Source organism: Neopsephotus bourkii, unplaced genomic scaffold (assembly GCF_033783945.1).
Source record: "Neopsephotus bourkii isolate Nb327-2 ecotype Australia unplaced genomic scaffold, CSIRO-AGI_Nbou_v1 NB_739, whole genome shotgun sequence".
Taxonomy (NCBI): Eukaryota; Metazoa; Chordata; class Aves; order Psittaciformes; family Psittacidae; genus Neopsephotus; species Neopsephotus bourkii.
In genome coordinates, this window is record NW_026901237.1 from 3,672 (window position 1) to 147,850 (window position 144,179).

The following is a 144,179-nucleotide window of genomic DNA, read 5'->3' on the forward strand; positions in this document are numbered from 1 at the left end:
TGGCCTGTGGCGTAAACTCTTACTGATGAAATGTAATATTTTGATATTCGGGTCGATGGACTTTCATTTAGCACAGTATACCTGTGGCATCCCCTCCCTGAGGAAACTATTAAAGTGCTGTGCAGGATCTCTAACAGGATTGAAGTATTTTATATGCAGTAAGGACAGTCAGAGCTATGCAAGCTAAGATAATAAGCGTAATCAAATTTCATACTCCAAGGAATATACTGATTGCCTCAGGGATCAGGAAAAATTTAACTCCATGTTCACCTTTTGTGCTACTTCATGCAAATAGAGCAGCTGTACAAGCAGAAAGGCCTCTAAGGCATTGGTTGGTGTCCGCTTTTTCTGGCAGGATAACAAGCTGTATAAACCAGTGGTTCAACAAACTAGAACCTATAGGAGAGAGAAAATCTTTGGTACTAGTCAAAAAAATGACAAATCAGGGTTGTGAGAGAGATTTTCTACACTTGAGCAGCTTAAATTAGAAAATGGATTACTTTAGAATCATGTTTGTCTTTGATTTGTCTCACACCAGAATCCTAAATACTGCAACTCCCATCTCCTAGTTAATATTTTGCATGTAAATGCACGTGTAAAGCCGTTGGTATCAACCAAACATTCCCTGAGCCAAATCCTGGCACATGCAAACCTTTCATCACACCTTACCCCAGCAAGGCTGCTTCAGCCGTCCCTCATGTAAGGGCAGTTTAGAAGGTGCAGTGCATGTGACTGATGGCTTTAGCATGCATTTTGGACTAAGATTAGGGTTTAGTTTAGGGCTAGCAATTCCTGATATTCCTTTTAGAAATGAATGGAAACAAAGTTATAACAACAAACTCCTTAGTTAGGAGCACAAGGGGAGATTTAATGCAGGATATTGTGCTCTGAAATGTTATTTCTGCACTCAACCTGCTCGTTTCTAACAGGTGTAACCCCACCTGGTGAAACCAATGCATTTTGAGTGTACTGGGGACCCAGGAAGGTGTTAGTGGCCTTGACCAGCCCCACCTGGTCCAGGCACTATTTAAGCTCAGAACAGGTTTTTCCACCTCTTTCTAGCAATGCTGCAGCAGACAGCCTCTCTTCAGGCCCCCTGGACTTACCTTTGGATTTCTGAGGTTGGTTTTGGATTTGACCTGGCTTGATGATCCTGAACCTCAAAGGAGCCTGTTGCCATCGTCAGCCATTGCGGGTGTGTGGGTTGGTGAGGTCCCTGCCCACCAGCGTCGCACAGGGTCCCTTCTTGCCCTATCTCATTTCTGGGGTTCTGCAGGACCCTTCTCACATGGTGGCCACAGCGCAGTGGGATGAACCCCTTGACCAAGTAGGTTATCTGCTTCATTTCATAACCTGGTTTTGAAAGTCTGGAGTTTGTGGTGTTTGTTTCTGCCTTGGTTTCCTTATCGAAGAGTGACCTGAGGCCTCTTGAAGTGATGAGGGGGTGATAATCTCCGGGGGGGGGGGGGGAGGGTGAGGTAGTTGGGGTATGCGTTTGTCCGGCTTGGTTTTGTGGGGCTTTGTTGTTCTGTTTTAGGTTGGTGCCCTGAAGTATGGTATTTTCTGAAGGGCATGGTGTTTTCTCCCTAATTTGCTTTTTTTTGTAGCAAAAACCCAGCCTGGTTTTGGGGTGTTTGTTGTTTGTTTGGTTTTTTGTTATTATTTTTTTGCCTATATGAGTATCTGGTTTTTGGTGGTGTGTGCTGGAGAAGAGGTGAAATGTTAGTTAAGATTTTTGACCTTCTTCACATGTTATTATATTGAGTAACTTGCTAAAGTCAGTGATGTTTTACCAGTATAAAAATAGCTTTTAGTCTAACAGCTGTCTGATAACTGTCTGTTATAGTTTTGTTATGTGTCCTCTTGCGTTAACTTTGGTAAGTCTTTTAAATATTGGTCTTTGTTAATTCTAAAAGAAGATGCATGTACTAGTGAGAACATTTATGGAGGTGCAGGTAAAGTCCTTGAAAGTAGAGATGGTGGAAAGCTCAGGGAGATGATAATCAGGGCTCAGAAGAAAACTGAGGCAGTCTATGGACAGAAGAGGAAGGAGGAAAAGGGGCTGATGCTGAGAGGACAATGATTACTGCCTGATGGCTGCCAGTGAGGTGAGGAAGGAAGTAGAAGTCCTGCAACTGTGTACTCAGTGTGCATGCCACAGTAGCTTAAGTAAAGGAAGATGTCCTGTGAGACAAAGGGGCACAAAATCACAAAATGGGATATAGAAACTTTTATAAGAAGTTTTACGTAATGTTAAGTTTGATGGCTTTGTAACAGTAGCACTGGAAAATTACTGAGGTGCAGGATACATAGAGAAAAAAAAACAGAGTACAACTAGAGAACATACTAAGAATTCTCACAAGATAAATCGTTATAGTTGGCCTAGTTTTAAGAAAAACAGTCTAGAAGAACAGGACACAGGGATAAGGAGTATCTGGGAATGGCAGGTGTCCAGGATGGGCTACAGTTGAACTAACTGATAAGTAGGAGGATAGGAGGATTATTATGTCTCTGGTGCTAACGAACCAATTAAACTGGTATGAGCATCTACTGCGCGTGCTTCAAAGGCTGCCAGAAGTGATGAAGATTGTTGGAAGAAGTAACCGACCCTCAGAGACCACCACCACAATTCTGTACGCATGCGGGGAACTCTCTGGAAAATGATGTAATCCATATGTAGCCTCATGAATATGTATGTATGTCCAGTGACTATATAAGGGTGGCTTGTATAGCAGTACGGGGACACACGTTAGGAGGATTTATCCCCCGTGTCTCCCGGCGCCGCAATAAAGAATACCTGCTTGTCAGCTTGAAAACTTTGTTGGCAAGTTTGTTCCTGGAGTTTTCTCCGAATCAATTTGGCGACCCAGATGGGACCCCCTCTGCTCGGCTGCAGGACCCGCTGAGGACAGGGCTCCCTAGGGCCCTCGGGAATTTTTCCTGGAGGGACCCCTCGACTCATTCGGATCGCTGCGGGAGCAGACAAGGACCATCTCATAAAAGGTATTCTTTTTTTTGTATAGTCTGTAAGGTGCAGGGGGCACCTCGGTTTGGTAAATTGGTTTAGTAAATTGGTTTGGTAAATTGGTTTGGTAAATTGGTTTGGTAAATTGGTTTGGTAAATTGGCTTGGTAAGCGTACGCATGGTTTGGAAGCCTTCCGTAAATCGAGATAAGAAATCTCGTAGGTAAAGGCGTATACCCGGCTGCTAGCGTCCGTTCGGTATACGCCCACAAGAAGCAGGGGGCTTCTTGTGGTTTGGGTCCTGCAAGACGCAGGGGGTGTCTTGCAGAAAAAGGTTTTGGATTTTACTGGTATACACCCAAAGGAAGCAGGGGGCTTCTTGTGGTTTGGGTCCTGCAAGACGCAGGGGGTGTCTTGCAGAAAAAGGTTTTGGATTTTACTGGTATACACCCAAAGGAAGCAGGGGGCTTCTTGTGGTTTGGGTCTTGCAAGACGCAGGGGGTGTCTTGCAGAAAAAGGTTTTGGATTTTACTTGTATTTGATTTATTTTGTGGCTTGTTATATTAAGGATTTTGGTCTTGTGGTTTTGGTATCAGTGACAGACTGCTATAACTAAGCAGGGGGTATCATCTTGTGATTTAGGTCCTACAAGACACAGGGGGGTGTCTTGTGGAAATGGTTTTGGGTCCAGTGTGCTATCAACAGCCCATAAGGGATTTTTTTCAGTGATGCTGTCAGCGGGGGTCCCTGAATAGGTTAGTAGAATCACCCTCCAATACAGTGGGCTGTTCAGTATGGTTCCCACAGTGGGACGCAGACAGGCTGGTCGGACACAAGGGTCTCATCCTTCCTGGGACACTGACAGGCTGGTCAACTATAAAGGGTTCAAGGAAACCCCCCTATTAATGTTACAATATGGTCTGAGCTATAAGGGTTAGGAAGTATTGCTTTTGATTCTACTGGTATTCGCTTATTTTGTGGCTTGTTACAGTAATGATTTTGGTCTTGCGATTCTGGTACTGGTGACAGGATGTTATAACTGTGTTATTAACTGTTGTTTGTTTGGTTGAATTTAAGTCTCTGTCTTTGTCTCAAGTGTTGTAACTGTGTGGAGTATGTCTGGGGATCCCATCTGTGTGTGTGTGTGTGAATGTGAGATTGATAATGGAAAATCAGCAGAGTGAAGAGATCTTGAAAAAGAATCCTTTTGGGTGCATTTTGGCACACTGGAAAAAAACTTGGAGGGTCTCCTGGGGGCTTGGTAAATAAGAAAATATTGGTAAAATATTGTAACCAATGGTGGCACTTTGTATACTTTGGAAGATCAGGAAAAATGGCCTAAAAATGGAACTCTGAACTATAATACATTGTTACAATTAATGTTGTTTTAAGGGGGCAAGGAAAATGGGATGAAGTAATTTATGCAGATACGTTTTTCACTTTAAGAAATCACACAGAGTGACAGACTGAATGCAAAATTAATATAGCTCCACCAGATTCCTTAATTTTGGCTTTGGAAAAGGACAGGGAAAAACTGAAAGTTACGCTGGAGATGCTCAGCCTCTGATATTGGGGAAAGATGTTTAAAGTTAAAAAACAGTAATCAGGAACATAAGGTGGAAAATCACGTACTACAGGTACCTCCGAGAGGAGCACCCTCTGCCTCTGTCCTATCTGATATTGATAAGGAGGAAGAGATTTCTGTCACTGGCAACAAGCGGCACATCCACATTCAGAGTTAAGAAGGGGTTAAACCAGAAGTGCCGTTGCAGAGGCAGGCATCTGCAGGCCCTGCAGAGCAGGGGGAGCTGCTGTGAGAAAAAGAAAAAAAAAAAAAGGAAAACCAAGGGGGAAAGGAGGGGAGCTCGAGCAGCTCCAGTGTTTGAGCGTGGGAGGAGGGATGTCTGCAGGAGGTGGGGGAGTGGGCTCTTCTCTTCTGTGGGACCGGACCGGTGTGCGTGCTATGGGGGGTTTTGGACGCTGGAAGTGAGACTGCCTGGGGAGGGCAGTGCCATGGAGTGGCTCCGGTGACTGAACTGGAACTAAACTGACGGGGACCTGGGGAATATACCCTAGCAGATCCACTGGTTACATTAAGACTATGAACTAGGGGAAATAAAGTGGAATTTTAGTGGATACAGGAGTAACTTATTTGGTGTTAAATAAGAGAGAAAAGAATTCGTTACAGATGTGGGAGCTACTGGCCACCAAGGAAAAGAGGAAAAAAAAAAAAAGGCATTCTTTTTGGAACCTTTAAAGTACAAATTGGGAAAACAAATCGGAATGCATAAATTTTTATGCATGCCAAATTCTCTAAAATCTTTGTTAGGGCGAGAAGCAACATTTAAAGAAGGCAAAATGGACTTCAGAGTTAAAAACAATTAATTGCAGTTTTGAGTTTAATTCAACAGAAAAGCAAAAAGGAGGACCTCCCTGAAATAGAAGAAATCCTTAATCAGGTGTATGTGGGAGTATGGGCACCTGAAGTTCCAGGTAAGGCGAAAAATGCTTTGCCTGTTATAGTGGAAATAAAAAGGGGGGGCCTACCCAATTAGAATAAAACAGTATCCCTTAAAATTAGAAGATCAAAGGGAATAAAAAAAAAAATTGATAAATTTTAAAATATAGATTATTAATTGAATAATAATCAAAAATGGTTTGCCGTCCTGGATTTAAAAGACACTTTCTTTTGCTTACCACTGGCCAAAGAAAGCCACAATTATTGGCTTTTAAATGGGAAAATCCTGACAGAGGAAGGGAAACTCAATTAACTTGGATAGTTTACATAAAGGGTTAAAAAAACAAACAGTCCAGCAATTTTTGGAAATCAGCTAGCATGAGAACTAGAATCATGGAAGCCACCTACTCAAACGGGACTCTGTTACAATATGTGGATGACCTGTTAATTGCTACAGAAACAAAGGAAGAATGTATCAAGTGGACAGTGGAATTGTTAAATTTTCTGGGACTGAATGGTTATCGGGTATCCAAACAAGGCCCAACTAACCCAAACCCAAGTTTCCTACCTAGGATATGAAATAACAGGAGGACAGAGAGAACTTGGAACTGCTAGAAAAGAAGCCATTTGCCAGACTCCAAGACCAGCGACCGTCAAGGAGCTCCGGACATCCCTGGGAATGACTGGATGGTGCAGATTTTGGATCCATGATTATGGTGTTCTGGTAAGACCCCTATATGACCTGTTGAAAGGAAACTCTCCCTCTTTAGAATGGACTGATACAGCAGAAGGGGTTTTTAGAAATTTAAAAACAGAGCTAATGAGAACTGCAGCTCTGTGACTCCTGGATGTGACTAAATCCTTTTGGCTATATTCCTGTGAAGAGCAAGGAATAGCTTTGGGGGTCCTTGCTCAAAAACTAGGACCCTACAGAAGGGCAGTGGCCTATTTTTCAAAACAGCTGGATGAAGCGAGCAAAGGATGGCCCAGATGCCTAAAAGCTATGGCAGCAGTTATCACAAATATTAAAGAGGCTTGCAAATTTACTTTGGGACAAAAGATTACTGTACTAGTGTCCCATGTGGTATCAGTAGTCCTGGAGCAGAAAGGAGGTTATCTCCTTCACGTTTTTTTAAATACCAGGCCACTATTGTAAAACAGGATAATACAGAAATTGCGGTCACTAACGTTGTGAATCCAGCATCCTTTTGCAGGAGCAATCGACAGAACCACTAACAAAAGACTGCTTGACCACCATAGAGACTGTATATTCGAGCCGACCAGACTTGAAAGAAAGACCTCTGGAAGATGCTGATTCTTGGTTTACTGATGGTAGTAGCTTCATGAAAAATGGTAAATGAAAGGCAGGATATGCCATTACCACCACTTCACAGGGAAAAAAAAAAAAATCTAAACCTTCACCTGGTAACACCTCTGCCCAGAAGTCAAAAATAATAGCATTAATAAGAGCCCTGGAACTGGCTAAAGATAAAAGGATAAATATTAGGACTGATTCTAAATATGCATTTGGTGTGGTCCATGTCCATGGTGCTATCTGGAAAGAATGTGGACCTTTGAACACACAAGGGAAATAGGTTAACCATGCTACAGAAATTCTACAATTACTGGAAGCTGTTCAGCTACCTGAAGAAGTAGCTGTTATGTACTGTAAAGGGCATCAACAAGGTGGCTCTGATCAAGAAATTGGAAATAATTTGGCCAATTTTGAAGCCAAACGAGCAGCTGAACAATTTCAAATCATGTCCCTAATCCCTGACGGCAAACTACCAATTGAAAAATCTAAACCTAGATATTCAAAAGAGGATAGAAAATTGATTGAGAATCTAAAGGGACAGGAAAATAGAGGGTTGGGCTCAAATACCTGGTGGGCAAATTGTAATCCCCTATAACCAGCTCTGGATGTTAGCTCAGGAAGAACATAATAAAACTCATTGGGGTAGCAACTCTTTGCATAAATATTTAGACAAACAAATCTATACACCACAGTTCAATTAGTGACAAAACAATGTCAGCTATGTCTTAAGAATAATCCTAAGACTGAAAATAGAAATCAAACTGGGACAATTGGGAGAGGAAGTTATCCGGACAGCAGTGGCAGATAGATTTTTCTGAATTACCAAAAAAAAAAAAAAAAAGGGTGGTTATCGATATTTATGGGTGTTAACGGATACTTTTTCAGGCTGGCCAGAAGCATTCCCTTACAGAATAAATAATGCAAAACAAGTGATTAAAATATTATTTAACAAGATAATAAGATCATTTTGGGGTACCAGAGGCAATTTCTTCTGACCAAGACTCGCACTTTAGTGCAAAATTGTTACAAGAAATTAGGAAAAAATTAGAAACTGATTGGCAACTGCATGTTCCATATAGGCCTTAGGCCAGTGGGCAAGTAGAAAAGATGAACCATCTGATTAAACAACAAATTAGTAAAATATGTCAGGAAACAAATTTATATTGGTACCAGGCATTACCACTGGCTTTATTAAGAATTCGAACTAGACCCCGGTCAAAAGAAGAGGTTAGCCCATTTGAGATTTTGTATGGAAGACCGTATCAGTCCCAGTTTAAAGGAGAAAGTCTTCAGGAAGTGGGAGAAGGCTATCTCCAACAGTTTCTGATCAATCTGGGAAAACAATTGGAGGAGATAATAGGGAAAAGAGCAAGAGGTTTGGATTATCCAATTCACTCTTTCAGATCTGGAGACTGGGTTTATGTTAAGAATTTTTCAGGAGATCCTCTACAGGAGAAGTGGAGCGGACTGTACCAGATATTATTGATCACCTTTACAGCAGTGAAGATAAAGGAACAACCTGCTTGGGCACATTATTCAAGAATAAAGAAAGCACCAGAGCCAGAGAAGACAGGGTGGATCGAACCTTCAGTACCCTTGCGGATGAAATTGTGTCGGTCATAATTTGGACTCATATGATAACTGGCGCACAAGCTTGGGACCAGAATTTATACCTGAAATTAGTGCAGAATGTTACTAATATTTTCATCATAATGACTGTTGGGTGTGTGCACAGTTGCCTAAATCAGGAGAAAGCCTGGATCTCCCATTAATTGGAGTTCCAATTCCTAACACTGCCTCATGGACAAATTTGTGGGTGAACACTAGCGATCTGTATTCGAAGGAAAGGTTAACATTTGAAATAGTTAATCCTAACCCAGGTAATAAATACTACACCTGTGCACAAAGGGGTATTACATCAGAAACCAGAGTAGGAGATCAGGCTTGTTTAAATGCCACAGATGTAGGTCACCATTCAAATTACAATCATACAATTAACAATTAACATAGATGGTATCGTAGTTCAGTGATGGCCCATTCCTAAAGGGAAAGGATGGTATTGGTTATGTGGAAAAATGCTTATAAGATTCTACCCCCAACTGGAAGGGGGCATGCACCTTAGGTGCTGTAATACCCAATTTTACCACTATTATCAACAGGTACCCTTCCAGGACCTGGATTAGAAGTTTTGCTGAACGAATTAATTGAGGGTTTAACCCTATTATTCAACAGCACAACTCATTTCACAGTTTTGTAAAAGGGCTAATTCCATCTTTGGCAGTAAGTGAATTAGAGAAGGCAATTGTAAATATCTCGGCAACCATAGAGGAAATGGAAAGTAAAAACATCGATATAATCCAGGCAGAACAAGAGATAACTAGCCTATCTAAGGTGATATTACAAAACTGAATGGCTCTAGACATGTTACTGGCATCACAAAGAGGGGTTTCTTCCATAATCAATGAAAGCTGTAGTTCCTATACAGACTAAAGTGGTGGAATTGAAACAGATCTGGAGGAAATTTGGAAACAAACTAAGATATTTCGTGAAATGGCCATGGATGGCACCTCCTGGGGCTTTGAAGAAACATGGAAAAAGTTAACTTCATGGTTACCCAATCTCTCCTGGTTGAGGCAACTGGTTGCAGGAATATTGGTGTTAATTATTTTAATATTGATTACTTGTGGTATGATACAATGTTCCCTCTGGAGTTGTAAACGGTCTATGATAAATTACGAAGAATGGAAACGGAATGAAACTAAGCACCAGGTAGAAACGGGATATTATTTCAAAAAGACTTTTGGTGGTAAAGGTAATATATAAAATGTTGCAAAAGAATTTGCAAAAGGACAGAAAAAGGGGGGGAATTTGAGACAAAGGGGCACAAAATCACAAAATGGGATATAGAAACTTTTATAAGAAGTTTTAAGTAATGTTAAGTTTGATGGCTTTGTAACAGTAGCAATGGAAAATTACTGAGGTGCAGGATACATAGAGAAAAAAAACAACTAGAGAACATACTAAGAATTCTCACAAGATAAATCGTTATAGTTGGCCTAGTTTTAAGAAAAACAGTCTAGAAGAACAGGACACAGGGATAAGGAGTATCTGGGAACCGCAGGTGTCCAGGATGGGCTACAGTTAAACTAACTGATAAGTAGGAGGATAGGAAGATTATTATGTCTCTGGTGCTAACGAACCAATTAAACTGGTATGAGCATCTACTGCGCGTGCTTCAAAGGCTGCCAGAAGTGATGAAGATTGTTGGAAGAAGTAACCAACCCTCAGAGACCACCACCACAATTCTGTACGCATGCGGGGAACTCTCTGGAAAATGATGTAATCCATACGTAGCCTCATGAATATGTATGTATGCCCAGTGACTATATAAGGGTGGCTTGTACAGCAGTACGGGGACACACGTTAGGAGGATTTATCCCCCGTGTCTCCCGGCGCCGCAATAAAGAATACCTGCTTGTCAGCTTGAAAACTTTGTTGGCAAGTTTGTTCCTGGAGTTTTCTCCGAATCACCTGGTAATGGAAATAAACTGTGTACTGTACATTTGCAGAGGAAAACAATGTGATGGAAGGACAAAGAATAAGATGTTAACTGCACTGGACTTGGAACTGTAACTTGGATATTGAGCAGAAGTGAAAGAGGCAGAAGTAAAATTAGCTGTCTTAAGAAGGGGGACATGTAATGCTGAAAGTGAAAAACAAGGAGACTGCCTGTCTATAGAATATGGTAGCTTAAAGGAAATGCATCTTTCGTGGCCATGTCCCTGTAGCTATGCATCTGAATATCTGAAGATCAGTATATTATGAGTAAAAGGCAGCTCTTCCCTGGTCTTTGCTAGGGAAGGTACATCCTGCAGGTATGAAAGCACTATGCAAAAGATAAATAAGACTGAACCAATTTTAACTATTAATATTCATCATGCTGTCATGCACTTCAAGGGTAGTTTTGATTTTATCATAGAACAAAATGGCAGCATGCTGAACACTTGCTCCTAGTGCTTTTTCTCAGGGCTCCCCGAGTGTCTTATGAGTCACCTGGCAGTTCTTGGATGTTAGCTGCCATAGTTACTTTTCTGTTTGTATTATTCAGGTGTGAGTAGGGGAACTAAGAGAAGAATCTGGTGGTGCAGCTTCTTTCAGAGTGCTTGTAGCTTGAGCTGGGTGGGCTGCCTTAGGTCTGCTATTAAAATCAGTATCTTACTCTTTGTAATGCACACAGAATCAAATCACTTGGGTGGCTGCTGCTGGTTTAATAGTATAATTGAGCAGTTCAAGCAGCATCTTAGCAGCTGCTCCAAGAGGCTTTAACCTCAGTGTATACACATTTCCTGGGATTTTGTTTTACAAAGAGAGGGATTATTGTCATATTCATTGTAATCACTCTTAAGTACTGTAGGCCTGATTCCTGACTGCCTTGTGCCTTGTGCTGTCATTTACAACTGCCTAAAAAGGCTATAAAATGTGATGACACTAGAATGGCTGCAATCTTATTACATTTGTAGAGAGTTGAATGATTGCACATTGTATATGACAAAGGAAAACAAGGCCATGTGCAGAACAGAAAGTCATTGCTGTGGTGTAGGTGAGCATGTAGTAAAAAAAGGCAGTGTAAGGAAAAAAATGCAGTGAAAACTTTAACCTCTAATTCTAAATTTTCTATTCAAATTTCTCTTCATGTCTGCTGTAGTGAGTGCTTGGGCTTGTTTGGAACTGTATTGATCCTCAAGGCAACCCTTTCTTTAGACAGTGATTGGGGTTTTTTTTTGTTTGTTTGTTTGGGGATAGGTAGGGCATTTCAGGAGGTGGCTGTTTTGGTGTGTTTTCTTTCTTGGTGGTGTTGGTTGGTTGGTTGGTTAGTTTGTTCCCAGCTGCCCCCCGCCCACCATATTCAGTAAGTATCTTCAGCTGTTCGCAGTCTGCTGTGCCAGGAGTGAGCCAGGTGCTGGGAACTGGCTGTAGGCAATAATGATTTTAGGTAAACATAAAGGAGAATCTGAAGCTGGGGTCTGCAACTAAAATGCATCCTAACTGTGCTTAAAAAAAAAAAAAGAAATGTGAGCAGTAGGCAGACTTTTGATTGCTGCATCAAAGCTTGGAGTAAGGTTGGGGAACCTGACAGTTTGAGCTAGTTACGGCTATACTGCTTCAGAGGCAAAGTCTGAATGGCAGAATTTCACTTCTCTGAGAGCCAGCTCTTTCAACAGAGCACAGTATGAAGAGCACAAACATGTGTAGGTTCAGGCTGGCAGCTGAACCTGAAATGACAGGAAAGCCCTTAGCTTGCAATTAAGACACATTTCCACTTGCCCATGTGTATCTGGTTCAACCTGAATATTCTTGTCCTGCTTTCACTCAAGCTGGAAATAGGTAGATATCCTTAGAAGTAGCAGGGGAAAAAAAGAGGAGTCACCTGTTATGGGCAGCTTGTACATCACTGTCTATGACTCTGCTAGCACAAAATGTCTCGGTCATAAAATGCCAGATCTTAAGAATGACAAAAAATAGTAACTTATATGAACATTTATTAAGAGGAAGGTGGAGGATGCATTTCAGAGATTTAATAGTTTTAAATTTCCGTGTGAAGAAATCACTCCATTATTACATTTGGAAGTGACATATTTCCAAGGTTATGTTGTTGCCAAGGCAAAAGGTTCCATTTTGCATGCATTTCCAACCAAGCCTGACTGATTAAGGGTGTTGGGAGGAATACGTTTTCCTTCCAGAATCTTAATTATGTTGACTTTAACTCATGGCAGGAGATTCTGCCAGCTGTGAGCTACTGCTTGGATCTCTTACTAATTAAAAGTCTGAGGAAGCCTATTAAAGGTGTTGAAAAAGCCAAATCTCCCTTTAAAACATGTCTGGCACTGCAACAGAGTGTGTGACAGTGATATTACAGCACAGATAACTTGTCTTTTGCTTTTCATCTTGGCAATGTGCCAATTATTTTACCTGCCTATATGGGATCTTCATTCAAAGCTCTTCCTGTGAATGGACTAACAGGAACTTGAGGTGAAACTTTGCTGTTATTCAGTTTTGATATATGTGGCATTCAGGTTTTTTAAAGCAATGAGTGTACTTCATACTGAAATGCTTCTCTTGAGGTTTAATTTCTGGGGCAGCAACATCCTGTAGTTTAAAAAAATTGAGCATTGAAGGTGGTGATGATGTAACGTAATGAGCAGCATTGTTGCGACACACTTGACGTTGCTAATTAGCTGCTGCAACTGTGGTTTATCTGTACTTTAGAGCTTTTCCAATGTACCTGTTTCAGGTTTTAACAAAAAAAAAACCCCAACAAACAAATAAACAAAAAACAAACATAAAACCCCACAACAAACCTTCTTGCATTTCTAGTCAGTTTTTTTTGGCCAACAAAAATCCTGAGCAAGGTAAAGGTATAATGCAAAAAAACCTGGGGTTTGGCAGTATCTCTTTATCCACTGGGGGCCTGGCAAAATAACTCTAGCTTCTGTAGGCCGACCACAAAGGCAAAAATCTGCTATTACAGTTCTATTTTATCTTCTCAGGTGTACACAGATAAAAATCTAAGAAGATTTTGCAGAAAGAAAAGAGTTATACCAGCAACAGGAGATTTCAAATAGCAGGGACATTGAGTGGATGTGAAACCATGTTTAGTTTTCCAGAAGGTCACTGCGCTTCTCTCAAATTACAGTAATTTGATTCAGACATGAGGTTCTAAGTGGGTTGCTGCTTCTTGGTGGGAAGTTAGGGGCTATGAGAAACACACTTGTGACAGATGAAAGAGCCTCTAGGTGAAGTTATTCTCAGTAGATGCCTGCTCAGAAAATTGACTAGCAGCAGTAAGTTTTCCTCATGTTCTGTAAGGTGGCATGTGGCAAGATTTCTGATCTGTGGAAGAAGCAATTTAGAGCTGCTGCCAAGATGTAAAGTAACCTGAGATTACTTAGCAGGGAGTTGTGGGATTTTTCCAGAAGATAAGTTAGTCCCTTTTGACTTTACAGATGACCTTTCTCTGCTCTCTTGGTCACCTGTGGCAGATGTTGCAGCTGCTTCTGTTGTCCTGGCACCTCATAGTAAGAAACCTCTCTATTTTCCTTGTAGCCATTTAGTCCCACATCAGCTCTAATTTTATTAATGCTCAGGCCCTGGTTCTGGACTTTTCTGGTGCTCCTTTTCTCCAGCTAGGGGAGTATCTAGCAGCACCTGTCCAGATTGATGGATGTATGGTGGGTACATCTGGCTCAGCAGTGCTATAGTTAAAGCACTAGTTATACACCAGTTGCTTTCTTCCTGCAGGCTATCTGTTGTTGTTCCTATATCTCCCATGGAATATATAGCTGTATGCCTTTTTGGAAATGGTTGAATTATGTTCATGCTGTGATCCTTTATAGTCTCTAGATACCTATTTGCAGAATAAGCATTGTTTTTCCGAATGTGGCATTTGTTCATTTACACATGATCATCCAGCACTAGACTTGTTTGAGTCAGTATTCTCTTAATCTAATTTTTCCCACTATTTTTTCAGTTAAGCATGGCGCCATGACAATGGTACGTATTTTATATTACACAGATGTAGTTTTTACAAGGTGCTAAAGCAATTCTTCAGCCATTTAACAACTTAATAGGTAGATTAAAGGGTAGGGGTGTATTAATTGAATTTTGGACTGTGAGTTCCATCAAATATTTTGGGAAATGAAAAAAAGATTATTGAAACCTCAATACCTAAGTTGCTTGGGTGTGCCCATCACTGGAAAGAAGAATGAAAGTTTTGGAAACAAGTGCCACAACAAGCTTATTTAGGCACTACCAAAGGGCTAAATTAATGTCATGCCTTTCTTGGTTCAGGTTTATGCAAATCTATTCTTTGATTTTATAACAAACAAATTTAAGGAGATAATTATTCTCCCCCTCTGCCAGTAGGAGGTTTTGTTTTGGAACAAAACCTTCTTGGTGTATGTTTCTGTATATTTGGGCAAGTAAATATTTTTATTTTGAAGCTCTCCCTTTCTTCCTCTAAAGGAAAGATCTTAGTTTCTGTCCTATCTATTATAATGGATTATCCATTTTTTCCAGAAGAAAGGTCAGTGTTTATTTCATAGGCAGCTGATTCATCTAGGCATGTTTGCATCTCAGTTGTTTTTGTGTTAAAGTTGATTTGAAAACCATCTCTTTCTTAATTAAAAGGGCCAGAAAGGAAGAGTGGGAATTTTTTATTGATAAAAACCTTAATCGAAAGGCAATATACTTGTCCGCATGTTCTTTTGCTTTTGTCAGCTGAGGATACCGAATTATTCTAGCACTATAATATAGATCTGTCAAATTCTTAACTCAGTGGCACAGAGATATTTTTAGTTATTACCATGTGGGAATCTGGTAACATTTTGTTGTCTAGGAGGCAGAAGAGATCATAAAATTATCAGTGCATCCATACAAAATTCCCGTGGCAAGTGCTCACATTTGGAGTACTGAGTGGTATGGTGGGTAGGTCTAGAAACGTGTAGTCACTTTGCGTGATTTTGATCTAATTAAAATCTGTGGCCAGAACCTCAACATGACTGTTGTGCCATCATCAAGTGTGGAGAATTTTATTGATACATGGCTTGGAGAGCGGGGGCATGAAGAGCACGTACGACTTGTGGGCCAGTAACAAAAGCAAGGTGTAAGCAATAGCCAGGCAACCAATCATAGGCAAGGTCGTTGTGCCGGCTGGAAAGTCCCTAATTACAATAACAAGGTGTAAAAAGAGGCTCTAAATTGCTGAAGTTAACTACAAAAGGCGCGGCGCCGACGGTTAGCAATTAACCAATAATGAGCTCATTATAGACGCTATATAACCTGTAACCAAACGCTCAATAAACGAGACTAGTTGCGTTAGAGGATGGACTGGTTTCCCGTCTTTTTTCCACAAATGGTGACCCCGACGTAGCACTCGAGCACCACGGTGGACGACGAAGGAGTTCGGGTCCCGATAGCAGCCGCGGGACGGACGTCGTTAAGTCGGGGAGAGCCCCGGGTGACCGTATAGACGAGCCTGGCCGATACGTGCCGCCGATACCTTGAAGGGCTGCAACAGCGCGCTGACATAAAGGAATAATGGAAAGGCAAGCGGCATATAATTTATTTATTTCCTTTTTGGGGAAACGACAGGTTAAGGGAATTGATTTACAAAAGGAATTGCCAGGGCTGTTAGCCTACGGGCAAGAAAAGGGGCTTTTTGCCAACCCTCACACTGTCCGTGAGCTAGCGGAATGGTGTAGATTTGGTGATATTCTTTGGGAAAGCACTTTAGAAGATGATAAAACTGCTAGAAAGTTGGGAAACTTATGGAGGGTAGTTCATAATGAGTTGTTACAGTATCAGGCTGAGAAACGGGCAGCCGAGCAAGCGGCTGTTGCCCAGGGCAAGAATCGTAATTATGATAATAGCTGGTCTCCCTCCACCCCTATGCCTCCCCGCCTTCACGCAAATGGTGCTGCCTCCTCCTGCGCCGAACAATGGGGTCGTTGGTCAAAATGCGGAGCCCGCTGCACCCCCTGTGGAGTCATTATCGCATTCAGCCGCGCCATCAGCCCCTCCAATTTGCAATGAGCCTATCCCTGGGGCAGAAAGTGACCTAGCGGAGGCTATTGCGAAAGAAAGGAGAGCGGCTTGGGCTGCGCTGGCTGGAGAAGGTATTAACCAGGGGGATACTGAGGCGCTCGCGGTGGCAACTTCCCTAGCGTGCCCAGTAATTTTTCAACCGAACCCAGGAGGAAGTTTGTGATTCGGAGAAAACTCCAGGAACAAACTTGCCAACAAAGTTTTCAAGCTGACAAGCAGGTATTCTTTATTGCGGCGCCGGGAGACACGGGGGATAAATCCTCCTAACGTGTGTCCCCCTAATTGCCCCACAAGCTGTCCTTTTATAGCCCCTGGGCATACATACATATTCATGAGGCTACATATGGATTACATCATTTTCCAGAGAGTTCCCCGTATGCGTACAGATTTGTGGTGGTGGTCTCTGAGGGTCGTTTACTTCTTCCAACGATCTTCATCACTTCTGGCAGCCTTTGAAGCACGCGCAGTAGATGCTCATACCAGTTTAATTGGTTCGTTAGCACCAGAGACATAATAATCCTCCCATCCTCCTACTTATCTGTTAGTTCAACTATAGCCCATCCTGGACACCTGCAGTTCCCAGATACCCCTTATCCCTGTGTCCTGTTTTTCTAGGCTGTTTTTTTCTTAAAGCTATGTCAACTGTAACGATTTATCTTGTGAGAATTCTCAGTATGTTCTCTAGCTGCACTCTCTTCACATATTTTTCTCTATGTACCCTGCACCTCAGTAATTTTCCATTGCTACTGTTACAAAGCCATCAAACTTAACACTACTTAAAGCTACTTCTAAAGATTTCTATATACCATTTTGTAATTTCGTGCCCCCCCTTGTCTCAACTTCCCCCCTTTTTCTATCCTTTTGCAAATTCTTTTGCAACTCTCTTTTCTTTTCTATATATTACAATTACCATCAAAAGTCTTTTTGAAATAGTTTCCTGTTTCTACTTGGTGCTTAATTTCATTCCTTTTCCACTCTTCATAATTTGTCATAGACCGTTTGCAACACCAGAGGGAACACTGTATCATACCACAAGTAATCAATATTAAAGCAATTAACACCAGTATTCCTGCAACTAGTTGCCTCAACCAGGAGAGATCGGGTAACCATGAAGTGAACTTTTTCCATATTTCTTCAAAACCCCAGGAAGTGTCATCCATGGCCATTTCATGAAGTATCTTAGTTTGTTTCCAAATTTCCTTCAGATCTGTTTCAATTCTGCCACTTTGGTCTATATAGGAACAACAGCTTTCATTGATTATGGAACAAACCCCTCCTTGTGATGCCAATAACATGTCTAAAGCCATTCGGTTTTGTAATACTACTTTTGACAGGCTGGTTATCTCTTGTTGTTCTGCCTGGATTATATCAATATTTTTGCTTTCCATTTCCTCTATAGTTGCTGAGATATTTACAATTGCCTTCTCTAATTCACTTACTCCCAAAGATGGAATTAGCCCTCTTACAAAACTATGAAATGCGGTGTGCCGTTCAATAATAGGATTAAACCCCCGTTTAATCCGTTTAGCAAAACTTCTAACCCAGGTCCCAGAAGGGTACTTGTCAATAATAGTAAAATTGGGTATTACGGCACCTAAGGTGCATGCCCCCTTCCAGTTGGGGGTAGAGTCTTATAAGCATTTTTTCCACATAGCCAATACCATCCTTTCCCTTTTGGAACGGGCCACCATTGAACTACGATACCATCTATAGTAATAGCATGATTGCAATTTGAATGGTGACCTACATCTGTGGCATTTAAACAAGCAAAATTTCTTACCCTGGTTTCTGGTGTAATACATCTTTGTGCGCAGGTATAATATTTGTTATCTACATTAGGATTAACTATTCCAAATTTTAAACTTTCCTTTGAACACAGATTACTAGTGTTCACCCATAAATTTGTCCATGAGACAGTGTCAGGAATTGGAACTCCAATTAATGGGAGATTCAGACTTTCTCCTGATTTAGGCAACTGTGCACACACCCAACAGTCACTACGATTAAAAACATTAGTAACATTCTGCACTAATTTCAGGTATAAGTTCTGGTCCCAAGCTTGTGCGCCAGTTATCATATGAGTCCAAATTATGACCGACGCAATTTCATATGTAAGGGTCCTGAAGGTTCGATCCGCCATGTCTTCTCTGGCTCTGGTGCTTTCTTAATTCTTGAATAATGTATCCAAGCAGGTTGTTCCTTTATCTTCACTGCTGTAAAGGTGGTCAATAATATCTGGTACGGTCCGCTCCACTTCTCCTGTAGAGGATCTCCTGAAAAATTCTTAACATAAACCCAGTCTCCAGATCTGAAAGGGTGAATTGGATAATCCAAACCTCTGGCTCTTGTCCCTACTATTCTCTTATTTATCTCCTCCAACTGCTTTCCCAGATTGATCAGAAACTGTCGGAGATAGCCTTCTCCTACTTCCTGAAGACGCTGTCCTTTAAACTGGGACTGATATGGTCTTCCATACAAAATCTCAAATGGGCTAAACTCTTCTTTTGACCGGGGTTTAGTTCGAATTCTTAATAGAGCCAGTGGCAATGCCTGGTACCAATATAAATTCGTTTCCTGACATATTTTACTAATTTGTTGTTTAATCAGATGGTTCATCTTTTCTACTTGCCCAGTGGCCTGAGGCCTATATGGAACATGTAGTTGCCAATCAATTTCTAATTTTTTGCTAATTTCTTGTAACAATTTGGCACTAAAGTGTGAACCCCGGTCGGAAGAAATTGCCGCTGGTACTCCAAAACGAGGTATTATTTCATTTAATAATATTTTAATCACCTGTCTTGCATTATTTATCCTACAAGGGAATGCTTCTGGCCAGCCTGAAAAAGTATCTGTTAACACCAACAAATATCGATAGCCCCCTTTTCTTGGTAACTCAGAAAAGTCTATTTGCCACTGCTGTCCCGGATAACTTCCTCTCCCAATTGTCCCAATTTGATTTCTGTTTTCAGTTTTAGGATTATTCTTAAGACATAGCTGACATTGTTTTGTCACTAATTGAACCGTGGTGTATAGATTCCTTCCTACAATTTGTTTGTCTAAATATTTATATAAAGAATTGCTACCCCAATGAGTTTTATTATGTTCTTCCTGAACTAACTTCCAGAGCTGGTAATAGGGAATTACAATTCATTCGACCATCAGGTATTTGAGCCCAACCCTCTTTATTTTCCTGTCCCTCTAGATCCTCAATCAATTTTCTATCCTCTTTTGAGTACCTAGGTTTAGATTTTTCAATTGTTAGTTTGCCATCAGGGATTAAGGACATGATTTGAGATTGTTCAGCTGCTCGTTTGGCTTCAAAATCAGCCAAATTATTTCCAGTTTCCTGATCAGAGTCACCTTGTTGATGTCCTTTACAGTACATAATAGCTACTTCTTCAGGTATCTGAACAGCTTCCAGTAACTGTAAAATTTCTGTAGCATGTTTAATCTGTTTCCCTTGTGTATTCAAAAGTCCTCGTTCTTTCCAGATAGCACCATGTGCATGCACCACACCAAATGCATATTTAGAATCAGTCCAGATATTTATCCTTTTACCTTTAGCCAATTCCAGGGCTCTTGTTAATGCTATTATTTCTGCCTTCTGTGCAGAGGTGTTTGCAGGTAAAGGTTTAGCTTCTATTACCTGTGAAGTGGTGGTGACAGCATATCCTGCCTTTCGTTTGCCATTTTTCATAAAGCTGCTACCATCAGTAAACCAAGAATCAGCATCTTCCAGAGGGTTTTCTTTCAAGTCTGGTTGGCTCAAATATACAGCCTCTATGGTGGTCAAGCAGTCGTGGGTTAGTGGTTCTGTCGACTGTTCCTGCAAAAAGGATGCTGGATTCACAACATTAGTGACCACAATTTCTATATCATCCTGTTCTACAAGGGTGGCCTGGTATTTTAAGAAACGTGAAGGAGATAACCAGTGGGCTCCTTTCTGCTCCAGGACTGCCGATACTACATGGGACACTAGTACAGTAATCTTTTGTCCCAAAGTGAATTTGCGGGCCTCTTCAATATTCATGATGACTGCTGCCACAGCCCTTAGGCATCCGGGCCATCCTTTGCTCGCTTCATCCAGCTGTTTTGAAAAATACGCCACTGACCTTCTGTATGGTCCTAGTTTCTGAGCAAGGACCCCCAAGGCTATTCCTTGTTTTTCATAGGAATATAGCCAAAATGGTTTAGTCACATCCGGAAGTCCCAGAGCTGGAGCTCTCATTAATTCTATCTTTAAATTTCTAAAAGCCTCCTCTGCTTTATCAGTCCAGTCCAAAGAAGGAGGGTTTCCCTTCAACAGTTCATAGAGTGGTCTTACCAGAACACCATAATCATGGATCCAAAGTCTGCACCATCCTGTCATTCCCAGGAATGTCCGGAGCTCCTTGATGGTTGACGGTCGTGGAGTCTGGCAAATGGCTTCTTTCCTGGCAGTTCCAAGTTCTCTCTGTCCTCCTGTTATTTCATATCCTAGGTAGGAAACTCGGGTTTGGATTAGTTGGGCTTTTTGTCTGGATACCCGATAACCATTCAGTCCCAGAAAATTTAATAATTCAACTGTCCACTGGATGCATTCTTCCTTTGTTTCTGTAGCAATTAACAGGTCATCCACATATTGTAACAGAGTCCCCTTCTGAGTAGGTGGCTTCCATGATTCTAATTCTCATGCTAGCTGATTTCCAAAAATCGTTGGACTGTTTTTAAACCCCTGAGGTAATACTGTCCAAGTTAATTGAGTTTTTCTTCCTGTGTCAGGATTCTCCCATTCGAAAGCAAATAAATTTTGGCTTTCTTTGGCTAATGGTAAGCAAAAGAAAGCGTCCTTTAAATCCAGGACGGCAAACCATTTCTGATTTAATTTTAGTTTGGTCAATAACGTATATGGATTAGCCACCACAGGGTGGATGTCCTCCACTATTTTATTTATTGCCCTCAGATCTTGAACTAGCCTATAGCTTTTCCCATCTGCTTTCTTTACTGGTAAGATAGGAGTATTATACTCCGATTCACATTCCACTAATAACCCATATCTTAAAAATTTATCAATTATTTCTTTAATTCCCCTTCTATCTTGTACTCTTAGAGGATACTGTTTTATTCGAACTGGGCAGGCCCCCCTTTTTATTTCAATTTTAATAGGCAAAGCATTCTTTGCCTTACCTGGAATTTCTGATGCCCAAACTCCTGGATATACCTGATTGAGGATTTCTTCTACTTCGGGTGAACTGGATTTCTCGATTTCCTGTTGAATTAATGACACACTCATAGCTTCAATTAATTGGTCCTCTTTTACTTTTAGTTCTATTTCACCTCTTTTAAAGGTTATAATTGCCTCCAAATGTTCTAATAAATCTCTTCCCAATAATGATTTGGGTGAATTTGGCATATATAGAAATTTATGTACCCCAATTTGTTTTCCTATCTTGTATTTTAAAGGTTTTAGAAAGAATGCTTTTTCCTGACGGCCAGTAGCTCCCACAACCATTACAGACTCTTTCCCTTTTAATGTCAAATCTTGGTTCAAAACAGAATAAGTTGCCCCAGTATCTATAAGAAATTCCACTTCTTTCTCTGTGGCCCCTAGCCTAATTTTAACCAGTGGATCCGCTAGGGTAGATTCCCCAGGTCCCCGTCAATCTAATTCCAATTCGGTGGTCAATTGAGTCTGTTTTCCCTGCGGACATTCCCATTTCCAGTGTCCAAACCCTCTGCAGTTTGCACATTGATTCTGACTGAGGGGAGTTCTTTTATAACCCCCCTCTCTGCCTCGGCCACGACCTCTGCCTCTCATTCCCATTCCTCGGCCACGACCTCTCATTCCACTATATCCCTCATTCACTTGCCCCAGTGCTGCAATCGTAGCTGTTGTTACGACCTTTCCTAATTTCTTATCTTTAACTTGTTCTCTATTCCTGTATACTTTCCAAGCCACTTCCAGCAACTTTTCCATATCCTTTATTTCAGTCACAGATAACTTTTGAAGCTTTCGCCTGATATCCTCCGATGACTGCCCCACAAAGGAATTTGCAAGCTGTAATTTTCCTTCCTCTGAGGAAGGATCCAGTGTGGTGCATTTTCGCATAGCTCCTCTGAGCTTATCCAGAAACTCTGTCGGCGACTCCTTCGGCCCTTGTCTTATTTCAAACAGCACCGACCAATTTACCGCTTTAGGTACAGCATTTTCAAGCCCATATTTAATCCAATTCTGATATCTTTTCAAAGATGCATAATCTTCATCATCATCATAGTCCCAATTTGGAGCTGAGAGGGGAATATGATCTTCAACCCTCCCCTCTATCGCCCCTGCAGTAATCTGAGCATTTACCTGCGTACAAGCAGTTTTTATAACCAGTTGTTTTTCTGTCTCTGTTAATGCATCCAGGATTACATCTATATCTTTCCAGTCAGGATCCTGGCTTTTTACCAGTATCTCAAATTTCTTTGCTACCCCTATAGGGTCATTTCGATACTCTTTTGCAATTTGCTTCCAATTATCCAAATCCCCTAGAGAAAAATTCACTTTTATTTTGGTACGCCCCCCCGGTCCCATTGCTTCCCTCAGAGGAGCTTGCAGAACAGTCCTAGCTTTACTACGAACCCGGGAAGCAACAGGAGAGGAGGAAATTTGCTCTACACTTTGTTCTGGTTTTACGCTTTGTTCTTGTTTTACACTTTGTTTTGGTTTTACACTTTGTTCTTGTTTTACACTTTGTTCTTGTTTTACACTTTGTTCCTGCTCCTCATCTGAATCAGAGGACTCCTCCTCAATCCGAGGTGGTCTCTGCTCCGGTACTTTTGGGGAAACATAATCCTCTATTCTATCCTCAACCCTGTTGTCCTCAGTTCGCCTCTTAAGTTTCAAACAAATTTCCCCAATATCACAACCAGAACAACATCTTTCCAATCTGTTCCCTGCTTGCTTCCTTTCTCTTTCTAATGCTAAAACTAAAGGATCTGAAGGTGCTATATTAATTCCACATTCTTTCTGCCATTTCGGGTGATTTCGCAACGTGAAAAACATATCTGCATATATTACTTCATCCCATTTTCCCTGCCGCCTCAAAAACAACATTAATTGTAACAATGTATTATAGTTCAGAGTTCCATTTTTAGGCCATTTTTCCTGATCTTCCAAAATATACAAAGGCCACCACTGGTTACAGTATTTTATCAATGCTTTCTTATTTGCTGAGCCCCCAGGAGACCCTCCCAGTTCTTTCCAATGTGCCAAAATGCACCCTAAAGGACTCTTTTTCATAATCTCCTCACTCTGCTGATTTCCCATTATTAATCTCTCACTCACACACACACAACCCCACAGACACACTCACACAGTTACAACAATTGAAACAGATACAGAGACTAAAATTCTATCAAACAGGCCACAATTAATAATACAGTTCACCGATACCAAAAACCACAAGACCAATATCAGCACTATAACAGGCCACAAACCAAACCAAATACCAAACACCTTTTAACCTTTTCTGCAAGACACCCCCTGTGTCTTGCAGGACCCAAACCACAGAAGCCCCCTGCTTCCTTTGGGTATGTTCCAGTAAAATCCAAAACCTTTTCTGCAAGACACCCCCTGTGTCTTGCAGGACCCAAACCACAGAAGCCCCCTGCTTCTTGTGGGTGTATACCGAACGGACGCTAGCAGCCGGGTATACGCCTTTACCTACGAGATTTCTTATCTCGATTTACGGAAGGCTTCCAAACCATGCGTACGCTTACCAAACCAATTTACCAAACCAAACCAAACCGAGGTGCCCCTTGCACCTTACAGACTATATAAAAGAAAAGAATACCTTTTAGGAGATGGTCCTTGTCTGCTCCCGCAGCGATCCGAATGAGCCGAGGGGTCCCTCCGGGAAAAATTCCCGAGGGCCTTAGGGAGTCCTCTCCTCAGCAGGTCCTGCAGCCGAGCAGAGAGGGTCCCATCTGGGGTGCCAAATTGATTCGGAGAAAACTCCAGGAACAAACTTGCCAACACAGTTTTCAAGCTGACAAGCAGGTATTCTTTATTACGGCGCCGGGAGACACGGGGATAACTCCACCTAGCGTGTATTTCTCTAATTGCGCCACAAGCCGTCCTTTTGTAGCCCCATGGCATACATACATATTCATGAGGCTACATATGGATTCCATCATTTTCCAGAGAGTTCCCCGCATGCGTACAGAATTGTGGTGGTGGTCTCTGAGGGTCGTTTACTTCTTCCAACGATCTTCATCACTTCTGGCAGCCTTTGAAGCACGCGCAGTAGATGCTCATACCAGTTTAATTGGTTCGTTAGCACCAGAGACATAATAATCCTCTCATCCTCCTACTTATCTGTTAGTTCAACTGTAGCCCATCCTGGACACCTGCAGTTCCCAGATACCCCTTATCCCTGTGTCCTGTTTTTCTAGGCTGTTTTTTTCTTAAAGCTATGTCAACTATAACGATTTATCTTGTGAATACTTTGGGGGCCTTCGGGCTGCACTCCTTCACAGACTAAGTGTGTTTCAACAGAGAAAGTAATTTTCCATTGCTACTGTTACAAAGCCATCAAACTTAACACTATTTAAAGCTACTTCTAAAGATTTCTATATACCATTTTGTAATTTCGTGCCCCCCCCTTGTCTCATTTGTTAGCAACAGTCACCGCACTTGATTGGAAGCTTTTGTCTCAATTACGCTCGACCGTTAGTCAGTACGGGGTAACGAGTGAGCCAGTACGCCAAATGTTAGACTACATTTGGGGAACTCAAATTTTATTACCGGCCGATTGTCGCGGCATAGCTAAATTGATCTTTACCCAGCACCAGCAGTTACTTTTCAACGCCCACTGGCAGGGTTTAGTCAGCGAGTGCGTTGCCGTACAGAGGGGACCGGGAGATCCTCTGGCAGGGATTACAATAGACGAGCTAATGGGTTTAGGTCCCTTTCTCCGAACTGAGGCACAGGCGTTAATAGGGCCAGAAAAGTGCCGAGAAGCCATGCGGCTCGTTCGCCTGGCAATAGATCGAGTTAAGGAACCAGGGGGAATTCCGTCGTATATGGGCATTAAGCAGGGCAGAGATGAGTCTCTCGGATCTTTTGTTGATAAAGCCGCAGCTGCTATAGAAAGGGCCAGAGTTCCAGACTTTATGAAGGGAATGTTATTGAAGCAATGCGTTTTGCAGAATTGTAATCAAGCAACTAGATCAGTGATAAATACGTTAGGGGCTAATTGGTCTACAGAGGAAGCACTAGAAAAAGCGGCGTCAATTCCAATGGGACCGCAAGCTTTAATTGTGGAGGCTATAAGAGAATTAGCGGTAGGGCTCCAGGAACAGGCAAAAGCCTCTGACTCAGGTGTTAGCCGCTCTTGCTCCCCTTCAAGCTTCGGCCTTTCAAGCTTCGGCTAGTGTGGGCCGTCGTAACTACGGCCGCGCTCGTTGTTATCGATGTGGAGGAATGGGACATTTCCGTCGTGATTGTACGGCGACAGGAGTGTGGTGCCAGAAATGTCAGACCGACAGTCACAATACCACAATTTGCCGGCGTGGACCGGGAAACTTCAAGAAGAGCGCGGGACCCAGCGGCCGCGCTCCGACACAAGTCGCCGCTGCAGCGCAGACACCTTCAGTTGCCTCCAGCCAGCCACCAGCGGGAGCCTCAGTAGATGTCACCCTAATGACTAATCACCCAGCTAAGGTCCCTACCGGCGTCTACGGCCCGATTCAGATCCACGGAAAGGTGATGGGAGCTTTGTTGCTGGGACGCTCGTCAGCCTCCATGCTTGGACTGTTTGTCCTTCCAGGTATAATCGATGCGGATTATCGCTGGGAAATTACGATTATGACGTATACTCCATTTCCACCTGTGAGTATTAAAGCGGGGCAGCGGATTGCCCAATTAATACCTTTAGAGCAAATGACTAAAAACCTTGTCAAGGACGTAAAGAATGAGAGGGGGGATAACGGTTTTGGGTCTGCCGGTGGCCTTGCCCTCCTCACTATGAATCTAAATGACAGACCAAAGAAAAAGATCGAATTGCAGTTTCAAGGCAAACGAAAAACCCTTATGGGGCTCCTGGATACCGGGGCGGACTCTAGCATTATCAGCCCGCAGTATTGGCCACCCGAATGGCCAATACAGCCCGCAACTACCACGGTGACTGGAGTGGGGGGGTTGCAGCTGGCTAGCCAATCTCCACCACTGCAGGTGTTGATGGATGGGAAACAGATCACTGCAGTTTTTTCAGTTGCAACGCTGCCCCCTGCTGTTCAGTGTTTAATAGGCAGAGACATTCTCGCTCAATTGGGGGTGGTTTTGACGAACGAGCACCCTTTGGACTAATAGCCATTGCTTGGACTTTCCCAATTCCCATTACCTGGACTACAAATGAACCGGTGTGGGTTAAGCAGTGGCCTCTGAAAAGGGAGAGTCTTCAACATGCCCATGACTTAGTCAGAGAGCAGTTTGAATAAGGGCATTTACAATTGTCTACCAGTCCCTGCAATACACCTATTTTTGTAATTAAGAAAAAATCTGGAAAATTTCGTCTTTTACACGACTTAAGAGCTGTTAACAAACAAATGGAACCAATGGGGGCCCTACAGCCTGGACTGCCTAATCCTGCCATGATTCCGAGAGAATGGCCCTTATTGGTTATTGATTTAAAAGATTGCTTTTTTACTATACCTCTCCACCCACAAGACATGAAGCGGTTTGCTTTTACATTGCCTTCACTCAATCGAGAAGGTCCGGATCAACGATTTGAATGGACTGTACTTCCCCAGGGCATGCGCAATAGCCCCACCTTGTGTCAAATATATGTGGATGCAGCCTTACAGCCTCTTCGACAAAAACGGACTCATGTAATCATATATCACTATATGGATGACATCTTATTTACGCAGCCAACCCCATTTTCAGAGACGCAAATTATGGATATCCGGGACACGCTAGCACAGGCTTCCCTTGTCATAGCTCCTGAGAAGATCCAGTTTACAGCTCCCTGGAAATATTTGGGGTGAACGATATCAGAACGGATAATAACACCTCAAAAGGTGCAGCTCAGCACTGACATTCGAACTCTAAACGACGCACAGAAGCTGCTTGGGGATCCTCAATGGCTTAAACCCATAGTGGGAATCCCTAATGAGCTCCTATCTGTCCTGCGTCCTTTGTTAAGAGGCACAGATCCAACCCGGTGTATACACCTTGATACAGAACACCGACAAGCTCTGCAAGAGATGCTAGACTGTGTTACCCACGGACAGGTTTTTCGCCGTGATCCGACCCTCTCCATCGACTTAACTATTTGGAATGGCCTGGTTTACCTTCTTGGGGCTCTCACACAATTGAAAAAGAAAACTGGGGAGATATGGGTATTAGAGCGGATCTCCCCGCCATTACAACAAACAAAAACTCTTGTACAAAAAATTGAAAATATGGCAGCCTTGATTAAGAAAGGTCACGAGCGGTTGACTCAGATAACGGGCCAAGAGCCTGCAGTAATCAGGATTCCTATGAAAAAGGACAGTTTTGAGTGGTATTTAAGAAATAGTCCTGATCTGCAGGAAGCCCTTTTGGGGGTAAGTAGTTTGATTGAAACAGATAAATTGAGGCCACCACCTATACAATGGATGGGAGGTTGGGATTGGATAGTTCGTCCACAGAAAGAGAGTCAACCTATCTCAGGGGCGATAACCGCCTTTACTGATGCCGGGAGGAAATCCCGAACTGCCGCAGTGACCTGGCAGGATAAAGGAGGGTGGAAACATAAGGTGTTAAAAGCAAGGGACTCGGACAGCCTACAAACAATGGAGCTCCTGGCTGTTGTTTGGGCATTAATGAATCTGAAGGGACCATTAAATGTGGTAACAGATTCATTATATGTGGTAGGAGTGGCTGATAGAATTGAGGATGCTTATGTAAGAGAAGTGAAAAGCCCTAGACTGTTTGAATTATTGATGCAACTAAAAAGAGCAGCTAAGTTGCGAGAACATGCAAATGCCATTATTCATGTTAGGAGCCACAAATGGGAAGTGGGCCTGGGTGAAGGAAATGCCAGAGCGGATAAATTAGTCTCGGTGGCTCAAAAGACACCGATATCCAAATTGAAATTGGCTCAAGAGGCCCACTCTATGTTCCATCAAAATGCTAAGGGCTTGGTTAGGGAATTCAAAATACCTCTATCTGAAGCAAAAGCACTGATAAGAGCCTGCCCTATTTGTAGTCACCATAATAGTGGTCTTGGCCTCGGAGTCGGTGTAAATCCACGAGGCCTGCAGGCAAACGAAATTTGGAAGATGGATGTTACTCATGTACCTGAATTCGGGCGTCTGAAATATGTACATGTTACCATAGATACGTATAGTCGGTTTATCTGGGCAACAGCCCAAACTGGAGAAAAGGCATTCCATGTGGAGCGTCATCTACTCAGTTGTTTTGCGGTAATGGGAATCCCTAAAAGAATAAAAACAGATAATGGTCCCGCTTATATAAGGGATAGAATAAAGCAGTTCTTGTTAACTTGGGAGATAGAGTATGTAACCGGGATTCCTCACTCGCCAACAGGTCAGGCGATAGTTGAACGTGCAAACGGTACTCTAAAGTGATACTTGGAAAAACATAAAGAGGTTAAGGATATTTATTCTAGATTGCAAAAGAGTCTGTTTGTTATTAATTATTTGTGCATTTTTGGAGACGCGACTCAGTCCCCCGCAGAGCAGCGTTATGGTCAGGGAAAGCCATTAGGAAATGAAAAAGAGGTTTGGGTTAAATATAAGGACCCAAAAACGGGTGTTTGGCAAGATCCAGCTAAAGTTATATATTGGGGGAGGGGATATCTTTGAGTTTCTACCCCGACAGGAGCGGTGTGGGTACCCGCGCTCTGGACAAAGCCCGTCGCTGATGCAGCGCCTCCCTCTAGCGATGACTGCAGGGACCAGCAGGAGAATCAGAGAGAAGGTGAAGCTCATCCTGATACCCCTGCTGTCGCAGCTGAAGGGATATCACAGACAGCTTGACCGAGATATCATCCGGCGCAGAGGTCTTGAGGACTTTATCGACTTGCTTCACTCTCTACAGACTTTTAATAGGAGAGGACCAGCATATTACCGCTGCCTTGATTGTGGTCGGGTAAACTGTTCTGCTTGGGTAGCACTATTGTGTGGGGGATGTACTCAAACCTTTTGGATAGAACAATCGTTATTGCATGATGTTTGGTGTAGTAGTTGTAATTTCGATTATAATTTTGAGAGTTGGCAGAGAACAAAGAAATGATGTTGAGAAACTTGATCATTTTTGTAACTATATTAGGTTTAGGACCCTGGTTTCAGAGCGTATTAATGACACTAGCCATGCCTGTACTGATAATATTAATAATATGTCTTTCTGGACCGTGTCTGTTAAGGTGTTTAACATCGCGTATGAAAGCTTTGGCACATGCCGTATTTGACAAAAGAATTGTCCAAAAAGAAAAACGGGGGAAATGTGGAGAGTTTTATTGATACATGGCTTGGAGAGCGGGGGCATGAAGAGCACGTACGACTTGTGGGCCAGTAACAAAAGCAAGGTGTAAGCAATAGCCAGGCAACCAATCATAGGCAAGGTCGTTGTGCCGGCTGGAAAGTCCCTAATTACAATAACAAGGTGTAAAAAGAGGCTCTAAATTGCTGAAGTTAACTACAAAAGGCGCGGCGCCGACGGTTAGCAATTAACCAATAATGAGCTCATTATAGACGCTATATAACCTGTAACCAAACGCTCAATAAACGAGACTAGTTGCATTAGAGGACGGACTGGTCTCCCGTCGTTTTTCCACAATCAAGTGTTGCATCTTGCCTGACATCTGTCAGGAAAAAAGTTGCATTCATGTTTGTGTGTGTGTATGTGTATGTGTGTGTGTATGTGCACATGCAAAATGTGTAGCTTTACATGGGCTGATGTGAATTGTGAAGTTATTAACAGATTTCCTTCCCACACGGAGCTACAGCTGTGCACCACTCCAGTCCCTTTGGCAACTTATTTCCCAGCTTTCACATCAGCATAGGTACTGATCTGTCTTGCCAGAAGTCACAGCATGAGACTTTACCTTTTGACCTGCCATAGCAATACGAGGTGTTATTAAAAAAACTCCCATAAGTTGTAAAATTCGCAAAGGAGTTCAGGTAAGATATAAACTATATTTTTTCCAAGAAATGTGATGATAAATAGAATCAAAGTACAGAAAGTATTGCTCTTTCATCATAACTTTTAAATAATTTAAACTCTAAAGTTTAATCGCTTTGTTTTATGTAAGTTTGATCTGATCTGAAGTGTTACTACTTTCAAGAAGCGTCAGGTTGAGAACGTTAACAGGGTGTCTGCTCAAAGCTCTAAAATTCACGATCTGCTTTTAAATTGGAAATTTGCTGTCCAGCAGAAGGGTAGCTCTGCCTCTGTGTGATTTGGCTATTGACTGGCCCTAGGAATCAGCAGGAGTGTGTGGGTCAGCCATTATGGCAGTGGGGAGACTCCTTGTCCCAAGCCGCCTTCTTCTGGGCATCCACCCTCCTGTTTGCTTTTGGCCTGTCTCATGGCACTATTGTTTTGGCTCCCCGTTGTCTCTGTAATGCCTTTCCTTTGCCCACTGCCATCTGAGGATACCTGCTGATCATCTTCTCAAGGATTTTCTTCCCAGTGTCCCTGCGAAGGAAGGAAATTTTTGATAACATCAAGTATAGAGGCGCAAGTTGGGAGGATGTGGGATTTAGTTGCTTGTTCCAGGTATCACAACAAATAAAAAAATGCCTGAAGTTCTTGTTCGAGAGCTGAATGCGTACTTGGACACAAGACCACATTCCCTGTTTGCTGGACTGAAAACTCGCTGCTCTCAAAGCACAATTAAGGAAGTACAGATAGACAGGCTTTTCTAGCTTCCAACATCAGGTACATTAAGTAGAAGAAATTAGCAGCAAGAAAACTCTTGTGAGAGGAACACCTGACTCATCATGAATGAGCAGTGTCACCCTTATGTTGAATTACATCCACTTGGCCTTAAAATTGCTGTTTTGTTTTATCAGCTTGTATGAGAAGTTATCATTCCTCTTCTTTTGCATTTTGTGGCAGGTGAGTGTAGATTCTGTGCAAGAAAGATTTTTCTTGCCACTAAACTCATTTGCTTTATTGTGCGTGTAAGGCACACTAATATGGCAACAAAGGGGACCACAGAAACATTTAGACAAAGATTAATTTGTTAAACAAAATTTAATTCTTCAAATACAGAAATGGCAAGCGTGTTATTGTTCTTGATTCAACTCTTCAGGTACAACTCAGGCCTTCAGGTACTTCACCTTGTTGCATCGGAAAAATAAACCCAGTACTAGTTGTCTTGCTTTCTCAAAAGCAATCTACTCACAGGTGACATAGGAGTGATGGAAAACAGAAAGTATCCTACAGCGTTTATATATATGCTAGTTTTGTATTCTAGTAACATGTGCTACCATAAGGACATTGTGTATCAGGTTTATAAGGATGCCTGTGGGATTTGCCCCTTAGACTTTTTCAGTAACATTTTTTCCGCTCTTGGCTCCTCAGTTTAAATTAGTGATCAGAGGCTTAAAAACAAAACAAATAACAACCCCAAAACATGAAGGATGTGAAATGTAAAGAGTTCAGGTTTTCAGCTCTTCACTAGCTTGTGTACAACAGCAGGACACCGTGACGATTCTTTGAAGCTTGCAGCCTTTTCGGAATAGTCTAGAGCTAAAACCAGTCACCATAAGCATCTCTAAGAATTGGGCTACTGCTAGACTACTAGGACACATAAACAAATTTGTGGAGCCCAAGGGATATGTGTTTTTGTTTTATATTAGGACAAATTCCTTCTGTTGAATGAGGTATTTCAGGAAAGGTCCTCACAGACTACAACAGGAACATAAATTGCACAAATTGTGTGTGCAGCAGTTGAAGGCACACTCCTAATTAACCTCCACAGTTAATGCATTATTCCATTAGTGTAATTGTTGTTATTGAAGCAATAACTAAGTCCTTTGATTTTTATAGAAGCTGTAATAAACACTGTTCTACTATTGAGTTATTGCCCAGATGCATCTTTCATACTACTTTCAGTTTTGAAGAACTATGCTGTAGGAAGAAAGCAAAAAAAAGGTTAATATACATTACAATCTTCAAGTGTAAACTTATTTTACTTTATGTGACTATGAAAACTTCTTTCTGGTTATTTCTTGTTGCAGTATTTGCTAACATTTAGTATAACTGGTTTTGTTCTTTTTTTTTCTGCAAGAACTTTAATTTCTGGAAGAAATAAAGCTAGAGAATTAGGTTCTTGACAAGGAGCTAAGATGCAAAACGGGAAAATGTAGTAGTTTTTGGTCTGTTTAAGTATAACATTAGCCTTCAGATGGTGCTTTCAATGCTGCTTCCATTTTGTGAGCCTCCCATGCTAATGTACGTAGGAGCCTGCTGCTTTTTAAATGATAGAAGTTGCAATATAAATGTCAATCCTGCATGTTTTCTTTATTTCAGTTCTCCCCCTTATGCCTTTGTTTCATCAAGGCCTTTTTAAACTCCTGCATTAAGCTAGAAAATGATTTTATTTTATTTTTACTTGCAATTATTTTCACTCTTCTATTAAAAAAAGGGATCAAAAATACTTGTAGCGGAAGGTACTCAGTTGTGCTAAAACTGTACGCAGTTGCTAACTTCCCCATTGGGTTTTATTTTGGGATGGATGTTTAAAATCAGGCATGAACAAAACATAGCTTTCTCTGTTACTTGCACATTGACAAGCTATGCAGTGCATTTCACAACAGGTGTGTAGTTTTGCAGATATCTGGAGTTACATTAAAATGTTATAGTACATACTTAGAATCACAGAATACGCAGAACTGTTTGTGTTCTACTGTTTCCTTTCTTCCCTCCCTGTTAGCTTTTTAGATCTCTAGCACCTGTGCACTTAGACAAGCATCTCTCCTAGCAATTTTAGGCGCTGTGCAGAGACTTACACCTATGCTTCTGTGCCCTGTTCTCTGTCTGCTTTTTCTAAAAGCAGGCTGTATTGAACACCATATTGAGTGCAGAATCACTTTTAAAAACTGGAGCCAGTGTGATAATCCCAGGTATGTTGTCTAGTGGAGGGGTAGTGCCTAGAAATCCTTGTTCTAGAAGAATAAGGTGCTTCTTCCTGGGGAAGGAGATACTGGGTTCCTGGTTTAAAGGCTCACAAATTCTTTTGTGTACCAGCAAAAGGATGGGGACAAAGAAACTTAATGCACCAGTCTGTTACCTACAACTTCTATGAGATATTACTAGTAATGTCATAAAACTGATACACTTTGAGAGGTCAGAAATCTAGACAGGTATGTCACAGGGTCATTAAAAGCTAATCTAGGCTGTTTTTTTTTTCCCTGCTCAGATTTAGTCAACAGTAAAGGGAAGAGACTTAGCTTAAGAGCCTCTTCACCTTCCTCCAAACCAAGTCCAACCGAAGCTTCAAGAAGTCATTCAAGGGAAAACATTTTGAATAATATGTATGATATTAGGTTGCTGTTGTATTCTCATGTTGGAATCCTCAAAGTCATTAAAATAGTGAAAGAGTGGAAAGGTGGAGTGTGATTGCATTTTGAGACAGGGCCACCTATTAGTATTCATTTAACCCTAACTGGGTATGTGTATGTGTAAGTGATGATACTTTCACAAAAGCAGCCAGAGGCAGGCTGGCTGATGCTTTTTAGGAAGAGGTTTATGCTGACAGAGAAGTTGGTACTTGGCAAGCTATGAGTTTAAGCGGCTTAGATGATACAGAACTGATTCTAAAATTCTGAGACCAAAGTTCCTATTTCTACTTGTGTTTATCAGCTATAAATGCCAAATTCTTTCTAAACTGGCATAAGCAGTATTCTGAGAAGAGAATATGAATATTGTACTCTGGCATGTAACAGTAGTTCTGGGCCTACCTAATACATTTTCTGATGTCTTGCGTTCTCTAAAGCTGTACCTAAACTAAGTGTGTATTTGAGCCTTTTAGAGGCAGAATAATTTATATTATGTCTATATAATACATACTTTGGCTAAGATTCCTTCTGTGCAGAGACTGAATACTTAAGTTTCATATCAGTAGCACCTGAACCAAGCATTTTGTTGACCCTTTGCACAGGGATGAACTTTGCTTAAGGGGAAAAAAAAAAGGTAGCAAAATGTCACAGAAGTGTCCCATACTCTGCCTGCACTATCTTTACAGGGAATGTAGAATCAAAATATGTTCAATCTGTCCTCTGAGGAGGAGGAAAAGAAAAGGTGCTGAAAGAGAGAAATGCGATTATAAAACGGATAGCAGTGCTAAAATAGGAATGTGCTATATATATATGTGCTATATATATATATATATTTGCTATAGATGTGTGTAAATCCTAAGCAGCAAGCAGATTTAAAGTGCTCATTTCTGTCATGTGTAAATTTGATAACTAAAAAGCAAAATGGGTGGTGGACATTGGACAGTCTTGATGAAGTCTACTGCTTATTCCTTATGAGTGCCTTTATATATGACATGTGTTATTGCCCTGAATGTCTCTAGTGGTTTGAGCACTTCCAAATTAGTCTGTCTCAACTTGTTCCTTTTCACAAGAGCTTCTATCTTGTTCCTACTACCCATATAAAACACATCCATATCTATATTTAGAAAAATGAATACTGAAGTGAGTCCCTTGATTATTTTCTGTATTACCATAATTTGCTCTAATTATACTGTTGGCATGAAAAGAAGATTCATTCAACCAGGAAGACCCAATTTGACATAAAAGATACAAAAACGCATTAACTCTTTCAATTATTTTTAAAACAAGCACCAGAAGGAGCTACAATTAATGGCCAAGGTTCCTTCACATTAGAAATTTCCCAATGAGCTTAAAAATTCAGGCCTTGATCTATTATGAAGTTATTGCTGATGAAGCATAGGATAGAAGTCCACACATAAATTTGCATGAGCAGCTTGCAATACTTCAGTGGTATTGATAAGGTGTTCAAAATGCAGAAATTATTAGACAGATGCCAACAGAATGCAATAAATAGGGAGATAGTGCTCATTAATATACTTCTAATGTAAAGTACTGTTGAAATAAACCTCTGCAGATCAATACTATTACTGTTCAGGAGAGACAGCTTTGTGAAACAAGTAATTAAGCAATGGCACTGGCATAAGTAATAAAGATGTGAACAGATTAGCCAAGGGAAATTGTTGTCAGGTGTTACTGGACTGCAGCAGCATAAGCTAAGAGCATCCTATAACATTCTGGAATTTATGTATTTTACTTTCTTTTTTTTTTTTTTTAATTTTATTTAACTTGTCTCTTTTCCCCAGATATACAATACAAATCAAATATTTTTACAGCTATGCTAAATGCAACAGGAGCTTTCAGGACAGTGGAGATTGCAAATTAAAAACATGATTTACTAATCTATTTAAAACGTGGGCCTGATCGTGTACTTTGTTTCATGTTGAACTTCTGCTGAGCTCCATTTCAATTATGCTTTGCAGGTGCAGATCCCATGCCTATCCATTGCCATGCACACAGGCAGCAGCATCAGAGCTCTAACTCACAAATTTGGAGCAGAAATAGTACAGGCTTTTATCACTCATGCTTGAAAGTGATTGTTTATCAGTAACGATCCCAATAGTAGCATGACTTAGTTTTCCAAGCCTCTGGGGAAACAATAGTTAGTAACTGAACTTTGGATTGGTACACCATAAATTTCCATCCAAGACATGAGTTTCTCCTCTAAATGGATGTATTATTCTTTTAAAAGTTCATAACTGTGTAATCTGTGCCTTCCTCTCTGGTAGCTATGTTTTAGAAGATGAATAACTAAACCGTCTGGGATCTTGAGCTGTTAAACTTCAAGAATTATCAGAGTACTAGCACTTTTCACTGTGCAAGTATAAATTGTGGAATGCAGTTGTCTCCAGCATGGCTAGGTTTTTTCTGTCAAAACTTCAGTGCAATCAGGAATGTAATAACTGAGGGTGAGGTTCCTTTAAAATAGCTTAAAGGTAAAGGTGGACATTCTAAGTAAATCTTGCCCTTTTCTATTTTATAAATGTGGTTAGAAGGTGAAAAGAATTTAGTATCTTCTATTCTATGCTTCTGGGCACCTGAATTAATGTTTGGTGCAGGTGTTTGAGCTACCATTCAGTTTTCACTTGATGTTGTTGGATAAAAAATTTAAAACAAATTTTCCTCATCTCAAGCAATGATATCTTCATTATAGAACTGGTTGGGTTGTGGGGTTTTTTGCCTCAGGGTAGCTATCACACTGCTCAGTTGCTCTGAGTCAAAGCTCAGACAGGATCTGGTATGATACTTGCCCTGCAATATAAATAGATAACATCGTCTACAGGTGTGGAGCAGAGTAGAGACAAGGTCTATGACATGTTTGATTGACCAGAGGGCAGCAAGACTTGTATAGTGAAGAAGATACACCAAAATGCAGGGAGCAAAATGAGGAGGAAACAAAGCAAGGGAGATGGGTACTAATACACTTCTGGGCGTCAGACGACAGTAAGAATGATGAAAGTGATGATTTCATTTTGTACTCATTAGCTATGTGCTTTGGGGGGAGGAGAGGAGGGAATCTCAATAAGCAGTCCAGCTATTTGGAAAGATATGTTAAGATACAGGGCATCAGAATAAGGGAAATTGTCTTCTGTCCTAAGAAGTATATGAACAACATTTCTCTTTAAGAAGGTTGCCTGCTGAGGTGACCAGCTCTGGTGCAGGCATGTTTCACAGTGGAACAGGGGATCACAGCGTACAGGGGGAGGGACTGGTCTTGAGCTGGTAAAACCCCAGGAGAGTGCAGAGACCTGCCGGGAGCCAGCAGGTCTCATGTCAGTGTCTAATGAGGCCTGTGTGGGTCCAGGAGTAAGGGCAGCCCCTCAGAGTGCTATGGCTAGGAGCTCAGCTGAGTTGTTATAGCAGTGAGAAAACAGATGTGGCTCAGTCTCCACTCTAGTTAAATCCAATAAAAAAAAAAATGTCTGAGGAAGGCTTTGATGTTGTCCTGCGGGAGCGGCTGCCGGTGCAGGAGGTCGGGGTGGTGGAGGAGCGGAAGGAGGCTGCTGCCGAGCAGTGGGAGAAGGCGGCGGAGGAGCCGAGCCCCGTGGCTGAGCTCAGCCCCACGACGCCCGAGAGCATTCCCCAGAAGCCGCCCACCGAGCCCCAGGAGAACGCAGGAGACCCCGCAGCATTTCCCAGCAAGGCAGAGGAGGAAGATCTGGACTCAGAAAAAGAGAAGCTGGTGGTGGGAGAGCCGGCAAGCACAGCAGCTACACGAGCCCCAGTGACAAGTACAGCAGCATCGTTTGAGAGTGCTGAAGGTTTTGGATGGCCTTTGGGTACCCTTGGGACCTGCCTGCTGACTGTGATGGGGATCAGGATGTTGGCACACACACAGAGTGTGTTTTACCCACCACCATTTTGTCTCATCTCAAAAGTTAAGCAGAGTTGAGTTTGAGTCTTGTCTGGGGTTAGACAACGATATGGGGGGACCAAGAGATTTTCCCCAAGGCTGGACAGTCATGAGTGGCAGAGTGTGTGGGACAGTATGGGCAAGTATCTAGTCCACTGGGCCCCTCCAGTGTTTTGGAAGCATTGGAGATGGAAGGCAGCTGTATGGAGTCCCCAGCAACAAGCTGCAGAAACTGCTGGAGGAGACAGTGATTTATTTAGAACCTGGTGGGCCCATGACCCTTACGGCCATCAGAGCAGAGATACAACATAGAGATGGACTCATGATCAAGGGGTGGTCTTAGCAATGGACACTATTGCCCAGGTTATTCGCAAGTGTGAACACTGCACACAGCCTCTCCTGCTCTGAAAGACTGTTACAAGAGATGGAGCCTGACATCATGGACCAGATGGACTCAGCAGCTTTATAGGGACTGGTCCATGGACTAAGATAAGAGTGCACTTAGATAAGAGTGATGGTATATTGAAAATGTGGGATCTGAGCATGACATGAATGGTATGGAATAAGGGGTGGATAATGTCCTAGGTTTAACAGTGGCAGTCGTTTTTCTCTTTCTTGGTAGCTGGTACAGTGCTGTGTTTTGACTTTCAGCCTCGGAACAGAACTGATAACACTGATGTTTTGGTTTGGCCAAGGACTTTGTGAGCCTCATGCTCTGCCAGGGAGGAGGGAAGCCAGGAGGAAGCAGAGACAGGACACCTGACCCAAACTGACCAAAGGGGTATTCCATACCACAGCACATCATGCCCAGGATGTAACTGGGAGTGAGCTGGAAGGGCAGAGGGACTGCAGGGTTGGAGGAGGTATCACTCAGTGCTTGGTCGGGCTGGGGGGTGGAGTTATCGGTCGGCTGCTGATGAGGTGTTGTATTCTCTTCCCTTGCTATTTCCTTTATCATTACTATTATTGGTGGCAGCAGCAGTGGTATATGTCATACCTTAGTTACTAAACTGTTCTTATCTTAACCCGTGGGAGTTGCATTCTTTTTGATTCTCCTCTCCGTCCCTCCGAGAATAGGGGAGGGGAGTGAGTGGACAAGCTCTCTGGCTGGGGTTAAACCACGACAGATGTACTTACTATTTTACTTTGCTTTAATCCTGGCTCAGTTTGGTTTCTAACATGAAGTGTAAGCCATGGTGCAAACTGTAACTGTACCCTGTGAAAAGCTGACAATGGGATGTCCCTGTAATCATATGAAGACTTGTGTTCTGCTAGGTTATCTTCTGTCTTCCAAGAAACAGGGTATGTTAACCTAGAAATGGTGTGAGTGAGAGAGCATTCTGGCACAGTTGTCTCATTGTGGTATTAAAGGCGGTTTGGTTTTTAGTACCTTTTCATGGCGGTGTTTACAGCACTGTATCTATTTAAGATGATTAAATGGAAGCTGTTTTTCTTTTCTTTTTTCTTTTCTTTTAAGCTTATTCTTCTGTCCAAGACATTGTGAGTCATACATAGTTCTTTGATGTTAGCTTTTGTCACCTATTGCATGCTCTGTACAGGTGAATGATTGGATTTGCCAGTTGCAGTGATGCTTTTCTCTGTCCTGAAAATAGACTAAAGGCTAAAAGTCACAGACTTAGTTCTGTCAGATCTTCAGGGCAGCTTCTGTGGTGTTTAATAGTAGAAAATGAAACTGCTTTACCTAACTTGGATGGGCACACACTGTAGGAATTAACGATAATCAGTATCTGAAGATATTTTTGTCATCCTTCCTATCTGAGATAATGATTTTGAGACCACAAGTGCCTTTCTCTAACAAGAGAACTTCTCAGCACCTGGGTTAGGTTAGGTATCTTGCTTTAAAATGGCTAAAGTTGAATGAACCATGTCTCACCCTAGGTCGCAGACTTATTGCAGCTATGGGTAGAAACTTTCTTGTAAATGCCAGAGTTGGAAAGGAAGACTTGGGCTTTCACAAGGTTTTCTTGAACGCGTTTTTCTTTGTTAATATTAAACACGGGTCATCCCAAATTAGCCTGCTAAACCTGCTCCCATGGAGTGCTTCAGAGTTACTTATACTTTTTTCTTCCTACAGCATGTTGTTATTTCTCCTCTCACAGGACACCTATAATGTTGAGTTTTGTCATGAATTATACTGGCTTTAGAAACAGGATTTAGAGAGATGCTACTTGCTTCCTGGTAGAGTGCATACACACACGCAAACATGTATATATAGGGAATATTTGATAACTGATGGTCAAAGTACTGGTGTGTGTGTGATTTTTAAATCTTCTGGCAAAATAGCTACATAGAATTGGGTAAAACACAGATTTCTTCTTTCACAAGCCTTTTTTTGAGTTGTGTATCTTATTTAACTGGTAAGCCAGTTAAACTAGGATGTCTGCTTTATTGGGATATCTCCCAGGAAACCAATTTAGCCTAATGATAGTGAATGACAATGACCGCTCTTTAATAGGGACATTATTAGCCAAAATTCAGCTTATATGAAAAGTAGTTGAGCAGTGTGGTGAGGTTGAGTAATGATTAACCAGGTGTTAAATAGACCTATAGGCCTCAGCTTTCCTCCCTGAAGAGGAAGTACCTGAATTTTTTTAACATATTAAAAAAATTGAAGTGGATATTATTCCTACTTATTGCATTGTTAATATAAGACAGCATAATGCATGTGTTAGATTTTAAGTTTTCCAGCTGTGTGCTTACAGAACAATGTGCAGCCTGAAAATGGCTTGTACTGCACAGTGGCTGTGAGTGCTGGTGACTTTTTTATTCTCCCTTGGTGACAGGAACAGGGCAAAACTCCTGAGACCCAGTTTGGCATTTAGTAGTTATTAATAAGTGCAAAAGTTCTAACTTAAATGTACTATTTTCTGGTTGTATATGTTCCATGTTAGATTACCTCTGTAAAATAGATGGGAGTCCCACCTTACCTCTAGTGACTGTGTTGCATAAAAGACTGGGCCTGTACTTGGAGATCCTTGATGCCTACCTCCATTAATGTTAGCTTAACATTTCTATGTTCTAGTTTTCAAACCATAATTTTCTAGCACATGGTTCTCACCTTTCACATTCTTTTTCACTTGAATTCCTATGCTATCTCCCCAAGCGATGAAGACACATATATTTCTTCAATCAGATTTTGGTCTTAAGGTCTTTAATTCTTAAATTCATTTTCTTAAGCAGTTCTAATTTAAGCATTAATGTTGGGTCATACTAATATTTCTGCTCTATTAAATCAAGCTTTAATTTTCAAGATATGTCTGTCTGGAAAGCTGAAAAGGTGGCATAGAATATTTTTTCTAGTAAAAATGTGAACTTGAAGCTTAGAACATTGTTGGGGTTTTTTCTGTGTGGTTTTGTTTTTTTTTTCTTCTGGTGTTTGTTTAAAACACCAAAACGTAAAGCCCAGACGCAGCTCATTTATGGAGTCCAGAAGGTACAAAATATAAATCTGTCTGAACTTTCACACCAGCTGACCACTTAATTTGAACAGGGAGTCATACGAAGCCCCATTTTTGATTCCTGTAGAAAGCCATCCTAAAAATAGAGCACCAGCAAGATGCTTTAGTTAATACAGAGATGAGTCTGCAAGCTTTGGTGCTGTCCGATTTGTAATGTTTTTTAACAGCAGTCCTGTTGGTCTTGTTTTGCTCTTCACACTGATCTCTCAGAACAGTTATTTCCAATTCGATACATAAACAAATATAATTAAGATGCTCTCTTCTTTTTTTCTAAGTAATTTCTGGAATTATATATCCTTATGGTTAGAATAAAATAGTAGGAAGTGTACATGGATAAAGATCTGGCCCTTAAGCACTCGCTATAACACAAGATTGTACCTGAGTAAGGAGGGCATAAATGTGAAGCTCTGTTCATAATGGTTTAAAAGAGAGCTTGAATCTAAAAGTAAGATTTGAAGATAACCTCATGATTTTTGTATAGGACGTTAGTATTAGAGTTGTGTGTATTTGTATGCAAAAAGGACCAAGTCCTAAACTTGTGATTGTGTGTCAGTCCTGTTGCAGTTCTTCCATTTTTCTCAACAAAATAAAGATTTATCAGACTTGCAGCAGACTGAAAGATTAGTTAACCAGGGCCTTTCACTGGGCAGAAAGGGAGATGAGTATTGCTTAGGTGGATGTGTCCCCGAGCAAAGGTGAATGAAAATACCATAAAGGAAGAACTGTATGAACCTGAGGACTGTCATAATGGCAATGAAATTGTAACTCAGTTGTAACTGTTCTATATGGTTTCTTCCATTCAGCATATTGAGAAGTGTTTTATTATCATTTATACAAAACCAGATTATGAATTCAAAGGCAGATGCACAGCTTATACAAAGCTAGCACATACTTTATCTCAAATGGAGCACCTGAATGCAGCAAAATGAATGAGGTTGACAGTTTGTGGTAGACTGAATTTGAAGGAGTTCATAGTGGTTTGCAGTGAAGTTTGAAGTTGAAGACAAACTGAAGCTTATTATGGGCTCAATTATGGAAATAACGAAATTGTTTATAAAGCCAAGATGCTTCATCTTAGCAATTGCCATAAAGATGTGTATTTTACTATACTACACAACTTGGGGATCTTATTAGTCTTAGCCCGCTTGCAAAGGTCATTGAGTTAAAGTATACTGTTTACAAAAGTGCAGTCAGCATGTGCTAGCATGAATCCTTATGTTCTAAGGAAGAGCTTAACGATTGGCCAGAAACATTAGCGAATTTTTCAAGAAAAACGAAGTGTATAGTAAAGTTGATAGTGCTGGCAAATAGATTTGCTCATGACGCTTACTGTTGATCAGCTTTGGTGCCTCTGTTGCAAAAAGGGATAACTAAGGTCTGTCAACGACCTAATGGCATAAAAATGCTATAGGAAAAAAGCCTTCAGATTCTACTGATAACGAGCAGACTTCGAAAGATGTGGAGTTTTGGTGTGCCTGTTTCATAAATGTGGCTTCTGGCTTTGCCGTCCCCGTCTCTTCACTACGAAGAATAAAAACCTCGGGAATTACTTCCCTGTCGGGACAACATGATGAGATAGTGCCATCTACAGGTGGCACATCTGTTGCATTTGTACTGTGCTGGAAAACATCTTTGGAATTGTTCCTCTGTACAGAACCAGTATTTCAGGCTTCCTTTTGAACTCAAAAGGTATACTTGTTGTAGTCTGTGGGAAATACATGTAGCTGCAGGGAATGTAAGAAAATTCCTGTTCGCATGCTGTGTAGGTACAGGTAGTTTGGAAGGTACTGAGAAATAAAGCTCTCCTCTGAAAATACTTATGCATGTGACTATCTCTGTGCCCTGAAGTCCAGAGGGCAGGTCACAAGCAGAAAAGCTAGGGTGTGTATTCAGTGCCTATTCATGAAGGCTTGAGATTGTTATGGATTTCTCTGCTCTACTCCCCACCACGTTTTGGGATAATATAACAGGAAAGTAGGATTCTGATTCATTATTTGACTATTAAACTTAGGATATGACCAACATGTTTTAATAATAGCTTCAAGTTAGCCATCATATTGAATGCTTCTGTAATTTTTATCAATTTATTGGATGGTGAAGCAAAGTATGTGGAAAGAGTCATACTGCTTAAGTTAGCATAAGCCTAAAGATTTTTAACCATTTTAGTATTATTTCCATGGCTCTTCAAATGTCCTCACTTTTAAGGTACTGGTTTGTTCACAGGGTTTGAGGGAAGATTTGACATCGTTAAGTCTGTATTGGGCTTTGCTTCAGGCCTAATTGATTGTTAAAGGTTATTACAGGATAGTCAATCTCTAAGAGATAATGTGCTAGAAATAATCCTCTCTGAAGAATTGTGTGATTTGGTGTACACCACCGAAGCAGGAAATGGTGATCTCTTATTAAACAGATAAAAAGCCTGAAAAATAAGTTTAACTTGTATAAATTTATTTTGGAAGCAGGATGAAGTATAAGCACACACTGGGTTTGGACTTCTATCTCAAGTGCAGAGCCACTTCTTGATTAGCTATGGTTGAAATCGTTACAATAAGTCAGAAAATGAGATCTTGTACAGATGAGTAGTGAAGGGGATGAGATATTTGAGGGCACTGATGTCCTGGTTCAAGAAAGCATTTAAATTCTTACTATTATGTAGGTCTAAGTCTGACTGCATTTCATAGAAATGATACTATTAAAAATTAATAATTAAACATAAACAGGTTTTAGCTGTGAGTTTTCACATATCTTTATCTGCACCTTTGAATACAGCCCTTCAGGGAAAGGTGGCTAAAATATGCAGGTAAAACCACTTTACGTTGCAGAGAATGTGTGTGTGTGTCTTTTCATGTTAGACACTTGTATAACTTTATTGCCCTATTTATCTTGACAAGACTTGCCTAGTTTTAGTGGTGTCAAACACCTGTTTCTAGCCTTAGTTTCTCATTATAATTTTTTTTTGAAACACACACTACTCAAAGGGGGCTTGTTCCTCCGCATAACAGCCATTTTAGTGAAATTGCACAATAGAGAAGAAGGGTGGAAGGGAATGTTTTCTTTTCAGTTATTGTGAAGTAAGTTGTATGTTTGGGAGATGATCAGAGACAGTAAGTAAGTTGGAGAAAGCATCAGCAAAATTAGAATGATGATCAGGAAGCCGATGCTCTCTCTATCCAGTCTTCCATATGGCTCTTCACTCAGTTTTCTCCAGTAACTATACTTGTAACTGTGGAAGCTCTTTGCTTCTTTTATAATGCTATTTCTCCTCCCATTTTCCACTAACCCATCTCTTTTCTCTCTTTTTCTCTTTTTCTTTCTCTGTTTTTCTTTGTTATAATGTTGTTGGGTTTTTTTCCCTGCCTTTTCAATCTGAAAAACTCAGAACTAATCAAAAAAGTTGACTTGGTATCAGGGGTTTTCTTGACCCGCACAATGACCAGAAATGCTGCAGGATTTTACCTCATTAGATTTTATATTGTTTCATTCACCACTGACTTGAATCCTGGACCATGCTAGACATATTGCTGTAGTAAGAAGCTCATTGTGATTTCCACTGGACATGAAGAATGGTGAAATGCAAGATCTTTTCAGGCTAACTCCAGTTTATGTTTGACCATTAACTTTCATATTGTAGAATTTTTATGCTTTTTCAGATCTATTAAATGAACTGAATTGCTGAAATAAGTCATAGACTAAAATAATAGGTTGGGTTGAAAGGGATCTTAAAGATCATTTAGTTCCAAACCCCCTGCCATGGGCAGGGACAGCTTCCACTAGACCATGCTACTTGAAGCTCTATCCAACTTAATACTGAACACTTCCAGTGAGGGGGCAGCCACAGATTCTCTGGGCAAGTCTATAACATTCAGTTCAGTGCTCCTGATCAGAGTTTGAAACCGGCAAAATCCTGAGCTCTTGAACTCTGTGGAAACATGCTCGTCCTCAGGCAGCAAGAGGTATGTGGCTAAGAAGCTGCACGAAAGGCAGTCCAAGGCATGGAGAGTCAGGGAAGGGTGAGAGACTGCAGAGGTACAGAAGAGAGGGGCAGAGCTGTTTGTGTGGAAAAAGAGACCAGGAGGAGAAGAAAGTTACCTGATATGTTGGCAAGTAGAGAAGGGAGACAGTCTGGCAAGGTGGAGAAGGAAGCTAAAGAAATGAGGAACTGGGAAGGGGTTAGGCATGTCTGCGGGAGGAACAGGTGTATGTCTCTTGGGAGGTGGTCCCGGTAAAATTGATTACCACGTGCTGATCCCGCACGTTACGCATGCTCTTAACTTCAAACATACGAAGTCAATGCACTTAAGTGCATTTGAAGTACCTCTCTGAATCAGAGCCAAAGTGTGTAGCTGTGTAATATAGCCCTTGCATGTATTTAACTCTTCAGTGGGACTTCTGTGAGACGTAGCTTTTAAAAAGTTTGCAGAATCATGTGTGCCTTAGTACGGGGAAAAAAAGTAGCCCAAATTAACTTCATTGGCTGCACAAATACATAACATATTTGTAGAACTGTGCATTTAAGTTTTGGCTATTTGACTTGACATAATCATTCAGTTGTTGCACTATGTCCACAATATATCCTTTGTTTTGCTTTGTGCAGTGATAATATATGGTGTGATCCAAAGCCTACTGAAGTTAGTGGATGGACTCATTACTCCTGTAGCTTTTAAATCAGACCTGTAATATACACAAAGGCCCAGATGAAAAAGGAATCACAGAATAGTTAGTGTTGGAAAGGACCTTAAGATCATCTAGTTCCAACTCCCCTGCCACGGGCAGGGATACCTCACACTAAACCATCTCACCCAAGGCTTTGTCCAACCTCGCCTTGAGCACTGTTCACAACCTCCCTGGGCAACCCATTCCAGTGCCTCACCACCCTAACAGGAAAGAATTTCCTCCTTATATCCAGTCTTTTGAATATCTGCAGCAAGGGAAGGGCATTATACAGCTTTAATACTGGAGTGTCAGAAAACTTCAAGAACCTGCTTCTTACCTCTTTTGTAAATTAGAGCTATTGTTATTGCACCTATAGATTTACAAAAATGCAATTATTCTTTCCACTCTTAAAGAAAGAGGTTAGCACTCTCTGAAGTTAACAAGACCACTATGCTATTCTCTTATTTCCATTTATAAAGGTCTACGTCTTTTTACTGCTACTGTTGCCTCCAGGGTCATTTTCAGGAACTTTGATTTAGTCTACGAAATGCATATAAAATGGGCCTGCTCTGACAGTGTCTTATGACAGAATGGGATCTGGTTAAGTTTGCTCCCCAAACTTATGACAACTACCAAATGACACTTCCAGATGATTACTCTCTATCGAATGTGAGTAAAATTGGAGCTAAATACCCAAATCCAGGAACTTTAAAGTATTTACATTCCTTAGGTTTACTTGTATGATCCTACCCTTTGTTGGTGGGATGAGCAACAGCAGACAGAGCTGGGAGTTGGGAATTGCCTGTATGGTTCAGGGAATTTAGCGAGCTCAACACAAACTGATAGGCTTTCAATTACATGTTCACTGCAGAAACCAGTAGGTTGATTTCCAGTGATGCTGAGGGTGGTACATTTTCTATTTTCATCATGGAAGAAAAATAATCTTCTGATGAAAGCAGTTAAGATTTGGAGCAGAAGTCTGAAGAGAATAAAACCAAAGATGCAGCAGGAAAGTATAGTGAGCTGTACTGGACCCTTCCAATGTCACTGCGAGGCGTAGCCCTGTCAGCTTGACGCAGAACCTGAATTGCGCTTCATATTTTTTTTTAGCAAAGGCAAGTTTTTCTAACTTGTTTTGGCTTGTGACATCTCAATGCAATGGGGAGTATAAAGTGAGTTTGTAAAGGTTAGCCATGATCTGAGATCAGTAGAGAAACTTTGCAGAGACTAAACCACCATTTAAGACAAAAAACCCCAAACAACTCTAGAGTCTCACATAGTGAGTTCTACATGCTAAGTAGCCCCTGTGTAAGCTTTCAATTACTTGGGTGTGTATAAGCTTCAAAATTAGTGATTAGTCTGTTTCCCTTCAGTGTATTCTCTTCTACAGATTCAGCAAATACAAAGCAGCTTTCTCAAGAGCCCAGTATTACAGAGTTTTCTTTTTCTTTCCTGGTGATAATTACTAGAGTTGTCAAGAGTTAGCATGACCTGTGCTCTGCTGTGATTCTTAGTGAAATGAGGAATGGGCACTGCAGCTGGAAGTCTGGTTGGTTGATTGCTCACTTAATCATGGTGGCTTCCCAGTTCACCCATCAGCTGACTGGTTTGCTCCCCACTAGCTTGAGCTGCTTCTGCTGTTTCAGTTTATTTCCAGAAGTTTTACTTTCACCTCTGTAGGTGACTGCTGCATGAGTTTGGAGTTGTTTCAGCCATTCTTAGCCAGTTACTTTTTTTATATCTAGTTCCTGCAGAATAACTTCCTAAGTGTATAAGACATATGCAGATTTTTTCAGTGTCCTGGGGATTGCACTGAAAGGGCCAGGTTCATGCCTGAACCTCTAACACTGCTCAGATTGTCTTAGGTATTTGTCTATTATGCACATGTTTGAGGTATGTTTTCTTTTTGTCGTATTTGGGAAATGCAACTCTGAAGTTGATTATTGTCGCTTTTCCTTTCTTTCCTGGTGTCTCTATTCCCTTCTGTTGTAAACATTACAGTATACCCTGTCAAAATAGCAATTTATTTGGAGACAGATTGTGTTCTCACAAAAATTCCCATCCTAGAGAGTTGGTGGCTGCTGTGTGCTGAATGTTCAGTATTACTAAGTAACAGGACTAACCTTTATTGTAGAGTCAGGATACCTATATTTGTAAACCATCTACAACAGGTAGCCTTGGTAGACTTTGTTTAATAGGATTTTATCATGCTTCTTTGAGCAGCTGAAATAAATTGGTTTTTTAAAAGTGCTATATCACATTAAATAGGGTTATGTGCAGTTATCCTCTGTCATGTGAAATAATTCACAGTCTCACGACATGCCAGCTGGGAAGCCACCCCCAGGTAGTTTAAGATATTTTTTGTTGTTGTTGTTTTGGTTTTTGTTGTGGGATTTTTTGTGGTTGGTTGGTTGGTTTGGTGTGGGTTTTTTTTTCTTCCTAGCCTTAGAAGTACTGAAAATAGCAATTTAAACAGAACACATAGCCATGTACAACAGTAGTCAGGTGCAGATTTTTCTCTCCTCTAAACCTGATCCTTATCAGAAAATATGCTAACGTAGAAGAAGTTCAGTGATGCTTTTCAAGGTGTTTTTTATTGAGAGTACCTTGAAATTTCTTGGCTTATAAGAGATTTGCATGTGTGTGGTATAAAATGTATCTTGGGTAAGAATTTTAACTGAATCCTTTAGCAAATATCAGGACCGAACAGCTAAATTAATGTTATTGATAAGCGTATTTTATGGGCACAGAAAATTAGCATAATAAGTCTCAGTTTATTATGGATTGTTAGGTATTCTCTTATAACTGCCTTATCAAATTGTCAATACCATGTTAGGCAGAGATTGAATGTAGATGTATTCTATCTTAGAAAACTTAAAGTTGTCAAAACTATACATAACTGGATCCCTGTGCATTCTTGAGCTCTGAAACCACAGGAAATACTCCAGAATTAAGGGGGCACAGGCCTTTCTTTTTTTTCTTGTCATCCCCAAACCTGGTAGCCTTTACAAAATAGAGTATATTGCAATGAATATGCTGATTAGTTCTATGCAGGAGTCTTTGAAATCTAATAGTTCAAGACATTGCTAAAACAGACTCTAACCTGAGCATAAGCTGCTTGTATGTTCTGTAGAACATAGGTTTTCTGGTTCTTCAGTATGAATTATCGTAAGAAGAGTCAGGAAGTTCTGGGAGGTGAAAGTAAGAGTGCATGCAAATGTATACTTTGAAGTTAAAAGTAGTCTCTTGGTATTATTTAGATGGCAATTTTAAAACTTATTTTCTGTATATACAGCATATTTCTATCTTAAATTTGAAGATTATAGATAGCCTTTTTAGTTTTAAAGCTGTATATGTTCATGTATATGAATATATATAAAAGCAGTAAGAAAGCTGTTCTCAGTATTTCCAAAAGAGCTTAGTTTTGATACTCAAAAGGATTGACATCCTTGATGTCTCTTGGCCTGAATAGGTATAAAGCCAGTTAATTCGTTAGTTCCAATCAGAGGGCTCTAGAAGTTAAAAAACTGAGATGTATACATCCACACTAAATGTGTAGAAAGGTTAGTGTCCTGGTTTTGTACCTGATTGATCCATTGTGGAATACCAGCAAAGTGCTTAGAAGTAGAGGGCCAACTAATTTTAATGAAAACAGAACCATGAAAAGTGATTTCAAGTAAATCTTTCCAATGAGGATAAATCACTCTTAATATGTGTGCCTTAATAGAATATAATTGTTTTAATTGTGGTTTGACATCCACCATCATTAACTGTACAGATAATTCCTGCCTTGTTTAATAGGATGTTAATCCCATAGCTATGCAGCAGTATGTAGAAACTGTGTGGTATTCAAAGGGTAGCATCAGTTTTCTTTTCCTCCTCCAAAGCCTTATTATGGAGAGAGAATGCTCTGATAGTTACTGATTTAAGAAGTTGCTTTGACTTTATGTGTAAGAGTTTAAGCCGGTGTATCACAATAGTTCAGCAGCGCTCACATTCACAAAACCAGACTGTCCTTCAGACATCTGAAGCCCATTTCAGAAGCATTTTGTTTTGCCATTTCATCAGCAGAAATTACTGAAGGACACAAATCTATCTCCTTTGTCCTGGGTTCAACAGTAGCAGTCATTTTTCTCCTTCATGGTATCTGGCACAGTGCTGTGTTTTGACTTTCAGCCTCGGAACAGAACTGATAACACTGATGTTTTGGTCTGGTCAAGGACTTTGTGAGCCTCATGCTCTGCCAGGGAGGAGGGGAAACCAGGAGGAAGCAGAAACAGGACACCCGACTCAAACTAGCTAAAGAGGTATTCCATACCACAGCACGTCATGCCCAGGATGTAACTGGGGGTTACCCGGAGGGGCTGGGGACTTTGGGGTTGGAGGAGGTATCAGTCGGTGCTTAGTCGGGCTCGGGGGGGCGAGTTATCGGTCGGCTGGTGCCGAGGTGTTGTATTCTCTTCCCTTGTTATTTCCTTTATCATCATTACTATTATTGGTGGTAGTGGTAGTGATTTATGTTATACCTTAGTTACTAAACTGTTCTTATCTCAACCTGTGAGAGTTGCATTCTTTTCGATTCTCCTCTCTGTCCGTCCGGGAGTAGGGGGAGGGTAAGAAGAGGGGGGAGTGAGTGAACAAGCTGTCTGGCTGGGTTTATACCATGACACCCTTGAACAGAGAAAAAGCCTCCCAGGCAGAGGTTTCAGTTCAGCACATTCATTACCTTTTAATTGCTTCCAGATTACACTGTGACTTGCTGCATCAATAGCTGAATCTTACAGAAACTAGCACAGTCTGTGCATATGTGTTGTTAAAAGCTTAACTGGCAGTTGTTTTGCTACTGGACTGGGTAAAAGACACTGCAGGAAGGACAATGTCGTTTTGGGATGCTTTTCAATAACATGTTATTAGCATTGCTTGTAAATGTCTTTAAATATCAGCTTGTTTATATGCCAGAAATGTTTCTTTCAAGTGATGAGCAGCCTAGAATTTAGTTACATTCCTATCAGATATGAATATATATATATTTTTAGTTTTACTTCTTACTGACTAAATGTAAAAGCTTCAGTGTCAGCTGTGGCATGTAAGAGTTTCCATGGAAAGTGCACTTGCATGAAAAGTCACAACTGAATAAAGCATTTTATTTAAGATTCTAAGCCATGGTATAAAAATCACCCTTGGAGGAAAGGATAAGCTTGAATATGTTTTAAGCTGAGCCACAGCAGGCATGGTGCCATAAAAGGTAAGCTATCATACCAGCCACTGTGGAAGCTAAGGTATAAAAATCACTGCTCCCCTGGAAGACTTATTCAAAGCTATTTTGCAATCACTTCCAGAATGTAACCCCACCATCCTAGCTACCGATAATTTCATCCAGCTAGCATGTGCTTGTTATTCCTTAATTTTACTCCTTCCCCTCCCACATAAAAAAATTACCATCAACTTAAGTGTGGTGTTGACTCTGTGTTGCAAGCGTACATTTCATTTCCTTCACTTTTTATATTTAGTAATACATGTGTGTAAGTTAAGCGCAGCTGTTGTTCTTTCATAATTTTTTCGAAGCTGCTCTTTTTATCATTTTTTGCTGGAGGAGCATTTGGTTAACAGTGAAGAGCAACACTATTTTTACATGGCAGCTTCCTTTGAAATTGCCCTACTTTAGGAAATGTATCTGTTATAATAGTTTAACACCAATGAGTTCTCTGCTACGTTGCGGTTTTGTTTTGTAAGACATTTTCTCTTTCAGAGCAAAATATCATCTGGATGGCTCCACAGGCTTCGTCAGCCTCTGTAATATGGGATGCTGGAGGGGAACGTAAAAGAAGGTGGTTTGACCCAAAGAAATTCCTAGCCAATAGGCTTATTGACTAAAATACACTTACAGATAGAAAAGTTTATATCATTCTTGTGCTGGTTTTAGGTTTTAAGGGCACTGTTTATTGAATTCTTTTTCATCAGAACAGGCTTTTTCCAAGCATGCTGGAAATATTAGATATCCTAGATATTTGGGATGCCACAGCTAAGAACACTATAATACTGTTGAGTATAGAGCTGTATAGGTCCAACAGCTTGAGCCTAAGTGCAATCAGCTTTGCCTGCATGCATCCTAATACATCATACCATACATTTGCTAATTGGTTTCATAGCTTATTCACTTACTGCCTATACCAGTCATTTTTCTTATTGTGCTCTAGGCTGTATTTCCTGATTCCACGTGTCTTGCTGTTTAACTTTGGAAAGGCCATGACCATTGTAAATTTTGAAATTAGCTTTGAAATTAGCTTTGTGAGCTCCCCCGCCCCCCCCCCCCCCCCTCAAGTCTTGCAGGAGAATCACCTTTAGGCTTTTCCTATAATAGTTTGGCTTCTAAATGGGTAATAAATTGTATATGGGTAATAACTTGTACATGGGTAATAAATTGTACATTCTACAGTTGTTTCTTTATGGTTGCAACAGAGTTGTTTGTAAACATAAGAACAATTTGCTTGTGACCTCTTTAGAGTTGAAAGGATGAAGAACATTATGGCTGGGCCATCAGCACAGAGTGTGATTATCTGTTTAAAATAGCAATGTTCAACTTGAATACATATTTCTTCAAAGAGGTGATTGTAGAGTTGGAAATGACTATGTAGGTTGAGCGGTAGTGCAGCTGGCGGAGTGTCCTAGACATTCCTATCAATTCTATAGTCTTTTATGTTGATTTTTAGATGATTACTTATTTAGTCTGAGAGCTGTCTCAATTGTGTCTGTGGGCAATTGACACCCAACATGTATCAACTAAGACAAGTGAGATTTTTGTTTGGGGATGTGCTTTATTCTCTCTACACACTAGTGTAACAGCCTAAATAACTAGGGTACACTGCTTGTGTGTATGCTTACATAGCTACAGTAGGTGAGGCAAAGCCTATTCCTGGAAACAATTTTTGTAGCTAAGGAGGAACTTCTTGGGGGGGGGGGGAGGGGTTGGGGGTACATGGTTTCTCTTGTGTATAAAGGCCCTTCCTTAAGAAAAGTAACTAAGAAAAGTCCTGTCTAGAAGACCAGGGAGAACAAGTCCTTAAGTAGTGAAGTAATTAGTGAAAATTAATTTCCAAGTAGCACATGTAGAGGCTTTATTGCTTGGATGCTCACAGTGAGGTTGGACAAAGTGCTCTTTTCACTGGATTTTAGAAGACTTGCACTATCAACTGGGCTGGAGCTGTAGCTTCAAACCTTTATAAATCAATCAGAACATGATTCTTTTGCCCAAAGTAATGTATATTTAAAAAAAAAGGAAAAGTCATGTGTTCAGAGAAATGAAGGACAGAGAATATATTAGTTGATCCTCGCACTGTTTTATTAATATTGTAGCTATGAAATTTTTACACAGACAAGATAGTGCTTTATATTTTAGGCAGTTAAGCTGTTTAATTTTGGAATTGGTAGGGAATTTTATTGTCTAATAAAATTGTGTCTAGCCTCCATATTTGCTGAGAGTAAGGATCCAAATAGGAAGAGGTCATTGAAACTGAAGTAATTCAAGCCTGTCATTTTATGCTTATAGCCCCATAATATTTCAGAAAAGAGACTTGTGATTGATTGCACCTGAGGCTTAGGGTAAAGTATGTTTCTATATAGTTAATTGTATGCCACAGTGCTGCATTATTTCTGCTGTGGCAAGCTTGATTTAGTTTTGTGCATGTATTACCCGGTAAGGTTTGCAAATGGGTCTGATAGACACCCATTAATTAAGTGACCACAGGAAATGTGGAGTTGCCCAGTTGGGAAATGGGACTTCATAATGAATAGTGTTTAGATGGGCCAGTATTAATGACATCTCAGCATTTGTTGGTGTGTGCCAGCAAAAGTAAACCAAAGAACTATTTAAATAGGTAGAGCTGAACTTGTGTTTTGCATTGCAGATGGGTTAAAAGTGGCTAGATCAGGATCAGACCTTAATCTGTTTCAAATCATTGCAACATTAAGCTCACAGGAAGTTTGAGACTGAACCTTACTTATTTGTGTCTAGTCATGTACCAGTAGTAGAATAAAGAATAGAAACAGTGATTGAAAACAGCAAAGACTCGACAGCCTGTATCTTTCTCATTGCAACATTAAGCTTGTTGACACAGTAGTGCTGAGTTGTCCAGATGATCTCAGACCATATGCTCTTGAAAAGAGGCAGGAAGCGCAGTGTTTTGTAGGAGCATCTGAGCTCCAGTCGGACAGTGCTTTTGTCCTGGGTATTATTGCCTTTAAGTACTCTTTTAGCAGCAAATCTGTATTTCGACTGTTCTTCCTGCCAAATGGCTTGACATCAAATGCAGCGTATCACACACCAGAGCTGTCTTGAAGTAGTACTCTGACTTGTGAAGTATATGGCCTTAAGGAGATGCCAAAAATCTCCTTATTCATTATAGTAAGTCCTGTAAAGTATAGTGTTTGTACCAGTTGATTGCGCTGTTCCTGTATTGCATGGCATGCTTACAAAGCACCATTAATGTGACTTTGTTCTTCGAGACATATATCTCTTCTCCTAGCTACTGCTTGCTGGTGAGTTCTCTTTTTCAGCAAGTCAGAGATCCTTCAGGACTTACCATCTAATAGTATAAACCATCAGTTTCTGTAGTTGTGTTTTTCTTGATGTATGCTTTTCTGTAGCTGTGGAAATAGCGTGGAAAACAATTCAAACCTAAACAGCTATGCCCCATATGACAGTGTTTCTGCACTAGCTTTTGGTCTTCTGTGATTAAAGCTTTCTTTAAAAAATGGAAAAAACAACTACCTTAAGTGAAGGACTTCGTTGGTTATCAAGATTATTTTTACGCATAATTAGAATTGTTGAAAATGAAACACAAAAGATGTCTGTAATTCTGAAATAAGCATCAAAATTGCTCTTTGAAATAAACAGATTTATTTGTTGTACTGCTGTCTTCATAGAATAGAAAACTGATAACCCAGAGGTTTTCAACATTTCAGACTACTACTTTGGACTTTATCCTTCTCAAAGTTTCCAAGTGCTCTGTGAAACTGTAAATTACTTTGATATTACATCTAGTTTTCTTCAACAGGTTACATTAGTTTTTGGACCCTCAGACTAATTAGGGCCATATGAAGTTATCTGAAAAAAAGTAAACTGGGTGGAATCTTCAGAACTGTATTTTTGCTCAGTAGATTGTTTCCATGGAAAGCCCATGCTACAGCAGAAGGTTTTAATGTTTGTGTGGCAGCATTTGAAAAAAAATACACCACGACATGAAAACAAATTCTCAGACGTATAGATTAAAAGAAGAAAAAAGAAAAAAAAGAGGTCTACTTTGCTACAAGTGTGTTAGAAGCTCCCAGTTCTAATTCATCTAGCACATGCAGGTGAAAAAATTCTACTTTGACCACAGACAAACATTTTTTCCAGATCAACACTTACAGCTCATATATGATTTCACTGATCGGACTGGTTTATGGTCCATGTTGTAATGTTTTCCAGGATGATTAAGCTATAAGACAAGAACATGAAATACTGAGGAAATTAAAATGGCAGGGTTTTTATAGCTACAATTCTTGTGACTTTAATTGTGTAAAGGAATTGTGATGAGGTTTATGTTTTCTACTTTGGATGAAACTATAGGCTGGAAAGATAATGTAGCCCTTAAACTGCCTGACTGATTTGTATGTTCAGTTTGTGTATGAGATTTTAGATTAGCTTACTGATTGTCTAGTTGATATACATACCATTAGGAGCACTAATGTTTGTCCAAGAAAAAAAATTAAAAGAAACTTCAAAAGCTCTAATGAAACCTTACGTACTCAAGTCAGTGCGTTCATTTTTTAGTTTTATGAGTCTGCTGCTGCACATTTTATCTTTACTATCTTTCACTTTATAAGCTCAGTATTAATTCTTCTCTAATTCTGCATTTAAACACATGCATCCACAGTTGCAGAATATGTAGGTAACTTTGTTAGAAGTGAGATGCTTGCTTCATGCTCGTAATGAAACAGGGAGCAAGCAAGTTCTTGTAGATCAAGAAAAAGAATGGTATATAACCTCTTTGTAACTGCTTTGTGTTTGGATTTTAGATGAGGAATTTATTGGTTGTATATAGTTGGAAAACGTTTTCCTATATGGTCTAAGAGGACAGAGAAATAAAATGTGAGCATTGCCTAGGTAGTCCCTAAACTCAGTTGCAAAGTGCAGTGGTTTGCAGAATATCGTGTAATGTAACATAATTGCCTTTCCATCATCTGGTGACCAACAGTGTCTGAAGATGATGATGATGTATCATGAGTTAGGAAATATGTGCCTGAAACCAAACAAATGTTTCAGTCAGCACATTAGGGTGTTCCCAAAGGCTACTGCACAAGAAGAAGCTGTTACTCTTTCAGAGCCCAAAGTTGTGTTCTGCTTCCTCTAGTACTTTGAGAGCAGTCATCAGTTCTTCATTCTACCCATCAGAATGCCTTACGTGTGGGGAAAGTATGGGTCTATCTGCTCCACATGCTGTGGGACATAGACCAGAGCAGTTTATCTGTCCCATGCACCATCAATGCAACAGTTGCCGGAGGTGCTGTGGGAGAGTACGGTAATGAAAATAATGCAAGACTTTCATAACTGGAAGCTTATAAATAGAACTTATAATTTCAGTGTTTGTTTTTTTTACTTATTATTTTTTTACCTAGCTAGTTGGATTTGAGCACAACAGACATCAGTATTTAAAAGAAGTGACTCAAAGAAACTCACATGCAAAAAGTTTGCCTTTTTAAAATGCACTAAAACCCACTTGCACACGATCTCTGTTTTAGGGGAAAAGAGTCATTTTAATAATTAGTATAATTATATCAACAAAGCCAACATTTAACTGTAGTGGGGAGTATTTACTTTTGCAGAATTTTTAATGGAAGATGTTACGTAAAATACATTAAATGAGTCAATAAAGATGCTTTTGAAAAAGTAAGTCAAATAAGAGAGAACCTACTATATTTTAAAAGAAATCGATTTTTGTTAACTTCATAGAGTAAATATGTATTGTGCTAGGTAGAAGTTCTGAATTCCAAAAACTTGCTCATGCATTCATTCTTGCACTTGTTACACTTGCTGTACTGTATCTCAATTACTTTTATTACTGAAGTAGGATTTAAAGTTAACTGACAAATTTGAATATGCTGTTTGAAAATATACATATTGACAAACCTGGTAAGAATGGTGATGTGCAGATGAAGTGTGCAACATCAGCATCTGTGACAAATATGCATGCTTTTATTATTACTACTAGGCTTGTGAATGTTTCTGAAAGGAGATAAAAATTTCAGGTGGTGCCACAGATATTTAAATCACACTGCATTTCCATAGTAACATGGAACTACTAACTGACATACCGTTGAATGTGAATTTTCCATCTGATGGAATATCTTGCTTACTATCACTTGTGTTCTCATCCAGTTATTTTAGACCGTGCTGCTTATCCAGTCCTTCTGTAGCCAGAACAACAACCTCGGGTTCCTCTGTCATCCTCTTTCTGGTATCTTTCCAGGCTTTCTATTTCAGTGTGAAGTTTCAGCTGCGTGCACAGCTATGGGAAGAAGGGTGACTCAGAGAAGGCAGATCATGGTTTACTTCATGTGTCCCCCGACCCTTTTGTCAGAACAGAGGTAACAATAGCACCTGCGGATGAGTGAGATGCAGAGATCTTAATGAAGAGCTTATGTGTGCAGCCTTGTTTTGAAGCCTATTCCCCTTGCATTGAAGTATATGTTGCGCAGCAATGCATTGGGGTCAGTAATATAAGAAACTTCATCTAGTCTGGTGTTTGATACCCTGAAGAAACCAAGAGGGAAGGAATTGCAGGGGAAGAACCTCCTTTTAAATAAGCACTATCAGCATTTTTTTGGTGGCCTTTTGGCTATGCTGCTTAACGTTAGTTACCATGTGGTAGTCAGTGTTTTGTTCGTATGAATAGCAGTTGTGAGTAATATGTGCCAGCAGACAGAATTTTTCTCAAGTGATGACCATGTACCACACTCTGTTCTTTTTTAATTACACTGATAGATCTGTTCATTATTGTATCCAGTTGACACTGATTTTTAACTCATGTTATATTTGTTTCCAGTAGTTTCTGGCTGATGTTGGTTCTTTGATCTTTGCTCACAGACCTCAAAGTCATGTGGAGCTTGTGAAATTCTCCGATGTTCATTCTTGCCCCTTAGCTTCAGCTCAGTGTCCCTATTTTCTCATAAGTGTGCATGCTTGCTTGCTCTGTTCTAACTGATTCTGCCTTTTGAGCCTCCACTGATAACAGCCCAGCAGCATCTCTGCTCATATCCTTCTCAATGTAAATTGACACGTCTTTTTTATAAATAGCTGTGATTAATTATGGCATGCTGTTAGAGTAGAGATCAAAGATAACACTCTGATGGAGTGTCAGGTTTCTGGAAGTCCTTAACTGTTAAGAGACTCCTCTCACGGATGTCCACGATCACTGTCTTGAAACATTGCCCTTGCATTCATGCTTGCAGCTACGAATGTATGAAATAGAAAAGAAACTTCAACTTGTGCACCAGCAAGTTTGTCCATGTCTCGTCATGGAGGACATGTCTCCACTAGTATCAAATAATGCATTGTGTAGTGACTGCTTTCCACAAGTCCATTGATATACTCTGTCAGTCTTGGTATCCTGGGCACTTTAATGTCATTCCCTGTAGCTTATAACAAATATTTGCATGCTTCAGAATGACTTGTGCCTTTCAATTGAGGGTCAGATTACCAGGTTATTTTCAGCTTCAAGTTTCATTGAATTGACATGCGAGAACAGTGGTCATACATGGGGTTTGTGTGTTACGGGTAAAGGACTTGCTAAAACACAAAAGAATTTGGACTACACGTGGCAAAAACCCAGGGGTATGATACAGTTGGTCTCCTTGTGTCATATTAACTCAGGACACTTATGTCTTATAGATTCCATGAGGTATCAACAAATAGTTCTGCACATTGAACCTGGTTTGACTGACTTCTTTGGCTGTTAACAGAATTTAGGCTATGTACAGTGTACAGAAAGAAACATTAGTAGAATAGTTATGATCTAATAACATTCAGTAAGGTTTAGATTAATCCCACAAGGTTTTACTCTGCTACGTATAATCTAAATTCAGCAGGAATAATTTAAGTGTAGCAAAACCATGTGAAAGCAGTTATTTTGTAACTGGTTTGTCCCATAGAGAAGAAAGAAATCAATAATACTGTTCCCAACTGAGGGTTTTGTTTTCTTGGGTTGGTTTGTTGGTTTTTGTTTTTTTTTTTTCTATTTAGTCAGCAGTTGGGCATGTACGCAATTGACCAAAAGGTGTATGTTTCTTTGGTTTCCATAAATGTCAATATTCTATGTAGTTTCTTTCAACCCAATTAAAATTCTACTTCTGCCCTAGAACCTGGATGCCATGTCCACACAGTAGGTGATGGCACTAAGCTTATAATTTTTTTTTTGTCCCAGATTTATAGGCTCATAACTTTAAGGTGGGTCATATGTTTTTTGAAAACTTTCAGCTGTCCAAAAAATCTGTTTCTAACTTGCCACCAGTATTTACAAATTCCTTAATCTGGAAGATGCCAAATTTTCAATATGCTATGCTCCTTGAATCTGATTACCCTATAGCCATAATATATACACAAAAAAGAAACAGTCGTTCCCTGTAATTACTATGAAAAGCCAGAGGGGAAATGGTATATTTTATAGAAAAAGCATTAATTCTAGCTAGGCAGGTTATCAGTGGCTTGACTGCTTTCTGAAAGCCCTTAGAAACGGTTCTCTAAACAAATTGGTCTCTGAGCAGGTACCTGCTCTTACATATTTCTCCACCAACCCTCAAATGTGCAGAAGTATTAGTAATTTAGTTGTGTTTACTTATACGAGTATGGTGTAGTTCATTCAGATTCCACTGCTGCCTTCAGTTAAAGATGCTTAGCTCTTTTATCAAAGTGCTAGTCTTGTCTGATTCAGAGAAAACTCCAGGAACAAACCTGCCAACAAGGTTTACAAGCTGACAAGGAGGTATTCTTTATTGAGGCGCCGGGAGGCATGGGGATAGCTCCTCCTAACGTGTGTCCCCCGATTGCTACACAAGCTGTCCTTATATAGTCCCTGGGCATACGTACATATTCATGAGGCTACCTATGGATGACATCATTTTCCAGAGAGCTCCCCGCATGCATACAGAACTGTGGTGGTGGTGGTCTCTGAGGTCTGTTTACTTATTCCAACAATTTTCCTCACTTCTGGCAGCCTTTGAAGCACACGCAGTAGATGCTTATACCAGCTTAATTGGTTCGTTAGCACCACAGACATAATAATCCTCCTGTCCTCCTACTTATCAGGTAGTTTAACTGTAGCCCATCCTGGACACCTGCAGTTCCCAGATACTCCTTACCCTTGTGTCCTGTTCTTCTAGACTGTTTTTCTTAAGACTATGTCAGCTATAAGGATTTATCTTGTGAGAATTCTTAGTATGTTCTCTAGCTGTACTCTACTTTTTTTCTCTATGTATCATGCACCTCAGTAATTTTCCATTGCTACTGTTACAAAGCTATCAAACATAACATTACTTAAAACTGATTCTAAAGGTTTATATATTCCATTTTGTAATTCTGTGCTCCCCTTGTCTCATATCAGAATGGCAGTTTAACAGGAAAGAACAAAGTAAGGAAAGCGAAATCCCTTTGACCCTCTGACAGACCCCCACATTAATAGAGGGTATTACAGAGGTGTAACTATCATGTTATCACTGGGGTGTAGAGCTTTTGTGGCAGACCAGATCCTGTTGTAATCCTGCCTTAATTTTTTATATTTATCCAAATCGTTTTCAGCAAGTGTTGTGATACATGACAGTCAGAAGCAATTAAACAACTTGTCTTTCCCCTTGCATCTTTCACAGTAATATTTTATTTCTTAGGCGGTGTTTTGCTATAGAGAAAAATGATTGACTTGCTGACTCACTAACTGCCTCTTAAGTTTTGTATTGGAAGTAGCCAAACTGTGTTTTCCATATTCTGTATTCTCTTGTTAATGGGATGGTAGAGGACTTGGGGAGGGAGAGCAGGGGAAAGGAGGTTTAAAACAAAAAAGCAAATAACCACAATAGAAACAAACCAGGGGTTCTAACAGTAGCAATCTCTGTAGATCTCTTCATGATTTCTTTTTTTTTTTTTTTAATATTGCAGTAATAGTAATTGAAAGTTACCTGATGGTGCCACTAATAAAATTTTAGGATACAACATTGTATTCTAAAGAACCAGTAAATGACAATGAACTTACATTGCTCCTTCTATAAATGGGTCTGGTTGCAATCTGTGATATGGTCTCATGAGCTGTGGCCTCGTTGCTTCACAAATATTTCCGGGCTGAAGAAGTGAGATAACCTGACTGTTTTCAGTTTAGCTGGACTTGCTAAAGTGCTGTAGTTCTTCAGGATCATTAAAGACATGAAGGTTTTCAATTAGTAAACAACAAATTTTGGAGTAGAAGACCTGCTGGAGGTGTTTTGGTTCTGTTTAAGTGCTGAATTCCAGGAAGATGGAAGGAAACTTTGGTAGGGTAGTATGTGATTTTGTCTAAATATCAAAATCATCAAGTTTTCCAATCCCTAGATAAGATTCCTTTCAAAATCAGGACCATACTAAAGTCACAGAAGTGAATTTAGGAGCTAAGCTGTAATTCAATCTGAGCAGCCCACAGCCAGAAATATGTTTTAGAAGTGCTTTGTGTGAGAAGGCTATTGACAGGGAGCCCAAGCCATTTTTCTGATTGTGACTAATGCAGAATAAACAAGCAAAGGTGTTGGAAGTGCCACTGTGCCTGAATAGAAGGAGGAAAAGAACCTTCTACTGACTCATGTGCAACTAATTCTGTGTGCATGCCTTGTTATTCACAGATGGCTGAAAAATATAAGGAATTTGAGAGAAACTTGATGCAATTTTCATGCTGCATGCATGTAATACATTTTTAGACAGCAGGTAGGGGAAAAGCTGGAATGTACGTTTCAGTTTCTGAATGTCATGGCTACTGCAGACAGTCAGGAGCTGGCTTCTTATTACTGTCAGCACCTGTGCACAGACGAAGGGCCACTACTTTATACCAAGCTAGTGCACATCTGGACTAGGGCTGATTCCAGAATGGGAATGCAGAGCTGGAGGATAGATCATACACTAATGAAATGCAGTTAGTTAGGTATTGCTGGGTAAGGGTCTGCTGTCGGTGTATGCATATGTGCTTGGAGAGTACAATTGGAAGAGATGGAGAAGCATACCTGATTTGCATATGTGTCATCTGGTACAGGGCTGGTATCTATAGTTGCCACAAGCAATATATGTACTGGGAACCACTATCCTTTCCCCTACCATCAGTTACAGCTGGCTATTGTTAGTTGGAGGCTTGGGAATCCCTGAGACAGTCAATACCCAGCCATGACTGGTGTTTTCCTCTAAGAATTAAAACAAACGAAAACACCTAACAAAAAAAAAGCCCACTGGCATGATCAGGTATTTGCCCTGTTTGTTTGCTTATAAAATGCATATAAGTTATCTATCCTGCTTCCCTGAAAACAGCTGGTATTTTTTCTTGGTCCAGGTACTAAGCATCCTAGTGCCTCATCAGGTTCATGCTTTTATATGTCTTCTATGTTTGGAGTTTTCTCTGTGAGTTCCTGACTTTTCTTATATGATTTCAGTTATAACTTACCCATGTGACCAGTCCTGTGTGTGGAATTACTCACTTGGGAAGTGCTGCTTTTCCCTCCCAGTTAGTTCTTGCTCTGTTACTGCCACATAGCTCAGTATCTTTAGTGATAGCATCTGTTATTTTCTTTATCTCATTCCATAAGGAAGCTTAATTGTTTTGTTTCAGGCTTTTTATTTAGCTTGAATGATGAGCATACTAACTACACTACAACTTCAAGGTCTGTGATTGACATCAAAGACACAATGCCAGCCATTAACACTTTCCAGAAGAGGTGGTTTAGCTGGCTGTATATTAATGCAGCTTAGCAGGAGGACATGAAGTAAACCAGCATGGTGAGGTGGTTCTCAGCAAACCGCTGCAGTGTGCCACAGAACATGGTGTTTGAGAGTGATTCAGCTGTTAACTGGGCTGACTTTCAGGGGATAATGAATCCCAAAATGATCACCTTGTTAATGGGATCATATTTCATACTGCTTCTACAAATATACAAGGATGGCTGTTGTGTTCTTTCAGGTGGTTTGCCAAAACCACAACGGAAACAGCCTTCTGGACTTGTAATAACTTAAAATACATTATACTGCTTTTTCTGAAGCATTCTTCAAAAGAAGATTATTTCTTACGTATCAATGCTTCCTATGATCCTTTCCATACTTCACGTCTGTGAACGCTGATCTAGATGACTTTTAATATGGACAAAAATAACAGGGAATTGGCCTACTAGGAAAAGAAAAAAATGTACTGGCTTAGATAGGTTACTCATGATTTTTTTTTTGCTGGGGCAGTCTTATAGGTATGTGGTGTATATATACGTGTATTTTTTCTCTGTGTAAGGATCTAGCTCAGGCACTGAAATTCCAGCACTACTTGTATTAGAAATCATGCTACAAAAGTTTAATTTTTCTCTAGTCAGTGCAGTATAAATGGCTGATTCAAAACAAATCATTAAATCCTTTCTGGTTTGCATGGCATGGTTATTTTTATTTTCTTCCCTCCATTATGCCATCTGTCCATGAACTATTGATTTGTCCAGTCTTCTCTGGTTTTGCTGTTGATGCAGTATGTATCGGCTTCCTTCTTATTACAGGGATTTTCCCTCTGCTCTGATCTTTGGAGGACGTTTCTGCAAACTGAAGCAAAGATGAGTTATAATGATGATGTAAGCAGGGGGATGAAATGGTGTTGATCCAACATTGACTACAGTCAGGAGGAATAAATCACACGCTAGAAAAAAGGGGGTCAATTGTTTTGAACCTCTTGCTTATTTCATATAACTTTCATATAATAAATTCTGATTTAATTTCTTTTCCCTATGTCACTATTTTATATGCCAGAAATTACCTTGACAGAGTTAAAAGAATATTATCAAAGGCCTGTTGAATTTTTTTTTGTTTGTTTTGAGAAAGACTGCATATTCTAGTATGCAGGTTCAGGTAGTAACAGCCTTCTGGATAAGCTGTGCAGCTCTATCAAACCACTAAAGAGAAATGATGGATCAGGCTCTGCGTAACAAAACCAGCTGTATAATTATATAGGCGCAGAACTGAAGTGAGTAGCTATTGCGAGGCTTGTTTCCAGATGCCTATTAAAGTTAGCTAGCAAGCTCTATTTGTTAAAGAACCAGACAAATAGCTGTTGATTCTAAAAGTCAATGTTCAAATTAGAACGAATGCAATAAATCTTGTCTCTGAAGAGAAAATCTGTATTCAGTATATTAATACTTATGAAGATGCCACAAATTAAACCTAGTATCGTAACTTGAGAATATCAGTGTGCAAATAATATTTCTGGTGCTTACTGAAAGTACCCTTGCTTAGGTGGAAGGTATCTTTCTGGGGTGTTTTGACAGGTTTATTTCCTTGTTCAAGTATTAAATAAACTGGTGTCATATGATCAGTCTTGTTACACTGAGGGCAAAACACCAGAATGTAAGTGTGAAGCAGTGCCAGTGAATTATATATGTAAGCGTATATATAAGCATCTTCTGTGTTTTCAAATCACACTTTTCTTAGCACTTAGTAAGTTGGCTTGTTTTTAAAGACAGAAATCGCTGACCTCTTTCTAGTATTTTGATGGAACTCGGAACTGCTCATTAACAAAGGATATTCTCTCATCTTACGGTCCACTGATTCAGTGTATTGTGCTATAGCTCATGGCAAACTACTCTAAGACATGATGTTGTGGCGGTCAGTGCTCCACTGGTGAAGCCAATCCTGTATCACAGAGAATTAAGAAGGCGTCAATGGGATCAAAAAAGAATTTGATAAATTGGAATGGGATGGGTAGCTATCAGTACTGTTGTGTAACTGTAACCTCCAACTTGACAGTGCCTAAATTGCTTGTTGGAAGCCAGAAAGGTATTTTAGGCTAGGATCATCATATAGCTATTAAAATAATTCTCTCTGAATCTGCTACTAGGTCCCTTCCAACACAGTGCTGAAATAGAGCTGTCTGGTGCTGTCTGGCCGTTTGTTTCTCTGTTTTGGATTTGGATTCAAGATCTAATTTTTAAGTTCATATAACTACAACTGGGTAGGAAAATTCTTTAGTAATCACTAAAACTAATAAAGTTCTTTTCAGAACTTGAAGTTCTCAGCATTTTTTCTCAGAAATGTGGATTTGTTAAAATCAAGTTCTCATGGCAGGAGTTAGGTATTAGTTGTGATAGGAATAGATTTTTAAATCCTCTATCTCTACAGAATATTTGGTGGCTAAAAATGAACCTGCATCCCACATACCCACAGAGAGTGCTTCACAGGCTTTCCTTCTTTCAGCTGTACCTGAATTGGTCCTGAGTTCTTGCTGGTGAGATACGAAAAAACTTTGTGAGACTTGGAAGAGTTTTGCATCCAGGTTTTTCTTTAGTCATTAGATATTAGCTCTTTTGTTATCACCTTGCTGAATAGTTTTCCTTCACTGACTGTAAGCAAAACAAAGCTTGCCTTTTATCTTCCTCATATATGTTGGTTGGATTCACCAAAGGAAATGTAGACATTAATCTTCAGAGTAAGTGCATATTCATACACTGTGTTGGGGAGGGGGGTTGGAAAATAAATAAAGATAATTAGTCCTCAAAATGGATATGGATAATTTTGACAAATTGCACATCTCTGAAGAAAACTTTAATAACACTCTTGTGCTTAGGTCGTTTAGGTTTGGAGAACCGAATGGTTTAATCTAAAGGAGTTTGCTATGTTCTTGCATTGGGGAATTGAATAATTTGCTCTCGGAAGATGTTCCTTAGCAGTGTATTTAATTGGATGACTGGGATAACTGTTCATACTGGGATCTTCTAGAGAAACCGAAGACAGTGTAAACAAATGCTTGGAAAAACTAATGTAGACTTGCAGGGTAGGTAGCCTGTCTGCAGGCTGAGATCTCATGTGCTGGGTTGCCCCTCACTGCAGTAAAGTGTTGGATCTCCAAAGCATACATGGGGGTGTTGTGTGTACTTCTGTGTTAAGATGTTGCATCGTGGCTTAAAACCCCAAAACAAACCCCCAAAATATCCCAAGACCTTTTCATGGCAAACTCTTATTCTTCTTTAATGAAAGAATTAATGATTTTCTTTTTTTTTATTAGATCATGTAAGGATAACTTTTTCTCCTTTCTAAACTTTTTATTTCTGAACAAACACAGCTGAAATAGAGGACAGAGGGAGTATATAATCACTTTCAGAACAGCAAGTTAGGGTAATTTTGTTCCTGTACTTTTCCCTTAGAAAAGGGAGCTAAATAAAAAATAATGAGGAGGGAAAGCAAAAAGAAACATAAAAGGAGAGTAGTCTTAGATAAATGCATAATAAAAGAACTATTGTGGAAAGTGTTAAAGCAGGTGACCATACAAAACATTTCATTTTTCAATTTAAGAAGAATATGCATAGGGATAAAAATTCACTTAGTGTGCAAAAAGCAATAAAGACAGTCCTGGGTACTCTGTCTGTTTCTCTTTTCAGATTTGATTTCATTTTTGACCACCATTTTCCTGACTTATACACCCTGCCTTAAATTTTTGGAGAATACACCTGAGTATCCAACTAAGCCTGACTTTGGTTTACTATTTGGGGCACCAGCAAGCTCCATGCTAGTTGTTAGGAAATTGATTTCATTTAGTTAAAATGCAGACTAGCTGCTTGTATTGCAAATTTAATTTCTGGCATTTCGTTCAAGAAAGTTGCAACACTGTCCTTACAACGTATCGCATCTCTCCTTGTTCATATGGTTTGTATTTCAAACACATATTATGAAATCACATGCTGTATTAGATGGATGAAAACTCATTGGAAAGCTGGCTTTCTATATCTCTAGTCAACTCAGAATTAATGTAGACTATTATGTAGAGCTCTGGTAACTACCTGAATCCTTGGATGCAGTACATTCCTGCCAAAAGTTCAAGGTAGTGGATTGCTAGCCTGGCGTTGTTCTCCTTATGACTTGCAGTATTTAATTTTTTCATGTTTAAAACAATGAAAAAGAAGAGGAAATCTGTGCAAGGCAGTAGCATAGTAGTTAATAAGGCAAAACTGCCTGCTGTCGAATGCTGAGAATACTACCTAAAAAATAGCTATATGGGTATGTGTAAAACCTGAAATACATTAAATTTCTTTTTCAAATCAAATCGTGAATGAGCTTGACTTTGCTTTGTCTACCTAATATTAAATATGTATTTTTGGTTTGTAGCTTACCGTGAGAAACTGATGCTCGCAGCTATGAATTTTTCAGAAATCCATGTCAACTTTCCCAAATTTTTTGAGATCACTCAGCAGAAGATGTGAGAGAAGCTATATCTGAAAGCTGTTGGCCATAGTAAGGCTTTTAAGAAAATGTAGGAAACCAGATTTTTTGTATTATTCTACTATTAAGTATTTTTTTCTATTTTCTTCTTTCTATTTATACTATTTAGAAAATAACGTGTTCCTCAATAAAGATTGGTTCAACAGCTATGGAGACCTAAATCCTCCTAGATCAACTTCAAATAATTAATCATATTCCATAAGCAGTTAAAAGCCAAGAACTTGTCACCAGGTAAAGCAGGAAATAAAAATTGTTAGTAAATAACATTACAAAGAGCTTTGCATGATTGCACTTCAGTGTTTTGGGTTCGCTAAACAGCACAATGATATTGAACTACTTTGTCATTAAAGAAAGAATTATAAGGTAATTCTAATTAAAATCGGCCTCTGTGCACTGAAGTTTGTTGCATCCTTTGCAAAAAACTAGAGTGATACAAAGTGAATGTGCTTTGGATACCTCACATTCATAAGCTTGTGGTGCCTAATGCCTCTTCCATTCTCGTGCTTTGCCTAATTTATCCTCAAAAAGTATGTGTGCTTTGTGGCCTGCTGTCGTCCTTTGACCATGGCTTTACCCTCCCTTTCATTTTGCATGCCTTAGCTGTGTGATTTAAGTGTGGCTTTATTTCAGGGCTGGTTTTTGTATGTTTGTGGGTTGGAGTATGATAATATTGAAATGCTTAAGGGGAAGAGTTTAACAATAAAATGAAAAATATTGCCTATTGTGTATGTGCATGGCAATGAGTGCAGCTTGGAAATGCATGTGCCAGTTATAAGGTTTAAGAATAAAATAACGTATTTTAGGATTTAGTTTAGAGAAAGGAGAAGTTTCCTTATAAAGAAATCTATGATATCTTGTTTGTTTTGCTTTTATGAACTCAAAGGGATTATAAATGTGACAACCAGCTGTGAAGCTGTGCTTCTTTTAAAGTAGCTTCTAGAGTTTACTAACAAAGCACTAGCTTACTTAATTTGTTTTACTTGGTACCTGTGTAATATTGTCCTCATGTATGTTTCCTTTCTTGAATACCTCCGTCATAGCCACCACCAGAGGCAGGCTTTTCTGGAGCCTTGCAGTTCTTGTTTGAATCCTTGAGGATGCTAAAAATGAGGCTTTCTTCCATTATGTACATCCCGGTTGATATCCTTCCGCACTAGAAACTGTTTCAGCTGTTTGCATGGGTTTAGCATACTTTTGACTTGTTCAGATCCAGGAAAACAAAAAATTGAGGTAGAATATTAGTAGTTTGGTTTGAGGATTTAGAGCAGGATTTCCAGATTCAAAGCACAGGTATCAAGCAGAAAAATTGGATAATGAAGTTGGGTATTAGCTATGTGGAAGTCAGTAAGATACTTTTGGTGCTTGCTGGAATACTCACAGAAGGAGAAAAGCCTCTCTTTTTGTTCAGCAGAATTAAGAGATGGAGCAGTATCAGGGAGGAGAAGGCTGTATTAAAAAAAAAAAAAAAAGAAAAAGAAAAAAGAAGAGGAGGAGGTTTCCTAATTCTATCTCAATTTCGTTTGCTGTAGATCATTTGGGTATTATAATCCTAGTGCATTTTTTTCACTGCACATGGTATGATGTGCTGAATGTATGGCACTATAGCATCTGAAGATCAGTGTTTGCCTCTATTTTAACTTTTAGTATTTCTCATTCCTTCTTCCCTAAGATAGATTCCTCTGATTTGTTAAAACAGTCTTTGCTCAAGATTTAGGAGGGCATTTAACAATGCCATCAGCCTTTTGTCAGACTGTATCACCACACTTCAAATTTGAATTCTAAGTGCACTTTCATCTCAGCCATTACCCTAATAATGGTGTAATGGCTGAAATGAAAGTGCACTTAAAAATCAAATTTAAAGTGTGGTGGTACAGTCTGCCAAAAATAACGTTTCTGTAGTTTGTCCCCTGACTCAGGGACACAAGATAAACTTGTGTCATGGTTTAAACCCAGCTGAACCCAGGACAACTTGCTTTAAACAGATATTTAGAAGTACCCTGACATTTCTGTAGATCTCTATAAATTGATATAGAATAGGTGGTCTTGTGTCCAGCAGGTAAAATTTTACTTTAAGCAGGTAATTTGTTGTCCTTTAGTTTTTCTTTCTATAGGATAGTAACTAAGTCAGTATTTCTTCAAAGAGGTAAAATATTCAAGCCTGGGTTCACTTCTGCCTAAGCATAATTGAAGGCAAGATTTTCCAAGTGCTGGACATATAACTGCTTTCACCAAAACCAGGAAATATTTTGTACAGAAAATGCTAGAACATGTAATGCCTCCCCTGCCAAAACAAAAGCCACCCACAAAGCAAAGCAAAGCAACCAGAAAAACCACCCAAACAACTACACCTAAAACTAATCTTTAGATACCTAGATCACATTTTCAGATGCGTGTAATGGTCAATTTTACCTGTAGCTGGAAATAAAATACAGGAGTGACATGGCTTTGTTCTAGGCAATGCAATCTATGCAATGACTAAGGTGGTTTACCTCACGTCTTTTAGGCAAATGAATTCTGCATTTCTCTCTTTGTAACAGCTGGTGTAGAAATCTGTTTTCATGTTTTGGTTATTGGTTTTGTTCCTTTAAGAAGGTAAACAATTGGTATTTACTGGAAATCCAGCTGTATCCATTTTCATTGCCAGCAAACATTTGCTAGTGGTGAGCAGCAAGATTTAGTTTAAGATTGAATTTACATTCCTAATTGCTCTAGTTCTTCTGTAAGCAAGTCTCAAAGCACAAAATGATAAGATTATATAAAGTTATTTTTGGTTCAATTGTATTTATTAACACAATTCCATTTTCTGGCTTTCCCGCATCCTGTTCTTAATGTATTAGATCAACATTGTATTTGTTTTCCTGCCAAGCAGTACTGAAATATAATTGCAATTTAAAATTTAGTCCAATCTTGAATGCTAGTTTTGCTTTTTTTTTTTTTTTAATTAACAGTACAGTATTCTTAAGAGATTAAAATGGAAGATCTGCTGCTTTTTAGCTTTTGTTGTCATAAAGTAAGATGCCTGCCTACTCTTTACTCATGAGGAGATGCTGCTTATTCAAGCTGTTGGATGTAAATCCATGTACATGGCTCATAATAACATGAGCATGGTTATTTAATATTTCTGGCACACAGTAACTTCCGATCCAAGTGAAATGATCCTCAAGAAAGCAGAACTTGGTAAAGTGTTTTGAAACTTGGGAACATCAGAGCTGGATGCACAAGCTCTATATATACTTTCAGTGTGGTTCAGCTAATTTTTGGTTCCTGTTGAGTTAGTGAATTATTACTTTTTTTTTCCTGGAAATTTCTAAAAATTATTATGTATTTGTGTCAGTCTTATTTTTAGAGTCTTGGTGTAACACTGGAAAAGGCCTCCTGGTTACTTGATCAAATTTTGCTGTTGTAGATAACAGTGCCATATGATCCATCTATAAACTAACAGATATGCCTGTGTCTTCGGTCTTGAAGCATAGTTGTTCATGCAGAGCTTTGGAGGAAAAGAGGATGAAAGGAATGGACTATTATAAGATTATTAAAAGCTTTGTAAACCAATTCCAAACTTCAGTGAATAAAGTAACATGTGAAAGATAACTCTGAGAATGCTAAATATACTGAATATCACAAAATACCCGAAAGATAGTCAACCAAGATTCAGATTTTATGTAATATTCCCTGGTGAGGGAGTGATGAAAAGAGATGTTGCCATATTGAGAAGCATGAGGAATACATATTATTCCCGTTTCTTTACATTTTACCATACCTCTGAAAGGAAAACGTATAAAATATCCACAATCAAATGAATCTTAAACTTTGCTAGCAAGGTAGATTTGATGCTTTCTTTGAAGAGACATCTTGTTTGACTGGGAAATACCTTGCCTCCAATTTTTTTGTCAGATGTGTTGGTTTTTTGCTGTCAAAAAGTGGTGCTCCATTCCTTGTATTTCAGCATCAGCCTTTGGCTATTACAAATCTGGTGCCATTGGCTGTCAGGCTTGCACTTTCTCAATTGGCTTACTTATCTGTGTTCAGCAGGATTAGAAAGAAATGTCTCATTCACATGATGCTCCAGCTTTAGGCTCACAAGCCCTGGGAAACCTGAGTATATTAGCTTCAAAAAAGCTGTCTGCAACCTCTTGTGACAACACAGTCTACAAAGTGCCCACCAGTCTATTTCTCAGGCTGTTTTCTCTGTACCTTTCATGTGTACTGTTTGTATTGTATAAATACTTTTCCACTTCTCCTGTATCTGGCAGCAATGTTTTGTAAAAAGAAAGAGTTATACCATTCTCTTTACAAGTTTACCTTACTTATGTGCTAGTATATTTAAAGATACAATGAAAAAAAAAAAAAACAAACCAGCTGGTCCATTACAAAATGGTCCTGCATTTAGAAGCAGAAGGTATACATAAAGGGCATAGGACAGTACTTTTGAAAGACCTTCCAAAAATTGTCACTGTAACCTGGTATGTTCATTAAAGTAGTTAACATTCTCCATAGCTTTATTTGGTGGAGAAAATAAGAAGTAATGTGACTATCATCTGTGAAAGCTCTTACCATATTTAGGCACTTTTTCTATCCCTGCGATTTTATATTAGAAGAGCAAAAAAACAGTCACCTTCGTTAGTCTGTGTACATGCAGTCATGCTTGTGCATTTATGTAAGTATGCACACACGAATGCACATGTATAACCTCAAATGAATGTTTTATTTTCTGGTAAATACCATCTTGCAGAGCATTCCTAGTTTGCATGTAAAATATTAGGCCATAAATTGTGGTTATTCTCCTTCATTTAATCTACGTTGTTCTTCAAATAGCTTGGTCTTATTTAGTATAACATTTAGTGCCTGTGTAAGCTACTTTTTACCAGTGATTGCATTGCTTTAAATCTACATTTTCTTAACATTAACTTAGTCTGCCTTGTATTTGATCTCATTTGAAATTGTATAACGGCATATCCCAGCTACCATACAAGGTTTTTCACTGTTCTGATGCACAGGAGAAATGAGATCTGTACGTCAGTGTGACAGTGTTGATGATTTTATTGCTCTAACTGCATAGGGCAGGTAAGGGTATAGGGAAAAAGACTTTGAATGCACCACAAGAACATCATGCGTTGAAATTCTCAATCCTAACTGCAGCTGTGTTTACGGTGCCAAAACTATTGTATAGGCAAACATGAATAGATGTGATGTGCCTGCCCATTCCTACTGTGAATGCTTTAACTGAGGAAAGAAAAAGGGGGATGGAGGGAAGTATCATTTCAAGGGGGGAAAAATTCAGATTTTAAACCACAGTTAAATGCATAGGTTTCTGTTCAAAACTTTGAGCATGAAGTGATGTTTAACAGCATAGAGTCATATATCCTCCTAAATGCACCCCTCCTGGGGGGACTGGGAGGTGAACTGGAAAAAGGTAAAACCCCTTGGCTTGAGATGAGAACGGTATGTTAATTGAAAGAAAGTAAACCAATAACAATGATAATGAAAAGGAAGATAGCAAAAAGAGAGGACAAAACCCCAAGAAAATCGAAGTGATGCACAATGTAATTGCTCAACACCTGCTGGCCGATGCCCAGCCCTGAGCAGTGACCAGCCACTTCTGGCTAGCTCCACCCATTTCTGTACTGAGCATGGTGCTCTGTAGTATGGAATATCCCTCTGGCTAGGTTGGGCCAGCTGTCTTAGCTCTGTTCCCACCTGACGTCTTGTGCCCCTCCTCACTGGCAGAGCTTGAGAAACTGAAAAGTCCTTGACCAGGGTAAGCACTCCCTAACATACCAGTGGTTTAGTTGTTGCTACCAGCATTGCTCTCTGACTAGAGACAAAACACAGCACTGCACCAGCTACAAGGAAAAGAACTCTATCCCCTCTGAAACCAGGACAGAGAGATATGTATACAATTGACTGCTGCAATATTTATGAAACTGTTCCTTCGCTAGCACGTCAAACTAGTGGAGTCCTCTGATACTGCATTGGACTTTCCAGTGTGTCCACCATAGCACAACAGCAAAAAGGAGCTAAGGACTTTTTCTCAGCTTCAAGCCTGTACGCTGTTTAGTTTTGTGGACAAGAAGGAATGAGTCTTCTTTCTTGGCTTCTTAATGCTGTTGTAAAAAGTTACTTTAAAAAAAAAAAAAAAAAAAAGACTAAATACTTGACTTCCCTGAAATGGTGGTTCTTGTCCATGAAATTTCTTATTCAGAGCAGACATGAAGCTACCAGGGACTATGTAACTTTCTGCAGATCAAAATCAAGAGTCACTTGATAATTTTTCTCTAATGTGGGTTCCTGACATACTTTTACAGCTTAAAACTTTCAAATCCAGTCAAAAAATGGGTATTATAGAGCATGCATAACAAGTAATTCTTATTGAAAGCTTTATCTCTTGGAGAATTGCACACAGAGATTATGTTCAGGGTGTGTTGAGCTGACCTTTTGCAATGATAATTCTGATGAAAGTTTGTGGGCTTTTTGATTTGTGGGAGTTTTAGGGTTGTTTGGTTTTGGTTTGTTGAGGTTTTTGGTGGGTTTTTGTGTGTTTGGTTTTTTTGGTTTTTTTTTTTTGGGTTTTTTGGTTGTGGTTTTTTGGTTTGAGTTTTGGGGGGAGTTTTTTATCACTTACCTTTTGGGTTACCAGTGGGCAAGTATTGTCAGGGATGCATTTGCAACATTTTCTTTACAAAATTCTCTGTATTTAGTTGACATAAGCTTCATGATTCACCCTTATTCAATCAGGCTTTGCAGGTGAAGATATCTTTATTGCTGATATGCAGTAGCTCTGAACAACAGCTTCAGAACAGCTACAAGATTTGGCTGCTTTCAGACATACTAGGCTTGATTTGAGAGCAGGAAACCTGTTGCTCTTCTGCTGTGTCAATACTACAAGCAAATCAAAAGGAGATGTCATTATCAGGTTTTGATGCCGAAAGAATATACAAATAGAGCTGAGAATGGCTGCTAAGTTAAAATCTGTGGTGTCAGAAAGGTAGTGAACCTAATTGTGAGGTAAGGAGAGCCTAGAAACATGTCAAAACAGAAGGAATAATTGATACACGATAGGGGATAAAGAATTAAGTCTGATTTAGCTTTTAGGGTACTAATTCAGAGCCATCACAGGTCAAAGTTTTCACAACACTAGCCTGAAGATGTTTATGAGACTAGTTGTGGCTTTGGAAGTTCTGGTTATATGGATGATTTGCCGCACTGACTTGGATACTGTATGACTGTGACACATTTTATATGAAAGTGTGGGCATCCTTGGGTGTTTCTGCTGTGTTTCACAGTATATGAGCTGGATCCTTAATTATTTATTCTGCAGCGTGCCATTAAATCAAGGGGTATGGTTTTAAAGCAAGCTATCCCATATGCAGTAATTAAGCCAGTTGTCTTCCTGATACCTGTCCTTTATTCTTTATCTAATTTTTTCTCCATTGCTAGTCTGGAGCTGTCTGTGTCCTCAAGAGCTTGCTGTCTCCAGGGTGTATATTGTTGCTTGGTAGCTGTAAACAGGAGATGAGCCTACCTGCTTTTTCCCATCTGTTGGAACACATATTAGGGGTTTATTTGCCTTTTATTTTTTATTCTTTTTCTTCTAAACTTGTAGGAGCTTCATTATCTGTGAGAATTTTGCTGTCCCCTACTCTGTGTCAGTAAGGTTTGGATAAAATAAAACAGTGGTTTCTCAGTTATTAAGCTAAAAACAGTGAAACAAGCAGTGCAGTCATGTAAGTTTCATTGCCCTAGAATCGGGGCTACAAAGATCACTGATCTGGCAACACTCACTTGATACAGCTACACAAGCCCTAAACCATAGGGTTTAGTCCTGTGCAAATTTTTCTTCCTGTCAAGTATAAATTTGCATAATGTAATGGTGCAAAAAACAGATTCTTCCCATAATCAGTGAGTGATACAACTGCATATGTTGGTAAGAAGATGGATAGCATGGATGCAGGTGCTGCCCAAATATTCATCCTCCCTGACTCCACTGTGTTATTTTATAAATCTTTCAAGTTAATGTTATATAAAAAGATGGGTTTGCGTGGCTGCTTCTTTTACTTAGTCTTCAGGAAGCTTCTGAGCCCTCGGACTTGCCTAAATGTCTGATCCATGCTGTTCTGAAAAGAAGCTGTTACAATGTTATCTAGACCTTTATTTGTCCTTTGTCATATGTTAACTTCGGTAATGTTCCACTTCTGTGACTGCAGTATAGTTCTCTGGGGAGTAATTTGTCCCAGCTAGACCATCTGAAAACAGGTACTTCATGCTCGTTCTCCCTCAGTAATTCAGCTACTACTTCAGTAATTAATGCTATTTTAATAAAGTTTTATATATACCTCCCTGTACCTGGGCATAACCTAAAGGTATTCCAAAATTTTTGTCCCCTTTCTTATTGCAGCTTCCTCCACATATGCCCCTGATTATTAGAACAGTAAAATAATGAAACTAGAGCTATACAACTGAAGAGCTTATTTCCATTTCTTGTTCAGGTTAGACTACGTGCTTAGGACCACTCAGGATCAGGCCATATGTTTATCTCTAAATAAATCTCTAAATTGAACTCCAGTTAATATCAAATTCTGTGCATCTGTTTTGTTGTTTAATGTTGATTAGTTTGGGGGTTTTGTTGGGGTTTTTCTTTTGTGAGTTCTTTGGGGTTTTCTTTTTTGGGGGGGGGTGTTCTTTTCTTTGTTCTTTATGTTTGAAGGCTTTTTTGGGGGGGTTGGTGTGTTTCTGTTTGGTTTGGTTGGTTTCTGGGTTTTGGGGGGGTGGGTGGGGGTGTTTTTCTTTTCTTTTGTTTTGTTTTACTTTTAAATCTTTCCTTCATCCTAAATCTCTCTCAATATCAACTTTGAATCTGAAGTTCAAGGTAGGTTCTTCCTGTCACATGTTTCATCAACAATGAACTTTCTGTAATCAGAGCTTGGAAGTGAAAGCATAAAACCACAGCAGTTTTAAAGACAGTGTCTTGGGGGAAAAGAGAAAATAAGTAATGATTGAAGGTCTGAACCAGCTGCTTTCTGGAGTCCAGGGAGCTATAGGATTTGCTGATGCTTCTGTACTTTGATGGCTTTGTCATTTAATTCCCTGTTCAAGACCATAAATACTTGTAACTGACAGAGATGTTATTCTCTCTGCTTCCACTCCCTTTGCTCCTAAAGGAAGAGTGACTTAATCCTGGAATGTGTCCTTTGCACTCTGCCTCTCTCTGGCTTGGCGCTGTGACAAGTTTTCTCACCTCTTTCAACTGCCTAGCACTCAAGTCTGTGCTTGGAAAACATGGCACTTTACAGAAGAGCAGCAACTAGAGGCACAGGGCTGGAGGATTTCAAGACAGGGGAGCTGAGGGGAAGGCTAAACTGCCTGCCCTTGCCTCTAAAGCACCACGGTATCAAAGTCCTTCTCTATCAGCTGCTGCTTTGGCTAAAGTTCACCCAAACAGAGCTTGTCCAGATACGTTCTCCCTTCATCCCTCCGCCAAAATCAGGAACACCTCTGCCTGCCTTGAGATGTTACTGCTGCTGAGCAGAGTGGTGGCTAGCTCAGACCGGTAGGACAAGCATCTTGCTGGCAGCCTGTGGGGAGCAATGGACTGCCTGCTTTGCACAGGCTTCACAAGATGACCGTCAGGTAGGTCTGTCCAGATCAGACCCCTCTGCCTTGCCAAAGCATACCAGGCAATATCCCAGCACTGCTGGTCCCTCAGCCAGCCTCAGCGTCAATCCCAGCCTGATCCATTGCATGCTTCCTCCTAGCAGAGCAACTTCTTGCACAATTTCGGAATTGTCTTCCAGCCCACCCTGTTTATTACTGCAGATGCTTTGTCCCATACTTTTGACGGATGCTTCATGTTTGGTGTGAACAACAAAAGAGCCCTGTCGCCAGTTGTACGCTGCTGCCAGCGCAGGGGTGGAAGATTCCTTCCTTGTCTCAAGGCAGGGACAAAATGATTCCTTTCTGATGTTGTCAGAAATCCTATTCCAGAAGCATCCCCCATTTTATTATGTGAAATATCACAGTCCCAAGCGTGATTGGTATGACCCACGGTTTAGAAAGCTGTTACAGATTTTGAAACCCCCTCAAAATTCTCCCCAGATGAGGCAATTCCCTTACCATCAGTCTGCCTCTTTGTACAGATTTCAGTCTTAGGTGGTTTTTACTTAGTTGTTTCTTCAGTTCTTGGGTGAGGGACTATCACTTTTCTAAGCACTTGAACAGCAACTCTTTGGCTCTTTTGGTGAGACTAGTGTAACACTGAAGCTGGGTTCCTGCAGTGGCAGTCTATATGTTACCAAGAATGAAGCAATCTGAGGAGAGTGATACTGTTTTAATGCTCTTCTTGTTGACAGCTAATTCCCTGGATGCTCTTTGAAATAGTTCCTTTTCTATAAAAGCGACACTGTTGTTGCCATTCACAGACTTCTGAATGTGTCTTGCTTGGAGGGAGTTTTTGGTAGCCATACATTATGTAAACATGTGCATGCCTGTGCACAGAAATATGTGAGTTTATGGTATGACTACTGCTTTCCTTTTTAAACACTCAGCTACAGTGAAGCTGTTGATCCACTAAAGTAGAATCACTCAATCTATGCCTAACCAGCTTGATCCATCCTATCAATACCTAGATGAAAGGACAGTCTCTGCACTTCTAGTAACTAGCCTTGCAAATGCATTCTGAAAATTCTGTCATGCTGTATTACATGGCTCTTATCATTTGCAGATCTTTTTTGAAAGCAGCCCCAGGTTACATGCATATTGGATTACAGCACACCAAAGAGATTGAAATAGGTGTGTTATGGGGGTTTTTCTTACTCTACTTGCAAAAAATTGCATTAAAAAAACCCTTCAGAGAAAGAAAAAAGGGCTCAGAGGAACCAAACTGGAAGCAGCAGCTTGTAGAAAAATGCAGAATGGCTAACAGATTCCTGACAATATACACTGGTGCTTTGCTGCTTGCTTTAATGTGTTTTATATCCTCATGAAGAAGCATAAAGTTGAACATTAACGTGTGAGAATAGAAACTACTTACACATTATCAACTCGCTTTATAGTCTTGTGAAATTATAAAGAAAATAGCAGTTACTTTCAGATGCTAATTTTCTCAGGTACTGCTTGCTGACAGACTTGGTGTGAAGTTGTAGGTGACTGAATACCTTTCAGAGTGCAACGCTTGATGTTATTCAGCAATTTTAGAGTAAGGTTGGGCATCTATTTTTAGGATATCTATTACCTTGAGGTCTGAAAATTTGAAAGTTGCATTTGATTCAGTCCCATTACCAATAAAAAGCTTGCGACATAGAATTTCTTCACAATTTCATGTTGCTTTTTGTAATGGCATTTCAAAGAGCTACCTGTGCACAGAAGGATCAAAACCAGTTAGAAGATCACAGAAGCAGCAGTTAAAATGTTACGGAAGAGGAGTCAGTTCAGGAAGAGGGGGAGAAAAGGGGGGGGGGGGGGCGGTATGTGTGTGTTTTTGAGAATCCCATATACCTAGGTGTCTGCATCATACTCTTGTTGACTGAGAGAGAATCCAAGCCCTTGCAAAGGATCTTGCCCTTCAATCCACTTCTTGAAAACTGACATATTATCTGATGTTGATTCTAGGAGCCTTGGAGGTACAGTGTTTGATGGAAAAGTCTAGAATACTGAGTAACTCATCTTTAAAGTAAACAAAAGCATGAAACATTGTGAACTGTATCAAATATAACCCAAAAGAGGTTATCTGTGATTCAGGATGTTCTCTAGACAACCTGAAAGGTACTGGTTTTGGAGACTTTGTGATTTATAATCTGATTTTACTGAGCTGTAGTTGATCAGTAGTTATTTTTAAAGCACATGTACCTCCAGATGACCTGAATATTGTTTAGCGCATTGTAAGGAATCAAATGTGTTAGTCTATTTTACTGGTGTCATCAAACTACTAGGATGAAGGAAATAGAATGTAGCTATGATGCTAGAAGGTGGGGGCAGGAAGTTCACTTGGGGGCGGGCACTGCAGATATTCACCACATCTTGACAAAGAAGGAATATTCATTCAGATTTAACACTAAAACTGAAACAGAGTTGGGAAAGCACGAGCACTCTGATGGTTTGATCTTAATAACCTGTGCCTCGTGGTGCATGGGGTGGGAAAGGAGACACTGCCCTTGTCCCTCCCAGCAAGAGCCATAGGGGAAGGAGGAGTTCGCAACCCAGTTTCACTGAGAAGCGCATCTAGGGAAAGTATTCTACATCTGTTTGTGCATCAGCACAGTAACATGTTCTTGGGGAGGGAGGGGGAAGGGGAATGTGGCTTTGGCTCTACTCTGTAGTGCTGCTGACTTTACAGTAGAGTGTTTTCTGATCCTTCCCACCCCTGCTGTGCTTTCTGTTTACAGTAATGTGCTTTGAGACATAGCTGTGTTTTGTACTATGCTCTTTCTTCTGTATAGTTCCGAGTACATCCTCAAGATTCCAAGCTCACTCTTGTAATTAAAATAGCACTCAGATTGCATTTGAAGATCAAGCACCTTTATTGCAGTGGCAGTGATTAATCCTGTAGCATGCCCAGTACCACTGAATCCATTGATCTGGGAGGACTGACTGAAGATGTAACATATTGACCAGTCAGCTTTCCTAAAGCCTGTATAATCTGAACAGTGGTCTGTGCCTCTGACACCAATGACTGCAGATGATAACACAGCAAAGGGAAAACATAACATTTGAATGTTTTCTTTCAGCCTGCCCTTATCTTATGAGCCTACAGATGGTAATTCTAGACCCATCTCACAGGGACTATATTCATGGCAGCTACCTGAGGAAAATTAACCCTTCTGAAGAAAGTTTGATATATTGTTGGATTTTTCTTTTTCACATAAATGGATGTGGTTATTATTTTCTATTAAGAGCAGAATAATTAGGAAAAGAAAAGCAGGTGCTGGAGTTGTGCTTAATGCCTAAAGAGTTACGTGTTTGTCAGCAAAGCTGAGGGTCTTTGGTTCAGTACTGATCATGCCTGACAGTAAAGCTCTGCTCTGATAAATGGTTAAGTATGCTGAAATACACACTGCTTACAGCATCTGTGATTGAGTAGTATTTTTTAGGGCAGTACATCAAGGGATTAAAGTAAAAGAATGGAGTTTCTGTCATATGTTAATAACTCTTTAGAGATAGGCTTTAATTCTTGTTGCATTCAGGAAAACAACAGTGCCCTGATATTTTTATCTTCATTCTTCTTATGACTTTTGCTTTTGTCTTTGTACAACTGACTTACATATCCTTATGAATAAATTCTGAAAGGTTGGTTAGCAGGAAAATAAAAGCAAGCCTGAACTCTTCACTCTTCCTAGTATTAAATTAAGGACAAATTACTGGGTTGCTTTTTGTTGTTGTTTTTTGATTTTTTTTTTTTCTTTCTGTGTGACTGCTGTCTGTAGTAGACTTTGGTAAAACCGATCGCACAGTGGAAGTGTGAAACTTTGATTAAGAATCAGTCTTTTGTAGTTCAGATGGCATGAAGTTATAGCTTATTACTGGAATAAGTAGTTCCATCTAATTTTCAGAATGGTAATGGTTTGCCTCTCAACCAAGGCAAAATCTCAGTAGATTGACTGAGGTACTGTAGGTTTTATGCTTTTCTCTCTGGAAGAGCAAGGCTAAAAGGTATTTTGGAGAGGTAAAAGGGGGGAAATAGCAGATCAAAAAATAGTTTACATTTATACTTGACTGTAATAAAATTTTCAAAAAGTCAAATGCAACAATGGAAATGGAATCTCTAAAGAGGTGCAAGTAAGCAAGTACAAGATATTCAGTTAGCAAACACATCAGGTTTCATTCAAATTTCAGGTTGGTCCTACAATTACTGAACTCGAAATCCACCTCTATATTTTGTTGAACATAAATATAGAATTCTGACAATGATTGAACAGATGCTGTGAACTGGAGTCTTAGCTCTGATTATTGTTTAGTAGAAGGAGGAATGGGGGACTTCAGTTCTGTGTCGCATTTGGTAATGTCTAACATTTAGATTCTTTGGTGTGCTAAAAACCATTCTGTATTTGCTGCAGCAGAGGGATGTCCTGGTAGAAAATGTGTTTGGTTTCTCAGTCCTTCTTAACCTTTGATGATTGGTCTTGAAATGCACCAAAGTAAAATGATTAAAGTCACTTTTCTTGAAAAGTAATAAATTTTAAGCTTCAGTACTGATGACATATTGCCAATCCTGTAAGGCTTGATCTGATGCCCACTGAGGACAATCAGCATGCTTGTGATGGCTTCAGCCATACTTTCCAGTCTTTACTTATTATGTGGTTAGCGTAGTATTTAAAAACCTTTTTAAATATTAATATTTTTATTGATTAAAAATAATGGATTAGAAGCATTTTTCCTTAATTTGTTTAAAGGGGGGGAAAAAAGGTCCAGAGATATTAGGAAATTTTAAGTCCAGTGAGTAGCAGCTACCAGAATGGTATGGAGTACAGGAGCAGAAAAGCAGACAGGCAAAGTGAAACTGACCTGATGAACAGCTAGTAGCTGTTCTAGTTGTTTCAAAACACAAAAATGGGAGATCGACCGAAGAGGAATTAAATGTCTACAGTTCATGAGCAGCTTTGTGTTAGAAAGTAACATGAATTAAAATAAAGCCTCTTATATTAAAGCACATTTCCAAGAAAGGCAGTGATTGAAATAAGAGCAAGTTATGACTTCAAATTTCTATTCTCCTAGAGAGAGGATTTCAGATCAGAAGTGTATACACTGAGTAGAACAGTGACTGTGGGAAGGGGTATAAGCTGACTCTAGTTATGCATTATAGATTCCCTGGCTTTGTTCTGCTCACTTATTGCAGCCTGTGATGCAGTACCCCCAAACTCAATACAGTGGTAACAGTATAGTAGTTACATGAGAAAAGTGCAGTACCTGTTGTAAGAGTGCGAATAGGGGAGCAGGAACATACCTAATGTTAGAAAGATGGAAGCTGGAATTTGGAGAAGGTTATGAAGCATATAGGCTGAGGATTCAGTTTGAATGTAGGAGAATTGAGTTCAAATGCATAAATTAATCCAAATTGGCTGTTGACTGTTTTGACTGTTGCACTTTTTATGTGTATATTTTATGTGTATGTTTTATATACTCAAATAGTATAGTTTATATTTTATTTAGAACGAGGGGAAAAAAAAAACACAAAAAACTTTCTCCCATGCAGCAGAATTCAGGTTTTCTTCTTCTCTTAGCTCTTTGCATGCAGGAATTTGCAATTCCCTAACGGACTTTCTGGATTTGCAGTAAACTCTGATGTGTTAACTCTCGATTCACTTTTTCACTCATCCCATTTGAACTGCTGATGTGCTAGATGGTAGGAAAAAAAACAATATTAGTATTTATTTGAAGCTGCTTTACTTTGGAGAAAGTCGAACCTGCAGAGGAAGAAAGACTTGACAAGGGGCAAATTGTTTAGTCACTGGACAGTAAGAGAAAATAAACAAGTGCAGAAAGAGACACCTAAATGTCAAATCATAGCAGCGTCACCAGGAGAATACCTTTTTGTTTCTGTGACAATATGTACCTTGGTGATCTTTTTCAGGTGACCCAGGTCTTGCCTTTCTCATGAACATAACACAGCAGAAAATTCCTTCAGTGTCAGAAAATAAACTATTCAAAAGAAAAATTATTTTCCCCTAAATGTGGTTTACAAACTCTCCATGAAGGTATAGCATATGGAGGAAATGAATATCAGGGTTAAAAACCTGAATGACCAGGTCACCTATTGTCAGCCTATTGATGCTTATATTTTTTAAGCTGCCCTTTTTCAATCATGCTTCAGTAATGATATTATCTGCACAGTGTGAAGAGTAAGAAATGGAACACTTGCTGAGTGCTGTTTATGAAAGAGCAGTACAGGGCAGTTGAAATCATATTTTCAAGGGCTTTTAACTTTGCCTGAACAGTTGCTTTTTGCTTTCTCTTTTCACTTTTATGTTAAATGTTGCAACTGGTATCTGATGCTCTGGAGTCATGAAATAAAACAATAGAGAGAAATCATGGGCTTTATCTTCCAGAGGCTCTGAGGTTTCAGCGAGGCTGGATGAGCTGAGGAAGAGAGAAATGAGAGACTTTAGGACTTTAGGTCAACATGGTCCGGACTAGTCCCTAACTTACTTTTGAGCAATTTGTCACAATCCTAATGTTAATTAGAAAAGCCACAGAAACATTGTTCTGACAAATGGTGCTTGGTACAGAACCTCATATTCTCAGTTTCAGAATGCCAGTATCTCTTTCTGGTCAGTCTTAATGAAGTCTTACATAAAAATCCCATGTTAAAGACACATATGAAAGCCCATTCCTACACTGAAGCCAGCCCCTTTTTTGCCTTATAAGTTTGTTTTTGTTCTGGTGTGCTTTGGTTTTGATATAAACATTTTTTGATGATTTAGATCGGGTTCTTGGTAAAAAATGGATTCATTTTCCTATTGGATAGAGTATTCACTGAAAACAAATGAATATTCCACCCTGTACTCCTTTTCTTTCCTTCCACGTGGTGCTAAAGGCTGTTACAGTGTGGGAATGTCAGTGCAGAGAGAACTGGGAAGAACATTCCTTCCAACAGATGAATTTACTCCTAAGAAGTCAAGTGTGATATTTCAAGAACACCAGGGATGATAGCAGATGGTCTTGGTGTTGCAATTATACATAGTTCAGTCTAACCAAATGAGCGTGTGGAGCATTTTCACAGAATTTGAAAGAAAACAATCATGTACAAAAGAAATGTGCTGATAACATGACTGTTAAACCTGGAACGTAACAAATGAGATGCAATGTATGAATTCCAAACCTGTGTAGTCAAGTAAATACAAGAACGTCAGCTATAAGCCAAGGACTCCAGCTGAGGAAGCCAAAGGAGCAAGAAGGCCTTTGGAACTTTAATTGGAGATTGGTTAGGGGCCAGCTTTAAGATGCATCTGTGAAAAAAACTAGATGTGTCAGCTGAACCTCTTTCAGCTGAGGTAAAGTCAAATCTCATGCAGAATTCTGGGTATATTCTAACAGAACAAGAGCTGGGCATAGTCCACTCTCCAGTGATCAAACCGGAACAATAAAAGTTTTGGGGTAGGTAGAAGGGTGGGAAGGATAAAAAAAAAAAAAAAAAAAAAAGAACACAAAAAAAATCCCCCAACCAACAACAAAATCCCCCAAACTCCCAACAAAGCCTAAAACAGTGTTGGTGCACTAATCGGTATACATTCATATGTATGACAATATGTAGCAGTATTTATATACATACATATGTGTGTGTGCAAAAATAAATGCTGTCTGGAAATCTGAACAGTAGGAATTTGCACTGAATGGTACAGAACAGTTCTTTGGGTCATGTAGATGCAAAATACTGGAATTTAAACGTTTGTATCCAACACAAACTATATTTGGTGGTTTCTGTAATGGATTTTTTAGCTTAAACCTTCCCATAAGCAGCACATGAAACAAGCACACTTCGATGTTAGAACTATGTTCCCATAAACCATATGCAAAATGGTAATTTCATGCAACCTTAAACTCCTAGATGAAGTGAGGTTTGGTGATTGACTTTCGGACTCTCTTTGGTTATATTTGTCAGAATGAATTAAAAAACTAGAAATGTCACACTATGTGGTTGTGTTCAGTAAGATATCTAAACTACTAATGCTGTTAGTGCATCACTAGAACAAAATAGTTTATTGATTTCCTCAGATATTAAAATGCATCGATTATGCACTACAGTAGGGATCCAGATTTGCATAGATCCAAAAAGTGTCAGTTCCCTTCAGAGTCAAATGCAGGCAATAACACATAGAAATATTCTTCAGCAGAACCAAGAATTTCAAAGATATTGTAAGTATAGACTTTGATAAAGTATAAAGGACAGGGACCTCTCCACCCATCCTTTCCTTGAGTTCTTTGGACAACTGAGTTCTGAGATTTAATTTTTAGAGCAGTGGAAATCTATCATTGATGTCAAACTTGTATAGAACATTTAATCAGATAACTTTTGCAGTCTTATTACAAGTCAACCTATGCCACATTGCTGCATCTCCTCTTTGAACGAGGAATAATAATGTCCATTTGCGATACACACAACATGTGTTTCAGACCTCAAAAACCCGAACAGTCTTATAGGACTATTTGCAACATCTGAGTATCTTGTACTTTAACACTTAATTATGGAAAATAGTGATATCACCAGGATATTTTTTAGGCTTGAGTATATTAGTACCAGAAGCTAAAATTCCCTCTGAAGGTGGTGATAGTAGTGAATGATGTAAAATCTCTGAAAAGCACTGAGCTGGTGTTTTTTAGTAAGTCTCTCTCCATGTTGGACAGGTTATCTCACATTTCACATAAGTAAGGTGTTCACCTGGGTAGCTGCTGTGAAGCAAATATCTCCAAGTTATTCTGTATGAATATCTCTCAAAGGGGAAGCCCAAAAGTGGATGTTCTTTGTTTTCTTTTAAATTAGACTTTACCTACCTGTCCATCAAGTATGTGATTTTTATTAATTTCTTCATTTTGCGTAGTGCAAAATAGTGACTGTTATCGACAAACCCCTATGCTTTGGGGAGTCAGGTTGTTTCCGTGCTTCTCACTCTGTCTCCCTGTTTTTTAAAGAGCTTTATTTGTGTGTATGTGTGTATTTGGAGGCCTTTTACAAGTGTCATAATAGAGATAAAATTATAAACATCTTATAGATCGATATATTGAGGCACAATGTGTGTTAAATGTGTGTAAATCTAAGCTTGCAGCTTATTTTCCTAATCAATCTTGTCTTCTTTTCCCCTGACCCTCATTTTCTCTGAGTAATGTTGCAAGAAGGGACAGGTTTTGTTTTTTTTTTTACACCATATGTTTTCTGCAAAAAAAATGTATGTCAGAATTATTAAATATAAAGCAAATATATAATGGGTTGTAAAATGCTCAGTAATGCTAAGTATTCCAATGTTGTCCTGTTTTCATACATCTTTCTTTTATTACTTCAGTATCTTTCTATTATTGGCATTATTTATCTACACTGTCTATTTTTACACTCTCATTTTGTAGTTAAAATATACTCAGTGAAGGCCAAATTATTGTGAGATTATAGTCTCTGCAAATGGTGGCTTTTTATTTCTTATTTTGTCTTTCCTAGATCTTTTTTAACAGAATATTTGAAATTACCCTCTCTAGTTCTGGCACAATGAATCATAAGAGTTCGAATTACCTAAGGTCAAAAACCTTTTTCCAGAAGGACTTGCATACTAAATGTATTAAGAAATGCATTGTAACTGTAAAAAGGCAAAGTGAGGAATAAATTACCAAAAGAACTTTTCACAAGAGTGGAAGTAATACATATCCCAGAGGAAGTTATTATGAGCCCATTAATATCACAAGCCAAAGTTTAACTTACTGAATATAATCTAAATTGCATTGAACTCACCAACTATCAAGGGAAAAACTCAGTTGCTGTGTTCTCGTGGTTGATTCATTCCTTTGATTTCCGAATATCCTTCTTCCGCCTCTCTTTGTTTACATGAACAGTTCAAATTCAATTACACAAGCCACAGTGATTTGTAAAGTCATTGTTCATAACAGGGTTATGTTCCTTGATGCCTAGGAATAATAGAGAAAATTCTCTTGACGCTTCCAAACCTTAAGTTGCTGGGACTTAAGCCGAACAGATCCTCTGAACATGTTAGGGCTTGGATGCCCTCTTCACGAAAGGCTGGGAGCTAGTGTGGCCAGCAGAGTGCTGGAGCAGCTTCTCAGATTGCTGGAATTGGTACTTTCCAAGTTGAAGGCCTTCTTGAGCCTTCTGAGAAACGATGGCCAAAGGTACCTCATAACTTATCCATGTACAAGTAAGAAATGGTGGTTAAGGGAGTGATTTCCCTGTTGCAAGTCAGGGCCACCTGTGTGAGCATGTCTGATGGTGCTTGTGCTGGGCAGCTCAGCTTGAACAGCCCTTGTCTCATCTGTGCCGTGCCATCCGTCACCCAGCAGCCAATAGCATCAGAGCCTTGCTGCTGTTCCCACTCTGACACCTAATCTGTCAGCCCCTGAGCCATCTCCTAGCTGGTGACGACTGTTGTCTGACATGCTTCCCCAGTAGCTAGGTGATGTCATGACTGAGTATGACTCCATTGCTGCTCTTTTCTTTCCCTTTACCCTCATTTGCTGGGGGATACCACCAAATAGCTGTTTACTCATGATCTGTGCCAGGTGAGCACAGCCACATGCTGGCTTTGCCCGGCCCTGCTCCAGCTTTCTTTGTGGCACACGGCTTTCCTTTCTTATCCTTTTTGATATAGAGCTTAGCTTATCCTTATGAATTAAATTAATGCATCATTAGAATAGATACTGTGCTACATTTTACTACCAGCGTTGATTTAACTTGGAAACAGTTAACCTCACTTGTTCTCACAAAAAAAGCAGTATTGTTTAAAGACAGGATTTTGCACTTTTCCTGTTTGGGAAGGTGAGACCTAGTTCTGGTATATTTAAGGAAAATGTCTAGGTCACAGAACCAGAAGTTTATCTTTGAACTTGTTGGCATAAGAACTGACACATAACCACCGGAATGGTTATATGAGGTGCTTTATTGCAGCGCTGGGAAACCAGGGGCACGCGCCCAAATCTGGCTTCGACCCCGTCACATCACGTTCGCAGTTTATACACTGAAAGTTACATAACTAATACATATTCATTATAGATTGCGTCATTAACTAATAGGTATGCATTAAGGATTATCGCATCGGTCTATTACGACATCAGCCTCTTCTGCGCTTGCACAGCCCCCTCTGGCGGTCGTCGTGATGAAGTAAGGAGTCTTCCTCGGATGAAATAATAAGTCTTCCTCGGCTTGTTCTTTTCACCTTTTTGTCCTTTGGACATATCCCAACCGTTATGTGGACGCCAGCATTGTTCTATTTTTCCTTGACTACCTCTGGTAATTTCGAGGTTCTCTCAGATAGAATTTCACAATATACTTCTCTAAATTCACCCATACACCCTTCACCATATATGGTTATATAAGCTCTTGCTACCAAGACTACCGTTGTATCACTGGTTACAGATTAACCACGATACCAGACTGCAGACAGAACTGCAAAGTTACAACTCTTTCTAATATACAAAATCCCACTACTGGTTTATAAATTTCTCAAATATAATTTTTTCAATTATTCTATATGATTATTTATCATAAAAACTTCACCCTTTTCTAACAAACTGACTTGCCTCCAGCAGGTGGTAGAGCAGGGGCAGGGCTGCACGCTTGGGCTTTTCACCCCAGGTGGTTAAAGCTTCTGCCACTATGTGCTGCTCTGACTTTAGAAACAGGTCTTTTGCAGTGCTCTTGCACGGGCAAATTTTAAACAGTAATATCGGGTAACATGAACATGTTAAAATTTTTCATGGCACATAAACGTATTGTTTGAAATATTCCTTACTTACATACTGCTCTTGTGTATGCACAATACTATTGCTAAGTGGTGAGAAGAGTTCCACTGCAAAGCATATCGGCTACTGAAAGTGGCCAGTCTTAGCCTCCCTGCTGCTGTGAGCTGAGTCAGAGAAGCGGCTGTCTAAGGGAATGTCACTAATTTCAGTGGTCTCCATTTGATCAGTGCCAAATACCCTTCAGTCACAGGCTTTCTTTAAAAAAGCATGAGCATGGTCTAAATATGAAACAAAGGAACTTGACCCTTGATGCTTAACTCGGGCAAACTCCCAGCACCCAGGAGGTGTTTTGAAGCAGCAGGGAATGATTCCTGAATTGTGTCTTCCCTTAGCAGGAAGGCAAGTTTACAATGTTTCAGTGCAGCTTTGCCGTTTCCTTGTGTTTTTATCCTTTAATGGGGCCAAATGCCATCTATTTTATGAAACTGCCTCCTTAGCCAACCGCATCTGAAATATTTATTGGTGCCTCAATTACATTTTGGTAGGTGATTACCCTTACTTTCCCTTTCACACTCACCAAATTAAAACCTTATCCTAAGATATATAAGAAAAAAATCAATTAAATAGGATGAACTCTCAGACAATCCCAACCCTGCAATGAAAAGAATAAAACCAAGTGTTGAGACAGTTTTGTAACCATTAGCTTCAGTCAGACAAAAGCTTTTCAAGGGTTTTACTTCTTATGTATCCTTGCTTTTCCACATTTTTAGAGTGGTGCACTCAACAATCAATCATATAATACATCCCAAATAGCCAAGCAGCCCTAGTAGGTATTTATTATGTATGCCCTTCACATTTTTTGGCAGCTTCAGTTCTATGATTCATTTTATCATGAGCTTTCATTTTGATGGCCTTTAAACTATATATCTATAGCTGTTAAAATGACTGCAAAGTTTGAGATCCTTTACTGGCACAACTTAATTCTATAACCCAATTAAATCAGAGGGTGTAAGCTGTTTCTTGAGCATTCTTGCTTATATTCCTTATTGCTTTATCTTGAGATTTTCAAATGTTAAAGTTTGAGGAAGCCTAAAGTTTCTCTCTGTTTTATTATTATGGACTGCAGCTCTTTGTCATGAAAATGTATTTGATAAACACTTAATGGTTAAAAGAGCTAAAATAGAATTTTTAATTTGTCCATGACAAACCTGAAATGTATTTTTGCAATGTGCATCAGATTCTTATTTTCATGGCTATACTAGGTTAACATACCCTGCTGGGTCACATACGGGCCCTAAAATATGCATTTATACCTGCTGTTGTTTTTCCTTTCCAGATAGAACCCTTTCTGTGCACCTTGCATATTGTTTTTGCTTGCAGTGTGTCCGTATAGAATGAGAAAGTGTTCTGAGTGAGCCGGTCTGTATTGTTATAGTAGAAGATGGCATACATCATTTTAGTTTATATTGAAATGGTAACGCTAAATAGAGTGACCATCTGTCTATGCTTTAAGTACACTCTAATCCTATTTATCACTTGATTCCTGTGTAGCAATCTGCTACTGCCCACTTCCGGAAGCAGAACAGCAAGTCTGTTCTAGGGCATTTCTGCATTTATGTTCCAGTATCAAAGAATACGATCCCAAGGAGGCAGGAGGAGCTGTAGTTTAGTTTGTTATATATATGCAAATGGAAGAGCAGGTTAACTTTTGCCATGCGTTTCAGGGCAGGGTGCAACATTTGTGCCTGCCTTGTGTTCTGCTGCTCTGTCTCCTGACTGCTTAAAGCACTTAAGCCAACTGGTGTTTGGAAAGCTCTTGACAGCTGTCGAATATTAGGATATTACAATGATAACTGCCTCTGGAGTTTTGGTGTCTTTTATGTAACACCTAAATCTTTATGACCATGAGTTTTGCTCTTTTTCCTTAAAGAATGACTGTGATTTATGTGATTTATACAATGACATTGCTATCATGCTTAACCGAAGTGGGATACTTTTTGATGGGAGTTTTGTTAACAACAAAGAGAAAACTCTAGAAAACCTGTACTAGCAGCAGATCCCCCTTATTCTAGATGTAACCAGTTGTAACTTGGCCAATCCACACTGGTGTCTGCAAGAAGCTCATTTTATATCTTGCAGCTCTTTTTGTGTTATAAATTCAGTTTATTCAGTGCTTCATCTAGACAGCAGGAAAAATAACTATGCAAGCTTAATTTTATTGTTAGTGTCCACCATACGTGACTCATGACCTAATGGCCCTTATATGCATTTAAGAAATGAGTGGAAAGTATTAAATAACGTGAAATCATTAGAATGACTCTATTTGTCTTAGAGAAGATGCTGTTCAATCACCTAATAGTTATAACAAACATTTTAGCTAAATGGCTAACATTTTTAGACTTGTGGCTAAAAACCAGATGGTCACTTTTCATTGCTCAGATATTTTAACACCTATTAACACATCTGTGTTAATACCAGCGAAAGCAGTTTGGTGTCTCATTTTCATAGCTGGTCACATACATTAGGGCATAAGATTTCTTTTCTTCTAATGCCACTCTTTCTACCTCAAATCTGTATGAGATTTAATTTCTCCAACTCTGTCTTCTCTGATGTCCTGAACTACTTCTCCACCGCTCCCTAGCTGATAATCCACAATGTCACCCTCCTGCTTTTAGAAAAAAAATCAGCATGGGTTGATAAAGTTCCTTTAAAAGTACTGCCATTCATTGTTCACATTCTCATTCCAGGTTAACTTTATGCATCTAGTGAACTAATTGCCTAATTTCCTTTTAAGAATCTGATCTGCCTATGGCTCTGGAAAACATGTTTTTTACTATGGCAGTGGCTCCGAGCGTTTATAGCAAATGAAGCGTCATTTCAGGAAGTAGCAACCTAGAAGTTACTAAATTTTCGGATTAGGAAGGGAACCTCAGTTGTGATCTGACATGTCCCAGGCACAGCTACAGGTTGAGCAGAGAAGAGATTCAGAGCAGCCCTGCGGAGAAGGACTTGGGGGTGTTGGTCGATGAGAAAATGAACACGAGCTGGCTTCAGTGTGCACTTTCAGCCCAGAAAGCCAACCATATCCTGGGCTGCATCAAAACGAGCGTGACCAGCAGGTCAAAGGAGGTGATCCTGCCCCTTTACTCTGCTCTCGTGAGACCTCACTTGGAGTACGGTGTGCAGTTCTGGTGTCCTCAACATAAAAACGACATGGAGCTGTTGGAGCAAGTCCAGAGGAGGGCCACGAGGATGATCAGGGAGCTGGAGCACCTCCCATATGAAGATAGGCTGAAAAAGTTGGGGCTGTTCAGCCTGAAGAAGAGAAGGCTGTGTGGAGACCTCATAACAGCCTTTCAGTATCTGAAGGGGGCCTATAGGGATGCTGGGGATGCACTCTTCACTAGGGACTGTAGTGATAGGACAAGGGGTAACGGGCTAAAACTTAAACAGGGGAAATTTAGGTATAAGGAAGAAATTCTTTACTCTAGGGTGGTGAGGCACTGGAATAGGTTGCCCAGGGAAGTTATGAATGCTCCATCCCTGGCAGTGTTCAAGGCTAGATTGGACAGAGCCTTGGGTGACATGGTTTAGTGTGAGGTGTCCCTGTCCATGGCAGGGGAATTGGAACTAGATGATCTTAAGGTCCTTTCCAACCCTAACTATTCTGTTTCTGTATTAATCTAAAGGATATGAAAGAGAGCATTGGATTCTTTAACTCCCTTGCTTTTATATAGCATTTGTTAAAGAAATTTTCCTTAAGGAAAGTAAGAAGTAAAGTTTCTTGGGGTGGATAGAGCAAGCTGCAATACAAGGTATTTGCTGCTCTCAAGCTGCACTAAGAGGCTAAAGAATGCTGTCTGTTCTTTTGATCTGCACATTATTCTGTTATATGGCAGATGCAGCCTACTTCACAAATCAGTGATGGGGGCTCAATGGAAAAGCAAGTGGGAATCCTCATAAAGTATTGTAGGACTTAGTTCAGTAGTTATATTTTCTTTCCAGTGAAAAGAATTTTAGCTAAGGTACACATGTACAGAACGTACTTTTTCATGTGTTATAATTATATGGAACAGCTTTAGTAATTAGACACACAGCATACAGAGGAGAGTACACAAATAATAGGATTTTTCATAAGATTTTATCCAATCAAAATACATATTGTACTGTCAAGCCAAAAATTTCACACAATTAATTTGAATTATATTCAGTGTCATTTCTACATGATGCACATCGAAAATATAAGAAGCTAATCTTTTTGCTATGTATAGAATGAAAAAAAATGTTGAGATGCAACTTTAAAATAAGTAATATTCACTGTTTATTAGCAATATTTATACAAATATGTAAAAAAGGAGAATCTCTTTTTTGTGCTATATAGCCCAAGACAAGCTGCAGGCACTACAATATTAAACAAAACAAAACAAACAAAGAAAATCACTGTTTAGAATTATCTGACTCAACGGTCAGATAGTGTATTGAATATGTGTATTTTCCTCACTGAGTTCATTGTTATGCTAATTTGATTTTTATGTAGATGAGGATTTGGTTAGGGATCAGTTAAGCAATCTGGACATCAATAAATCAATGGGTCCAGATGGAATACACCCGCGGGTGCTGAGGGAGCTGGCAGAGGTCATTGCTCGGCTACTCTCCATCATCTTTGGTAAGTTGTGGGAAACAGGAGAGGTGCCTGAGGATTGGAGGATGGCAAATGTCAGGCCAGCCTATAAGAAGGGCAAGAAGGAGAACCCGGGTAATTATAGACCGGTCAGCCTTACCTCCATCCCTGGAAAGGTGATGGAACAACTTATTCTTGACACCATCTCTAGACATATCAAGGATGAGGGGGTCATTAAGAACAGCCAACATGGTTTTACCAAGGGGAAGTCATTTTTTACCAACTTTATAGCCTCCTATGAGGAAGTAACTAGGTGGGTGGATAATGGTAGAGCAGTAGATGTGGTTTTTCTTGATTTCAGTAGGGCATTTGATACTGTCTCCTACATCATCCTCATAGATAAGCTAAGGAAGTGTGAGCTTGATGATCAGGTAGGTGAGGAGGATCAAGAGCTGCTTGAAGGGAAGAAGGCAGAGAGTTGTGGTCAATGGGGCAGAATCTAGCTGGAGTTCTGCAACTAGTGGAGTCCCTCAGGGGTCGGTGCTGGGACCAGTGCTGTTTAATATTTTCATCAACGACCTGAATGAGGGAACTGAGTGTACCCTCAGCCAGTTTGCTGATGACACTAAACTGGGAGGAGTGTCTGACACACCAGAAGGCTGTGCTGCCATTCAGCGAGACCTGGATAGGATGGAGAGTTGGGCGGGGAGAAATTTGATGAAATTCAACAAGGGCAAGTGTAGAGTCTTGCGTCTGGGGAAGAACAACCCCATGTACCAGTACAGGTTGGGAGTTGACCTGCTGGACAGTAGTGAAGGGGAAAGGGACCTGGGGGTCGTGGAGAATAGGAGGATGACCATGAGCCAGCAATGTGCCTTTGTGGCCAAGAAGGCCAATGGCATCCTAGAGTGTATTAGAAAGGGTGTGGTTAGTAGGTCAAGATAGGTTCTCCTCCCCCTCTATTCTGCCTTGGTGAGGCCGCATCTGGAATATTGTGTCCAGTTCTGGGCCCCTCAGTTCAAGAAGGACAGAGAATTGCTTGAAAGAGTCCAGCGCAGAGCCGCAAAGATTATTAAGGGAGTGGAACATCTCCCTTATGAGGAGAGGCTGAGGGAGCTGGGTCTCTTTAGCTTGGAGAAGAGGAGACTGTGGGGTGACCTCATCAATGTTTACAAATATGTAAAGGGTGAGTGTCAGGATGATGGAGCTAGGCTTTTTTTCAGTGATGTCCAGTGGTAGGACAAGGGTCAATGGGTGCAAACTGGAGCATAGGAGGTTCCATGTGAACATCAGCAAAAACTTCTTTACTGTGAGAGTGACAGAGCACTGGAACAGGTTGCCCGGGGGGTTGTGGAGTCTCCTACATTGGAGATATTCAAGGCCCGCCTGGACAAGTTCCTGTGTGACGTACTCTAGGTTACTCTGCTCTTGCGGGGGGGGTTGGACTAGATGATCTTTTGAGGTCCCTTCCAACCCTTGGGATTTTGTGATTCTGTGAGATACGTGTTTCAAAAAATAAGCATCACTCCAACAGTTCCTTGTTTTTCTACCACTTTCTCAAATCAGGCCATTCCTCTGCAGTTCTTTATTTAGACACAGAGTCTGGTAGAACATCATGTTTTACCCATAGCCTGACTGAGGTTTTTTTCTGATTCATTCACCTGCTGCTCCAGCAAAGACATAATCCCATCTTTATTTGTATACCTAAGAGACAATTCCAATACAGGAAAGAATGTATGCTACCAAAAGGAGGCTGCCACATCTGCTGTGTTTGATATATGTGAAGTGTGCCAAAAATCTCTCTGCAGCTGTTAATCTTTGTATTTATAATGAGAGGATATAATAATGCACTTGTAGGGCAGGAATGACTCACTGAATATTTCAACAAGATATGTCTATTTTATGCTGTGCTATTCAGTAAAATATACATATATTTATTTTGGCAAGCCATATATTCCTGGCCTCTGAGCCTGTTTCAAAAGGGGACAGAATTTTTTGATCAAGGTAGTTTGACTTCTTCCCCTTAAGTATTATTTCCCCCTTTAGCCATTATTTTGCTGCTCTCTGTAGAAAAGCTAGCAATTCAGATCTTTAATGCACTCTCTTTAATGATGGGGCAGGGGAGGAGGAGTGGCAAGTTTCCTGGCAACGTTGGCTCTTGTCTATGACACTGTGTTTTAGCTCTTGAGTGGATCAGTATACAGCTCCAAGCTTAGAAATTGCTGTTATCAGTGAGAGCTTGCTGAGAAAATGAAGTGCATGCTTACACTTCTATTTTATATTCTGTAGAATTAAAACCATTTTAGGCCCTGAATGCGGGCCTTTACAGATATATGAACTCTATTTTTTCCATCTGACTCATGTCTCTGTGAGCCATTTATAGCACTTTTATATGCAGAGAAATTTTTTTAGGCTATGTATGATGCTCCTCTTAGTATATTTAAGCCCTCTTTTTTACCAGAGATTGGACACGGAAGGAAGAAAACGTCTCCTGGCTAATGCTTTACAATAATAGGAATAACAATAAAGCTTAGAAAACAGAAATCCCTTCCTATTGTAACCACAACAGGTTCTAAGTAGGAGCAGGCTCTTACTACATTCATCATAAGCAAGGAAATCTGGCTTGCCCCTTCTTGTCTGCCCTTGGCAAAACATGTAATCTTGGCAGCCCTAAGTTTCTTACAGCCCCAGAGTTGAAGTTCCAGGTTTCATGCAGTGGTGAGGTAGACTGCCTCAGCCCTTCACAGGCTGAGCTGTGCTCGGTGCCCGAGCGGTAGCTGGCAGGGAGTGTTAGAAAAGGGCGAAGTTTTACGATAAAATAATCCTATAAAATAGTAGAAATGATTATATTTGAGAAATTTATAAATCAATAGTGGGGTTTTGTATATTAGGAAATGTTATAACTTTGCAGTTTCGCTTGCAGTTTTGTACCATGGTTACTCTATAACAAATGTTACAATGGTAGTCGTGGTAGCAAAAGCTAACATAACCATATATGGTGAAGGGTATATGGGTGAATTTAGAGAAGTATATTGTGAAACTCTACCCAAGCAGAACCTAGGCATACCAGAGGCAGTCAAGGGAAGATAAGAGAATGCTGGCGTCCACATAATGGTTGGGATATGTCCGAAGAACGGAAAGGTGAGAAGGACAAGCAGAGGAAGACTCCTTACTTCATCAGGACGACCACCAGAGGGGGCTGCGCAAGGGCAGAAGAGGCTGATGTCATAATAAACTGATGTGGTAATCCTTGATGCATATGTATTAATCAGTGATGTAATCTGTATTGAATAGTGTATAAATTGCGGACGCCATGTGACGGGGGTCGAAGCCAGATTTGGGCGCGTGTTCCTGGTTTCCCAGTGCTGCAATAAAGCACCTCATAGAACCATTCCGGTGGTTATGTGTCAGTTCTTACGCTAACAGGAGGACAGAGCGACAGATCATCAGCAACCCTGTGAGACAACACTCTGGCAATGTACATTGTACCTGAGAGCAAAGATGAGTACTGCAGGAAAACCACAAAAGATGAAAGATCACTAAAATTGCAGAACTACCATTTGCTTAAACTAAAAATAAAACCAGCAAAGAAAGGCTGTAAGCAAGTAAAGCACTCAGGGTTTATTGCTACCTCTAATGGAGGTCCTTGCTCACCATCCTATTGCACCAATGGTATGAAATTAAATTTCCTTTTTTGTCCAGGAGTTTTTGCAAGCCACTTCCAAGTCCCACATCAACACACACTTCTTACATGTAAACAGCTGCCAAATTGTGAAGATAAGAAAAGAAAGCGATCAATTCCTGTTTAAAATGATCAGATAATTTTTAGCAAAACCATTTTTTTCTGGCTGTCTTTTCAGGCTCCTACTGAGATAAAATGGAGAGGAAGGTGTAAAAAAATCTGAAACCTCCAAGATACAGCCCTTTTGTGGGAAGGCTGGAATTGTCTTTTCAGGGCTTTCTCTGTATTTTGAATTTTTTTAGAAACACAGATTAGAACAGACCAAAGAAAGGGATGAGACATCCTGAAAGGGAAGCATGAAACAATATTTGAACGTGTGACTTTGTTCTTGCCCAAAGGTGTGCTGAATATCCCCCAGTGTATTTCACAGTGTGGTGGTATACAGCCTGCTTCCCTGACAGGTCATTACTGCAGATCATGCTGGGATCTTGTCCATGGCACGCAGGTGGCTTCTTTACCTGCCTTGGTCTCAGTTGAGGACTTTGTCTTTGGAATCCCAAACATTCAAGCAGACTCACAGTTCAACGGGTGATTGATTTCCACTACAGGACAGAGCTGCCGGAAGAAGTTAGCTTCAATTCAGGAGGCTTATGGATAAGCTCCTTAAAAGACCAAGTGTGTAACATAGGTGGCTGTGGGGGGTTGGCTTCCTGAAGTACTTCTTTCCAACTTTGTGCAAGGTAGCAGACTCTGAGCGACTGAAAAAGGGTGGAGAGAGCAGAACAACAAATATAGAAAAATAGGAGGGTTGAATGTAAAATAACATAATACAGATGCGTTAGGGTGGATGAAACCATAAGGAAAAAATACTGCATTAGTGCAATGTGGCGAAGGCGCACCTCAGAGCTAGAAAAAAACTGCCTTTCTGCATTGCATTGTTTCTCAGGCAAGAAAAATATGTGGTGGTTATATGAGTTTTGCACAGCTATTTGAAATCTAGGCTGACTTCTGGGAAGTGTCAGTGGCACTGGTGACCCTGGAGTAAAAAGAACTCCTTCCCCAAGCAGTCTTTCTGTAGCAGGAAATTATCATTTGACCCTTGCCCACATTCTGCCAACAACAACAACAACAGAGTAAAAAACACAAACACGTGGAGATTGGGCTGAGTTTGATGATCCAAGCCCTTTCTTAAATTTAGGCCTTTGGAAGTTTGCATTATTTGTGCAAACTGTTTGTTAGTGAATAAAAGCTTTTTAAGAAAGCTGATGATTATACAGATTTTGAGAGCAAATTGGTCAGATTTCCTGTTTGAAAACCAGTAAAGCTGTGAAAATTTTAGGGATACATGGATAATGGAAAATTTACTGTTATTTCTGTCCAGTAAAACATTCAGCCTTCTGGAGGCAGACAAAATTTTAAGGTTTCAGACATGCTGGTTGTTTAAATTTGTTTACATTTAGATTCAGAACCTGAAAAAAGAGTCTTCTGGCAGTATCAGTACCCTCTTAAAACCAAGCTACTGGTTAGAAATAATAACAGGTACACTTTCAGGGTATGGCCATGCAGTGAGGGAAAACATATCTATGTGTATACACTCAACTTTTATGCTAGATTAACAGAATTTGGCTATTTAAAGTAATTCAAATCCACTGCGGTCTTCCTGCAATTTTCTGACTAATTAGGCACTAAAATTACTTTTTGTAATATCCTGAGAAAAAGCATCTACATAGCATTAGAATGTGAACTTGTGATCTTATTGTTTTTATTTTGAATCTGAATGAACGTTTCTTATGATAGTGGAACAGAAAAAGGTGTGAATCAATAAATGATGCTTCAGTATTAGCTAGCAGAATTGAGGAAGTGCAGCTGGGGATAAAAATAGCTAGAGGCTGCCTTGTAGTTGTTACTAATCTACCTCATGAAATCTTCACTTCTGTACTCTTCTGTCTTGTCTGTCCTTCTGTCCTTCTGTCCTTGTCTTTCTCAGAAATAGCCTCAAGCAGTCTATTGATTTGGTTTTACCCTGGATTTTTTAATTGTAAAAGTAGTTGTGACTCCTGGTCTGACCAGATACCTGTCACCTTGACAGCATTTGAAGGCTTGAATGACAGCTACCTGCTGTTTGGAGAAGTCTTTAGGTTACGAAGGCCTTGGTAGACCATTGGATGGGAATATCAGAAACCAAAATTACCTTACTGCACTTATTTGCAACACAAAAGTATATACATCACTGAGCTTTAGTAAGAGTTTTTTGTTTGAGCATTAGTGTTTTTAAACCAACAACATGATAATATGACAAATAGGACAGAGGGTGTGGAGGGCAACTGTTAATGAGTATTAAGGAACAAGTGAAAGCGTCAATACACTTGTTATATGATGCCATGGCTAATCAATGCATGCTTATTCTCTGTTTCAGCTGCATTACTGAGTTAAATCCTGCTCCTCTGTGAGTATAGATGGCTCCTTTGCATTGCAGCCAGCCTGGTTTTTTCCATAGAAAGGCAGAAAATGGTGGGTGGCCGCTTGCTGATACATGGCTAGTTGGCTGCACAAAGCTAAATTTCTCTGCTTGCTTACATGGTAGTAATGACCAGTAACATAGTGGAAGTAAATAGATGAAGAGCTAATAGTTCTAAAATAGAGAGAAATTTAATGCTACACACACAAGAAGTGACTAGGCAAGTAAATGTGCAGTCAAGTCATGTCATGGGAGGGAATGAGGCTTCTCTGCCTCAGCCCCCCCATCTGTAATGGAAGTTAGTCCACAAGTTTCTTGGCATCTAAAAATGTTTACAACCACTCTATAGATCAGTCAAGTTTTCTTTTCAGGAGGCTGTGGTTCCTACTTAGGAGACTTTGCTTCATACTCATTTGCTTTTGTAATATCCCATTATTTCTAATTTCTATAGTCCATTATTCTCTCAGCCCGCTCTTTTAAGTTCTTCTCCCAACATGTTTACTGTACCACCCTTGGTTCAGCTACATTACATAATTCTCATAGATGTTCCTCATCAGTCAAACTGCTCTGGCGCTTAAATATTAGTGCTGGTTTGGGTTCATTTTCCCCTAATATCACCATCTATTATTGCTCTTCATTTATATTTTGTCAGCCAATTTTAAAAGCACGAGACAGTGCTCATTTCCAATCCAACTGAGATTAATTTTTCAAGTATGATTTCTGAGGTATTGCATCTGCTGTCTGCTGATGCTGGATGCAAGATCTGAAATTTCTCTGTGTAACAGATTGTGACCCCCACTGTAGTCAGCCATGTTCCAGCACGTATGCCTAGGACATAATTTCACTTACTGCTGTATATTGCTCATGTTGCTGCTCTCAGCTGCTTATTTTCCTTTTAAAAAAAAAAAAAAATAGAGAAGGAAACCAAAACCCCACACTGCCATTATCTTCCTAGGGATTGTAATTTGATTTACCATATGATAATTTACACGATTACTCTTTATTCATCTTCTAAAGTTCAGTGCCATCCAGCCATCTGGTGTCTCGTTAGCTCTGCAAAAGCTCTAGCCTCCAAAGAAAAAAAATTACTTACGTGGCTAATTTTAAATATGCTAATCCTAATGATGCAAAGGAGACTGCTCATAATTTTTGAGCCGGGCATGTAGATAACTCTTGCAGGATCAGGCCATAAAATACTTTCAAAAGATTTTTTGGGTTAATCATATGAAGTAATTAACATGAACATGGCAATGTACTTCACACAGAAGTGCTAATAGGCCTGTATTAACGTTTTCTATGCATTTCTTTACTAGCTTTTTATCAAACACCTAGTCATCAGATTTGTGAGCAGTGTAAATCAGTGTTCACCTGAAGGTTGTTGATAGATGTAGGCTTTCAGAAGATTTAGAATCAGATGGAAAGTCTTCAATTATTTATTACCCATTTTGCTTTCTTTCTCCCTTGTTGTGATAAAGACTCACATTCCAGCACAGTCAGTCTAGATCTGCATGATCAAATTTTTGATCTTCTTTAAATGGCAGATTTTCTTTCTTAAGCTACTTGTCCTCACTGATACACCCATAAACCCCCATCTTATTTGTCTTATGTTCTGCAGGCAGAATTCACTTTTTTTCTGTCTAGAAGGGGTTTACTGCAAAGACGCAGCTCTTTTCCATACCCTCATTTCTGATAGTAGCTGAGAAACACCTTTTAATTTTAAGGCACTGCTCAGTGAAAACTTCAACGCTATACCAATTTTAGTTCTCATTAAGGTGCGATCTATTTTGTGAAAGGCAGCTTGTTATTGCTATATATCATAAATATCCTTCAAACACCCGCTTGTTGAACTTGTAACTCATGAGTCTGGCATCTCAGATTCTCTTCTGCTAATTACAAAATACTGGTCTTGCTCATTACCACCGTAACAGTAACAGCTAGTTAGGAAAAGAACACCGCTTCTCCTGGCAACCTACAATGTCTTGTGTTTTATTGCTTTCTGCCACTTAGCTTATTGAATCAGTTTGCACATAGCTGTTTTTCCACGTGCCTCTGCAAAATTCTGAATGTTCTTTTGTAGGCACCTGAATTCTCACTGGGTGATGTGGAATACGCAGGGTGAACGTCACTTGCTATTATGCTGTGGTTTAACATACTGTTAATTTACAGAGCTTGCCCCAGCTCAGGAATGCATTTGGTCATGCATTTTGTGAAGTGATTATTTTTACCTCTGAGTATGGATCAGTGAAGCAAAGAGAAATCAGGTATGTTTACTCAGGACCCATATTAAATCTGCAAGTGAATTTCTTGAAACCCTGCAAATGTCTTAACTGCAACACTGCTCCTCCTGAAAAGGTAAGGCCTCTAAGGCCTCTAAGTCAGCCGTTAACTGCTAGAAAATCCTAATCAGCAAAAGGTAGAGGCAAATTCACTCACCTTCCTCTAACTGTTTTGAGAGAGCAGGGACTACTTCGGTGTTAGTTTAGCTGGTTTTATATTATTGGGTGTTTATGTGCGTTTTGATACAAGAACTGGCACTTAACCAGCCTGGGAAAGAGGAACATCTCAAAGAGAACTTGCCCAGGCCAGAAACTGGCCAAACTCTAGAGTTGGACAAAGGCAAAAAGAACAACAAATACCATTCCTCCTAAACCAAAACCAAACCACAACATTTCCCCAGTGTGGTCTTTCAAATGAAGAGAGATAAATTCCATGTTATTTAGCCACAGTCCGGATGAGAAATTATTAAGGGTAAGCAAGTGTTTCATCTAAATACCAATATTAAATCCACTCTGCAGAGCTGGAAGTTCATAGTTGACTAGCTGTGAAATAAATGCTAGAATGAACAACTTCCACATGTTTAATAAATTAAAAAAAAAAACCAAACAAAACACACACCCCCAAAAAAACCCCAACAAAACAAACAAATAAAAAAAACCCACAAAAACCCCAAACCCTTATATCTGAAAACTTAATGTTTTTCAGCTTGGAGTGTGTCCAATCTTAATAGCTGGAAAATTGGAAATATCTAATTAAGTATTGATCATTGAATTTAAGAATATCCTCCAATAATGCCACTTTCTTGCTTGTTTGTTTGAAGATGGTCCTTTTCAGGATACAGACAGCAGAATCATGGACTTATTGAAGTCTTGAGTTTTATCTTGACTTGAAAGGAACCAGTATTTCTCCAAATGCTTATGTGCTGCAAATGCTCTGTGTGTGGATATAAATCAACAATATTTTTGTACATAACCTTAAAGTGGCCATTGTGAAATTATTATATTGGATTGGGGCACAACTGTTATTGACAACTATTTTCAAGCAGAATTTAAAGAAGAAAATACCATGAGTGTGTTACAAGGCTTCTGTGAAAATTTTGGCTGACCAAATATACAAAATATGCTGCCCTTCTACCTGCTCATCTAGTGTGCCATCTTCCCCATGGAGCTGGCTGGTGTGGCGAAGGACTTAGAGGGAGTGAACCAAGCACCTCTTGTTACCTAAGACATTATTAAAAGTTCTTTTTGGTTCATGGAAACTTCTTAAAGGAAATGTGTTACATTTTCATTTCAGTCATACTACATTTAAATTTGGGACATTAACTGAGAATAGAAGAAGGGAGAAAAAGGAGGAAAGCTGAGCAGAACTATGTAGCTAGCGGAATCTGAAAGCTATGCCCTTTCTCTGCATGAGGCAGTATATACATAGTGCATATAACTATAGTCTGTGCATTTTACACTTTCTCACTATACCTGGGGGGAGAGTCAACACTTGGTGATATATAGTAAGTTTCAAATTTCTTTTGGTGATAATTACTATGAAATAAGTATTACAATGTTCATACGTGTATGCTATATGGTGTGCCCTGGTTTTGGCTGGGATAGAGTTGTCTTCCTAGTAGCTGGTACAGTGCTGTGTTTTGGATTTAGTATGCGAATAATGTTGATAACACACTGATGTCTTGTTTGTTGCTAAGCAGTGTTTACACTAATCAAGGACTTTTTGGTATTTTCAGTTCTGCCATTGACCAGGTGAACAAGAAACCAGGATGGAGCACAGCCAGGGCAGCTGACCTGAACTAGACAGAAGGATATTCCATACCACAGCTCATCGTGCTCAGTGTATAGACTGGAAGGAGCTGGAGAGGAGACATTGATCTCTGCTTGGGATGCGCATTAGTCAGTGGGTGGTGAGCAATTGTATTTTGTGCATCACTTGGGTTTCCTTAATTTTTATTTCTCCTTTTTTTTTTTTCTTACAATTCCTCTCATTATTGTTATTGCTGTTATTTCTATTGTTATATTTTACTTACTTTAATTTCTAAACTGTCCTTATCTCAACCCGTGGGTTTTATCTTCTTTATATTCTTCTCCCCATCTCAACCATGGGAGGGGAGGCATGAGCAAGCATCTGCGTGGTATTAGTTGCCGACTGGGGCTAAGCCATGCCACTTTCTGTTACTGCTCTTAGTGATAAATCTTAGTAAGGTATTTACCAAAGACAGAAAGGTATGGATGTGGACAACACCATCAGAAAATATCAAGACTTGTTTTGCAATATTTTCTCAAGTTGACACAAAACATCAGTAGGTGTTCTCTCAGCCAAAATTTGGATATTCTACATATATTTCTAGTTCAGACATGGCAAATAAAGAGTCAACTACTGACTTTCATAAGTCTGAATTTGATACAGTCAAGATATTACAGTAGCATTTAAGAGGGATGAGGAAATCATCAAGAAACAAGACCACCACCCAGGTTTCACTCAGTATCTGATTGTCGGCTGCGATGATGATGAGGTCATTCGGGTCAAACAGTCTTCCTTTATTTCATTTTTACATGTATCCAAGCCAGACAAATGACAGATTTCCACTAACAGAAAGTGATAAAAGATTTTTGCCTTTGCAAGTTGGGATTTGCTCTGGGAAAGTTCTCAGTCATATGACAACGATAATTATTTAAACTCTTGCAGATAGTTTGCCAGCACAATGGGTGTTTCAAACTGCACGAATACCCTGTTGAGCTAGATTCCTAAAATAGCTGTGGATTTTTATGCCTGTTCTGAAAGAGTTTGGATCTGATGCCAAGTAATCTGCATGTCATAAGGGTGTAGTTTTCAAAGATTTCTGTGTACAAAAGACATTTTTGGAAGCAAGTGGACTTAAATTTAGCCATACCTGAAAGTGTAGCTTAGATTCATGAAGAATATATATGTAAAAGTATTAGTCCTGCCTTTCAAAACAGATTACAGAACCTCACAAAATTCTGGAAGCCAGGGAATATACAGAGGGCAAAAAGTAAGAATAACTTCTATGCTCTCCTTAAAGTATGTTTATTTAAGCATATATTTTTTTAAATAGATTACATATTAAATAGATGAGTTTACTCATAAAGATACACATTTATAAATATTATATATACAGATAGAGTTTTAAATATTTCTATTTTTAGATATCTAGGCTACATATTTAGATGTTTTTAAAGATCAGATCAATGATCTAGGGAATATTAATTGAGCTCTGTTGAAAATGGAAACATTTTCAGTGCTTCAGAACAAAAACACAAAGGTAAGCTCCTGATCTACTTCAGCTTTTTTAGGAAAAAACTATGTTACAGATGTGTGACTAAATAAAGGAATACATTAGTAATAACAGAGAAACATTTATTAAATATTTGGAACTTTAAAAAAATAATAATTTTGTGGATTTAATTGCAGTTTGGAACAAAAAGTCTCCAAAAGCATAAATTCGTCTGCAGAACAGATATTCTGGTTCAACTGTAACTTTCTGATTGTGAACATAAACATATTTCCAAACAGATTTTTTAATAGAAATATTAAACAGACAGAGGTTTATTTAAAAAGAGGGTGTTAAAATCTAGAGTCGTAGTAACGAGGATGGGATTTTCAGTGTCAAAATGTTTTGGTGATATCTAAGATGTCTAATATCTAAGACACCTAAAGGGTACTCCTGAATGTTTGTGAGATTCCTAAACTGCACTGTGCTAAATTTGAGATAGTTTAGAAATTGGACCATCTAAATTTATGTTTGCATTTTCAAATGTGCAAAGCACCTCTGCATTGTTCCTAACTTTATTGTTGCCCACAAAATTTACTATCTCTATCAAGTTTACAAGATGACACAAGGCACTGAATGCAATATTCTGTATTTAATGCAAATATTCCGCACAGATTTTTTTCCATAACTACGATTTTACCAGATAGTGCTCCTGCTACTTTAATAATGGTATTGGTAATATATTTTAGAAAGACAGAAAATATTTCATCTTTTGACATGGATAATAATATAATTTAGAAGGGAATGTGCAATGACCTAAACTACCTCCATAAGGAAACTCTTGTAAGTTGTAAACATCTAATTTCTTTCCTTGGCACAGTTAATACATACCCTACAGCAGACAACATCCACCACAGTATTCAACACTAAGTGGTCTTAGCTTCTGAATACCTTATTCATTTCAAACTGCTACAATACAGGAGAGTTCAAATGTTGTATCTGATGATGCAAGCAGGGTTTTCATGTGCTTTCTACAGAGCAGAAATAATAGATGAGAAAATCTCTACCATGCAGATTCTTTCCTGGAATGGCAAATGAGTTTGTGACCTAGTTGCTAAGTAAGGTGATCATCACAGTACTGAGGATGATCTATGATGTTCTGAGGCTATGACATACCTTCAAAACTTCAGGGACTGATTAAAAATGGTGGATATTTCAATTATTTTTTTTTAATTTCTTGATAACACCACATACTGACATCTTAAAGAAAAAAAATGTATCTTCAGAGTGCTTTACCTGTGTTTGTTGAGAGGTCTACTTTATTAGTTTTAATTACTCGTTAGAAATCAGTGAAAAAAGGCCAGAGAGCTCTGTAGGCATTCATCTAAAGGGACAATTAGACAGTAAGATAAAAATTATCAATATGGGTTGTTTTTTTTTTATTGTTTCTTCTCTGGTGTGATCTCCAGTTCACTTTGTTTTGTTTAGCTGTGAGCTGCCAAACAGTGCTTTTGGGTTTGCTTCCCACCTACTCACTCATTAGGTGCTCATCCACAAATTTCAGATTAGAGCACTCAAATGGACTTTCAGCAAAAGTTCCACAGAAGTACCTCAGCCAGCTGTCAGCCAGAAACAAAGACAGAAGGACTACAAATTTCAGCTAAAGAAAATTCATTCACAAACACTTGTGAACAATCATTAGCCACCTTGTTCTAATCTTACTGAATTATACCATATATCAGCATAAGGCTTAAGCTATTTGCAGGCTATGTTCAGCACTTAATGTTGTGTGAAAACAAATGCTCAGCCTTCAGCTCCGCAATCAAATGGGAGATACCCAGAAATATTTTATGTCCTGTCCTCATAAAGAAAGAGTAGATAAGAAAATATGACTATATCAGCACAGGAACTGCATTTTGTGCAGTGGGTGTTTGTAGGCAGTATGGTGTTAAACTGTATAACAGATTTTTAGGCTACTTCACAATAAGATGATAAGAATAAAGGATTTTTTGATAAATATACATTGTCTACAAAAATCTAGGGAGCATTTTTGCTGATGGTTTTTATAAACTTCCAGTTAAGGAAAAGAGTCTGATTCAGGACAACATAGGAATAACTGGTAATGGCCAATGGAGGCGAATGAGAAGGAAAGGCTTGCATATGTATCATCTTCTTAGTCCCACCAGCGGGTCACATTAACACTTTGCATTTAGTCAGTTGAAGGCAGAAGTTTTCAAGTCTGTTGACGGATATGCCCCAGTGGGAAATTCTGGGCATTTGGCTCTCGTGGTCTTTATTCTTCCATACTTTTTTTGCAACATAGCTTTTTGTATATTGCCAGATTTTGCAGTACTTGCAATAATGGGAAATGTTCAGTCTTCGCATAGCATATGTGTGAGCGTTAGTCGGAATATTATACTATCTATCATCAGAGTATCCTTCCCAGAGAGGCCTGTGTACAGCCTCTTAGGGGGAAAAAAAAAAAAAAGGAATAAAAACCTACAGCAAACTGGTTATCAAGGGAACATGTTAATTGCTGACTGTACGGGATGGAATTTGTTCTGGTTTTCTGGCTACTGGAGGTTGGCAGTAGGGAGGGGAGGAGAGGGAGTTTTTTTAATTTTTCAGTTTGCTGTTTGCTTTCTTGTTAAAGATAAGATGATTTGGGAACTGCCTGTGACTTGAACTGTTAAAACTCTTTTGCTAGAGAAGAATAATGTTCCAGACTTTGGCACAAACCTTAGAAAAATAATTCCACGTCTTACAAATGGCATCTTTGCCCAAGTTTGGGGCAATATGATATATTCATTGAAATCTTCTCCATAGTTTTTCTAAGAATTGAGGTTAGATTAACAGGAAAGATAGAACATTTATATGACAGCAGCTCTTCTCAAGCTACTCTGACATTCTCTTTCTCAACTTTACATCCTTAGCTTATGGCTGTGTGTCTTCTTCCCACCTCCCTTCAGTAAGCATAGGGTGTGGGAAAGCTACCAATTAAGAATTGAAAAGGGACTGTGACTTTGCTTGGTTTATATCTTCTTTGCGGGCCTTGTCAGTGTCTCAAAACCATTTTAATGTGGCCTATTAAGACTCTGGTTAGAAGAAAAGTTAACCCCCTGCTACAGTTATTAGTGTGTGTAGCCAAAATGGAAGTCAAACGGGAGAGTCCTGAAGACCTACACAGTTGAAAAATTCAAGTTACCATCTAGGTTCAGCAGTGCTTCACAACTTGCTGGATAAATCTAGATGCAAAGCAGATTTGGGGGATCAGTTCTGGCCCCCAAACTGATACTTGGGTATTCTAGGTTTGCTGAATCCTGTTCGGCCTAGGTACCTGCTCAAAAATTTTCACCCTCCTACCATCACGCGTTGTATATTACTTGCTGGGAAAATATCATTGGCTTATGTTTTTGTATTTCAGTCCACAAATTGTGTATGCAAATCCATAAGATCTAAGGTGCAAGAACAATTCTAAATGGTAAAGCAAACACTTGTTTTTCAAATTGGCTTTTTTTACCTATGAAACAGCACATAAAGGCAAAAGCTTATTTGCAGAAATTAAGGTTTCCACTAAAAAGCTGCAAAATCTTTGAAACAAATGGCCCTTGATTACGTGCTTATCTAATGTGTGGGGTTTTTTAATGTAAAATGACATCAGTGATTTGTACTTTAGCTTTGCCTATTAAAACAAAAGGATAGTACAGAAAAAAATAGAAGGATCAGGTATCAATAATGGATGCTTTTATTATTCTAAAGCTGTTTCAATCTCATTTTTAGTTGGGCAAGTACTTATATAGGACTGAAAGGGCTTTTATACAGAGATACGCTACATAATTTGTTTTGCATGCTCATTTGAAATTCTAAGAGAAACTTACTGGGACCTGAGCTGAGAAAGTCTTCCTAAGCAAATTAAACTATAATAGTGATCTAACATATGCTTTCAACCATCTGTGCTTTGCTGAGTTATAAAATTTCTATGAGAGTTTGTTTTGATGGTGCAAGAGGCATGTTCTCATGCTTTCTATGCATGAAAATACAAATGAAGTGATATTACACTCCCACTCCGTAAATGAAAACCATCTAGCCTCTTTTCTGTAGGAGACAATGCAATACTGCCACCCCATATCCTCTCCACTTGCTAAACCCCAACGGGTCCAAGTCTTAGGAAAAAAGAAATACAGAGAATGACCTTCTCTCATCCATATGAATTGCCTTTTTCATCACCTTCTTCTGTTAAAGCAAATATTACTAATAAACATTCTGTATGTCTGATGTTCATGTTTAATAAAAGCTAGAAAAAGCTTAGAGAGCTCATCCGACATAAAGAAGTAAGAAATTAATATTATGATTAATGATAACTTCTAGAACTAAAACTTTCTCCTGAAAGGAGATAACATGGGGTTTTTACAGGAAGAAGAGTAAGAGGACTCTAATACTAAATTTCTTTGATGTTTTAAAACATGCTAAACATATTTAAAGCTCTTTCCCTTACTGTAAATATGAAGTAATGAAATTTTGTCTTTATTAAGCTGGATGGTAAAACCACAACAGCTGCTTTCTTTATTTCCATAAAGCTTAGATCATCTTAATCATTAAGATTGAGCTTATAAGTGTTCATGCTCTTGAGAACCTTTCCACTAAACCTAAGCTTCTGTTCTCCTCATTTGGAAATTCAGCCAAATACTTGTAAATACAAAAGTAGCCCTTAGAGACCTCTGTCTGAAGTGTTCTCTGGACTATGAATTTTGCAAATGTGCATTAAACTTTTGAAGCTGGCATATCTTTGTAGGGCTGTTCAGTGTAAGTCCTGGATGTTCAAAGATTTGAAGGAAACATGCTCACTCATCTGCCTTTTATTTTCTGGTCAGTATTTCACTAATGTGTTGAGAAATGAGACTCACAGTGCCATATGTTTTTTATAAAATTAATGTGTTTGCTTACTAGATCATTTACCATGGGAAGCTGTTGAAATTGTAATTGACTGTTCACTTTGTAATAGGTATGACAAAAATCAGTCAATTTCTGCCTTCATCAAGCGTGGTGATGTTAGAGCTTTGGCTGAACCCCTTTTTTCCTGTTTTGGTCTCCTCTGTGGGTTTTGAAACTTAATCTCGCCTATTGCTGTTTTTCCAGTTTTCTGAAGAGGAAGGCAAGAAAACCAGAGAATGCACACAGCACCCTTCTTCCATACCCTAATGCCCATATCTGTGTTACTTTGTGTGACTAGGACCAGTCTTGTGGCCCTAGCATTATTCTAATTTTTTGTTGGTGTTATGAAGCAGCAAATAGGGATGTATTTTAGCAACTCAGTCCCTTTCTACCAATGGCTCTACAATGGAAGCCTCAGTTTAGGTTTTGGGTGGCTTGATTTTTATTTTCCCCATACTGCATCATTCATTCTTTACATTTGTTCATCTTGTTCACTATAGGATAATCAGAGCAGATTATGGGATGTGTCATGGTTCCCAGAAGTACTCTTTCTAAAAGACAATTTTTCCCAAAATGACACTGCAAGAGTAGGCAATGGGTACATTCTGAAATCACCCCCAGATATGTGCTTTTCTGGAAACCTGCTTTGGATATTCTTTTTTTTTTTTTTTTTTCATAAATGCCAGAGCTTAAACCTTTTATCTCTTTTAGTATCCTTGAGTTCTATGTCTCCTGAAGAGTATACACATAAAGAAACACATAGAAATGCAAACACACACCCATCCATTTTTCAGCAAGCCTGTTGGGACCTCCAGAAAAAGAAAGACACTCAAAAGCAAAAAACAATTGGATGCTTTTTGTGATCTCCCTCAACTCTGCTTTGTTCTTCAAGGTCAGGTGTCTTCTGCCACCTCTCAAAACAAACATAATAATAAAACCCATGCTTCTTGCCTCTCTGGCAGCACTGCTGCTCTTTAATAGCAAATAAAAGCAGTAACAAAGAAGTTTGTTGCCTTAGTAAGGATTTTTTAACCTGAAAATATTGTTGAAGGAATGATGAGGATTATATTTCAGATAGGATAAAGCAATGTAAAGGCTGGAAACCTTTGTGCTTAGCAGCATAAATCAGCCACTATTTTACATAACTAAGCAGTTCTTCACATCTAAAGAAGTTATCCTGTAATTTTGCCTTATATCCTTTTCTTGACTATCTAGAGAAGGTGATCACTTTCAAAGACAGAATATTGAACAAGATCCGTGGTGCTTCTGCTCTTGCACAGCAGATCAAGTGCTCAAATTCGAAGTGACTTATGACACAACTGTTATCCTTCAGTCCTGTAGCCTGTTTCTTCTGTCATCCTCTGCTGAGGTATGGCAGAGTGACAAGTCACCTAGATGTATTTAATGTGAAATTAAATATGTTGGGTTTTGTTACTTCTCTTCAATAACTTTTTGTTTTAATGGCATGTCATCTTAAAATATATACTTGAAAATACTTTTGAACCAGGGAGCATATTACTGTACACGTCACTTTATTATTTATTTCTGCTTTCTTCCCATACTGTCAAGCTACCAAAATTGCAGCAAAGAGATTCTGATTTTTAAGAGAACTAGGTAATGTTGCAGTGCAGGGTAAATAAAGTAACCGATAGTATCAGATATTACTATCTTTTTATTTTGTGTTTCCTACTGTTTTTTGAAGACATACATATATGCAGTCTGGCCCACAGTATGTTTCTGTATTTGCACAGGAAAATGCTAAATTATTTTCTTTTCTGGCCTTCCATATCTCAGCTGTTTTAGTGGATCCTTTTGCATTCTGATCTGTAGCAGGTAACAACCTGTTATGATAAATGATGGAAGGTTGGTTTTAAATGCCAAAGCCATGGAGTTTTCCATACACTTGGTACTAAGGGCTTGATGTTCTCAGCCTGCTGCATACATATCTTTCATCCCGATTTCACTGCAAACAAGTTGAGAGTTTGAGTTGGAAGGGAGCTAAGACAGTTCTTTGCCTAATCACTTCTAAAGGCGTAATTCCCCTTAGAACATGCAAACTCGTAATTACGTTTGAATGTCTAACCTAACTGCTGGAAATACAGGAGAAAATTCAATTTCTAATTCTTGTGTGGAACTGTTATTTCTTTCTCAAGAAAATTTGAATTATGACAGTTACATTGAAATCGTTGTGAAGTTTTTGCTTTCATGAAGAGTAGATATTAATGGCTACCGATGACAGTTATGCAGAATAATCTAGGCTAAAACTCATGCCTGTGCTGTATGTCTGCACTGCCTCAATGTTTAGGCAAACAGCAAGTAAAAAAGGTAGATGCATCTGCTTCCTTATATCAACTTCTTGAAAAGAATTCTAGCTGCAAGAGGGAGACTGTGCAGCTCAAAGTACGAGACAGGAGAGCTACACAAATATTTTGAAATGAGTTGTGTGTAATACAGTAAGTATCTCAGTATCCAAGATCCTAGTTTTAAACAGTTTGACTTAAAACATATTTTTAGGGGTTGCTATTTTCTGGAAATTCTGGAGGACTTTTCCATGAGATTTGAGCTCAGTTCCAGATTCAGGAGAAATGGCATACTTAGGGCTAAGTGCTGTACTCTTCTATTAATGTCAACAGCAGCTGTGCATGAATATCCAAGGAGAGACTTTTTCCCTCAGGTTATGTTCTACTTTGATGTTCCTATACTCTATAGCCTTTAAAGTTAATGGGAGTTATATGCTATGGCATGCATCAAGGAAAAAGATACACCCTGCAGTTAGATATAGAAACATTCCTCTTCATAGACCAGTACTGGGCACCATGTTGACGCTGCTGAATAACATATCTTGAAGGAGGCTCTGAATTAGCAACTTGTGTACTTATTTGCATCTGTCATTCTAAACAGAAATAGATATGTTGAGTTTGTCATGGCAATCAGGAGACTAACAACAAATTTTTACTGTGCCATGGCAAATCAGTTCTGCACCCTGCAACTGGCAACTCCCTAGCAGAGTGCTGTCTGAGACGGGGACTAAACCAGCAAGTGCTTATCTACTGTGATTTCCCTCATGATTCTGGAGGTACATCTGTGCCTAGAAGTCATCTTGCCACTACATAGTGTTCAGACAAGACTAGATTTTCTACTTTTATATCATGTATGTCCTTGGAGTAGAACTTCTTTATAATTTTCCATCATTCCTTTCAACACTGAATAAGCATGCATGTGTGTGTTTACACACATTTCTCAATGAGTTTATATATGCCTTTGATGAACCTCTTTGCTAGGCTGTGAGACCACCCAGTTCTTACTCTTATTACTCGTGAAGCTTGCCACCTATCTTCTTTGAGCTGCTGCTGCTTAAGCATTTTGGTTTGGCATGATACTTTCTCTGTTTTGTTATAAGAGACAGTATCAATACTATTTAATAACATAACCAGGCAGTGCTACAGGAATGGGAATATGAAGTTTACCCTTGAGTATATACTATCATTTTATCCCTTGCTCTGACATCTTTTGCATGCAATACACTGTATATTGATGAAGCAACGCCACAGCAACTTCCTCTATCTGCTCTCTCTGCTGCCTAAAAGTGACTGTAATTGTTAACATGATAACTAATCGACAAAAATAGTGCCAGGCACTATTGAATGGCCTCAAACTTCTTTTCTGCGGACACTGAGGACACAGAATCATAGAATCAGAATAGAACCATAGAAAATGAGTGCGCAATATGTTCACTGACTGAAACATGTTCCTTCTCTCTTATATGTTTTGTGTTGAAATCCAGCAGCACTATTCCCTTGAAGTCTGAGCCGTGATATTGAACAAGAACCTCTTCTACAGTATTCATTAAAAGGAGAATTAAAAGAAACCCTGCAGGCACCACTAACTTGTGAGAATCTTCCTGTAAAATATTCATCTTACACTGTAGTTGTAAACAAGTGGTATGCATGCAATCTGCTATGAATGGTCATAACACTATTGTTTTAGTTGAGTAAGCTTTATAGTTTGAACAGCATTGCCATCTTGTGGTTCTGATAGGCTTTGTGAGTCTGTTTCTGCAACGCTTGCTTTATATTGTGTTGGCAAGAATTCCTGAAATGCCTTGGCACATACAACAGAACTGGTATTGCCCCGGTTGCAACACATTCACAGAAAAATATTAAAGCCTACATCTGAATGTAATAAATTATTTCTTCAGTCTTTCAACAAAATAATTTTACCTCCTTTCACTGAAAGAAAGGGAGTAGAGGGTTTAAGTTTTCACTACAAGGGTCATTGTGTAACACCAGGTTGTAAGAGCTGACTTATTAATTATTGCCCAATTTTGAAAAGGAGTTTGTTCCAGTATCCTTCAGCAAGTGTCTGGACTCTTCATCTGTTGGTGCTGGACCATTAATAATCCATAAGATAATCCACAGTCTAAAAGAAACCTGTACTATTTTAAAACAAAAATGATAAGGGCTCGGGGGGGGGTGGGGGGGAGAGAATATAAATCTGAATTCACAGTGGTGGAAGTCAAAATTATTACTTTATTTCTTAAAAAAAAAAAATCATTGTTTTCTGTGCTTGCACAGTTAACACAGTGTAGTGTTAAAGAACCATGCTCTGTCTCAGTTGTGGACAATGTTAATCAATAGTAATGTACCACTGTAACTGGTCACAGAGGACGCCCTGTCAGGGTTCAAGATGTGCCGTGTATTACGCAGTGAATACGACCACCCAGTACTTCAAAGACTGGTTGCAATTAGTCTCTTGATCTAGAAGGCTGAAAATATGCCTTTGTCACCTTTAATGACAGCCAGCAGTGTGCGCTTGCAGCCCAGAAAGCCAACTGTATCCTGGGCTGCATCAAAAGGAGCATGACCAGCAGGTCGCAGGAGGTGATGGTGCCCCTCTACTCTGCTCTTCTGAGACCTCACCTGGAGTATTGTGTGCAGGTCTGGTGTCCTCAACATAAAAAGGACATAGAACTGTTGGAACAAACCCAGAGGAACACCACGAGGATGATCAGGGGACTGGAGCACCTCCCGTTTGAAGATAGGCTGAGAAAGTTGGGGCTGTTCAGCCTGGAGAAGAGAAGGCTGCGTGGAGACCTCATAGCAGCCTTCCAGTATCTGAAGGGGGCCTATGAGGATGCTGGGGAGGGACTCTTCATTAGGGACTGTAATGACAGGACAAGGGGTAATGAATTAAAAGTTAAGCAGGGAAAGTTTAGATTGTATATAAGGAGGAAATTCTTTCCTGTTAGGGTGGTGAGGCACTGGAATGGGCTGCCCAGGGAGGTTGTGAATGCTCCCTCCCTGGCAGTGTTCAAGGCCAGGATGGAGTAAGCCTTGGGTGAGATGGTTTAGTGTGAGGTGTCCGTGCCCATGGCAGGGGGATTGGAACTAGATGATCTTAAGGTCCTTTTGAACCCTAACTATTCTATGATTCTATGAAAGGCTCAAACTTTTTTACTGCACACATTTGTCAGGAAATTAAGAGGTCTCCCTTGTCAGATGAGTTGCTGAGCACCTGGTGTTACATGGTCCAACTGAACAAAACTGGCTGTGATTTCTGTTGGAGCTTAAGAGACAGGTGGGAGTTGTTTTTTTTTTTTTTATCCTCCTCTCTTTTGCCATGAAAAATGTCAAGCTGCTTATTGTCTGCTCAAACATTTACAAATAATAGTAAGTCTTTCCTTAGAACTGCTTACATTCTTGCTATTAAATCTGGTGACCCCATGTGAGTACCACCCATCACTTTTCTGCTCATCTTGAAACTGTTCTACCTTGTATAAAATTGGCAGTGTTCAATATTATGGATTTGAGTTCATGGAGAAATCTGCCAAGTACTGAGCAAGTACCTCTGAAAAACCCCACCTATGTAAACCACTGTAGAGTGTCCTGAACTTGCTGTTTTTCTTTCAGGACACTGATTCAGGTTGAGCATATGAACAAGGATCTCCTGTTTCGCAGGTAAATTCTAGGGACACATTGTCAGAGAGGGAACTTTATTGAGAAAGAGCTTTTCTTGATAAACCAAGGATTCCTGACAATTGAGGATTCCTTCTCAGGCTGTACTAGAAATCTCACATCACACTGATAGTCACTTTCACAATGTTGATTTTTGGTCAAGCTGGTCCAAGTTGAAGTATTCTGGTTTTACTCTCAGGTGATAAATCTAAAAAGATGAGTTTATGGAAGTAGCATTGTAAACTGGAAAATCCTAAAATGAGTAGCCTTCTAATGGAAGTAAGTTAAACACAAGGAGCAGGATCTGTATTTGTGCATAAGTTTCAAAGTTCAGTTCTAATACTTACAGCATTCATGTTTTGTGATTGAGCAGAGAGCCCTGCTAGATGTCTTGTGCTATATGGTTCCAAGTTTTATACCTATGATCAGCAGCCAATCCTCACAATACCATTTTGATTAGTAAGAAACTTTATGGTAGACTGTAAAGCAAATATATGAAAATAAATTGAGATTTTAAAAATCTTTATGTCTTCTGATGGATAAAAACAAAAGACATCAATCTTTCAATATAGAAATACTACAAAATGAAGAGTTATCATGGTTCAGGTTTCAGACCACACTACGCAAGACATACTGAAGATCCTTTACAGCTAGATTCAGAGAGAAAGGATAGGAATTACATTTATTTATACATGAATGTGGCAAACATCTGCCAAAAATCTATCTAGTTATTTTAACCCTCCATTTCAACAAATTTGACCATCTGCTCTGTCACCAGCAAAGATCTTGTTTTAAAAGCTACATCAAAAGGTCACCTGTCTTGTGCACCTTGTTCTCACTTAGCACAAACAAAATTTTAATGGTACCCATCTGCAGGTATGATGGTGACCTGAAGCAGGTGCATACTACTTGAATTAAAATTAGCAGCTGGAGTTGTAGTAAGCAGAATGACAATTAAAATTTTTAGACTATTACAAATTACTGAAATGAATGAATTTATTACTAAAAGGAATGAAATTAATTGCTTCTTTTAACTGCTTAAAACTCTATAAAACTTGTGACACAGGATCTTCAGACACTGATAAAAGCCAGTGACACAGAAATTAAAATACATAAACTTTCCTTAAGGTGATGCTGAATTCTGCAATGAAACTGTTAAACAGAAAGATTCTATCATTTCATGAATATAAAATATAATGCAATAATACAACTATGCCAAATTAGTGTTTAGTATGAGAAACTGAGGTTTTTAATGCTTTTGCAGGACTGTAAAAACTTCATAAAGAGTTTCTCAGAGAAGGAAATCCGACAGAACCTGTAATCATTGGGGACTGACCCCCTGGCTTAGGTTGCCTGAGGAGCTGCGATAGCAGGAAACTCCATGTGTTATTGCAGCCCAGGCAAGCTGAACATGAGCCTCCGAACTGGTGCTGACACTTCGAGTGTTTTGTCACTGTTGACAGAACACAAAGTTTTCTCTAATTGAGGCTGCAGATAATAGTACATTGCTGTTGTTAGGCACTTAGAAGGCAGCCGTTTTTTGCTTTGTGCTTATATGCGATTCACTAGAACTGTTTCGTCTACCATTAGAGTGAATTTGATTCTGTGCACTAAGTCTATTACTATCAGCAAAAAATTACATCACTTCATCAATCTTTCTCAATACCAATTAGCGGTTATTTTCCAGAACAATCTAGTTTAGATTAAGCTATTACGTTATTAGTATTTACATTATCCTGATGATCATGATCCAGCTTCTTTAATTAGGCACATCAGCATGTCTACCTAAGACTGCTTTTTTGTAGACAAGTCTTTTCAGATTTGTTACTTTCTGTGTTCCAAGAAACACCCAGCAGCTGAGTCTTACCTCTGAATTACACATGACCTTTCTGAAATACTTTAAATCAGTCACAGGATTGCATTCAAGGAGTAGGGATTATATGAAATTAAAAGAAATCTAGTTACACTTTGCTACATGCATCTTTGCTGTAGATTAGTAGAGGTAACAGACTAAAGCATGATATTTACTCACTATGAAAGCAAATTCCTTTTCTCTCATATAAATCGAGTATTAGAACAGGCTGCCCAGGGAAGCGGTGGAATCACCACCCCTGGAAGTATTTAGAAAACATGTAGATAAGGTCCTTAGTGATATGGTTTGGTGGTGGACTTGGCAGTCCTGGGGTAGAGGTTGGACTTGATGATCTTAAAGGTGTTTTCCGACCAAGTTGATTCTATGATGGTGCACAGCTTTCCTGAAAAGGTGTAGGCTTCCTATGTACTCATAATTCGTAGGAGCCCTCTGAGAACATTAGTAACAACCTTTCTGAACTACTGATTACAGAGGAAGATGCTGTGCATGTTAACGGCTGGTCTTTACCCAAGAGAATGTACAACCAGACTGACAAAAGCAAAAACAGAAGCAAGGCAAAGGACAAAAGGAAGGTAACTGGGTTGGAGTGGAATGATAAAGATGCACTTGAACTAAACCAGCTTAAGTAGATGACATTGCAATGGAAGAAGAGGGCAAGAAGAGAGTCATTTAAAGCATCTCTCACAGATTCTTTAATAGGCTTGGAAACTGGAAAAGTGGGAAGGTTATGTTGTGTAGGAATCTGCACAGTAAAAGAGATCTGAATTTTGTCTCCTCACTTTAAGGAACATGCATGAGCTTTGTCCTCTGCTTGCTTGATTTATTCTAGCATAGGTTTTTTTCAAGTGAATGGAGTTACACTGTATTTACACCACTATAAAAAAAAAAAATAAATAAAAGAGTCAAGACACTCACCAACCTAGATTGCTTCAATGACAAGTAAGACTACTTTTCTCATGTAGTGGAACTTCATGCAGAAATTTCTACAGTTCTGATTTTAACACTCTGATTTTTTAAATGAGAAGGTGGACAGTAAAGTGTTTTTTTAAAGGCACATGAATTTACCGTTTTATTTAAAGGAACATGATTGCATTACATCGTCTGGACTGATTTGGCAAAAAAAAAAATCTAGGCTTTCCTAATAAAAACATTTTATCATTATACTCACAACAAAGATTACTAAGAATTGTTGATTTTAAAAGTGTGTTTGAAAGTATAGCACTAATTTTCCATACTTTTCTGTTTGAATTCAACATTTATTTACCCATACATTTAGTTTATGACTCTTGTCTGCAGCAAGAAGATTAGGAATATTAATCGGTACAAGCAGAGGCATGCAAAAAGAAATCTCAAATATATTATGGGGCAAGATTAAATGTAATTGTAGTGATGTTTAAGATGATTGAGAGAATGTAAGAAAATTTTAGTTAGGGGGTTGCCCTTCTTTTTTACATTATTTGCTTTAGACTCACTTCTTAGAGAAAAATTTGTGACCCAGTTCCCCTTCCCCCCTGCATTAAAGAGTTTTTAGGCCCACATCATTTTGGTGGTGTCAGCTGCATGTCACCTTTGTTTCTCTGTATACTGACCTCCAGGCATCTTGATTTTGAAATTTAGGCAAGGTAAGTGACCAGATTTTCCCAACCCTGGAATGAGACCAGCAGGAGCTGATTATCTTTTGCTTCATAGAGGAACAGCCATAGTGTCCTCCTTTGCATGGGCCCAAGGCAGTGCAGCCTTCATGAGACACACAGAGGACAAGGCTGTATTTTCACAGAAGGTTGGTGTCCATCTGTGGTCCTGTCAGCACTCTCCATCTGAGACGTTTTAAAAGGTGTAATATGTGAAGGGATAATAAATGCATTGCAAACAGCTCTCTTTTGGTTTTGTATATGTGAGCATCACACGCCTTTGAGGAGCTGTTCAAAAACCTGTTGTCTTTTTTGTTCCTGTGATCAAAGCTGAATGTAGTGCTTTTCCTAATAAAGACATGGGAAAAGTGACCACTACCATGTGAGTGGTATCTCAAAATCCTTTCAGCTAGATCTTGTACCAGTTGTTGAGGTGACAACATTGACTCATTTGTTATTTAGGAAAAAAAAAAAAATTACTATCAGTAGATAAGAAGACATTGACACTCCATTCCTGTGCAGGGGGTAAGGACAAACAGCATGCATTTCTTATTCCTATACTTTTTGCTTTTCTCTTTCAAAAATGTATTATTTACATACCTGGAGAGTATTATGGCAGTGGCTTTTCATGGTGGTAGACATCCTTTACGCTTAGTACTACAGATTATCAGCCTTTCTGAATTGCAGCTGAAAGCATTTCCTTCAGCGTAGCTATGCTTATTATTGTTTCCAGTCTTGTCAGTGCTGGCCTAAATGATTATTAACTAGAAGAAAACAGAAAGAGCAGTCGTTTAAATTTTTAATTATTAGTTCTAGTTCATATTAATTATTCTGAGAAGCATTTGACATCTTAATGAGACAAGGATTTGAGCATAAATGTGATTTTCATTTGTTTGTGTTATTTGAGACTGTTGTAACTGGCTGCTTAATCATCTGTGTCATATAGGTGTATTATTAGTTCTCACTGGGACATTTTACTCAGTTGTCATTAATGGCACAGAATGGCTTTCCCATCATTTTTTCTTGGAATCCTAGATAGAGAACAAGATCAGTCACAGTTTTATCAGTGAATTACATTAAGCTGTTCTTTGCCACTCAGGGATCAATGTATTTCCACCTGAGACGGGTCCCTATTCTACATGTTAGTGCCACTCCACTGTCTCATTTGCCAAATAAATAACAAAGTTCTCTTTAAATTAATGCTATGATTTTCACTGGATTGGCTGCAGTATACTCAGTTTTCTCTTTTGATTTTCCTGTGGAAAAAAAAATGGCTTTCAAGTACCAAAATATAAATAACCACAGTTATTTAAGAACTAAAGAAAATAAAATGGTATTTGAGTTATAAAATAAGTCACGGTTCTTGAATGAAAATTCAGCAGTAACTGGGGAGTTTAGAGGCAGCTACAGTGTGGCCACTTGGTTTCTTATTTGGGCTAAGTAATACAGTAAGGAGAAGAGAAGACAGCAAAAGCTTCTTAGTTATTCTTCTCTTTGATGAGTGTGCACCTGACAGGTTTATAGTAAGAAAAATCAAGGTATACCTTGTGTATCTACCAGCTTTAAAGGAACGAATTCCCATTCGCTGGCTAAAGAAAACCAAAGGATCTAAGTATTTAACCAACAATCCTGCTACAACCACTGCAAAATGAAGATGTGTGCTCTTTTTTTATCTTAGATGTGGAGGAAGAGCAGTAACAAGTATGCAGTACTCCAGTGTCCTCGGTTCAGCAGTAGCAGTCATTTTTCTCCTTAGTAGCTGGTGCAGTGCTGTGCTTTGGCTTTCAGCCTGGGAACAGCGCTGATAGCACCGATGTTTTTAGTTGCTGCTCATTAATGTTTATTCTGACTAAGGACTTTCTGAGTCTCATGTTCTGCCAGCAAGGAGGGGAAGCCGGGAGGAAGCAGCGAGAAGACTCCGAACCCACACTAACCAAAGAGGTATTCCATACCATAGTACGTCATGCCTAGGATGTAGAAGTGGGGGCAGTTACCTGGAAGGGCTAGATCACTGCTCGGATCAGGCTGGGTATCGGTTGGCAGGTGGTGAGTGGTTGTATTCTCTTCCCTTGTTATTTCCCTTATCATTATTATTATTGGTGGTAGCAGTAGTGGGTTTGTGTTATACCTTAGTTACTGGACTGTACTTATCTCAAGCTGTGGGAGTTACATTCTTTCGATTCTCCTCCCCATCCCTCCGGGAGAAAGTGAAGAAGAAAGGGAGGGAGTGAGCAAGCAGCTGTGTGGCTCTGGGTTGTTGGCTGGGCTTAAACTGTTGTGGTTTAAAACCACGACATCCACTCATAGAAATTGGCCAAAAAAGCACGGAGTCCAACCACACAACCATTCCTCTAGCCTGGTAAGTCCTTTCTGGTTTTAAAGCAGTTTGTGATGTTTGACTCTTGGTCAAATGTGAAGGATTGTGCTAAAGGTTATTGAAAATCAGTGTAAAAAAAAAGAAAAGGTAAAAGAATAATAAATTCTCAAAGAAGAGACCAAGAAAAAGGATAAGAATGTTCAGGCAGATTTTCACAGTCTATCAGCATTATCAATCAACACAAAAGCTGTGAGAAGTTTAATAAAGGAAGGCAAGCTTGTAAAAAGCATGTGATATGACGCAAAGGTGAGAAAGTTAGAAGGGTAATTGTGAGAGATGGCTCTGAAAAGAGCAAAGACTTCTGAAATCGGGTGTTTTCTTGAAGCACAGATTAATTTAGATGAAAAAGAGCAATAGGATCCATAAGAATGTAAACCAGGTTTCTAGAGTTGTTGTGGGTTTCGGTTTTGTTTGAATCCACTATGTTTCCATCTACTATTGATCAGGCTGCCACATCTGAAGCATCCCTTCAGGTTTAAACTGTCATGTTGTCTCATTCTGACACCATAGCAAAACAGTTCTCTGTACATAGGGCTGCCAGGGCTGGCACTACTAGATAAGGCATCACTGGTACTAGAAATCTTTAAAAATCTAAACAAAAGCAAGTTAATCTCCAGTGTAGAGGATATCTCTTGTCTGGTGCCTTGCAACATTTGATGGCATTAAAGATCACCTGGAATTCCTAAAAGGTGCAGAATACAGAAGCACATGCTCTCTCTGGGTAATTTCAGCATTTCTTATGGCTTATTCAGAAGTACTTGCGACTAGTTATTAGGCTAAATACTTTGCTATTCTGATCAAGGTTGGTATTTCTTTACCTGGTTGTACGCATTGTAGTTCATTGAAAAACCCAGCATTTCAAAAATCAAATGAAACCAATGGCAAATGAAGCATCTCCTGAAAAAAATTTGGAAAGCAATGATTAATTTCAGACAACTAAAAAAAAAAAAAGTAATATATTTTTAGATATTCTCTCACTTTCATACAGTGAAGGACCATACTTTCAATGCCTTCTTACAATTTTAAGGGCTACTAATCTTTTTTGTGTCAGGATATCCTGAGGAGAGGAAGTTGAGGCCATTTTCTTACCCTTCTCTGCAGCAAACAGCAAACATGTGCATCTGATTCCAAAAGATGCTTTATTCTGCAGGAGATGAGACCTGCTGTGCTTCCCAGTGCATCCCAATACATCATTGTCAGCTTCCTGCTTTCTTCACTGCCCCTTTTATAGGGATTTGGAATACAGTCCTATCTATTTAACGCCCTGTGTTTTCTGAATTGAACAGGAGAATGCATTGAGAGAAAGCAGATTCTAAGAGAACAGAGAATATAAAGACTGATTAGATGTACTAGGCATGTGGTTACAGAAGGAACATTTCAAGTTGTGTGCTAACCATATCCTTGTGAAAGGGCTGTATTATCCTGTTAAACTTCATTTAAAGAAGAAACTTTTTTAAAGCTACATATGTATTGCATGGAACATTTTTAAATCTGTCCCTTTCAAACATCAAAGAAAATCTTGGGTCAGAGGACAAACTGTCCAGTATGGCAGTCACCATCACTCACAATACAGTAGTGCTGGAACCTTACTTTCATGGTAACAACATAATAGAAAAAAAAGGTATTTATCATGTGATTTTGTGACCTCCCTCATTTTGTGGTGAATATTTATTTCTTTCAGTCACTGTGGAAAGATATATCTCAAAACCTGTGCATCAGTTCTATGGAGGTAGTTCTGTATAGCAGAGTGACAGTCCTATGTGTTCAACTGGCTCAAGTGATGATGCCTTCTACTTTTGTTCTTGTGTTTTAAACATTGCTAGCACCACAATAGCTTTTTGTTGTTGTTTTCCGCTTATAAAAAGTTTATTTGCCATGCACATACTTACGTAATGCTAATTGTGTTTGATGATTGTTGCCACATTCACCAATTGAGACTGAACACACTTTGCTGCAGTAGCACAAATACAGCCACATTCTACTGTGCTCTGATTTTGTCAGAAATATGTAAATGTCCTATATATCTTTTGAAATAAAATACAGCTGCTTTTCTTAGTAGAATTGCATTTTTCCACTGTGATGCCCAATCCTGCCCTGAGTAACAGTCCTGTGTAGGTGGACAGGTAGCATGGAGGTATTTAAGATGGCTAGATGTGGCGCTTAGGGACATGATTGAGTGGTACACTTGGTAGTGTTTGTTTTATGGTTGAATTCAACTACCCTAAGGGTCTTTTCCACCCCAAATGATTCTATGACTCTATTCCATGATCCTGTGGCGTTGCCCCTACTGGCTGCCATTTTAAAATGTCACAGCCCTCACAGCTCTGTGTGCACCAGGCTGCGCACTTTTAACGTTTTGCTTTGTTTCCCCATATTTTCAGTATGCATTGAGATGGCTCTAAATCAGTCAGTATCGTGTCTTTCCAGGCTGCAGTTAAGAAATGTCAGTTATTTGGAGTCTGTGTTTAATACTGTCCATCTATAATTCTTACATTTGTCTCACATGGTGAAAAAGAATGCCAAAACAGTGAAGTAAATAGATAGTATCTGAAACAGGGAAGAACTCTTGCATAATGATATTAGTATTGTTCATTTTGATGCATAAATTAGTCGTGCCTAACTTCCACGTCTTCTATTGTTTATTTAGAGAAACTGCCTTTTCAGTTAAGTTACAGCTTTGACAATGTATGAAATGTCCTTTCTGTTATGCTCAGCTCATCAGTTTTCCAAACTATTTGCTAAGGATGTGAGAACTGTGGAAGAAAAAGGAATTCCCACCATTTAAGGAAAAAATCTGCACTCTGGTGCCCTTCAGGAGAGTGTGTCCTAGATATTCAGTGTATTTCAGTGTGACACAGTTCCCAGACACAAAACATGTCTTCTTGTATTTTATTCCATATTAGAAGTGATTATCTATGAGAGATCCAAATGATTTGCTGCTGGGATTTAGATTTAACAATGAGTGAGTGATTGATAGGAACAGTGTTGAGATTATAATGTCTTTGAGATGGGCAGTTGTACCTGGTACTTACCAAGCCCTACTGAAAGCTTTCCATAGCCTGACCAGTTGCCATTCCTGTCCCTGCAGAATAGAGGCTGTTGATCCGGGAGCATGTGCCTGTGTAGTGGAAAGTGTAGCTGTTGGCATTTTAAAACAAGCACATACAGCACAGCTCCTAAATAATCTGAATAAACTGGATTTTCATGCATCGACTTAACCTTTCAGTGCCTAGTCAATTCTTATGCTCTCAGATGGTTAATGGGCCTGTTTGTGTGCATCTACCATGGGTTATTTTATGCAGGTTTTTGGCTTGGGGTTTCCTGTAATCCAGGCAGAAGCATTTGGTATTCCTGAGAAGAAAGGCTTTTTTCTGTGAAAGACAAACAACCTTTAGGCAAGTCTAGAGTTTGTAATCATCAGAAAGTTGCGATAGGATGCCAGTTGCCCCAGGAAAGCTTTCAGTACCTTTAAGTGTTTTGTAGGACTGCAAACAGAATGCAAGTGCAAGATAAACTTAAGGCCAAAACCTTTAACAGGTCACCAGCATCTCTTCAGTTAAGGACCTAATAAGCAAACAGCTATGAAACTTTCCACAAAGTTTCCTTCTTTAAAATACCTTCAAGCAGAATACTTACCAAAACATTTGGTGTCATTTTTCTCTGATGTAATTTTTAACACGGAAAATAGGTTTTCTATTCATATAGCAGTTTCCTTTAAGTGTTTATTGTCCTTTGCCTTGCTTATGTCAAAGTAAACCATAATCTGGCCATTGATTCCTGATCTACAAGTCTCTGTATAGTCCAGCCTTCATGAATATCTCTTGCTCATTTCTATGAAGACTGGAAGGAAAAGTTACTACATGCAGAAACCTAAATGTAGAATTATAATTTTCTATATGGTAATTGAAGGGGGAAAGCCATGAGAAAACATTGTCACTTCTGTGATTACAAGCATAATGTCAGTCTGGATGTTCTAAGTCAGTTACAAAATCATTAAAACAAAAAAAGAGCACAAGATTGGGAATGCAAAGTTGTCCTTGTCCCATGAGCTTAATGGAGATACTGCTCCCATGTGATTCCTTGACTGTGAGGATTGTGATGGTTTTCTTGTGAGTTAATGCTTTCTAGAAATAGGAATTTGTGGAATTCTTTTTTTATAGAGTCTAAATTTTCATGTCATACTTCTCAAACTAAAACCAAGAAAACTTTATAGATTTGTTACATATAACTCAATCCTGTAATAATCTTTATTTAATGGGGATAAGGTATATAATTAGCAGGACATTCTGCACATTAAAATAGTGAATACAGATGTAGATAAAAGTTGTATCTACTTCTGTGAGCCTTTAAATGACGCTGCAGGAAGCCAAAGACCTTCTGCTGCTTTGAGCTGCTGCATGTGGGTGCAGGGTAATGGCAGAATATTTTTAAATAAGACATTAGTCTTCAGTTAACATTAGTGAACCAGTTAATGAGCGAACCATAGTGTGTGTACACACAGAAATGAACCAGTTAAAACCCTGGGAAAAAATACTCTCAGCTAAAGGAAAAATTCTATGAGACCTGAAAAAAACTGTGTCTTTTAGCTCTCAAAGCAGAGATAAAAGGTTATTTATACTGTTCACTAAAACAGAAAAGGACTCACTAGGTGAATCACACCAGGAGCCGTAGGGTGACGGGTGTAGGGCTTCCCATTTTCTGTCCACAGCTCCTGTGTGCAACCGGGTGCCTGCACCCTATGGGCTGCCCAGCACTCTTCTGCACTCTAGATCCTGCCAGGCACTGCAGCCACAGCAGGGCCTCAGTAGCCTCCTCTCTGCACAGGTGCATGGCCAAAGCTTCAGCGGCTCAGGCCCATATCGACAGACGTCCATCAGACGTGGAGAGCAGGATGCCCCGCTCAAACCCCTCTGAGCACTGGACCCAACCAGAACCATGTGCCACTTCGCCAGCCACCAAGGCGCCCACCCCGACCGCCTCCACCACTGCCCCCATGGCTGTCCCGGACAGCTCAGCAGGTGCTGGAGGAGATACACAACAACCTCGATAAGACTGAGGAGCCATCCCCCTGGCCCCCAAAGCCTGCACCCCGGTCGAAGCTCTGAGGTACCTCCATGAGGCTCTGGATTTTGGGTACACCAGAAGCACCCCGTAAAGCCAAGCCATAAAGAAAACTTGGAGCAACACAAAGGTGCTATCCGGCCCTAATGGAGACGCTCGGCTCTGGTTTAGGCTGCAATGGAGTTAATTTTCTTCCTAGTAGCCCAGATGGTGCTGAGGTTTGGATTTGGAACTAAACTGGTGTTGGCACCACGCTCATTCTTTAGCTACAGCTGAACACTGCTTGCATGGTGCAAGGGCTACTCTTTTCTGTGTGAAAAACGTAAGCCACTCCTTGTGGTTTAATCCCAGCTGGCAACTGAGGACCACGCAGCCAGTCACCGGCTGCCCCTCTCCTGCTCCTAAGTTTTTTTCCATCTCCTGCCAGGAATTTCCCAAAGTCTTTTGGTTTCCTGTGGAGACAGGTGAATTCCCAAGTAACAGGCACGGAATCTTCAAGGTAGCTCCTCTAAGGACCTTGTGCATGTTGAGGACAATTCCATGCTTTTTTTGCTTCAGAAGGTGTGACTGTTTCTGTGCCTCCCTGAGGCAGCGAGGGAGAGCCGTTTCTGTGAGGAAACAAGGCAGGGAGAGAATTATTTCTGTGGCTCGATGAGGCAGCAAGAGGGAGCCATTTCTGTGAAGTAACGAGGCAGCGAGGGGGAATTGTTCCTGTGAGGACACGAGGCACTGAGTGGTACCCAAGCAGCACGTGGGAAATGTTTCTATGTCTGATGGAGCCAGGTCAGGGGGAAGCCTGTCTCAAAGCAAAATTGTTACAAGAAATTAGCAAAAAATTAGAAATTGATTGGCAACTACATGCTCCATATAGGCCTCAGGCCAGTGAGCAAATAGAAAAGATGAACCATCTGATTAAACAACAAATTAGTAAAATATGTCAGGAAATGAATTTATATTGGTACCAAGGTTTACCACTGGCTCTATTAAAAATTCTAACTAAACCTCGGTTGAAAGAAGAGGTTAGCCCATTTGAGATTTTGTACGGAAGACCGTATCAGTCCCAGTTTAAAGGAGAAAGTCTTCAGGAACTGGGGGAAGGCTATCTCCGATAGCTTTTGATCAATCTGGGAAAGCTATTGGAGAAGATAAATAAGAGAATAGTAGGGACAAGAGCAAGAGGTTTGGATTATCTGATTCACCTTTTGAGATCTGGAGTCTAGGTTTATGTTAAGAATTTTTCAGGAGATCCTCTGCAGGAGAAGTGGAGCGGACCGTACCAGATATTATTGACCACCTTTACAGCAGTGAAGATAAAGGAACAACCTGCTTGGGTACATTATTCAAGAATAAAGAAAGCACCAGAGCCAGAGAAGACATGGTGGATCAAACCTTCAGTACCCTTGCGTATGAAATTGCGTTGATCATAATTTGGACTCATATGATAACTGGCACACAAGCTTGGGACCAGAACTTATACCTAAAATTAGTGCAGAATGTTACTAATATTTTTAATCATAGTGACTGTTGGGTGTGTGTGTGCACAGTTGCCTAAATCAGGAGAAAGCCTGGATCTCCCATTAATTGGAGTTCCAATACCTAACACTGTCTCATGGATAAATTTGTGGGTGGACACTAGCAATCTGTATTTGAAGGAAAGGTTAACATTTGGAATAGTTAATCCTTACCCAGGTAATAAATATTATACCTGTGCACAAAGATGTATTACATCAGAAACCAGGGTAAGAAATTTTGCTTGTTTAAATGCCACAGATGTAGGTCACCATTGAAATTGCAATCATACTATTGATATAGATGGTATCGTAGTTCAGTGGTGGCCCGTTCATAAAGGGAAAGGATGGTATTGGTTATGTGGAAAAAATGCTTACAAGATTCTACCCCCAACTGGAAGGGGGCATGCAAATTAGGTGCTGTAACAGCCGATTTTACTATTATCAATAGGTACCCTTCCGGGACCTGGATTAGAAGTTTTGCTAAACGAATTAAGGGAGAGTTTAACCCTATTATTGAACGGCACAACTCATTTCATAGTTTTGTAAAAGGGCTAATTCCATCTTTGGCAGTAAGTAAATTAGAGAAGGCAATTGTAAACATCTCAGCAACCATAGAAGAAATGGAAAGCAAAAATATTATATAATCCAGGCAGAACAACAAGAGATAACCAGCCTGTCTAAAATAGTATTACAAAACCAAATGGCTCTAGACATGTTATTGGCATCACAAGGAGGGGTTTGTTCCATAATCAATGAAAGCTGTTGTTCCTATATAGACCAAAATGGCAGAACTGAAACACATCTGGAGGAAATTTGGAAACAAACTAAGATATTTCATGAAATGGCCATGGATGACACCTCCTGGGGTTTTGAAAGAAACATGGAGAAAGTTAACTTCATGGTTACCCAATCTCTCCTGGTTGAGGCAACTGGTTGCAGGAATATTGGTGTTAATTATTTTACTATTGATTACTTGTGGTATGATACAACGTTCCCTCTGGTGTTGTAAACGGTCTATGATAAATGACGAAGTTTGGAAAAGGAATGAAATTAAGCACCGGGTAGAAACGGGAAATTATTTCAAAAAGACTTTTGATGGTAATGGTAATATATAAAATGTTGCAAAAGAATTTGCAAAAGGACAGAAAGAGGGGAGAATTTGAGACAAAGGGGCACAAAATGGGATATATAAACCTTTATAAATAGTTTTAAGTAATGTTAAGTTTGATGGCTTTGTAACAGTAGCAATGGAAAATTACTGAGGTGCATGATACATAGAGAAAAATAATAGAGTACAGCTAGAGAACATACTGAGAATTCTCACAAGATAAATCGTCATAGTTGGCCTAGTTTTAAGAAAAACAGTCTAGAAGAAAAGGACACAGGGATAAGGATTATCTGGGAACTGCAGGTGTCCAGGATGGGCTACAGTTAAACTGGTAAGTAGGAGGATAGGAGGATTATTATGTCTCTGGTGCTAACAAACCAATTAAACTGGTATGAGCATCTACTGCGTGTGCTTCAAAGGCTGCCAGAAGTGATGAAGATTGTTGGAATAAGTACACGGCCCTCAGAGACCACCACCACGATTCTGTACGCATGCGGGGAACTCTCTGGAAAATGATGTAATCCATAGGTAGCCTCATGAATATGTATGTATGGCCAGGGACTATATAAGGATGGCTTGCATAGCAATACAGGGACACACGTTAGGAGGAGTTACCCCCGTGTATCCTGGCGCCGCAGTAAAGGATACCTGCTTGTCAGCTTGAAAACTTTGTTGGCAAGTTTGTTCCTGGAGCTATCTCCGAATCACAGGTCAGGGGGAAACCTGTCGCTGTCCTGCTGAGGTGATGACGAGCAGGGAACCGAGGCTGTCCTCTTGCCTGGGCAGGGGAGCAGAGTGCTGGTGTCTGCCAGGCTCGCTGGGAAAGGACAACAGGAGCCTCTCTCAGTCCTGCAGTGCAGTGTGCAGCTTCGGGAGAGTCCATCACCAGCCCCTTACCTCGGGACAGAGAAATCTCCCACTCCAGCCCCTCTGAGAGCTGGACCCAGCACCAGTAGCCGCTGCCTCTGCTGCAAACCCGGCTTGATAGCCACTGAGCCGCTTGTCCTGCCCACCTCCACCATGGGTCCCACGGCTGTCCCGATCAGTCAGCCTGGTGCTGCAGGACCAGGTCAGCAGCCTCGACAAGACTGAGGAACCATCACCTCAGCCCCCAAAGCCAGTGACCCAGTCAAAGCTCCGAGGCAGCTTCATGAGGCTCTGGATTTGGGGTACACCAGAAACACCCCGTAAAGCCAAGCCATAAATAAAACTTGGAGCAGCACAAAGGTGCTATCAGGCCCTAATGCAGATGCTCTGCTCTGGTTTAGGCTGGAATGGAGTTAATTTTCTTCCTAGTAGCCCAGATGGTGCTGAGGTTTGGATTTGGAGCTAAACTTGTGTTGGCGCCACACTTACTCTTTAGCTACAGCTGAACACTGCTTGCATGGTGCAAGGACTGCTCTGTTCTAGGTGAAAAACGTAAGCCACACCTTGTGATTTAACCCCAGCTGGCAACTGAGGGCCACGCAGCCAGTCACCGGCTGCCCCTCTCCTGCTGCTAAGTTTTTTTCCATCTTACAGCAAACACAAGGCAACAGTTTTACGTTGCTCGAGTGTTTCTGCGGACATGGGCTACTGTCGGGACATGCTCTGTGGGTCTCCAGTCTCATTGGGAAATGTCGAAGAATGGGTTTTTTTTCCCCATTCCTGTTTGGCAGAAGCCATTATTTTCCACACGCCACCCTGATTTTATCTGGCATTACAAGGAGGTAGGAGGGCAGTCCCCGGGTCTGGACGTGGTGCTTCTGGGCTGTAAGGGAGTCACCGAGCTCCTTCCACACCAGCTGTTTGCTCCCTGGAGTACTGGCTTTTCTGGTCGTTTCTCAAGATGCAAAAGTACAGGTGAGCAGAGCAGCCAAACAGGAGCAGCATTTGCTGGTGCTGGTGGCACCTCTAACGTACTGTCACTGGTGTCAGAGAACCCGGTCCAATCTACCGCAGTTTTACTTGCTTTACTTTCATTGCTGTATCCTCTGTCAGGCAATTCCCCCTGCAAGCCTAAAATACGTCTGGATCTTTTCAGTAACAGCAGAAGGCAACAGAGGGAAGTAAGTTTTGCCTGGGTGTCATGTGCTCCACAGCAGATGTTACTTTAGTTTTAATATTAGTTTTAAGATATTTCATAGGGAAAAAACAGAGAGGGAGAGGGGGCACACTGGTTCCCATAACTTCAGAGTCCACACCGCAGGTACCTCGGGGAGGGGACCCTGCTGCCCACGGACCCACTGGGGTGTCAGCAGGGGGCAGTCTCAGTCTCCCTTCCCTCCCAGGGCTGGGGTCGTTCTGGGGAACTCGTGTGTGACGTCACAGAAGGCCGCCGAGCACCGCGAGGTGATGTGCGGTCCCGCAGGCACCCTTCCAGCAGTGCCGGCAGCGGCGGCTTTAGCGGCGGCAGTGCCGGTAGCAGCGCTGCGGCGTTAGCGGCAGCAATCAGTGCCGGCAGCTGTATTGTTAGCGGCGGCGGCAGCGGCATGGTGCAGCCCCGGGGAGTCTTGGTCCACCTCTCCATCGTTATACTGCTGCTGACCCTGGGAGCCCGGCATGTCGGGGCTCGTCCGCGGCAAGCACGGGAATTAGGTAAGCAGGCAGTCATGGGCCAGCACCCAGCCCCGGCAGTACGCACTGCACTGATCGCGGTGGGACTGGGCTGTGTGAGGCGTAGCCAGCTCCGCTGGCAGCGAGAGGCACGGGGCTGCAGCCACTGCGGGGACGTTTCCCGAGGAGTGGAGGGGCCCTAAGCTGCACCTAGAGCCAGCCTTGTGCAGCCCTGCCACAGGAAACCCTGCCTAGGTTAAACGAAGTAGATGAAGACATCTGATGGAAATATGCTTGGTTACAGCTGTGCCTATAGCCCGTGGCCACCCAATTTTCCAAAACCCTCTCCCAGATCTTGTCCCGGAGCCTCAGCGCAATCCCACAGGTGTGCCATTTCAATGCGTGAGCATTTAGGTTTTAATCATTCAAAATTTACTTGGTATTTTCTTGGCTGGTGCTTAAGACATGCGGAAGAGCAGAGAGAGAAGGGGTCAGGCTCAGTGATGTGCCTTAAAGCATTCTGCCTTGCAAAGCATTCCTTCCCAGCCTCTCTGACGCTGCACTCTTTCCAATACAAAGCCCGCGGGCTTGTGAGGGTTGAGTTTAGAGCTGGTGTGAGCTCCAGTGAGTCCTTTCTCCTGACAGCTCCGTGCACGGCTCGTTTTAGACCAGCATGCTCCAGGCATGCAGTAAGTGCACAGCCCTCCTGAGCAGAAGGGAGAGATACGTGCCATGGAGCAATCCGGTGCTTGAGCTGCATTCACTGCTGTTCGGATGTGAGGAAACACACTGAAATATTTCAAGGGAGCTTCTCTGTACTGTTTGTTCGCAGATGTGGCCGGAGGTGAGGGATATCCAGGTTCCTGGCTGGATTCCATGGCTGACGCTCAGGGAGACAGCATGGGTACGTCACAGCTTTTGACTTCCTTTCAGAGCTGCCCGCCCAAAGGCCAAACGTGAGCAAGATGTCTCTTGCAGGTGGGAGAATACAGACCTGCGTGTGTGCGTCATGCCATTAGGTGATTCCCTCTTATGTTCTGCTGGTCGCTTACGACAGCGTCTTATCCTAGTGTGCAAAGGAAAGATCTCATGGGTCTTTGGTTGCAGATGTGGGCACAGGGAGGGCTCTTCCAGCTTCTCAGCTGGATCCTGTGCTGGAGCTTCCCTGGGAACACAGGGCAGAGTAGTCAGCTTTACTTGACATTGACAATTCACACCTATTTTCAGGTAGTTTAGATTTGCATGGGATTTAATCTGTACTTTCCATTTGGGTCCTCAAGGAGCAAAGTCTGAAGATGAAAAGAGGGCAATCTTCAGGGGTCTATCGGATGCCCTAAAGGAAAATGCTGCAGACTTGGATGGCAGCACTGGGTGGGTATATATCACTCTTGACCGGAAGGCTTGGGAAGCTGAGGTTTTAGATGCATGCACGGACAAGGAGTAGCCTACACAGCAGGAACGGGAGAGGCGTACCAAGGAACTGATTCCCGATAAGCCTTGACAGGGCCAGCATCCTGCCAGTCACCACATAAGCCTTGACAGGGCCAGCATCCTGCCAGTCACCACAGGGGAGGGTGCCCTTGGGCAGCAGACAGGATGTGTGGGCAGCTTGGGGTCGCTGACAGCAGCAGACTTGGCTGGGGCTGCAGGCGTGCTATGACCAGGGTCGGAGCACCCCGGCTTCACAGCCTGACCCAGCCCCATTGCTCTCCTTGATGTCTGGAGGCTCTCGGGGACACTTTGGGGTCCAGGACAGATGACAACTGATGGGACACCCAGTTTGAAGGCAGCTAAAGTGCAGGGCTGTGAATTTAGTGTTGGGTGGTTTAGCTGTCTCTTTCTAGTTGTGTTTTAGGTGACTTGGCTGTGGTTTTCGTAGAATCATAGAATGCTTAAGGTTGGAAGGGACCTTAAGATCATCTCGTTCCAACCCCCCCTGCCATGGGCAGGGACACCTCACGCTAAACCGTGTCACCCAAGACTCCATCCAACCTGGTCTTGAACAGCACCGGGGATGGAGCATTCACAGCTTCCCTGGGCAGCCCATTCCAGTGGCCTCACCACCCTCACAGTAAAGAACTTCTTCCTTGTATCTACTCTAAACTTCCCCTGTTTAAGTTTGAACCCATTACCCCTTGTCCTATCACTACAGCCCCTAATGAAGAGTCCCTCCCCAGCATCCTTGTAGGCCCCCTTCAGATACTAGAAGGCTGCCTTGAGGTCTGGTTTTGGAGGACTGTGGGCTCTTTGCTGCCACTTGAGAGCTTTCCAGAGTGTGGCTGCAAGAGCTTGCATCTTAGTCCACCATGTGTGTCTGTTACTCGTTCCGCATGATGGAGTTGGCACGCTGGAAGGTGCTTCTCAGAAGGCTCTTCTCCAGCCCCAATCCGGGCCACGGCATCTTTCTGTCCTCTCTGAAGGAAGGAATTTGCCATAATCTTGGAGTCCAAAAATGCGGAGCGGAATGCTAGCAAGAAGACCACAGGCAATCTTGGCCCCCAGTTGGTGAGGATATGCTGTCTACTGGCAAACTGGAAAACATGTAGTGCTTCAGTGTTTCTCCATGAATGGCATGTTGTTTGTACTGGTGACTCTGTGCACCCCCAAATGCCCAGGATGTTTCTTAAGTGCTAGGAATGTATTTTGAGAAGTACTGCTGTCTGAAGATACCATGTTCTTATGAGGAACAGTTCGTTGTAATCAATCTGACCCACCTTCTTTCGAAAGAGGTGAAATATGACACTGTGAAGGCGCTTCAGGAAGGCGACTGGCGGGGAGCGCCAGCCCCTGGTGGAAGAATGGGGGCCTATTCGTCAGTAGGCAATCCAGGTAATTGCTGCCCTTCAGTCATCCCGTGCCATAAGTCAAAGTCACTGCGTGTCTGCAGGCTACTACATGCCCTGGTGCCTGCGCCGGTTCATGGGAGACTTAGAATTTAGCCCTTTGGGGAAGCCTGGCCACCTGAACTACTTCCAGCAGGTGATGGGAAGCGTGACTCTTAACTGAATGTGCCTCCCACAACACCTGCCTCCCAGAGCCTGCTGTGAGTCCCTGTAGGCACAACAGGGTGGGATCCAGCACTGTCCTGCATCCTTTGTGCCCGAGCCACGCTGAGGCTTTACCTTTCTCTGACTGTTGTCAGTGCTGCCCAAGCCGGGGGAATATCCATGCCAGGAGACATGATTTTTTCAAAAGAACCCGCAACGTCTTGCTTGCGGGGGCCATAAGTGGGAGACAAGTCCTGGAAACTGGGGGCATGCAAGCAGCGCCCATGCCGGAGAATAGGCAAAGAGGGAGAGCGAGGCTCAGGTGTCTGCCGAGGGGATCTGACTCTGTCCCCTTTGGGGTGTACGTCACCTGGGGAGGGAGAGCTGGGGCTGGCACTCCCTGACGCAGGGGTGGGTTTTGTCCGTCTCGCTTAGAGGGGCAGTCGGTCACCCTGCTGCTGTACCCCATGTGTTCCCCATCCGGCCTCATGAGTTATGCTCAGTGGAGCAACTTGTCCCAGAGGGTCAGAGAGTGCCTCCGGGCAGCAGCGCTAGCAAGCCTTGCAAAGGGAAGGTGGGTGAACGCATAAGAACTGGTGTGCAAATGTGAAGGATCACCAGGAAGGGGGAGGAAACCCTGGGAAAGGGGAGCAAACACTGGGGAAACTGGATTATGGTTATCCCAGAGTGCAGGCAAAGCTGAGAGGAGCAGAGGTTGTACCCTGGGGAGAGGCTCCAGGGTGCGTTCATTTGCAGCGGCTTTGGGAGTTGCCTTTGCTTCTAGTGAAACCAAGGGAAATGTGGCAGTCCCGGGAGCTTTGCTGAGAGAGCGAGAAAGAACATTTCCTGGTGCTGTCAGATCTCTTGTGAAAAATTATCATTCGTGTGCAGCATACAGAATTCTGCCTGCAGGTGGAGATGAGAGGAAAACAACAAATGCCGAAGATACGAATGGGTTCTGGAAGCCCTGCACAGAAGGCATCGTGGCAGTCTTGGGCTCCATGCTGCTTGGGATGGTATATTGCTGTGTGATCATTCTGTGGAGGAAGAGAAGACGGTGAGCTTTTGAGCACGGGGGAGAGGGTTATGAAAATTCAGTATGAGATGGCTGCTACTGACCATGCAGTGTTTAGAGATAGGGTGTTCCGGTATCAACTGGCCTCTCAATTCATGGGCACTCGTTTCTGAAACCTGTTCCTACTGTTCCAAAAACGGGTTAAAAATGACCCTGCCTTGACAAGAGCAGACCCAGCAGCAGACGTAGGAAGAGCAAAATCAGGAAGAAGAATGAGGGATGACACTGCCGTAGAAAGTGAGAAGCACAATAGTGACATCTCCCTAGCAATGAACCTACCAACAGAAATCCCCTTTCAGGTGATGCCAGACAGAGAGCTAAGGCTATCCCCTTGTCTGGACAGGGATGGGCAGGGCAGCTGAGTGCTGGTTTTGCCAGGCACACTGAGGCCAACAGGAGGCTCTCCTGGCCCTGCAGGGCCGTAACCAGCTTTGTGCCCTTTGTGGACCCAGGTCAGGTCTCCTTCCATGCACATACGTGGCAGGCAGGTCAGGATTCTCAGGGCCCTGAGGAGATGAGCCGTGGGCAGGCGAGCAGAGCCCTAGGTGAGGGGTGTAGGGCTTCTCATTTTCTGCCCACAGCTCCTGTGTGCAGGCGGGTACCTGCACCCTATGGGCTGCCCAGCACTCTTCCACACTCTAGATCCTGCCTGGCACTGCAGCCACAGCAGGGCCTCAGTAGCCTCCTCTCTCCACAGGCGCATGGCCAAAGCTTCAGCGGCTCAGGCCCATACTGACAGTCGCCCGTCAGACGTGGAGAGCAGGATGCCCCGCTCGAACCCCTCTGAGCGGTGGACCCAACCACCACCGCCTCCAGAACCACCTCGCCAGCCACCGAGATGCCCACCCCCACCGCCTCCACCACGGGTCCCATGGATGTCCCACTCAGCTCAGCGGGTGGCGACGGAAATGCATAACAACCTCGACAAGACTGAGGAACCATCACCTCAGCCCCCAGCGCCTGTGCCCCAGTCGAGCTCTGAGGCAGCTCCATGAGGCTCTGGATTTGGGGTACACCAGAAACACCCCGTAAAGCCAAGCCATAAATAAAACTTGGAGCAGCACAAAGGTGCTGTCAAGCCCTAACGGAGACGCTCTGCTCTGGTTTAGGCTGGAATGGAGTTAATTTTCTTCCTAGTAGCCCAGATGGTGCTGAGGTTTGGATTTGGAACTAAACTGGTGTTGGCACCACGCTCATTCTTTAGCTACAGCTGAACGCTGCTTGCATGGTGCAAGGGCTACTCTTTTCTGTGTGAAAACGTAAGCCACACCTTGTGGTTTAACCCCAGCTGGCAACTGAGGACCACGCAGCCAGTCACCGGCTGCCCCTCTTCTGCTGCTAAGTTTTTTTCCATCTCCTGCCAGGAATTTCCCAAAGTCTTTTGGTTTCCTGTGGAGACAGGTGAATTCCCAAGTAACAGCCACGGAATCTTCAAGGTAGCTCCTCTAAGGACCTTGTGCATGTTGAGAACAAGTCCATGCCTTTTTTGCTTCAAAAGGTGTGACTGTTTCTGTGCCTCCCTGAGGCAGCGAGGGAGAGCCGTTTCTGTGAGGAAACAAGGCAGGGAGAGAATTATTTCTGTGGCTCGATGAGGCAGCAAGAGGGAGCCATTTCTGTGAAGTAACGAGGCAGCGAGGGGGAATTGTTCCTGTGAGGACACGAGGCAGCGAGTGGTACCGAAGCAGCACGTGGGAAATGTTTCTATGTCTGATGGAGCCAGGTCAGGGGGAAGCCTGTCGCTGTCCTGCTGAGGTGATGACGAGCAGGGAACCGAGGCTGTCCTCTTGCCTGGGCAGGGGAGCAGAGTGCTGGTGTCTGCCAGGCTCGCTGGGAAAGGACAACAGGAGCCTCTCTCGGTCCTGCAGTGCAGTGTGCAGCTTCGGGAGAGTCCATCACCAGCCCCTTACCTCGGGACAGAGAAATCTCCCACTCCAGCCCCTCTGAGAGCTGGACCCAGCACCAGTAGCCGCTGCCTCTGCTGCAAACCCGGCTTGATAGCCACTGAGCCGCTTGTCCTGCCCACCTCCACCATGGGCTCCATTGGTGTCCCAATGAGTCAGCCTGGTGCTGCAGGACCAGGTCAGCAGCCTCGACAAGACTGAGGAACCATCACCTCAGCCCCCAAAGCCAGTGACCCAGTCAAAGCTCCGAGGCAGCTTCATGAGGCTCTGGATTTGGGGTACACCAGAAACACCTCGTAAAGCCAAGCCATAAATAAAACTTGGAGCAGCACAAAGGTGCTATCAGGCCCTAATGCAGATGCTCTGCTCTGGTTTAGGCTGGAATGGAGTTAATTTTCTTCCTAGTAGCCCAGATGGTGCTGAGGTTTGGATTTGGAGCTAAACTTGTGTTGGCGCCACACTTACTCTTTAGCTACAGCTGAACACTGCTTGCATGGTGCAAGGACTGCTCTGTTCTAGGTGAAAAACGTAAGCCACACCTTGTGATTTAACCCCAGCTGGCAACTGAGGGCCACGCAGCCAGTCACCGGCTGCCTGCTGCTAAGTTTTTTTCCATCTTACAGCAAACACAAGGCAACAGTTTTACGTTGCTCGAGTGTTTCTGCGGACATGGGCTACTGTCGGGACATGCTCTGTGGGTCTCCAGTCTCATTGGGAAATGTCGAAGAATGGGTTTTTTTTCCCCATTCCTGTTTGGCAGAAGCCATTATTTTCCACACGCCACCCTGATTTTATCTGGCATTACAAGGAGGTAGGAGGGCAGTCCCCGGGTCTGGACGTGGTGCTTCTGGGCTGTAAAGGAGTCACCGAGCTCCTTCCACACCAGCTGTTTGCTCCCTGGAGTACTGGCTTTTCTGGTCGTTTCTCAAGATGCAAAAGTACAGGTGAGCAGAGCAGCCAAACAGGAGCAGCATTTGCTGGTGCTGGTGGCACCTCTAACGTACTGTCACTGGTGTCAGAGAACCCGGTCCAATCTACCGCAGTTTTACTTGCTTTACTTTCATTGCTGTATCCTCTGTCAGGCAATTCCCCCTGCAAGCCTAAAATACGTCTGGATCTTTTCAGTAACAGCAGAAGGCAACAGAGGGAAGTAAGTTTTGCCTGGGTGTCATGTGCTCCACAGCAGATGTTACTTTAGTTTTAATATTAGTTTTAAGATATTTCATAGGGAAAAAACAGAGAGGGAGAGGGGGCACACTGGTTCCCGTAACTTCAGAGTCCACACCGCAGGTACCTCGGGGAGGGGACCCTGCTGCCCACGGACCCACTGGGGTGTCAGCAGGGGGCAGTCTCAGTCTCCCTTCCCTCCCAGGGCTGGGGTCGTTCTGGGGAACTCGTGTGTGACGTCACAGAAGGCCGCCGAGCACCGCGAGGTGATGTGCGGTCCCGCAGGCACCCTTCCAGCAGTGCCGGCAGCGGCGGCTTTAGCGGCGGCAGTGCCGGTAGCAGCGCTGCGGCGTTAGCGGCAGCAATCAGTGCCGGCAGCTGTATTGTTAGCGGCGGCGGCAGCGGCATGGTGCAGCTCCGGGGAGTCTTGGTCCACCTCTCCATCGTTATACTGCTGCTGACCCTGGGAGCCCGGCATGTCGGGGCTCGTCCGCGGCAAGCACGGGAATTAGGTAAGCAGGCAGTCATGGGCCAGCACCCAGCCCCGGCAGTACGCACTGCACTGATCGCGGTGGGACCGGGCTGTGTGAGGCGTAGCCAGCTCCGCTGGCAGCGAGAGGCACGGGGCTGCAGCCACTGCGGGGACGTTTCCCGAGGAGTGGAGGGGCCCTAAGCTGCACCTAGAGCCAGCCTTGTGCAGCCCTGCCACAGGAAACCCTGCCTAGGTTAAACGAAGTAGATGAAGACATCTGATGGAAATATGCTTGGTTACAGCTGTGCCTATAGCCCGTGGCCACCCAATTTTCCAAAACCCTCTCCCAGATCTTGTCCCGGAGCCTCAGCGCAATCCCACAGGTGTGCCATTTCAATGCGTGAGCATTTAGGTTTTAATCATTCAAAATTTACTTGGTATTTTCTTGGCTGGTGCTTAAGACATGCGGAAGAGCAGAGAGAGAAGGGGTCAGGCTCAGTGATGTGCCTTAAAGCATTCTGCCTTGCAAAGCATTCCTTCCCAGCCTCTCTGACGCTGCACTCTTTCCAATACAAAGCCCGCGGGCTTGTGAGGGTTGAGTTTAGAGCTGGTGTGAGCTCCAGTGAGTCCTTTCTCCTGACAGCTCCGTGCACGGCTCGTTTTAGACCAGCATGCTCCAGGCATGCAGTAAGTGCACAGCCCTCCTGAGCAGAAGGGAGAGATACGTGCCATGGAGCAATCCGGTGCTTGAGCTGCATTCACTGCTGTTCGGATGTGAGGAAACACACTGAAATATTTCAAGGGAGCTTCTCTGTACTGTTTGTTCGCAGATGTGGCCGGAGGTGAGGGATATCCAGGTTCCTGGCTGGATTCCATGGCTGACGCTCAGGGAGACAGCATGGGTACGTCACAGCTTTTGACTTCCTTTCAGAGCTGCCCGCCCAAAGGCCAAACGTGAGCAAGGTGTCTCTTGCAGGTGGGAGAATACAGACCTGCGTGTGTGCGTCATGCCATTAGGTGATTCCCTCTTATGTTCTGCTGGTCGCTTACGACAGCGTCTTATCCTAGTGTGCAAAGGAAAGATCTCATGGGTCTTTGGTTGCAGATGTGGGCACAGGGAGGGCTCTTCCAGCTTCTCAGCTGGATCCTGTGCTGGAGCTTCCCTGGGAACACAGGGCAGAGTAGTCAGCTTTGACTCACTTTGCAGACTCCACACTGATTTTCAGTACTTTATTTGCATGGAATTTAACTTTGTACTTTCCATTTGGGTCCTCAAGGAGCAAAGTCTGAAGATGAAACAGGGGAATCTTCAGAGGGGTCATCGGATGCCCTAAGGAAAATCATGGCAGACTTGGATGAAGCAGCACTGGGTGGGTATATATCACTCTTGACCGGAAGGCTTGGGAAGCTGAGGTTTTAGATGCATGCACGGACAAGGAGTAGCCTACACAGCAGGAACGGGAGAGGCGTACCAAGGAACTGATTCCCGATAAGCCTTGACAGGGCCAGCATCCTGCCAGTCACCACAGGGGAGGGTGCCCTTGGGCAGCAGACAGGATGTGTGGGCAGCTTGGGGTCGCTGAGAGCAGCAGACTTGGCTGGGGCTGCAGGCGTGCTATGACCAGGGTCGGAGCACCCCGGCTTCACAGCCTGACCCAGCCCCATTGCTCTCCTTGATGTCTGGAGGCTCTCGGGGACACTTTGGGGTCCAGGACAGATGACAACTGATGGGACACCCAGTTTGAAGGCAGCTAAAGTGCAGGGCTGTGAATTTAGTGTTGGGTGGTTTAGCTGTCTCTTTCTAGTTGTGTTTTAGGTGACTTGGCTGTGGTTTTCGTAGAATCATAGAATGCTTAAGGTTGGAAGGGACCTTAAGATCATCTCGTTCCAACCCCCCCTGCCATGGGCAGGGACACCTCACGCTAAACCGTGTCACCCAAGACTCCATCCAACCTGGTCTTGAACAGCACCGGGGATGGAGCATTCACAGCTTCCCTGGGCAGCCCATTCCAGTGGCCTCACCACCCTCACAGTAAAGAACTTCTTCCTTGTATCTACTCTAAACTTCCCCTGTTTAAGTTTGAACCCATTACCCCTTGTCCTATCACTACAGCCCCTAATGAAGAGTCCCTCCCCAGCATCCTTGTAGGCCCCCTTCAGATACTAGAAGGCTGCCGTGAGGTCTGGTTTTGGAGGACTGTGGGCTCTTTGCTGCCACTTGAGAGCTTTCCAGAGTGTGGCTGCAAGAGCTTGCATCTTAGTCCACCATGTGTGTCTGTTACTCGTTCCGCATGATGGAGTTGGCACGCTGGAAGGTGCTTCTCAGAAGGCCTCTCTCCCCAGCTGAATTGGCTACGGCATCTTTCTGTCCTCTCTGAAGGAAGGAATTTGCCATAATCTTGCAGCGTGCCAAAAATGCGGAGCGGAATGCTAGCAAGAAGACCACAGGCAATCCCTTAGTCTCTCAGCGGGCCAGGATGTGCTGTCTGCTGGCAAAGGGAAAAACGCCTAGTGCTTCAGTGTTTCTCCATGAATGGCGCGTTGCTTGGACTGGTGATTCTGTGCACCCCCAAATGCCCAGAATGTTTTTTAAGAAGTGCTAGGAATGTATTTTGAGAAGTACTGCTGTCTGAAGATACCATGTTCTTATGAGGAACAGTTGCTTGTAATCAAACTGACCCACCTTCTTTCGAAAGAGGTGAAATATGAGACTGTGAAGGCGCTTCAGGAAGGCGACTGGCGGGGAGCGCCAGCCCCTGGTGGAAGAATGGGGGCCTATTCGTCAGTAGGCAATCCAGGTAATTGCTGCCCTTCAGTCATCCCGTGCCATAAGTCAAAGTCACTGCGTGTCTGCAGGCTACTACATGCCCTGGTGCCTGCGCCGGTTCATGGGAGACTTAGAATTTAGCCCTTTGGGGAAGCCTGGCCACCTGAACTACTTCCAGCAGGTGATGGGAAGCGTGACTCTTAACTGAATGTGCCTCCCACAACACCTGCCTCCCAGAGCCTGCTGTGAGTCCCTGTAGGCACAACAGGGTGGGATCCAGCACTGTCCTGCATCCTTTGTGCCCGAGCCACGCTGAGGCTTTACCTTTCTCTGACTGTTGTCAGTGCTGCCCAAGCCGGGGGAATATCCATGCCAGGAGACATGATTTTTTCAAAAGAACCCGCAACGTCTTGCTTGCGGGGGGCCATAAGTGGGAGACAAGTCCTGGAAACTGGGGGCATGCAAGCAGCGCCCATGCCGGAGAATAGGCAAAGAGGGAGAGCGAGGCTCAGGTGTCTGCCGAGGGGATCTGACTCTGTCCCCTTTGGGGTGTACGTCACCTGGGGAGGGAGAGCTGGGGCTGGCACTCCCTGACGCAGGGGTGGGTTTTGTCCGTCTCGCTTAGAGGGGCAGTCGGTCACCCTGCTGCTGTACCCCATGTGTTCCCCATCCGGCCTCATGAGTTATGCTCAGTGGAGCAACTTGTCCCAGAGGGTCAGAGAGTGCCTCTGGGCAGCAGCGCTAGCAAGCCTTGCAAAGGGAAGGTGGGTGAACGCATAAGAACTGGTGTGCAAATGTGAAGGATCACCAGGAAGGGGGAGGAAACCCTGGGAAAGGGGAGCAAACACTGGGGAAACTGGATTATGGTTATCCCAGAGTGCAGGCAAAGCTGAGAGGAGCAGAGGTTGTACCCTGGGGAGAGGCTCCAGGGTGCGTTCATTTGCAGCGGCTTTGGGAGTTGCCTTTGCTTCTAGTGAAACCAAGGGAATGTGGCAGTCCCGGGAAGTTTGCTGAGAGAGCGAGAAAGAACATTTCCTGGTGCTGTCAGATCTCTTGTGAAAAATTATCATTCGTGTGCAGCATACAGAATTCTGCCTGCAGGTGGAGATGAGAGGAAAACAACAAATGCCGAAGATACGAATGGGTTCTGGAAGCCCTGCACAGAAGGCATCGTGGCAGTCTTGGGCTCCATGCTGCTTGGGATGGTATATTGCTGTGTGATCATTCTGTGGAGGAAGAGAAGACGGTGAGCTTTTGAGCAGGGGGGAGAGGGTTATGAAAATTCAGTATGAGATGGCTGCTAGTGACCATGCAGTGTTTAGAGATAGGGTGTTCCGGTATCAACTGGCCTCTCAATTCATGGGCACTCGTTTCTGAAACCTGTTCCTACTGTTCCAAAAACGGGTTAAAAATGACCCTGCCTTGACAAGAGCAGACCCAGCAGCAGACGTAGGAAGAGCAAAATCAGGAAGAAGAACGAGGGATGACACTGCCGTAGAAAGTGAGAAGCACAATAGTGACATCTCCCTAGCAATGAACCTACCAACAGAAATCCCCTTTCAGGTGATGCCAGACAGAGAGCTAAGGCTATCCCCTTGTCTGGACAGGGATGGGCAGGGCAGCTGAGTGCTGGTTTTGCCAGGCACACTGAGGCCAACAGGAGGCTCTCCTGGCCCTGCAGGGCCGTAACCAGCTTTGTGCCCTTTGTGGACCCAGGTCAGGTCTCCTTCCATGCACATACGTGGCAGGCAGGTCAGGATT

At 40.9% G+C, this 144,179-nt stretch overlaps 1 long non-coding RNA gene across 1 annotated transcript; it reads left to right on the forward strand.

Moving 5' to 3' along the window:
* Positions 1-1,072: 1,072 nt before the first annotated feature.
* LOC133212695 (uncharacterized) lies at positions 1,073-116,273 on the forward strand. Its single transcript, XR_009725574.1, has 3 exons — positions 1,073-1,195; positions 113,784-113,888; positions 115,909-116,273. It is a non-coding gene; the product is annotated as an uncharacterized LOC133212695 (long non-coding RNA).
* Positions 116,274-144,179: the final 27,906 nt, after the last annotated feature.